Source organism: Ammospiza caudacuta, chromosome 6 (assembly GCF_027887145.1).
Source record: "Ammospiza caudacuta isolate bAmmCau1 chromosome 6, bAmmCau1.pri, whole genome shotgun sequence".
Classification (NCBI taxonomy): Eukaryota; Metazoa; Chordata; class Aves; order Passeriformes; family Passerellidae; genus Ammospiza; species Ammospiza caudacuta.
This window is the reverse complement of record NC_080598.1, coordinates 15,836,626-15,972,344: the sequence shown is the minus strand read 5'-3', so window position 1 is coordinate 15,972,344 and position 135,719 is coordinate 15,836,626. Positions and strand designations below refer to the sequence as shown.

The 135,719-nt window shown below is 39.9% G+C and overlaps 3 protein-coding genes across 3 annotated transcripts; 1 reads left to right on the top strand and 2 right to left on the bottom strand.

The window, feature by feature from the left end:
• Window positions 1-14,367: 14,367 nt before the first annotated feature.
• Window positions 14,368-17,185, bottom strand: CALCA (calcitonin related polypeptide alpha). The gene is made up of 4 exons (XM_058807605.1): window positions 17,141-17,185; window positions 16,126-16,221; window positions 15,698-15,829; window positions 14,368-14,865 (listed from the first exon to the last, which is right to left on the bottom strand). Exons 2-4 carry the CDS (start codon window positions 16,209-16,211, stop codon window positions 14,667-14,669), a joined length of 417 nt encoding a protein of 138 aa, XP_058663588.1. The 5' UTR covers window positions 16,212-16,221; window positions 17,141-17,185; the 3' UTR covers window positions 14,368-14,666.
• An 8,758-nt stretch (window positions 17,186-25,943) lies between these two features.
• Window positions 25,944-31,006, top strand: LOC131558996 (vitamin D 25-hydroxylase). The gene is made up of 5 exons (XM_058807167.1): window positions 25,944-26,210; window positions 27,812-27,953; window positions 28,223-28,855; window positions 29,849-30,178; window positions 30,785-31,006. Exons 1-5 carry the CDS (start codon window positions 25,944-25,946, stop codon window positions 30,958-30,960), a joined length of 1,548 nt encoding a protein of 515 aa, XP_058663150.1. The 3' UTR covers window positions 30,961-31,006.
• Window positions 31,007-41,208: 10,202 nt separating this feature from the next.
• On the bottom strand, window positions 41,209-122,916 carry PDE3B (phosphodiesterase 3B). Its single transcript, XM_058807036.1, has 16 exons — window positions 121,725-122,916; window positions 58,775-58,825; window positions 57,897-58,142; window positions 55,307-55,452; window positions 52,763-52,869; window positions 52,384-52,594; window positions 51,759-51,832; window positions 51,149-51,252; window positions 50,278-50,412; window positions 48,665-48,776; window positions 47,819-47,932; window positions 46,038-46,237; window positions 44,484-44,687; window positions 44,095-44,256; window positions 42,553-42,805; window positions 41,209-42,212 (listed from the first exon to the last, which is right to left on the bottom strand). Exons 1-16 carry the CDS (start codon window positions 122,700-122,702, stop codon window positions 41,986-41,988), a joined length of 3,324 nt encoding a protein of 1,107 aa, XP_058663019.1. The 5' UTR covers window positions 122,703-122,916; the 3' UTR covers window positions 41,209-41,985.
• Between the last annotated feature and the right edge of the window lie 12,803 nt (window positions 122,917-135,719).

The window sequence follows — 135,719 nt, the reverse complement described above, 5'->3', positions numbered from 1 at the left end:
ATTAATTATTCTCATTGTAAGAGCTCAAACTGTTCAGTGAGCACTGGCATTGATACCAGTGTTCCTTAACACCCCTAATGGTACCACCAACATTCTTTTCTTTTCTTTTCTTGGCTACTGGATTTGGCTGCATCTTGCATCACTTGTTTTGTGTATTTTAATTATTTTATCATTATTATTGCTGTTATTTCCCTTTCCATTTCTCTCCTACTGACTGTCTTTATTTCAAACCATGAATATCACTCTTTTTTCCCAGTTTTCTCGCCCATCCCCTGGTGGTGGGGGGAGAAGACATGAGTGGCTTTGTGGTGTTTATCTGCCTGCCAGGTTAAACCACCACAATCCAATGCAGATTAAATAGCATCCCCAGTTCTTAAGATAGGGGTACATTTCTTCCTCCACACAACTTTTAGTCCCCAAAAACTTGAAAGGGGGAAAAACTGAATAATCTTCTTTCCTTGAATTTAAGGTTTGGATTTCAGCCCTTTCCAGTTTATCTTTTCCCTTTTTACTTTTGTCACACCCTCCCTTTGCTGTGCTCTCACTCTCTGCTCAGGCGTCACTCTGTTGCCCCAGCAGTGACTGGGCAGTGCCCACAGCAAGGCACACCCCAAAACCCTCACACAACCACCACTCAAGTTTGTTCTTAATCTTCTGACTAGAAACATGAACTTCCTTTCTCCTCTTCTGCCTCCCTTGTGGATTTATTCCAGCAAAGCAATAATGTAAAATGTGCTGCACAAGCCAGATTAAACCCAGCTTTTCATGTCCCAGACAGCCTAAGCTAGGCCAAGAGCTCTGTAAGGAAGGCCAGCTTCCCACACACTCTTACCACCCATACATGCATTGTGACCCAAAACAAGAAGTTTAATCAGTGCCTTGCCAAGATAGCCCAAAATCAGCTTTTCTGAGAAATATTCCTTCAAAATTTTGTCTTGTTTCTGGCTGCAGCACTCAGCCAGGCTCTGCCATCCTAGGGAGATGTGCTCATGCAGAGCTAGATTAGAAATCTGGCCTGAAGAGTTATCAACCACTTTTTCACATAACGTTTTTTTAGAAATAATACAAGTCAACACAAGCTTCAAGGGAGGGAAGGAGCCAAATTTGGGCTGAAAACATCAAGGTCCCTTGGGAGTGCAGGCTGCAGGCAGCATCAGTCAAGCACAGGCTGAGAAGAGGGCCAGTGATCCCAAGCACCATTCCTGTGGGATTTCCACAAGCTCACATTACAGTCTCAGGCACACATAACAGGGCACCCAAAAGAGGCAAGAAACACTACAGAAATCACCCAGCCTCTGCCACAGCCAGCTTCAAGCAGCAGCTGGGCAATAACCACATCCAATCGTGCAAGAATGCCAAAGGCACTGAAGTCCTTCCACAGAAAATGGGTACCCTCCACATTCTAATGCTGTCCTCCACCACAGGACAAAATCAAGGCTTTGCCTTCCAAAGAAAACAAGCTGAAGGGCTGGGTGCCTCGTGTGCAGAAACATCTGGACTGGATGGGGAATAACATACAGAAAACAGCCAGCAAGAGTGTCAAAAGTTCAGAGAAGCAGGAACTGAACTTCATCCTATTTCAGCCCTATAGGCAAAGATATCACAGAAAATCAAGTCAAAAAATTGCAAGTTGTGCAGGAGAAATCATGAGTATTTAACTTTTCCTTAGACGTAGTTTAAGAATGACCAGGGATGTGTTAATGCGGGAAGGAAATTTAAACCATGTGAATTGTTTCCCATTACTTTCCCTGCTCCCAATAAATTGTAAATCTCTTACAAGTCAAGCACAGAGAATAAGGTGCCAAACCCAGTAGACAGGCCCAGTCACCAGGCAGGAACAGGGAGGCCTCTGACAGTGGCAGCACATAAATATGTACAATTTCAGGGAAAAAAAACACTAAAAGTTTCCCATGCCTCCGTCTAGCAACATGGTCTCACCAAATGGGGCTGTCAAAGGTGGAATGCACATCTGCTATGGGAAAGGCAAAGACTGCTTTAAACTGCACAAAGTTGATAATGTATTAAATTTCAATCTGCACTGTTAGGACAAGCCATGTCTCAGTCTCCCACAAATTACTATCAGGAAAAAAATGCCTTTAAGCAGAGTCCCATTCTCCAACAGCCCTATTCTTTGATATCCAGCAGCAAAACAAATAACTTTTTGGATCCTTACAATAATGAATCAGATTAATTTGCGACATTTTACTCTAAGATTACAAGATATCCTAATAAGATATCCTCTTTCATCTTTAATGAAGAAGAAAAATGTTGTACAAAACTGTAAATTGTATTTTTTTAAACATTACATGTTGAAAAAAAAATATTTTATGACACTTGATGATGAAGGAAACTCTGCACCTTGTTCTTGATAAATTTCAGCTAGTATGACAGCTCCTAGCAGTAACCACCATCAGAAGCAAGCCAGACATCTTAAAAGGGGACATCAGCTGAGTTAAATTATTCTGTTTATTACTATACACTAGGCTAATTTATATTAATATAATGTTCAAAATACATTATATTAGATGCAAAGTCACTTAGTGAAAGCTTGAGTGCACCAGCTTTCCCTCAGATCATTATTGCCCAAAATGCTGCCCTGCTTATATATTAATGCTTTTTTTTTTTTCTTTTTTTTGCAGGGTTCTGCCTCACTGAGCAGAGAGTACAGGTGGCACCCAGTGAACAGCATTTTATAGCTCATGTTTCTCAAACCCTGTGGTATTACCCACTGTTTTGCTCTTGGATTTTCTCATAGCACCTGTCATCACTACCCTGTTGGAGCCCAGCACAAATCTGAAGGGACAGCAGGATTCTCCTTGCCAGTGCTCTCTGCCACCAGTGGATAGCAGCAACTAGACTATCATGACCTAATGCTGCACATTTCATTGCTTCCACTAAAGTTTAGAGTGGGGCTTTGGAAAACTAATTTGCTTTTGGGAAGGTGGGAGGTTTGGAGTCTAAATTCATTCTACAGAGGGGTTTCTTCCTCCTCGCACCCCCAGTGTAATCTTTCCTCCAGAGGTGTAGGTGAAACACTGCTTCACTCACCATCACTATTGGCAGGCTTCAGCAGACACTCCCTCTCAGCACCATCCAAAACTAAAACTCCAGATATTTTTTGTTGGAAAGACCAGTTCAGTTTTATAGACATATTTGGCCTCACCATCATAATTTTCTCCACTCCAGCTTCTCTGCCCATGCTGGACACCCTCCTTTACATTTCCTACTCACATTAACACATCCCTTGTCATTCTTAAACCATTACAGCAGTGGGAGTAATGTACCTCAGGATACCTACTTTGGGATGAGGCTGTGCTGCTCCTCAGCTTCCAAAGGCTAGCTGGGAAAAGGCTTCATGGACTAAAATTGCATTGCTGGTACACACTGCTTTATTGGAACCTGGCTGATGTATTCTGTATTCTTGTGGCTATGTGAGACATTTACTATGAGGCATCATCAGATTTTGGCCAACAAGCTTGGAGATATGTTTCTCTTTGAAGATGTATTTCTCTTTGAAGATGTGCTTCCTTTAAAAATGTGTAGAAGTCCATTGCTTTGTAGCAAAGTGCTTGAATGTGCTTTCAGTGTTATGTCCATGGAAATAGAGCCTGCATTTTAGTGGGGTATTTTGGAATTAGATTGACTATTCCAAGATGAGTCATAAATTCCAAGGTGAGTTTCATTGACAGCTACCAAACATGGTTGTTCCAGTCCCTTTATGCAAAGACATGAATTTTTGCAGATGCTTACCTGAGAAAACGGGCCAGGTGCACAGCACAGGGACAGGGCTGTGTCTGGCACTGCTCTCATCTTCAGGGCTGTTTACTGTGAAAACTATCTCTGCATCATTCAGGACCCAATGAATAATTAAGCAGAGTTTCATTACTCCACCAATGCTGTTTTGTTTACTAGAATATCATCCTGTTGTTCAGCACTCATCTGGCTTTAGGCATAAAGCCTGTGGAATATGTAGAATTCCCAAAGGTTGGAGGGAATCCTTTCTGTGTTGCAGGAGTCCTACAAACTCACAGTACCTCTGATTTTCTACTCAAGAGAGAAAGCCAACTGCCCTGAGAAACTCAGCATAAATTAATCCATACATACATCTTTCATCCTTTGCAGACTGGCAAAGTTATCTCACTGGCTTACTTGGATCTGAAAACAAAACACACTGGAATTTGGGGAGGTGTTCCAAAGAGCAGGTCAGGATATTCTGTTCCACTTACACACTTAGGGTAAGGTCTGTAAACTTCATTTCAAAATGCAAACAAAGTAAGGATTGGTCTGTACCAAAAATTTCCCAATGTCCTTCTCACGCAGGTATTACACTGGTGAAACACTTGCCTTTTAAATAAAATAAAATACACCAGAACTATTACAGAAATACTCTGTGAGGGTGAGGAAAAGTTCTCAAATACTTCCACGAGACCAGCTAGACAAGGGAAAATCTGAAATTTGTGATTATTAAACTTGATAGGAAAACTCCTCTGCCCATGAACTTACCTTTGACCTTTTCCATTAAAACAGTTCTCAGTAGTTCTCTATAAATGGTTAATGATAGGAGCTCCTGCAGAAAACTGTATTATTACTGAACTAATCTGGATTAAAAATGGGAAGCACATATTGGCAACTTCATTTATATCAATATCAGTATGAATAATTTATTTTCTTTTAAACATCAGCAAAACTGATAAAAATCCAGAAAGACAATTTTGATTTTCAGTCATTTCTCTTCAGAAAGAAAAAATAAATCTGTTTGAACTTGAGTAGCAAGTTCCATTTTATGTGAAAAGAAGCAAAAGTTACTCTGGCTCACTCACTCCTCCTGGTAACTGAGTTATACCAGAGGCTTTCTGTGGCTCCTGTGCCCTCTAGCTTCTAGAAGATGTATTTACCAATCTCTCCCTTTACTTGAGCAGGTTTATAGAGTTTTCATTTCTATGCAGTCACCAAAAACTTACTAAATCAGAAAGTGACGCCTTTCCCTCTCTTCCTCCCAGATATAACTTTAACCTGAGACTGAAATGAAGACATGGAAATATTAGTCTAGATTTTTTGTTTATCTTACAGGCACTTCATACTTCTGTGGTGATATAGATGGGCTTTATAGGTACACATATATTAATATCAATTTAGAGTGCTCTGTGAGGGCTGTAAGGGAGATTGACAGAATTCACAGAACTCACAGAATGACCAGGCTGGAAGAAACCTTAAAGATCATCGAGTCCAACCCATGCCCCAACACCTCACTTAAACCAAGGCACAAGTGCCAGATCCAGGCTTGTTTTAAACACATCCAGGGATGGTGACTCCAGCACCTCCCCAGGCAGACCACTCCAGAACTATATCAACCTTTCTGTAAAACATTTTTTCCTAATATCCAGCCTCTATTTCCCTTGATGCAGTTTGAGACTCAGCAGATTCAGCTCACCAGAGAAATGCCAACCAAACTGGAAATAGCAATGTTGAGAGAAAAGTGACTTGTGAGACATAAAGGGCACTAAATCAGGTCATTTTATGGTGTACAGCAAAAAGCACCTGATGCACAAGTGGCAGCTGGAGGCTGTACTTTGTGACACCCAGCAGGCTTCAGGTTGAACTTCTGATACAAGAGCAACACCTGGCTGGGGAGGGGAATTGGCTTTAAGAAAAGATAATCCTGGTGTCCATAGCTAGAGAACCCACAACAACCTGATGGAAAAAGCAGTTTTCTTGGAGTTTAGGAGGCTGATGGAACATGATCAGCTTAAAGCTGGCTGGCTGTGAGAGACAACCCAAGTTAATTCTATCTTGACATGTCATCAAAAGCACCTGAAGAACTAGAAATGTTCTTCACCTGTCAGATTACAGGTCTTTGTAAGAGTAGAGGCTTGACCTCCAGTCCTCCCTGCCACATCACTGCAGGGACACCAGGGGCAGCCTATGAAGTGCAGCTTCTGCAAATCTAACAAGTGATAACAAAACAGGCAATGAAAGTTTTGTTGAGGAGAAAGTCACCGGAATAACAGAATAGGGACACAAATCCTACCAGAACTTCAGTCACAAAGGCACTTCATTAAGTTAAATACTAAATGTATGTGGTTTTAAAATATACAGTTACAAATCCAGTGCTTTGACACTGTCTATTGGGAAAAGGTGCAATAAACACATTTTGTTTCTTCTGAGAACCTAAGCCATGAAGAAGAAGCAAAGGGCATCTTCACATAATGCAACAAAACCTTTTGTCCACTGAAGTGTGCAACCTTACCAAGACTAAGCTTAAACTAGAGATAGTCAAAGCAGAAAGTTTATGAAAAAAAATCTTTGAGCTCACTTTCATTGTACATAAAGTGCTTCAAAGGGTTAGGTTTCTCATCTGCTTATCTGTAAGCCTTTTAAACAAAAACTATGGCAGTTTTCATTTAAGCTCTGTATTTCCAGTATTTGAAGGGCAGAACCATTTCCTTTTTCTAAATAACTCTCTGCTTCTATTGCATTAAGAACAACAATCAATATTAATTTTCATAACTAATTTAACTCTTAGATAGTATCTTTAATTACAGAATGATAAAGGACTGCATTAACTAAAAGGTAAACTTTCCTTGGAAAATGTACACACTCAAGAATGACCCTGGCAACATTGTCTTCCTGTCTGACAGGATTGACATGCTAAAAAGTTCCCCTAAACTACAAAGACTGCTCCATAAATAAAATTTGCCTGTCCACATGAAATTCACTGAACTACAAGGATTGTGATCCTTCCCCTGATGCACTTTCCAAATTCATTCCCAGTAACAGGCCATTCCTACCCACTACAAATAACAACTTTGATATGGTCCCATATATAAAATCATGGTCATTTCACAAGCTAAAAATGGAATTATAAATTTATTTATAAATAAATTTATTCAACTATTTTCAGAACATGTGCTAACTAGAATAATTGGCTTCTTCCACAACAAAATACAGTGAAGACCTGTAACAGTCCTTCCCGCATGTCAGCAGAACAATGTGCAAATTAATGTGTCTGACACAACATATTTGGACATTCAAAGTGTTGCAAAGCTACAAAAAAATCTATAAAGGCACCAAATAGCCATGGGATTATGTTCCTTTAGAGTGGTGGGTTGACCCTGGCTAGACTCCAGGTGCCCACCAAATTCACTCTGTCACTCTCCATCCTCAGCTACACATAAGAAGGAAAATATAATGAAAGGTTCATGGGATGAGATAAGAACAGGGAGAGATCACTGAGCATTCACTGTCATGGGCAAAGCAGCCTAAACTGGTGGAAATCAGTTCAATTTATTACAATCACATCACAGTTAAATGATAATGAGTACAACCAAGCCTTACAAACACTTCCCCCACCTCTCTTTTTCCCAGGTGTAACTTTACTCCCATTCTGTACCTTGTCCCCACTCTCAGCAGTGCAGGGAGATGGGGAATGAGAGCTGTGGGCAGCTCATCACACTCTGCTTCTGCAGCTCCTTTCTCCTCCCCTGCTCCAGAGAGGGGCCTCTCCTGCAGGAGAAACCCCTCCACGAACTTTTCAGTGTGAGCCTTTCCCATGGCTGCACTTTGTGAACTGCTCCAGCACTGATCCCATTCCACAGAGTGCGGAGTCCTTCAGGAGCAGGCTGCTCCTCATGGGCTCACAAGCCCTGCCAACAAACCTGCTCCAGTCTGAGCTCCTCTTTCCATGTCTCCAGAGGTCCTGCCAAGAGCCTGCTGCCTCCATCATCCCTGGCAGAGGAAGAGGAGGAGGATGATGATCAGTATCAGTATCGCTGGCTGGGGGCTATGTACAAATCATGAACGGGGTGGGACTGCTAGGAACGTGCTTTGAGCTGTTTTATTTTCCAGCATCAGTCTCATTACATGGTTATGACACTGGGAAGATGCCAGCAGCTCACATCTCAGGCAGCAGACCGAGAACTCAATGTTACAACTCACTTTATAAGTTTTTTGACCAATCACACAAAGCAAAAGTATATTGACAGTAGTTCTATTCAATCACTACAAGCACAAGTACAAACAATTATACAAGGGACAAACAATTGCTTATTTCAAATACAATATTTGCTTGTAAGCCTTAAGATACAATGCACAGAGCTCCATTATTAAGCTTAAAACTTCCTAATATCTCATTAGATAAACTTTTCTGCAGCTTAGGGAGTTATTCTAGACAAGAGTTAATACCCAGAGCATTGTTCTATTTGTCTTTACTTTTCTACTTCTTACATAATTTTTCTGCTAACTTATCTCATAGCTACTGCTTATCTCTAATCACAGTGCTGCTGCCTCTGAAGCCTGCCTTTTGCAGCTTTCCTAAAACCCTCTAATTTTTATGGATTCCCACAGAGGAGGAGGAGGAGGTGGAGGACCTCTCCATCACGCCCAGAGCCTGGGTCACACTGCTGGGAGATCAGAGGAGCCAGTGGCTGCAAACCTGGCTGTCCTGTCCCCTTTCTGTGCTCTGGGGGACAGGAGGCCTCTCAGGGACACACCTGGGGGGTCTGGCAGGCAGCTCCCAGGCCAGGCTGCCCCGGCACCCACCCCTGGTAATCACACAAATTGTTCCGTGTTTAAAGCCCTCAGGCTCCACTCTCAGACTACAAGGCAATTATTTGCTTTCGTGGAGGTGACACTAATTATTTAGCTGGGATCACAGCTCAGCCCCAGCCAAAAGAGTAATTGGTGAAAATAAGAGCTGTGGTGAAGCCAAGAATAGAAGGAAAAGATAAATGTTGCAATTTCTGATTACTCCATTGAATATGAAATCTCACAGAGACTGGAAAGTTCACAGAGAAAGTGTGACAGTGTTAGGTGTAATTTGGAAATGGGAATGATTTCCTTTCTGTGGGAAAAAAAAAAAAAAAAAAGAAAAAAAAAGAGAGGTACTACACTCCTTGGGCATTTTCTGCAGAACAGAAGAATTTTACAAGGCATGAGAAGCATCCAAAGTGGAGAATAGGGAAAGAATGTGGTGCCTTTTAGAACAGCAAGGAGACAGCAAAGGTGTGCACCATACTGAGCCCTTTGAGCTGCCCAGAGGCAGTGACTGTGACCAGTTTGGAACCAAGTTGCCAGTGCTCAGCCTGGGTGAAGCCAGGCTTGAAGCACCCAGTTTATCTCCAATAAGTATTCACCTGCTCTGAGACAGTTCTGTCTGGAAAAATGCACAGATCCAAACTCTCCAGCATGTTTTAAACTCTTCACCTCCTAGAGATGTTCAATCTGCTAATTAGACATGACAATACTGGATTAGATAACCAATACCAAAATTTACTACTGCCTGATATAAGTTGCTTTTGGCAGTGTTCAGTGTCAGAAGCAATAACATTAGCTCTGCTCCTTTCTCACACTGCAGATAATGGAAGCTTTCAGGAAGATGAATTAAATTTCACTAACAGAAGGAGAAAAAAAAATTGCCACAGTGGAAGTTATTTCAAAATGATGCTCCATCAGTGTGGGCAGCAATGTCCTGGTGAATGATCCTGAATCAAAACCTGAGTCAGCTCTAGGAGCAGATCACCACCTGTCCCCTTTCTTTCTCAGAAATTTATTCTGGTTTTGCCTTTGCTTGCAAAGCACTCTCCCAAGACTTCATTTGCACTCAGATTAAAAAAAAAAACAACCATAGTAATTAAAGGAAACAGACACACACAGACATCTAAAAATATTAGAACCAAACTATAGTCAGGCTGATATTGCCTCATAAACAAGAACACAGACACCCATGCATGAATACTGAATGCTAAGTAATTTTGGTTTGGTGTCACTCTCATATATTGCACCAATGTTACACTATCCACCAGCTCCAAGTATTCTTAGAATGGCAATGTATTAAAATTGAAAGAAAAGTACTCTAGAAACCACACTTTTCCTTTTTAAACGCTAATTCCAAAATAGATTTTCTCCTGGAATAAAAGTTCGGGGTTTACTTGAGAGCTGACAAGTTTGGGTAATATTACCCAGAACAGAAACTTTTAAAAATGGAAGCAGTTTCTTCCACTTGTTCACTGCCAGTCAAAGCAATTGACAACCTTCTAGCAGCTTTGCAACTTCTTCTACAATGTTTACAGCCTTAAAACTACCAAATTTTTACTTAAAGTATTATGGCTTACATCTCTGCTTTTCTCTAGTTTCAATAACAATCTGCTTCTTCTAAAGCATCTCAGTTTTGTGGTGAAGGGCTTCTGTCCCTTCACATTATAGAAAAGTTTTTTGTATTCCCCCTTGCTTCCGTAGCGCTCAACCCTCTTTCCTTTACTGAGATATATGCACTGCTAAGTGTATTGCAGTGATGTGCAGACAGAGATCCTAAGAAATGAGAAACGAGACAGAGGATACAACAGGAATAGATCTTGAGGTAGGAAAGCAGCTAGTTCTCCCTAAGGAAAAAGAAAACAACAATCAGCATAAGCACCATGTATCAAAAGTTTCACCCAAATTTCCTGTACCCAGGACAAGGTAAAAGCCAGCACCAAGGCCACTTGAATGTTTTATGTGTCAGGTTTGTGCTGTGGTGTGCAATGCTGGGCTGGGGAAATCCCTTGCATAACTTTGTTACACTGAAAAGAGGGACTAACAGTTTTTAGATTAGATAGATATACAGCTGATATTCAATTATGCAGAGCCTCAGGTGTCTCTCAGCAGAGAATGGCTGTAAATGGGAAAAAATAAACTGCCTGACCATTTAGGCTTTAAAGCCAGAAGGGGCCTTTGGGCATTGCTGGCTTCTTATTGAATATGGATCACTAAAATACATGTATCCACCCCAATAACTGTACTTAGCATTCTATCTTGGAGAAGATTCAAGTGCTGAGCGCTGTATTAGGAAACAAAAGAAACAAGGTGCCAGCTGTGCCCAAAGGATCTGCAGTGACAGGGAGAGGTCTTGCTGAGATTGCCAGGCAATCCCAGCATAAGATCCCCACTTTGTGTAAAGAAAAATGGGGAAAAACACCTGAAACACACAACAAACACTGACAGGCTCCAGAACTGGCAGTCGGTCTAACCCAAGCGGGTCCTTGCACAGAGACAGGGCAGTGGCTCCTCTCCTGCAAGGCCTGCTTTGTGCACTGACTTACCAGGGCTGCTGCTCCCAAAGAGGTGACCCCACAGCCAGGAACGAGCACGGACTGGAGTCACTGGGTGGCCTTGGTGTCCTCACAGGGCTGGCCAAGCTCCTCTGTGACACCTGCAGCAGAGACAGAGAGAGCATGAGCACCTTCACCCCTGCTCTGCACAGCCAGGTGGAGCCTCCCCCACTGGGGATAACACAGATCCCTCCGGATGCAATCCTGGGCTGTGGGATGACCCTGCTGGAGCAGGGAGGCGGCACCACACGGAGCCCCTGTGGCCTCTGCCCTCACCCATTCTGGGATTCACTGAATTGATGAAGCACATTTTAGGGTCAGGCTGTAAAGCACAGAACAAATCCAAACAAATATCTGACTCAGCTGCTAAACTGAAGCAGCAGCAGCTTTGAGAAGGAAGTTGGCAGCACCACTCAGAAGTCTGTGGAATGGATCCAGCTACCCTCTTCTCCACTCACTCTAATTATTTATCCCTGATCCCTAAATAGATTCTGTCTCAGGATTGCTTCAAAGAAATGTACATTTCTGTAGCTTCTCTCTCTTCCTAATTCACTTTTTTGACTTTACACAAAAATCTACAGCGGATGTCAGGCCATTTCATCTGAACTAGAGCCTGCATAAAAAGATTTTGTTTTAAGCTATACAATGAAATTTGTCCCCATGTTTTTACTAGATATACCTGTGGCTTCATCTTATTTTTCTAGCACAAGTCTCACTAAATGGTGCCTTTTGGTTCATTTGGGGTTTTTTTTAAATATATATATAAAAAGCAGCTATTCTTCCTGCTCTGAACTTTTGACTCAAACCCTAGTATTTATAGTTAATAAGGCTGGAGCAGATCAATGGACTAGCTGATCTGCAACGGTGTTGGCTTGGTGCCACATGTCTCCAGAAGCATATCCAAATGAAAAATCAGTTTCTCAATCCAAGTGTATCTAAAATACTTTTTTTAATTTTGTGTAAATTCACAAATAATACAATACTGAAGTGGTTTCTCTTTTTTTTTTTAAACATACTGTACAATCAGGATAGTTAAGTGTTTTACATCAAGGCACAGCACACTGTATAATACACATATGCCTTGCTAGGCAGCAGTTTAGTATAATCCCCGAGATTTGGCAGTAGGGCCAGGATAAGTAGCATGGATCACAGAAGCTGGAAGATAAATAAATAATAGATGCCGTCACATTTTATTTGAAATAGAGTTGCATATAAAAAGAATATACAATAATTTAACTTTAATAACTAGATTCTCTTTTACTATACATAACAGAAGTGTTTTCATTTGTATTAAATAAAACATTTTCAATAGTAGGATGAAAAATTAATCTTTTTGGTGGTCTTGGTTTATGAAGAAGAGTTGCTTCCATTAGAAATTAAAGTCGAGTTTTCAGTTTCATTGCAACCTGTAAGAAAGAAAACCAGAGTTACTGATACATTGATAATGAAATGGTGGTGATAAAACAAGCAAACAATTCCAACCAAATTGTTGTATTTAGTTAATGCACTGTGAAGGTGATAACACAGCAGAACATCTCTAAAAGCTCTTGTACACACATTTTTGTTCTATTTGTAGCTTTTTTTTTTTTTTTTTTTTTTTAACACTCTAACTCCCCCTGTCTTCTCAGAGGTGACCACTGCAGGTCTGGCATTCCCCCCACACAACCCAAACTCTGGTGCTGCCCCAGGCTGTGTTTGGGGCTGTTTGGGACATTTACCGTGTTCACCATTCAGCTCCTCACATCTGGACGCTTCTCCTCCGCCGGCCGAAGGCCTTGGAGCCCACGTTGGTTGGCACGAAGTTGTTCTTGCCCACGGCCCCTGACCTGCTCAGGAAGTCTGCCAGGCGGTGGGTCACGCAGGTGGCTGTGTTGCAGGCCCTCTTCTGTGCTGTCACACTGCTTTTCAGGAGGAAAGGGAAGAGTCAGCTCCTGCAGCACGAGCCCTGCAGGCAGTCAGACATCGCTGTGGCCAGCAAGGTCTCTGCTGCAGGATTCAAAGCAGGCTGGCAGTGCAGCAGGCATTTGCACCTTCTGTGCATGGCTTATCACTGCTAAAAGAAGCCTCTTCATGGTTTTCTCAATGTCAGGCTTACTTTATAAAAAAGCCAAATTTTCAGCCACACCTGGGCTGCTGCCTGCCTCCCACCAGGGATTAAGGCCATGGAAAGGAGCTGAGGAGGTTCAGACCTGGAGAATTTAAACAATCCCCTCTTCCTCCAAAAGCTCATTTGTATTTTGCTGGAAGTTCCTGAAAGACATTCTCACTTCTCACTCCCACACCTGTGCTCCCTAACAGAAAACATGGAATTGCAGCACCACTGACCACTGCAGGATCCCTGTCAGTGGCTCTGACCAGCTGCCTTCAGAGCTGACCCACACAAAGACACTGCTTCCAGGTGCTCAGTGGGAATGGGAGAACCTCTCCTTCCTCCAGTTGGACCTTGGTCTACTACAGAACTCCATGGGGCAGTTCAGGCTGTGACAGCATTAGTTCTCTGCCCACAATTCAGCCTACAGCTAACAGTTGTGCTAGATATTGTGCAAGATAATGCATAGTCAAGGAATATGCATTCACACAATCCTTGCTTGCAGAATTTTCTACTAAAGCAAGGAGTTTTTCTTGCAGTAGGAGGGATTTTTCCTCAGCTAAGCATCACAAGGCAATTTATTAATTTTAACAATGAAGAGTTGTTTTTACAATCAATGCCAATTTTTTGAAAGAGGCCTCTAATTACAAGATAGGTGCAGTGCTGCAACAGAACTGTAAAGAAATCTGGGTTTGGCTCTTAATGCAAGGCAACTTAAGGTAGGTGAATTGTAAATCAACACAAATATTTTAAAGGTACATATATTTTAAATATAGCACAAAGACCTATTGTAAAATAAGAAAAGAAAAAGACCACAAAATTCTTACCTGGACATGTTCAGCACCCAGTTTTAAACAGGATTACATTTCTAGTTTGTTAGAATGAATAAGTATGAGCCTTCCTGATTTCTTTGCTTCTCAGGGTTCCTACCAACAGGATTGCATGCATACCTGATTATAGCACTACATATCAATTTATATGTATGTGGAACTTTATATATATGTGGAACTTTGACTTCTAAGCTGTCTTTGAACTTTTCTAGAAGTTACTAGCATTGCCTCTCTTGAACATTAAGACAAGCTGCAAAATTTTTCTAACCTCATCTAGAAATCTAACATTCTAAAACAAAATGTTAAACCAAGCAGATCTAACCCTTATAGAAAAATAGGTTTATTGAACAAGTGCATGGGTAAGCACAAAAGAAATATCTACTTGAACATTTAGCAGCCAGAAATGAAGAACCTTTTTTAGAATTTTCTTTTTAATCAATGTCTAAGAAAATCATTTGGAATGTCAAGGCAGTGCTGATCATTTTTATTTATTTTTTTCCCCTAGTTTGATATGCATGTTATATTCTTGGTCTTCCTAACATTAGGTCCATCTCAAACATTCTCTGTCGAAAACAGAATCAAAAGAACACAGCAAAGTTAGCAATCAGAGTTATATCCACATGCACCAGGTTAAAAAAGGGAAAGGGGGAGGAATAAGCATGTCTAGTTGTTTCCCAGGGGCTCCCCATAGTTTGCATAGCGTTCGTGTTCCAGGTCACTCAGCACATTCCGCTTCTTGCCAGGAGTTCCAGCCCCGACGTCAGTGCGAGGGTAAGTTTGCAATTTGTGCAACTCTTGAGACAGCTTGCCCAGCACACAAGTACTCAGACTGGCACAGCGTTTGGAAATGGGCTTATCCAGGCTGCAGGGGGGAAAAAAAATAAAAACATGCCCGAAGGAAGAGTAACCTCAAGCATGCACATCCATGCATTTCTTCTCCGTGTTAAAGATCTACGGCTAGGAAACTTAAACATTCACTCAAAACAAATCCAAACCCTCCACATCACAATCCATGCAAGGCAAGTCCATACAAAAGCAGTCAGAAGGAAAACACCATTTGTTAATGAATCCAATTTTGTTGACAAGCAAGTCCATTAGCCTTTTGGATGCTCGTACAGTCAGAGGTCAGGAAGCTGAACTTCCCCCACATCCCGCATGCTGTTCAGTGTCTCATCCATCCCCATGCATTGCAATGCAAATCCTGTTAGGATAATGCAAGTGCTCCTGCATGCCTTTGGTCCCAGGGAGAGTGGCGCTGCTGCTGCGTGCATCAGGAGGAACACATCCCTCCTGCCAGGGACTTTCCATGCCTTACAACAGCATGCACTTGCACGACAGAGAATCCAAGAGTGACTGAGGGATGCCCTAACGCTCCCACTGGGAAGACATACCTTTTGCTGCCATATTTTAACACAACCTACTCATTCAAGCTCAAATCGCCCTCCACTTCCAGAAGTAAGAGACAGACAGAGGCAGGTTAACTAGGTGAAAGCCATTCTCCTGACACCAACACTAAGATGTCTCTGCAGTATCATCCTTTACCAGTTAGCCACAACCCCAAGAAAACAAAAAAGATCTTGACCTGCAGACGGTCTGCCCAAATGGCTTTTGCTAAATATACATACATATTGCATAATATCAAACATACAACACCCCCACATTGCTGTTCTGCTGCCCAGGGCTGCAGTCCTTACCTGTTCCCCTCGGAGGCTTGCTCCAGCTCCTCTGCTGTCATCTGTATGAACTCTTTCACCAGCGCGTTTAACAACCGCCGGGCTTCGTAATCACTAAGAGCCACCCGCTCCGTGAGGGACTCCAGGCCAGGTCTGGGCAGAGGCAAGGGAAACAGGGTGAGTAAAGCCCAGGCTGCTGCAGGGAGAGGGATTTGGCAGCCTGTGTGTCATTGACAGTGCCTTTGTGCCTTTCAGTGAATGTGCGAGCCCCGACGTGCTCTGCTCACACGCAGCTCAGGAGGTTTAAAGATGGAATCAAAATGCCCCAGCACAAAAAGCAGCCTCCTTTCTCCTTCACCGTGGTCTGTTTCCCTCCTGGAGCTCTCAGGAATATTAAGCATTTTCATCTCATTCAGACAGAGCACTCAGCAACAGGACCGGCTTCTTACCTGACTGGGGCTGCCTGGAAGCTGTCCATCTGGCACACAACCAAGGCATAAACAGCAAGGAAAGATGAAATCTTCAGCATAACCATGATTTCCTCTCTACAACAAAGAGGTACATCAGGCAATGGCTGTTTTCCAACCCTCTCAATCCTGAAAGTTCCACTAAAGAGGTCATTGCTTCCCAGCCACAAGTAGCACAAATATGAACCGCTTTATATTTTGGATTCACCTTTTTGTTTGTTGTGATTATTGCTATTGTGCTTTAGTTTTCTCATAATTTTATTATAGCTTGGCTCTATTACAAGGCAGAAAAATGTGGCTTTTCAGACCTGCAGTTATTTGCATTCAACTTAGAGCAGTCTTCCTAAAACTGGCAGAAAATACGTTCCTCTGACTAGTGCACACAATGTCACAGACAGTGTGCCCGACACGGACAGATACAAATCACAAGGAAAAACCGTAAGTGTTTAACATTTTTGAGAACCAAGTGCCCTTGTTAGCACTTTACCTGAAGCTGCCTGCTTCTTGCCAGCCAGCACACTAACACCCCAGTTCAGATTACACTAAAAATTAAGTAGTTTAATTTCAATAAACACTTCTACTCTGAAACCAGAGAACAGGTAAGTTAAAAATCAGTCATAAGCAAAAAAGCTGTAAAAATATCTATTACTGAAGATATGAGATACACCTCTCTCACAACATCAGTGTCTTGCACTCCAAGGAGCGCATCACAACCACCACATCGTCTTCATTTTTGCCAGCTCCCATTACTCGACGGGAACCATGACCCCACTTCCAAAGGACGCCTCTCATCCCCGCGGCTCCCCGGGGCGCCCCGGCCGTGACCTTTGCCGCAGCACTTTGTCCTGGCCGGACACGGACACGCCACGTCGAGGGAGCGGCCGAGCGGGGAAGGTCTGTCCCCCCAGCCTGGGCTCCGCTGCCCCGCGCACACGAGCCGCGAGCGGCGGTCCCACAGCCCCGAGCCGCGGCGGGGACAGCACGGCGCGGCGCTTACCGGGTCGGGCGCGGAGCAGGAGGGACGCGGTGCCCGTGTCGGTGTCGCCGCAGATCCGCGGGTCCCGCACCGCCCGCCGCCCCTTTATACCTGCCGCCGCCTGCGTGGGCGCCCGCGCGCGCCCGCCAGCCAATCACCGCGCCGGCCGCCCGACGGGACCCGCTCCTCCATTGGGCGCCAATCGGGCCGGGCGGTGACGTCATGGCCCGCTCCGCGCGGGTCCCATTCACAAAAATCGCGGCGGGCGCGGCGCGGCCGGGGCGCTGCGCAGGGCGGGGCGGGGCGGGGCGGGGGGGGGCGGGGGGGGGGGTCGGGTCGGGTCGGGTCGGGTCGCTCCCGGCGCGCCCCCGCTGCACCGCTCACGCGTGGCGACCTCTGCAGCAGCGGGACCGCATTGCAGAGCGGGGCCGCTCCCTCCCTCCCTCCCCGGGAATTCCCGCCCTCCCCCGGCCGCCGCCGCCGCTCCCGGCGCTCTCCCGGCGCACCGAGAGCATCCCGCACCGGCGGGGTGTGCAGCGAGGCAGGGGCACGGCGGGCGGCAGCGCCGGTCGCTGTCCGAGGGGAGCACACCGGGGCAGCTCCTCGGCAGAGGAGGGAGCGCTGGCGGCGGCACCCGCCGCTCCTCACCGGGGCCGGGGACAAGGGACACCTTCGAGCATCCCCGTGGCGGCAGCGAGCGGCTCCGTGCTCTGCCCTACCGGGCGCCCGCACCGCCCCCCCGGGCCGGGACCGAGTTTCGTCCAAGAGGAAACTATCAGCACCACCAGCATCTCCATCACAACTCCAGAGCAGGTGCAGGTGCAGGTGCAGGTGCAGGTGCAGGTGCAGGTGCAGGTGCAGGTGCAGCGCCGTTCCGCGCACGGAAGATGCTCCCGGGAAGGGGGGCTGGCCCCGCGCTGCCCGGCGGGGATTACCGGGCAGCTGCGCGCCGCCCATGCCTCACCCGCCGAGCAGCCTCTGTCACGGCAGCACCTGCCTGCTCAGGATGTTTGCCCGGGCGGTGTTTGCCCAGGCGCGGCGGCGGGGACACTCGACACGGGGGGGACACTCGACACGGGGGGGACACAGCCCCCGGAGCGGGCGCGGGCAGCGGCAGAAGCGGCCCGGCAGGGATGTTCTGCAGCGCCTGGGCGCGCAGAGCGCTCCCCCCGCGCCCCGAGGCACCGGGAGCGCCGGTCCCGCCCGCCCCAAGGCGCTGCGCGTTCGCCGGGCACGGCGGCCCCGCCGCTCACGGGCTGCCCGGCGGGCAGGGACAGGCAGGGACAGGCAGGGTCCCCGACCGTCCCCGGGACCCCCGGTGCGACCCCGCTCCTGCCCTCGCTCCCCGGCAGCGCTCCTCAGCCCCCGGCGCTGCGGGCACTGACTGGCAGGAGACGCCCGTGTCGCTGTCGCCGTCCCCGGCGGTGACACGGCGCCAGCAGCGCCCCGCGCACACTGCGCGCACTGACTGCGCAGGTGAGCGGCGCGCTGCATGGATGGCGCCTTTCCCTGCTCCTTCCGATGGATGGGAGCGCTCCTGGGAACATCCCGGCGGCTCCTCGTTTATGTTTTTGCAGCCGCCGATGACCGGGTCACTGCCGGCGGCAGGAGCCGTGTGTTCAGCGGGGGACGGACAAATCTGGGGCGGGCGATGTTCTGTCGATGAGATTTAACTGGGAAGTTTAGAGAAAACCCAGGAGCACGCAGCATCCCTGGCGAGCGGCTGCCGTCGTGCAGGGACAGCCGTGCCCATCGCCAGCGCCTCTCGCGGCGCCCCGGCCCCCTCCCGTCCCGGCGCCGCTTCGCCACCCTCGTTTGGCAGAACCGCAATTACAAAACCCTCTCGGTTTTGGGGGTCTGGGTTCCGCTTTTTTGCAAGTGACAACCCAAACCACTTTTGGGTTTTTTGGGGGTTTTTTTGGGTTGATTCCCCCTTCTCCCCAACACGTCTTTGTAGCCCTTCATGAGCAGCATCCCTCGAGGCGGTGGCAGAGGGGATGCTCCCTAGAAGGATTTCTCCTTCCCCCCCGCTCTGCCAAATTTGAAAGTTCGTTTTAAACAGCAGCTCCTTCTCACATATGCTCACCACGGGAATCCCCCGGGAGAAGGAGTCTAAGTATTTGATTTAAAATCTCTTCCGTTTTCGCGACTCCTCTTCTGGTTTTAAGGTAGTTTTTCTGAGGATATGTTTACAAATATTAGGCAGCACCTAAAGGAATGGCTCGGCTTTAGTTTTGCTGTTTGAATATGATTTATAAAGGTACATCAACGGAAATAAAGTGCAGGAATTTAAATGACTGGTCTGCCAGCCTGATATTTCTCTCTATCTCCACTCTTCCTTTTCTCTTCCTATGCTAACAGTTAATTGTTCCCATTTCCTTTGGGCAATTATTTACTCCTTGCCCACATGGAATATTCCCGGGATTAAAGCTAAAACAATAAAATTCCAGACGGTTCTGTTGTAAAAGCGTATTTCAGTTTCCTCCTCCTGGGAGGCAAAAGCTGAATTCTGCCTCGTGGCTGAGCGCAGCCAGTTCAAGCCCTTCTCCTCCTCCCGCTGCCAGGGTGGCTCGGTCCGGGGCTGGAGCCGGCGATTACAGGATTGCAGGTGCCAACATTTCTACTTTCAGCTCTCACAGGAAGGAGTGTAAATTTAAACCACCAGGTAGGGATGCCAGTGGAGGCACTCCTGTGCGCGCAGGGATGGATGATGTAGCACTTGGGTGTTGGCAGGCGCTCCGGCCGCTCCTTGCCAGCGCTAATGGAGGGACTCCCAGCTGGAACGCCGGTCCCATTCCCCGCTCCCCCTTGGCTCTATGTCATCTGCTCTCCCCAAACATATTTTCCTTTTTGCGAATTTCTCTCGTGCATGAGATGGGGAAGAAGGGCAGCTGACCAGTGAGTTTGGCTATTTTTGAAGCTGTAAAAAAGAGGCAGGATTTTCACAGGATCACCTTCTTCTGCTCCTTGATAAATCCAAAAACTAGAGGTTAAACGTTCATGGAAAATCTAGCAGAGAGGAGTACTTTGCAGCACTGCACTGAGAAAGTGAGACATTTACTGAAACAATCTGTTCCAAGGGACTTGTCCTGCCTTTTTCAGTGCTGGGTATAGATTGAAAGCAGATTAAATAAAAAGCCACAGAGCAACGGATTTATTTATTTATTTATTTATTCATTCATTTATTTATTTATTTAAAGAAATCAGATTCTCTAATGCAACCCCCAGCTCCAAGTAAAAGGAGTTTCATTTTCAAATAAATTTGTTTTAATTTGCAGATAATAATAAAAATCTGGGCTATTTTATAGTGACTTTCTCTACACTAAATGCAACTTCTTACAGTATTATACTCTTTTATGTCATTTAACCAATACATTTAAAAGAGTGACCATTTTTTCTACTGTAAATATCACCATTATATTGAGAAGCCACAGACACTAGTGAAGTTCTGAAATGGTAGCAGATGGCATGCTGGTAAACAAAAATACCACATTTATATATTATGGTGCAACTTTTGTTCAATACTAAAATGTAATTCTTCAAGAAAGATAAGACTGTGAGCTGCACAGGTAAAATCTTCATGCCCACCATTGGTTAATATCAGAGAAAAGTGGACCCCATAAAAATGAAAGGGGAGAAGTGATGATGCCATGATCCACAAATCTCCACGAGGGATGTGAGTGTGATTCAGATCTCTGCTCTCTCTAAGTTTGTTATTTTTTACAACAAATCAAGATTTTTCAGGTAAGGACAATGATAAAGCCAGCTGTAAAAATCACAGGCTCTCTCCTTACAAGGAGAACCTGGGGAATCACTTCTCTGGGTTTTTGGTGGATGCCTGGCCTTTCTGATCCAGGATCCTGTCCCATGAACAGCCAGCAAACACTGCTCCTTGGGAAGGCTCTACAAGCCATGTGGGGCAAGGTGAGCGAGCTAACTTTCTAACATTTCATTGTAACCAATTTGCAGAAAATGAAATAAGCTAAGCCAGAGTTGTGCTGCTGTAAAAGCAAGATGTGGGCCAGGCCTGGGAGGTAATCCTTACACTCTACTTTTTGCTGATAAGGTCTAGACCAAAAAGACTTGGACAGGTTGGAGAAAGTCCAGAAAAATCCCAGTAGGGGTTATCAGAGATCCCATAAGAGGATTTAGGGAAATGAGTTCAAAGACCAAGGAAATGTAACAGGAGGAAAGACTATGGAGAAAGGTGATAACAAAAATATAAATACCTGTCCTGAAACAATAACAACCTGCTATATTATATACATATAGTCTTGAAGGGCAACAAAGGAGACACCACACTTGAGAAAAGCTTTCTACAACTGAGAGATTAATGACAGGCAAGAATAAGGTGCATTTCAGTTATGGCACTGAAACCTCTTTCAGTGGAGGATTTCATGGCATGTTACTCCAACATCTGTCAGGAGTGACATATATAGGTGAGATGCTCTGGGAAAGGAATGTAATCCATTACATTTGTTCTCTTCGTATCTTTCTCCTCCAATTTATGTGACACATCAATTTGAAAAGCTGGAGAATGACTTAAACTCTGAAACCAACACTGTAACTTTTGTAGGCATTTGGTTTTGCAGAACTTACATCCCTAATTGGTCAAATTATTTCCTAAATCCTGCTCCCATAGTCTCTGAAAAACCATATTCAGTTTTAGCATAAGCTCAGATCAAGCTTATCCACATAAATAATATTGTACCAATCTATCTTGTGGCTTGGTTTGAATTTGGCCCAAAAAAAAATTGCTTCTTTTTATAAAAATGCAGTATTTTCCTGAGAACCAGAACACTGATATAAATCCCAACACTAAAGCATTTCCTTTTTAATGGACATTAAATCTGGATTTAGGCTGCTTCAGCGCCTGCTTTTGAGAAAGTGGAACTGCTGTTGAGCTAATTAGTGAAAAATACATGAATCACTCTGGAAGCAAATTTTCCTCCAAAATGCCTTAGAAAAGCTCCAAGACTGATTTATGAAAGACATTTTAAACAGAAGATCAGGGTTGCATTGTTTTAATCTCCTTGAAATCTTCTTATGGCACAAAAACCCTAAAAGATTCTGTAGGTTCTGTGGCAATCTTCCTGGATATATTCAAAATCCAGTTTGGAATAATCCTGGTTTATTCAGGAATAATCCCAGGCAGCAGGGGCAGAAGAGCACAGGGACGTTTGCCATGGCTTTGTCACCTTCTGTCCTGCCCCAGCACAGCTCAGCCTCCCAGCAGTTCCTCCAGCCCTCTCCTTCCACCTGGGAACACATTCCCTCCCTCTGACAGCTGGCACAATCCCACTTCTGTCCCAAGCCAAACCTCCAGCAGGCTGACAAGGAGAGCCCCTCACACTCAGCAGAGGCAGGGTCAGACTTGCAGCATCACCAGGGCAGCACTACGGAGGAAAACCTCACCCTGAAAATGTTTCAAAATCAGCACCCTCATGCACTCCATTTTTTTGTACGCTGCAGGTAAAATGAGAGTTGAAAAAAACAACCTCAGAACAGAAAACTAATCGTGTTAAACAACAGTTATAAAACTTTGATTTCACTGCTTGCACAAGTGCTGTGATACTATCTTATATATTGTCAGAGCACGTCAGTGAAAATAACATGAGAAACTGTTTCTCAAGCCCTCTAGTTAATCCTTGCTCGTTGTTTACAGGATGTTGGAAGAGTGGAACTCCCCCTGTCATCGTTTCATCCTCTGTCTTGCCAGTACTGAGGTCTGGTGAGTTTTCCTCAGTCCCTCCCAGAGCTGTGCAGTTGTGCTGACATTTTAGGTCCTGCAGCACAGATTGAGCCTCTGCCTCCAGTGAAATTTGGGGCTGAAAAAGATCTGTCTCCTTTCAGTGCTGGTAAATAACATTTATTTAGGCAAGGCTATTACAACATAATATTTGGTAATCTACTTTCAGCAGAGTTTCTCAGAACCCATAGTCATACGAGACCATCAATTAAAAAGATGAATTTCCAAATTTATGCATAGAATTGACCAGCATCATTACAGGCTTGGCTCAGGAGAGAGTTGTGACATGGAAGTTGATCATTCTCTGTGATGACACAGGCCAAAAAGAACTCTGTGAGTGTAACAGATAACATCTGCCCATTAGCCGAAACTTGTCAGTGGGCTTGTGAAATGAATTTATTTCATGCCAAGCATGCCTGTTTCACATACATCTGTAAAGATTTCTCTCTTTTCCCCAGTCCACCACCAAAGGCAGGGAGCAAAATCTTTACACATCTGTCTGTAAAGAAGTTGTTTTCCTGCACTTTATAAATCACGTCATGATTTCACTGAACAAGAGACATTACTATAGGAATGGAAAACACTTTAACCTGATCAAGATTTTTTTTTCCAGCTACAATGTCAACTCTGAAGAATAAGAAAACCAGAGCCTGTTTCAAAGTTTTAGCTAAGTATAAGTTTGTTTTTAATGGAACTTGGAAAAAACTTAATTTTCTTCCCAGAGTTAGCATCAAGATCTTAACATTGCCACTCAGAGAACAGCCACACCTGGCCGCATATTTCTTCAAAAGTCAAAGCTATATATAAGTATGTGTAGTCAAAGAATACAAAGCCAAATAATTGCTTTCTGATTTTCCTGAGAAGACAGGAAACAATCATTTCCTGTTACTCCAACTTCTGCTTACAGAATTTCCAGTGCTAAGTAATTGTAAAACTTGATGACTAGAATGTTTTAGAATTTAATAAAGATACGTGCTTTAATGGGTTTCTTTACTCAGCCATCATTTTTATAATTGAAATAAAAAAACCTTTATTCATCCTATAAGTTTTCTCATTTGATCATCCGTGATTAAGATGAGTAAAATGTTCCCAAAGAAGCAATTCAGCATAAGCTGCCCACACACTTCTGAAGGAATGAATGAATGAATGAATGAATGAATGAAAAAAAATTAAAAAATAAAAAGATCAATCAGACACTGGCAAGGAATCCTGTGCTTGGACAGCAATTGGAGTCTTGCATCCCTAAACCTGCATCCTTAAGTGATTTCCTCTGTCTACAAGGGTTTATTTATCACTTACTTTTGACAAGTTTCAGTCATCTTTGTCCATGCTGCTGCTGCTTTTTGCCTCCATTTAATCACACATCTTTTAGAGGTTCTCGGACCTTTAATCTTGGTTGGCTCACTATCTTCAAGCATTTGGCTTGACCAAAATGGATTTTATTTTTCTGCAATCATGCTCTTCAGTTTCCCTTCCTCTGTTACAGTGGTGAACATCACTCTGTTTTCCATCCCCACGGCTCAAACACCCTGGTAAGGTCAGTTTTGACTGTTCTCTCCTCTGCTTGAAGATAATTGTCAAATACTGTTGTCTTTCCCCACACTACAAATCTATTCCTTCCTTTTTAGTCAAATATTTGGATTTTTCTTCTATATCTTTTTTCACCTCTTTTGGGTCCATCCTACACAATTTTTTCCCTTTTCCCCACTTCAAAATGCTTGCTGCCAAAACTGTTAATTGCTTTTCTTTTCTTACATAGATGCAGTGGAAATCATGACCATCTAAAACTTTGGGTATTCAACATTTAAATAACAGCATTGAAGATGAGCTGCAAAAATAAATCAAAGCAATAGTACCTCTTCCTACGTTCTCTCAGACACTTAAGCATGTGCACATCTTACTTTAGCCCTTGGCAATTTTCTCTTCATTCCTCTGACTGGAGCCAAGCTGAGGTCCTGAATCTTTGGTGAGAATTCCTTAGGCACTCACATTGAAAATAATGGTGTTTTCTGCAGATACAACCCAAATAATTAAGACAGCAGGCAGTATCACGCTGAAATAAAGGATGAAGAAATAACTTGGAAGAGGAATGAAAAAAAATAAACCTCCAGCAGAGCTGAAGCCGCTTATTTATTATTATTTCTTTTGTATTCTGACAAACTTGGTAAGATTTGGATACAGGATGGTGGCATTGACACAGGTTATTAATGAGCTCCATCAGCCCAAATTCCTCATCTGTTTAGATCTTATCAATGTTCTTAATAGCTGTATATAGATTTTTAAAATGAATTCAACAAGAAAGACATCTCGAGTTAGAAACACGTGGCACAGAAATTGTAATGGGCCGGGAATGCTTCTGTTATTCCTAAAATTGCTTGTAAAATAGTAGTAATGCAATAACAAAACTAGCGTGAATAGAAATAAATCTGGGCTTGTTTATGAAGTGTCTTGCCAAGAATGCCCCATGGCACAGCGACACTACTCTGTGACCTCTGCCTTACTCATCCTGGCCTGTTCTGCAGCTCAAGCCCTCGTTCTGAGCCAGCATCCCACTAAATAACAACAATCTTTGCACATTAAACGTGTGGTCTCCGTGCTGCCTGGCCACACGGGCCGGGGACAGTCCCCCATGCGAGGGCAGGGCCCCTTTCCTGCCGCTGTCGGGCCGGGGCAGGGAGCCGGGCCAGCGCGGGGATCGCGGGCATCGCGCCCGGAGCCGCCGCAGACCCGCACGGGGCATCTGCCAGGGGGCATCCCTGCGGGCTCCACCGGCCCAGGGCTCCCCGAGCCCGGGGAAACACACCTCCAAACCGCGCGGCTGAGATTCTAGAGAAGGAGCAGAATCTCCTGACAAGGAGCAGAGAGCTGCCGCTGCCTCCCCCGGCGTGCGGAGCGTTCCGGCGCTGCACGGATCAAACTCTGCATTGTTCCAGGGAAAGGAAAAAAAAAAAAAAAAAAAGGAAAAAAAAAAAAAAAAGAAGGGCTCCTGACGCGGCGGGCGGAGCCTCCTCGGGCCAATGCTCGGCGGCGGGACCGGGCCGACAGGAGGAAGCGGCGGCGGCGGCAGCGGGGCCGATGCGGGTGGCGGCGGAGCCGGGGGCGCGCCCGGGCGCGGCGACAGCGACAGCGACAGCCCCGGCGGGCAGCGGCTCGTGGCTGCTGGCGCTGGCGGCGCCGCTGGCGCTGCTGCTGGCGCTGGTGGTGCGGCAGCTGCTGAAGCAGCGGCGGCCGCCCGGCTTCCCGCCCGGCCCCGCGGGGCTGCCGCTGCTCGGCAACATCCCCGCGCTGGGCGCCGAGCAGCCGCACGTCTACCTGCGGCGGCAGAGCCTGATCCACGGGCAGGTACCGCCGCCCCGGGGCCCGCGGGGGCGGGGAGGGCCGGCCCGGGCTCGGGGAACCCACCGGGAGCTGCTGGCACGGACCGGGAACCGACCGGGAGCTGCCGCCCTGCCCTGGCCGGCCCGGCGGATGCGGCGGGCGGAGCGCTCCCGCTCCCGGCAAAACCGCGCCTCTCAGTACCTTCAGCGCGATATTTGAGATACCTACAGCCCCTCAGCCCAACTGCTTAATAACTAATCCTTTCCTTCGTCCTTTTTCTTCTTTTTCTCCCTTTTTTACTTTCTTCTATATCGGGCGTTTCTTTCCATCAGCCAGTCTTTAGCAGCCAACCTCCTCTTACAAGCTTCATAAGACTTAACTCCCAACTACATTAAACATGTATTTTGGTAATTAAAAAAAAAAAAAAAAAAAGTAAATGTTCCTCTCGCAAAGTACTGGGACAAGTAGAATGGAAATAGGAAAGAAAGTGTGCTGTCGAATAAAGCAAGCTTTCTACTTGCCTGGAATGCTGTATGGAGTTTCAGGCATCTGCTCTCAGAAAGAATCCCACAGAACTTGAAGGAAACAGTATATTAGGATTTGGGGGACTCTGGAAAAATACAGTCAAAGGGTTTTTTTTTTTAAAGAAATCATCTATGATATAGGAATTAAGATTAATAAGTTAGACCAAAGTGTACAAAACTCACAGATGGTTTGCAGAAATATACCAGGAGTGTCTTCTTGACACATAAAAAAGAAGAGCCATTATAACAGTGAAAATACCAAGTTTTCTAAAATAAAATAGACTCAGAATAATTTAGGTTGGAAAAGACCAAGATCATTGAGTCCAGCTGTTAACCCAGTATTGCCATGTCCCCAAATGCCACATCTGCACAGCTTTTACATGCCTCCAGGGGTGACGACTCCACCACTTCCCCAGGCAGCCTGTTCCACTGCCTAACACGCCTTTGGGTGACAACCCAGTTGTCACAGAATGTATTATTAGGCTAACACAATTTGATATTGTGGAGGTCATCAGCTTTGACATGGAGAAAAATCTAAAGATTTGTAATGGTAAAAATACAGATTTCTAACACCAAGAGAATGTATGGAAAGGGATCTACAGATTCAATCTTAAGTTTAGGCTCAGTTTTAATTTTTAAAATGTAGATTCAGATTTAATTTTTTTTAATTCTCTATGTGCTGTATTGTACCTTTCTCCAAAGCACCCTGTGCTAACCACTTGTGGAAAAGGACACTGGGCCCAGCTGGGCTCTGCTCTCAGTTGTTGGCTGTCACCTTGGCTCTCACTCCTCTCTGGGGACTACATGAAGGTGTTCCCAGTCCTTAATTTGGGAGGCTTGTTTCTTTAGGTGCACAGCAAAGCACAGAACGTAGTGTGAGCTAATTAATTTTATCTTTTAACAAAGTAAATGAGCTCACCACAGACTCTGTTGAGTAATGCCACAGCTGTCCCTCCTCTGGCCACCCGTGTGCCCTGATGAAGGTTATTCAAATCTGCATTCCACACTGATGTTTAGTGTCGTTTCACTTTTTGATTCCTTATTCCAGATTGGGTTTTAATAGCATTTGACACTTTTTATTCCTTTTTTTTCCCCCCTAAGATCTTCAGCCTTGACCTTGGGGGAATATCTGCTGTTGTGCTGAATGGCTACGATGCAGTGAAGGAATGCCTTGTCCACCAAAGTGAAATTTTTGCAGACAGGCCGTCTCTTCCCTTGTTCAAGAAACTGACAAACATGGGAGGTGAGTGCTAATGTCTTTTGTATAAAAATGTAATTTTTGTCCCTTAGATGACATGAAGCATCTGTTTTAGCCATTTTCTCTACTTGATGTCCTTTCATAAAACACTCGATGCTTCTTTAAAGATATTATTGTCACTCATGGACTATGCTCCATAGCAGGACGTCCAAAATCTTTTATCTCATTTTTTGTCTTGTTCAATAATTTTATTATCTTATGGGGGAAGAAAAATAAAGCATTGCATAAAATACTGTGTCAAAATATTTTTTCAGGCTTACTGAACAGTAAATATGGCAGAGGATGGACAGAACACCGCAAATTAGCTGTAAATACCTTTCGAGTTTTTGGATATGGCCAAAAGTCCTTTGAACACAAAATTTCAGAAGAATCTCTGTTTTTTCTTGAGGCCGTTGATACATACAAAGGCAGACCCCTTGACCTTAAGCACTTGATAACAAATGCTGTTTCAAACATTAGTAATTTGATTATTTTTGGAGAACGTTTCACATACGAAGATACTGAATTTCAGCACATGATTGAGATTTTTAGTGAAAACATTGAATTAGCTGCTAGTGCTTCTGTATTTTTATATAATGCTTTTCCTTGGATTGGTATCTTGCCATTTGGGAAACACCAGCAGCTGTTCAAAAATGCAGCTGAAGTCTATGAGTTTCTTCATGAGCTTATTGAACGTGTCTCTGAAAATAGGAAGCCTCAGTCACCTCGACATTTCGTAGATGCATATTTAGATGAGATGGATTGCAATGGAAATGACCCAGAATCTACATATTCAAGAGAAAATTTAATTTTCTCCGTTGGAGAACTCATCATAGCTGGGACAGAAACAACAACAAATGTTTTAAGATGGGCAGTGTTATTTATGGCTCTTTATCCAAACATTCAAGGTAAGAATTTTGACATTTTGAGGAACTGATTCACTTTACTATTGCAAATTTAAAATGGTTTTTCTAAGTGGTGCATTGATCCATAATCATCACCAAAAAAAAGCTTTGTATATACTATTCTAGTCTGTCATTTACTAAGTATACTACGGACAGAGGTGGAAAACTTATTTTAAATGCAGACAAAGAGGATATCAAAAGTCAAATGTAATGATAAAATTTTAACGTATTATTTTGTGAATACGCTTTTATGAAGCTTTAATACTTTCAAGTATTTCTAATATATCTAGATTTAGCATTGTGATGCATGATCTGTTGTTGGCAGATATACTAATCTATGCAGTTAATAAATAATAAGGGAATGTAATTAAATATGAAAGTAATAAACTAAATTAAAAATGTACAGGTGTCAGCAAAAATGTAAATCAGGTTGTGGTTAACAATTTAGGTACAATTCTTTTTATCTTAAGTTCTCCAGATCACAACAGATTTGCATATGATAGACAGGAATACTTACACTTTTGGAAGAACAGAAATGGCATTTAAAAATAAAAAGATGTGTTACAGTCATCAGTGAAGTAAGATAGCAATAGGTGTTTGAGTGTTAGCCCAGACATTGTGAGGAGAAGTTTGGATTCCAGAAGTGAAGAGTCACATTTCTGGTTTCACTGCCACCACTTCACTTTTCCTGCCAAACCCTTAGCACTGCTTGGTACAGCTGGGGCTTCCAGATAACTTCGAAAGTTACTGCTGGTACTTTGACCAAAAAATATCACTCTAATATCAATTTCACCATTGCTTCAGAATAGGGATAATAGCACTAACCATGGATAGGAATATGGAGTCTAAATTTAAAAGCTTGTAAGTGACTATTTTTGTATAAGGTATATAATGTTTCAGTATTCTTTTAAAATGTATGTCTATACACAAATACTTTAGCTTAAATTAAAATGCAAAGGCTATTCCAAAATAAACCTCAGTTTTTATTCCTAACAGGGCAAGTTCAGAAAGAAATTGATGTTGTCATTGGCCCAAACAAAATGCCCACCCTGGAGGAGAAGTGCAAGATGCCCTACACTGAGGCTGTTCTGCACGAGGTGCTGAGGTTCTGTAACATTGTCCCACTGGGGATTTTCCATGCAACTTCCAAGGACACTGTTGTGCGTGGGTACACCATTCCTGGAGGCACCACAGTCATTACCAACCTCTACTCTGTTCACTTTGATGAAAAATACTGGAGCAATCCAGAAGTGTTTTTTCCTGAGAGGTTTTTGGACAGTAACGGGCAGTTTATCAAGAAAGATGCGTTTATTCCTTTTTCCCTAGGTAAGAGCAATTCATTCCACTGCTCTTTTTCAGAAATCCAGGGATGTGTAAAGTGTTAAGGGGTGGAAATAAATGGACAGAATGATATCCTCAGTTCTGATTTAAGGATATCCAATATAATTCAATTTGAAGATATTCAATATAATGCACTCTGGAGATAACAAATTTTAGCATAATGTCTTCTATATAGATGAGCTTAGTTTATATATAAACTAATAAAAATCCTCCCTACAAAGTTCTAATAATTGCCAGTTAATAATGACTGGCAGTAGATATAATTAAGAAAATAGTAGGGGGAAAAAGCTGAAATTCACAATGCCATTTTTTAAAGCATTTCCACCTAGATTGGCACGTCAAGACCAGATACAGTAAGTAACAAGTGTATCTAAATCAATTTGACAGAATTGGTTTCAATGGCATTGGTGAGCAACAAATTCTCTAAAATCAGTTTCTTAGTCTAAGTTGTTACCTATCCTTCTTACAAAATACTGCCAGGAGGTTCACACAGCACTCCTAGAACACAGAAATCACCATTCCTATTCATCTTAAGGTCAAAATGTGACTGAAGATACCTTAAACCTTTTCAAAACCTTTTTTCCAATTCAGGAAGAAGACACTGCCTTGGAGAACAGCTGGCTCGAATGGAGATGTTTATTTTTTTCACCTCGTTGCTGCAGAGGTTCCACCTGCACTTCCCCCACGGAGTGATCCCGGAGCTGAGGCCCAGGCTGGGGATGACCCTGCAGCCGCAGCCGTACCTGGTGTGCGCCCAGAGGCGCTGAGCGGCAGCTCAGGATCCATTTCGTCTACTCCTAAACCCGTTCAAGCCAGAATAACAACAATTTAAAGGACTGTTAGTTTCTTTTTACTTGGTTTTTACAGGAAAAAAAAAAAAAAAAAAACCTGAACCAAAGGTGGTGTGGAACACATCCTGATGTTTTCACTCCAGAAGACTGTGCTGACTCTAACTTCTGATACAGTCTTTAAATATTTAATTACTTAGCAAGCCATTGTACTTTGAGAGGGTATTTTCATAAGCGTGGAGAATATGGTTGAAAATGTTTATGCTTGAATTCATCCATGGAAATATAATATACATTATTCCAGCTAAGCCATTCTTTGTAATTATCCATTAAATTTTCATAGCTAAAGGGATTTTAAAAGGTATCTATTTAAATACCTGAAACCAAGAATAAAATATATTTTCCAGCCTTGAAAAACAGATTGTCTTTTAAAACATTTCATCCTTCTTTTTCCTTGCCCTGTCTTCACAGTTGGTCATAATTTTCTAGTGAACCAGATAACAATGAATTCACTTTTAGGACCTTTTATGGCTTGCTTCTCACTTAGCATCATACACACAGTGTTCAGTTATTGCCATACTCCTGACAATCACAGGGCTTTTTTTCCTGCAGTATATTGCATTTCCAGACTCCTGTCCTCCACTGCCTCCCAATACAAAGTACTATGTAATGATTAATCTCTGCTTAAATAGTCTGAAAAAAACAGTATTTGTGTTACCAGAGTCACATGCAATCATACTACGAGTAAAGAAAATAAACTGCTCACCCTTCTGATCAGAGGTGAGACTTTCTGGGGAGGGCAAGTGCAATAAGGATGGGGAGAAACAGATTTTAAATGAATTTTAAGAACAAATTTTAGGTGTAAGGGCTACACTTGACTTCTGCCAGCTTCATTGATTATTCTTGCCAGCTCTTGCTTTGTGGTTATTGGTAGATAAAGATTTGTGTCCGCAGACCTTGCAGGAGCAGCTGGAACTCCAAACACAGAATTTAGTCCCCTCTGTGTGGAGAGAGGGGGCCTCGGGACAGGGTTCAGAACAAAACAAGCAAGCAGCCATTGAAGGCCAGGGCTGAGTGTTTGACCTGGCTTTTTACACAGATAGTGCTGCAACTCGGAGCTGCAGGGAAGCTGAAAGGCAGGAATTGGTGTTTGTCACCTGGCCTGATGTTTGCAGCTTCTGCTGAGGAGAAATACTTCCTTCCTTTGAAAGGGCAAAAGAGAAAAAGCAAAGAGAGCTAATGCCAGTCTGTGACCATGTTCACAGGGGTCTGAGGATGAGGGAAGAGACGAGGATCTGACTCCATGTTTCAGAAGGCTGATTTATTATTTTATGATATATATTATATTAAAACTATACTAAAAGAATAGAAGAAAGGATTTCATCAGCAGGCTGGCTAAGAATAGAATAGCAAAGAATCATAACAAAGGCTTGTGGCTCGGACTCTCTGTCCGAGTCAGCTGGGCTGTGATTGGCCATTAATTAGTAACAACCAACATGGGCCAATCACAGATCCACCTGTTGCATTCCACAGCAGCAGATAACCATTGATTACATTTTGTTCTTGAGGCCTCTCAGCTTCTCAGGAGGAAAAATCTTAATGAAAGGATATTTCATAGAAGATGTCTGCGACACCAGTCCACTCACATAACAACCTGTTGACTTCAGGTGCCACAGGTCCAGATTATTTTACCCACACAGAGCAGCTCTAACACAAGTTCCTGTTTCTCTGAAGAGGCTGGGCAAGCTACTCCACTTCCTGAAAAAGTGTCTTTTGTAGACAAGATTTAAAACTCAAAAAAGAGAGGAAGGAGGCAAACCTAATTGCTGTGCATTGGGCACATCATGAAAACTGAATAAACCCTTGAAAACTGAATACACCACTCCTGAGGCGTTGGCAAGCAGTGGGGTTAGGAGTCATGATTAAGGTTTTTCTGGATAAGAGGGAGATGTTGTGTGCTTGTGGAATGCCTGAGGAGAAATTGTGGAATGCACTGAACTTTGGTGCCTTCAGCATGAAGCAGCCCTGAGGAGTTCAGCTCTAGTTTTGGACTCGTGGCAATTCCTCCTGTTCCCAACCCTGTGTTTTCAGAGCACAGCCAGAGTTTGTATAGTACCTAGTCCTGCTTTCTGGGTGGCAAGAACTCCAGGCCATCCTTTGTCACAACATGGCTCAAATAATGCTAATTGAAGTGGGGGGGAGGATTTAAAACCATCAAGAACCAGTTCCTGTAGGGACCCCTGCTCAAAATGCAGCTGACCAGTCATAATTCCCTTTTGCTGAGGTATTTTGAGATCTAACTCCTGGCTAGTCTTTAATCCATTTAATGAGAACCATATTGATTATATGTCATTCTGGTTTCTAAATCAAAATGCCTTATAAAAGCCTCAGAATATCAATCCAAACTTTTACCATTATCTGCCAACTTATGGTCTCATTTAAGCAATCAAATATGTTTGACAAACTGTCTTTTCTCTAAATCTGTATCAGTATTAGTCATATTTACATGTTGCATTCTCTATCAGCTTTTTTATTATTTTCCCTCTGACGTAGAATTATCCTAATGATCCGATTTAATAACTTGAAATATTGACATAACAGTAGCTTTTTCTAGTCCTCCAGAATTCCTCCACTGTATCAACATTGATTACAGCAGCCAGCCAGATGTTCAGAATTTCCTGGTGGGATGTTCAGATAATTCCAGCTGAAATATCTAGGACAGATAGCAGCTGGCTGCTATTTAACATTGTTTGGGGATTAAAGGTTGATATATTAACCAGTGTATCTTCACAACACTGCTGCAAGAGCTGCAGTCAGAACCACCATCGCATCTGAAATCCTCCTTTCCAAATCTCTGTCCTCACATTTAAATTTTTGGGTTGTTTTTGGCCACGTCAGCAACCCCAGAGACTGAAAAAGGGAACACTACAAGCATGTCATATATGACACTGAAAAAAATGCTGAAGAACAATGTAACTCATTGGCACTGAATTTCCTGAACTTCCAGCAGTTTCAGTGGTACTGATGAACACATCCTTAGTATAAACCTAATAAATGCAGGAAGGTTAATTAATTCATTCATTCATTCAGAAATCACCTATTCAAAGGAAGTTTTCATAAAAGTTCAAGGAACATAAAGGTTCAATAACTAAAGTAAATAGCATAAACTTACTGAGATATATTTTTATATGTATCCAGGATGTGTTCAGCCTGAATTGAGCTTAAGGGTTTGTGCAAGCACTAGAGAGCAGATGAGGCAGATTATGTTGTCATGAAGAGAGCAAATTCATGAGAAAAACAGCAAGCTCAGAGAAAAACACAGTAAAAAGTAGTGAAATCCCTTCAAAAAATGAGTGAAAATTAGATTGTGTAAATTTCATAATAATGCATTAGATATGAAAACATAAAGATTCAGGCTAAATGGGGGGGGGGGGGGGAATCATAATGGGGAAGATGCCAGATCAGAATTTGTCTTTGGTTGAGGGAGAGGGACTGATGAAAACACAAGATAGCATGGCCAAGATCAGAGGATCAGTAAGAGTTTGAAAAGAACTCAATATTCCCAGTATAAATTGCTCTGTGAAGGTGCACACAGAAGGCTGGTATATGTTTTCATACCAATAAGTTGTCCCAGGTGTTTTTCTGGCACTGGGCCTGATAATTCAAACCCTCTGTCTAATCGAGATCAAATTAAAACTACGGCTCTGGAAATCTTCTGCCTTCTTCTGTCCTTTCACAACAATGTAAATTGGGCATCAGCAGATTCTCCCTATTCTAGATTATCCTTTCAGGCATTTTTGAAGGCTGTCAGCTCTGTCCATGTCACTGGAGTTAGGCAGGACCCACATTCAGTGTGGTTATTCCTTAGGAGGACTGCCAGGCTTCAGGAGATGCTACATTTGTTACATTCTTCCGAATAAGTAACATCCCAAATAGATTAAACCCATTAAAATAATGGGAGCACATCAGGAATGTGCAATCTAATCCAATATCTTGCTATTACTGCAGCAGATGGCTGCTTGCCAAAATTTTTACATGTGATGTAGACTGGCCTATAGCAACATTCTAGAAAAGAGAATAAAGTTACTGTTTATTCTGCTGCTGGTTTCAAGTGATGACTTCCTTTTCTACACTCATGTAAAAAGAAAAACTTAAAGGAAATATTTTTAATTTGTATAAGCTATGATTTATCAGAAGCGTAAAAAAACTATTATGTATTAAAAAACTTTTTACATTACAGGTAATTTGTTCAGATGCTTATCCACATCAGGCCCATCAGTATCCAGACAAGAGGATCCACCCATTCATGCCTCATGGACATTTATACTCTCACCAAAACAAGGGGATAAAGGATGCCTCATTGTTCAGGTCCCTCACTAACATAGATAATACAGGTACAGCTTCATACCAGCAAGGAATGAAAGTTAGGGAACAGAATCCCTATGGATAAAACATCTGAATGAATTCCAGTTATTCTCAGGTAATTAAGTTTTCTTTCTCCACAGGTATCCTCATTTAAGGAGTCAAAATGCCCCTTTGGTTCTCTTCAACTTACACAATAAGCTCACTTAAAATAATAATAGTAATATTAGTAGTAATAATAATAGTAGTAGTAGTAGTAATAATAATAATAAAAAATAATAACAATGGTGCTGAACATGCACCACAGCAGAATTTTATAAGCCTAATTTTTTCCAGGAAAAACATTGGTACTTGCAACCCCTCTTTATCTGATATAGATTAGGAATTTTTTTTTTTTTGGAAGCATAAAAAATGCTTTATAAAGCCACTTCAGGGCATTTTCAGATCTTCTTCCATTTTATTTTACATTCTGTAAAGACACATCATTTCTATCTCAAGGAATGTACAGTCTAAACTGCCACAATATAGAGAGGAATGCAACATAGCTTAATATTGCATTTACTTCACCACAAATTGTAGGTGTAATCTATAAAATGCTCTTTGTGCCATAATGAACTTCATGATGACATAGAGACAGTAAGAATAATTCATTGTTGATGGGAATAAAATTTAGTGCTAACAGCTAAAATTTGTCTAAAATTCCCTACTCACTGATATTAATTCTTTTGCTAAGTATATGAATTACATCATCTTCTGAAGCGTCCAACACCTCCCAATGTCTCAAGAATGCACTTTCTTAAGATCTAGAAAGGCCCACATAGATTGAAAAATATTTAAAATACAATCAGATTTAGCAAACTAACTTAAGATAATCATATTTTAAAAAAACTTTTTGGCTACTGCCTCTGCATTTGTTCACCATCTGACAATTAGATTCTTATCTCTGGCTAAGGTTCAAATCTCGCCTATTTTTGCAAGAGGATTCTAGCTCTCTCAACAAATAAAAAGACTCTTTCTGGTGGGAGATGAATTATGGGTGAAACTCATTTAAAATAAAAAGGTTTTAATATTTACTGAAATAAAGGAGTTGATGCCTCCAGTTCTTGCTGTTTGAATGTTATTATTTCTATAACTGTGCACATTTTCTTCTTGGTATTTAAAGTTTCCATATCAGACCTCTACTCTAGTCCTAGTGTTTAAAAAATAGGTTCAGAAAGGATCTCCGTAAGTTCTGCAGTTCACTCATCTGGTCAGTTTTACAAAAAGCTGTTTTCCAGACTTTTTTTTTTTTTTTTTTTTGCACTTTCTTAACAGCCCAAGACAATCCATTTCAGTGAGTCAGAGCCCTCTCAATCCTTGGACAATCAGTCATGTTTGAGCCTTGCCACCTAAAGGTGTTACTTCTTGTCCTAAACACTATAAACACTGAACGCATTATTCTGATTACTCTTTGAAACAGTCTCATAAGGTAACCTTAGAATATCTCACTCAAGTCTGATTTTCTCTAGACTAGGAAATAATCTTGTTAATTAATTTTATCTTTCTCCTTCTCTTCAGGCCACGTCATCAGCCCCACTGGTCTGTACTGTAATTCTGTAAATCTGTCTAAAGAACAGGTGTTTTTCCTGGGGTGTGGCATCTGAAATTAGAAACTCTATTTTGGTAGTGACTTGGTTATGATGAATTGAATTAAATGACTACAAACCCATTCTCAAAGACAGAGGGCCTTACTTATGACTATATATAGGAGCAAGTTTTCACATCTGACAGGCACAGGGGACAGAATCTGCACTCTGCTCCTCATGTGCAATAATTAATGTCAACCCTATCCTCAGTATTTTTGGTATACCTGAATTTTAGGCTAAGCATTACCTTTTGTTTTATATGCAATTAAAATGAAGATATTTTGATCTCACTCAAGGTGCAAAGGGTTCTGCTGATCCAGAGAGATGAGTCAGAAGTGACTCATCACCTGTTTTTTGGCAGGATGTTTAGAACATGGACAAACCACAAGGTGAACGGTAGGGATCATTTGAAACACCGTGGTCTCTCACCAGTACTTAAATGTTGGTTTGGTAAATAGCATCTTTTTTTTTTTCCTTCTGAAACCTCATAGATAAATCAGCAGACAGAAGGTTTCACCCCACTAGAAGATTTTTACACTATGAGATTCCACAGATGGCAACATTCTGCCAGGGACCAGAGCCCGTGTAGCAGAACCTACCACAGCTACCTCCTGTGATCTCTTGAAGTCCAGAAATCACAAGATGACTCATGGTGCACAGATTCCAAAAGAAACCTTCCTGTCAAACATTTCTGGTTGTGTTGTGCCCTTCTAAAAGGGTGTCTGAAGTGTCACACAGAACCAAGTAAGTCAAAATCACACACCGAAAGCCAAGTGCAATGGAATGTTTATCCTGTAGCAGCTTGGTCCATCAGCTCTCTTTCCTCTAAAAATGTTTTACTCCTTCTCATTAAGCAGAGGACAAATAAACTGATTGCTTATAGCCCTTTTAAACTAAGATCAGACAGATAGCAGTTAAAAATAGTGTTCTTTTGTCAGCTTCATTCCTGAGAAACCACAGTATAATTTCATAGCAAGTTAAAGACTTACTTCAGAAGATATTGCAAAAAAATTCCTCATTGGAGAAGTGAAAGTAATTCATTACCTCATTTGCCTTAACATAGACACGACTGAAGCAGCACATAGTCCAGAGACAATTCTGAAGAGAGCTGGAAGAAAAAAAGCAAAATAAATACTGCCTTGGTCATACTTCTTGTACCTCATTTAATCAACTTTATATATTTGTTTTCGCTCATTTCATTTTTATTGGCCACTGAAGGACCAATTGCCTAAAACTTCTATCACAGCTTAAGTTGCGATGACTGCATCATTATTTCCATCACTATTTCATTACTAAAAAATCCAAGTATTCTTGCTTGATAAAGACATACTGTTTCTATAGTATTTTGAACACAAACTGGCCTGAGACTATAAACAGTGTCTCTCTTTTGAATATCTTTAAGATATTTGTGTGTCTGTGCCATCCTTACCCTCTTGTTTCCAGTTCTCATCATCCAAGCTAATTCCATCCTCTTAGTCCAAAATATCTCTCAGGCTGGGATTCCTGCTCTCACACTCACCAGTGTATGAGACACTTACAATTCTGCACATCTCCAGTGTTTGTTTGGACAAAAGGAGAAGTGCTGCCATGTGAGCACAGGAGCCACACAGAATCACAGGATGGGTCAGGCTGGGAGGGACCACAGGGAGCATCTGGTCCAATCCCTCCGCTCCAGCAGGGCCACCCCAGAGCACATGGCACAGGACTGTGTCCAGATGGTTCTGGAACATCTCCAGTGAGGGGGACCCCACACCCTCTATGGGCAATAACACACTCTGGATTACCTCAAACTCTGTCTGTGCTTTCAAAGGATCCAGAAGCCAAGATTCAACTGCACCTACACCAGGAGCAAGCACCAAAGCTGAAACTTTGAGCTCTTGAATTCTGCTAACTCCTTTTGCTGATTCACCTGCTCCTGGTTGTGGTTAAAACTGGATGTAAATACAAATAAATAGTTCTATGCACAGAGCAAATGAAGTCTTACACAAACTTTTTTACTCTGGACTTACCTTAAGCAATCCCAAACCATTCCTTTAATTCTGAACCTTACACTCATCGTTTAACTTTGTCGTGGAGAAAGAACTCACAGGAAGAGGTCCCAAGTTATTAATTTTGACTTGTTTAGCACCTCCTCCACATCCAGAGGACTCCAGGAAGCACAGAGAGAATTTTGCCCTTATAGAAACTTGGTAGGTCTAGTTCTGTGTGTATGGGTGCAAGTAATGCAACACACATAGGAAAAGAAGGCAATGAGAAGATGGGAGACTCAACTTAAACCTGAGAATATTATGCATAAAAGTTGTATTTCTGCATGGCATAAACTTCAGTGTAGGCTTATTTGGTCCACTTCTTGGGGGGGGAAAAAAAGGAAAAGAAAAAAAGAGGTAGTGTTGCATTAGAAAGTGTTTTAAGTGTGTTCCTTTGTGTGGTTTTCAGCCCTACTCAGCATCCCCTGGCAGCTGTGAATTACTGAAGTGTGATCACAGATTTAAGAGTGATATGCCTTATATGGAGAGATGCTGTTTTGGACAACAGCTCAACCAACATTCAGAGGACCATCCATTACCATTTTTGAAAGATTTAAGACAACCTTCAGTTACAGCCACATTCACTTCAAACACTCCCTGAACCAGCCTTTGTTAGTTTTTTTTCCCAGTCTTTTCCCTTTGCTCTTAGAATAAGAATTAGTCACATACTGTGCACACATTAAAAAAAAAGGCACTTTAAAGCAGATTTAGAACACATTCATAATTAAATGAATCTTTGAAGCAATCTATTATAAATATCTAATTGGAAATACATATTAGCATTACAGTTTATTAACACTGAGGTTTGCTGCTTGTCACTGGATTTTAAAATTGCTTCAGTATTCCTAAAGAGTTTAAGAGAAACCTGAGATAAGAAAGTTGCTGGCAAAGATGTCACCACATATTAGTCCCGCAAATGCTCTAGTAAAACATAAAATCTTAATTTTTACCTTGTTATACTTTTGTTAATTTTTAAATAATGACATTTTAAGGGAAACTAAAAAATGGAAACTTGTAAAATAACAGAACAGAAACTTTAGACAAAATAATTAGTATCATTTTTCAGACAAAGCAAAATGATATTAAACAATATTAAAATGATATTTGATGTACACAAACACTATCTAAACACAAAATGCTGAGAATACAGCATACTGAATCAGAATTTTTCTACATTAACTGTCAGAATATATGACCGAAGAAATGTCAAATACCAGGTGTATGATCACTAAGTGCCAGCTTCAATAGTGCAACATTTTATTAATGACAGAAATATCTGGTTTAACACTGCTCATGTTACAAAAAAATGCAGTGACAGTGATAATGGCAGCAAAGGGGAATTTGGCACTGAAGATATAGCAAAAGCACATTTCAGTGGTCTTTCAAGTGCATCAACAAAAGGCTTATTAGTGAAAAGAGCAAAAAGAAAAAAAAGCCCAAACCTTTCAGTTATTTAAACTGGCCAATGAAACAGCAGAAGGAAAATCTGTGTAAAATAGCGTAATACAGTTTGCACAAGGTTATCTTTTTTTTTTTCCAAGTCAATTGATGCAAACACAAATATGCTGAGACACATTTAGAAATAGCACACGTGCATTTGGGTTTTATTCAGTTCAACTACACAGCATTTAAGGTTCAGTACTAAAAGGAACACTTTTTAAAACCAGGCTTATCTCTGGCTTGCTTACCTGTAGCCTAATTTTCACAGAATCACTTCTCAACTTGTTTGTTTGCTTACAAATTAGACCTACAATGGTAGTGTTTCTAAAAATCCATTGGGGTGGAATGTGTAAGTTTGTTATTTTAAAACTGAACAATCTAAAATGTGGTACAGTACAGTGATTTTTATCTTGTATCAGGCTTTACACAAAGTTTCCACCTTCTGGTTTCCATATGTGTATTTCAGGATGTACATCAAACTTGAAGGCAATAAAAGCTGTGTCTGTGATGGAAAAAATGTGTGGGGCAAATTAAAATAGCCATTTTGCAACAGTAGTTTATGTCTTAAAAAAAAAAAAAAAAAATCTTTAATTCTCCTAAAGCTTTACATACAAAGAATAAATGAGATACGATCTTATTTCCTTAAAATTTAATATGGGAAATGGGTGCAAGATGAAAATCTATGATGTGGTTGACTTGTTTTTAAAGTGAACCTGAGTAAGAGCAGGAAATACAACATTATTTATGAGTAAAAGAATAAAATTCCTTCATAATTTAAGTAGCTGAACAGGTTTTTAATGTTCTACCACAAAACAGCAAGGCAACAGATGAGAATGGCCTTGTAGTCAATGAATTATCATGAACATCCACTGCAAACCTGAATATTTTCTGCAAAAATAAAACATCAGATTATGCACAATAATAAAAAGCATCAGAAATAGATGCACCTGGATTTTCTTTCCTCTTTTTAAACCACAAATATCAGAATTCAGCACTTCTGTCACAGTCCTTGAACAGTTGCTCTGAGATGACTACATGAAGCACACTACTGCACTAAGCAGACACCCCACAACAGGCTTGCACTGCAGCAGTAACATGGTTTTCATGTAGGCACAGACTTTTTTTCTCATTCATGTTCAAAAACAACATGAAATAAGCAACTCAAGACGACATTAGGATTCATCCCGCGGTTCCTGGTTAGCGAAAAGTTCTTGCCACTTTGGTAATCAAAGTTCAAATCACTGAATGTTTTTTTAAAAACTGCAGGTACCTCAAGGAAAAGAAGAGTTCCATATTCAGCAAGGCAGCATTATATCAGGATATTTTATACCAACTAAGGCATAAAGAACTTTGCATCAGGGTATACAATACTCAATCTCTGAATAAAGTTCCGTATTCTGTGTGTGGCGAAAGTGCATAGGAGTGGGATTCCACCAGAGCACAAAGAATCCTCTCACAGTATTAAGGCCTTTCGATTTTGTGTGTGTGAGCTGGAGTCAGCACAGTGGAAAAAACAGGCTGTCATCACACTGGACACCACTGGAGCTCCCTTAGCACGCCTTCTCTTCCCCTAGCTGTCGTTCATCATCTTCATCAGCTTCCTCAATAACCTGAATGTCATCTGCTTGAGGTAAAGATGAGATTTCAGTCAGCAGTTTAGCTCCTTCTGTCTTGCTTTTCTCTTCCTCTTCGATCGCTTTCTTCCATATTTTGTGATTTTCACTGAGGTGGTGTATTAGCTGGCAAAATATTCGTCTACCTTTTTTTCTTTGAGTTTCTGTAAAATTACAAGCATATTGGATTGTTTGACATTCTGAGTAATTGTATTTTACACATACAAAACCAATGGCACATGGCAAGCAAGATGTACATTTCAGTGAGGCACATGGATGATTATTCTGAATATTTAAACAGTGGCATGGCAAAAGATATCAACAAGTTACTGTTTTAAATTCCAAATCTCCTGGTAGCAACAAAATTTTTGTTAAAAGAGGAAAATTTATGAAGCAGCAGAATAGCAAATGCTACAAGATTTCTAAAGCACAATTTCAACTGTCGCTGCTACATCTGAAGCTACTGAAGGACAACCAAGCACCAACTGAAACACAGAAACTTACTTAAAATAAGATCATCTTCCATTTCTTCATCATCACTCTCTAACTGTGCACCATCATCATCTTCAGTGCTTTCTGCATCCTCCTCCTCCTCTTCATCAACCCACTGCCCTGGAAGCAACCCAGCTGCATTGTAGGAATTACAAAGGGGGCCAACTATGTGAGTGATGAAAGATTCCTGCAGCTTCGCCAGCTGGGGAGACGAACGATCCATGAAGGGGCTTATAGGTAATCCAAGACTTGCTTCCTCATCACCCTGAAAAGGAAATGAAAAAACTTAGCAGAATTTCTCACAAAATAGGCTTTAAATTCTTATTATTCTTGTTTTAAAAATTACTTTTAATGAACCGAGTAATCTCCAGCTTCCTCAGGAGGGGAAGCACATGGAAAGGCACTGATCACTTCTCTCCAGTGAGCAGTGACAGGGCTCAAGGGAATGGCATAAAACTCTGTCAGGGGAGGTTTAGGCTGGATATTAGGAAAGGGTTTCTCACCCAGAGGGTGTTTGGGCACTGAACAGCTCCCCAGGGCAGGGCTCACAGCAGCAGCCTGACAGAGCTCAAGAAGCTTTTGGACAATGCTCTGAGGCACATGACATGATTTTTGGGATGTCCGGTGCAGGGATAGGAGTTAGGCTTTGATGAGCCCTGTGGTCCCTTCCAACTGAGGATATTCTGTGGTTCCATGAACCACCACATGGATTGTATCCTTTTACTGGGGAGAATAATTGTACTGTATGGACTAAGTGAATGAAAGTGTAATTAGGCCAATTTAAAATAAAGACACTTTATGGCTCAGACTTGCACAGTCCATAATCCTCCCTCCAGTTTTGCTTGTGTTTGGATGGAGAACTAGTTCTACTGGAGCTGCCATTCCTCTGCCTTTACAGGATGGCTTCAGAGCAGGCAGACTCAACTTCAACTGCTGAGCTGATGAACAAAGTGGCAAAGTTATGAGCCATAGCAAGGCATGCTGGTAAGGACATCCCCTGCAAGGCCACAGGAGAATGAAATGAGTTATAACATCCAGAGTGAAGTGGTTGTTTTCCCTCCATTTTATAAACTGGAGAAGAATAACACTGAACACTTGCTCATTGAAAAATCTGAGCTGTAATTACTTATCTCAGCATTTCCATGGACCTGAGAGCTTTAGAGCTGAACACACAGTTTCAGTCTTGTGGATTTTGAACATATTCTTTCACCTAGAAACACATCTGCAAACCCAGCTTCTGAAAGTGGAAGAAGTTATTTTGATTTATTATCATCATGCTAAAGAAAGAAGCTTTCCCCCTCAAAAATCCCCTAATATCTGAAAAATGGAAAATACTGGCTGGGAGCTTGTTTTCTAACACAATTATTAGAAACCAAAAGATCATGCTAGTAAGCTAGCTGTGAAAATAAATTTCAGTATTCAGAATGAGAAGATGGGAATACCTTACCCAAAGATTTAAAACATCTTATAAAGTTTAATTTAGTTAAACCACTGGTAAAACAAAGTATTACCTACCCATCATTAAAAAGAGAAAATTGCTCTTTCCATACCCACCTGCTCATAAAATTCATTGACAATGCCTTCAGTCCATTTCAGGTGCAGGTCTCTGATTTTGGCTGGGCCATTGATATCAGCCAGTTTGATGCATATCTGACAGGCCAGCAGGCGATCGTTCTCATTGCTCCACTCTATGCCATTGCTGTTCATGTCATTGACCTGGGGCAGGCACAGACATCCAGTTCAAACCATGGGTTTATTAGGCAACCTACAAACCATCTGCAGCTGGTTTGTACAAAGGAAATGCTCTACTTGCATTTTAATAGCTTAAATTTAAATAACATAAAACTTTAAATGCAAGTAATTAAAACTAACAATTACTGAGAGGCAATGATAAAATCTATGTATCAAGACCAGATCAGTGCAGACACTAAAGTGGAACAAACCTTGGCATTAAATTCTGCCAGGAAATCAAAATGCTTCTTGAGGTCTGTAGCAAGGATTGCTTCAATCACTAAGAAACGAAAGCGCTTGAACTCCACGTGATCGAGGTTTGATAAAAAGTTGTATTCTGGTCGTGATAAGAAAAGATTCCAGGCAGATGCAGCATGGTGATTTTCTAGGACTGATCTGTCATTGTAGAGAACAGCCTACAGGGAACAAAAAACCCAAGCAAGGAATCATAAATTACACAGGGAAGTTTTAAAGTTATCGTTAAATATTCTGGAATTTCAGAGCCAGTCAGAAACAACATTGGGTAAAAATAAAAAAATAAAAATTATGTTTTGTCATCTAGTTTTGGGGTTAAAAGGACACAATAATTACAGATGAGGGAACCCACCCATCCCCAAACTTAACAATTACCAACATTCTTTTTTCTTTAAAAGTGTTTAATGATGTGTTAGTGACAGCTACATTCAGACTGTAGGCACATATATAAAAAACACTTAAGACTTTGCACAGTGTATGTGTGGAGCAGTGTGTGTTTTATGTCACACAGTGATGTAAAAAAAAAGCAAGAAAAAAATCTATGTTTTTAATTCCTCTTAATAATATTGGAAAATCAAAAGTGACAAAAACTCCAACCAAACAAAAAACAAAGAAATAAATAAAAAAGCACAACAAATAAAAAACCCCACTAGAAAAAGGACTCCAAAACACATAAGAACTGTCATAATGGAAAATGGTGCAAATTATCACTAGTTTTCAAAGGGCTATGTTTAATGCTAATGCACAAATTTTAACAGCAAACAAGCTAAATAAAATATAAAAATAGTAGCAGATTTTACTCACAGCTCCATGTTTCTAAAAACACCCTATAAAATAATTCAATATAGATTAAACAGAACCTGAAAATAACTTAATTTTGCCAGTGCTTTTTGCCATTTTTCAAGGAATGCTTGCATTTTTGAGACCTGGTGATGGATGTCTGTGTAGTTTGGTGTTGTCCCTCCTTGTATGCTGTTTTCAGCAGAAATACATAAGTGCCTACATCCTAAACTCCTTTGTAATAAGGAGTTGATGAAAACTAATTGGAAAGTTCATTTTCAAGGCCTTTGTCTCCTAACAAGCTGTACCAGTTTCTGATGTATTGTTATTGTTGATGTTTTTATTATTATTTAAGTTTCTCGTCTGTAACTTACTAAGACAACCAAACAGCCATCAAAGTTGATTAAAAGACCTAGGGCCAGCTCTCTATGCAATAATCCTTTACTCTGTCCTGCACTGGTTTATGTTGTTATTTTCAGTTTTGCAAATTGAAAGTTGTTTCTGCAGGCATACACATACATACCAGTACATACAAAAGACATCAGAATTTAACAGGAAAGAAAAATAAAAATATTACACAAGTATAGTACATGTTAATTTCCCCATTTCTTAAATCAGGCCTTAAATACTTCAATCCTAAACAACTTACTTTAGAGATATAGAATAGAAAAAAATTCTTTATACTGATTTCAGACAGCAAGAAGTGATTTTCTGTGTGAAGAGGTTCCTACCTGAGGTGCATTTGTGGCCACCAGAAAAGCATTTGTACGTCCAGGATGATCATAGTCGTGCATGGCAGCTGCTACATACAAGGCCATCAATTCCAAAGCAGGAATGTTGGAAGCCAGGCAGCCATAACTGTCATCAGTAATAGGACAGCTTTTTGAAGAAGTGTAGATGACTTGAACTGGGGCAATACCACTGGCTTCATCTAAAAAAAAAATTCAAAGTACAAAACCAGAATATTTTTTAGAATAGTGTTTCATTCATATTTGCAATACATTATAAATGTGTATAAACAGCCAGACACTGTTGCAAGCACAGTATATTTATCCTTGCTCTCATGAAGCTGAATAATTGTCAGACTAATACTTTAAAAAAGAAAATTAATGATAATTTTTGTAGATTAACAATTTTGAAGAAAATTTGAAGTGCCATTGAGTTGCAAATTTGTAGCACTAACAGAGCATTCTATTGCTTGTCTCCAACCTGAATTTGTCCAAGAAAAAATTAATCATAACCTCCTTAGTATTTTTATAATTTTCCCAATTCTTGAACTTGCAAACCTACAGGAAAACTTGGACGGGGGCAGTGGAGACTACTGCAAAAGGAATTAACACCATTAATATAGAAATATTTGCATGATAAGAAGATTCACAGTTTTATTATCATCTTTCCCATGGACAAAGTCACTACTTCAAAAAAAAAGGAAAAGAAATAGCACTTATTTTATCAATGCATTCAATGCATAATATCAAAGGAACTCCCTTGCCTTAATAGAATAAGTAAGGATTAAAAGCCTGAAAATACTTATACTGGAAGAGTTTCCAAGCAATAAGATTATAATTTCTTATTTTAATTTTTCTTTTTTGTAGAGGAGAATAAAATTATTGTTATCACTTTTCTCCAGTTAAACCAGTCTCAATCCATTTAACACTTGGAGAAAGAAAAGGCAATAGGGTGCAACCAATATATTGGATAAAAAGAGAAAATCCCAGCCCTTTAAAAGCCATATAACTTGTGTCTTGTCTTTTTCTACTACACACTTAACACAGAGTTCTTGATTTTATTTTATCTGAAATACAAACCATTTAGCATCAAAGTCTATGTTTCCAATCTTTTTTTAAATCCTTGACTTATAGGATACAATTAGGTAAAAATTACAAATTCTAAATTTAAAAGTTTGTTCTATGAAGTCCCAGACAACACAAAAGCAAGCTTCACTGGAAGTACCTTCACACAACATGTGAATTTGGAGGTATTATTTCCTTTTCAGGGATGCTCTTATGCAGCTATTGTTGGGGTAGTCACTTCAGTGTTTGAAAGTCTGCATGTGATACCTAACTGAAAATTCTAAAATAATTTTTATACTAAAGCCATTAAGAAGAACTTCAATTAAGTTAAATACTTTGGTATTTTTCCTTTGGTCTATTTAACTTTCCAATAAAGTTAAGAAATATTAGCCTAATGTATTTCAAATGCTAAAAATATCCTGACTATGGCAGAATACAGAGGTTTCATTCAGCATAGAAAATTTATTAAGTGAACCAGTTTTCTTGGCTAACAAACTAACCATTACTCATCTACTAATTTTTCTAAAAGTCAATTCCATGATATTTCTGAGTGGTGTGTGCTTTGTGATTTTTTTCTACTGCATTATATTAAAGTACCAAAAAAAAAAGTGAGTCATAAGAATAATTCTATATTTTCTTCCAGAGTAATTTGGTTTATCTGCTGTAGTTTCATTTTAACATTCTTCAGCAAAACAAAAACAGCCTGTGTGAATACACACCTATTTCACTCTCCAGGATGCGCTCACTACGGATTTGCTGGAATCCAGGAATGGGCCGTGTGGTCAGGTACCACACTGCATGGAGAACATCCGTGGCATGGATACGATTGTGATCTGAAAATCAGCAAGATACAATTAAAAATTTGTTATCTGAAATGGCATCACATGGAATAATAAAAACAACAAAAAAAGAAATGTACAAAATGTACTAGAAGTGAGATTTTGATTAAATCTAAAAGGAAAAATAGAATTTAAAATGTTAGTGGTAGATGTATGGATCACTGAACATTTTTAAGAAGGCAGTTAGATACACAAACAGTGTCTGTGTACACTTCATCCTACCTGGGCCTCAGGAAGGGATTAAATGGCCTTTTAAATCAATCATGGTGAGAAACAAGCGTGGCCTGCAATCTGATCTGATATCTACAAGCACCCGAGCTGGGCAAACATCTGTGGAGTGGTGAAGTGTGCTTTTTTGTTTTGTTTTCCAATAAATTTGGCTGCCTTGCACAGGCAGGTGAATAACTACCATCAAAATACTCTATTTTCTCCTTATTTTGTTAAGGACCTCACCCAAATTTCTGTTAAATCAGCAACTATTCTCCCATTGACTTCAGTGTGTTTGATTCAACCACTAATTCAAATTCTCTAAGATTATCTTCCAACTCCAAATTAACAAATTCACTTTTAGAGTCCACCCACTTTGTCCTGCAATCCTTTAGACCCATTCTAAGCTCTGTCAAATGCATTCACTAAGCACACACTAAGCTACCCAGAAACACAAATGCCCACACCAAAGGAGTGCCACTGATAACAAAATTCCATGTGACACCAGGGAGAACTTACAGGGAATATCCCGGTAGCCCTTTTCCAGCGCACAGAAGTAATTCATAAATTCTTGAGTGGGGATCTTGAAAATTTCAAACAAGCCAGTGTCTTGAAACAAGGTATAAGTAACCTAAACAAAGATTTAAATTAATTTAAATCTGAAAGATTTAAATACCGTTGCATATTCTGCTTTTTCAACTTTAAAAATATTCTTGTTTTTAAAACTGTACTTGCCAACAGACATGGACATCACTGAAATTCCACTAAAGAATTATTGGAATGCTCTTGTCATAGAGATATATTTAATATATCTATATATATATATATCTTTATATATTTTTAGCACAAAAATGTGGATTTTTATGATCCTCTCAAAGAATAATAAAAGCTTTTATGTCATTACTGATAATTCTATGCACAACTCATTTGTAATAATATACCCCAAAATTTTTTAGAAGGCTAAGTAAGCCATGCTTTATCCCATTAATGACCTAAAAAGAAGAAATTTACATTCAGACTTATTATTCAGAACTTCAAATTATTTAATTAAAACAGCAAAGTCATTAATAATAAAACAAAACAAAGAGAAACAAACAACATCAGTCCTCTAAGTTGCTTTGAGACTTTGGCAAAGTGATGCTATTTCTTCTATTTATTATGATTTCTCTTGAGTGTTTTTAATAAAACTAGCTGGTAAATGAAGAAGTATTTCAAAAAGGTACTCAGAACTTCTATATATGTATATAGACCATATATTATTATTTACATGTACAACTCAGTGTACTTCAATGCCTAATCCCCCCATCACCCACAGCTGCAAATATTTTAAAAAAATTTAAAACAAGTCACTGCTACTCATTTTTATAACCTTTTTTCCTAGACACAGGAAAGGAACAAGGACTTCTAAAGCATGGGAGGTGCTCAGAGGAACGGGAGCTGCAAAATTAGGGGACATCACTCCAGGGTGGAAAACTAAGATACTGGAAATAAAACTGTTTAGCGGTCAGATCAGAAGCTCCATGATTGCTAAATCCACTCTAAAGAAAGAGGCAGAAGCTTCCAGATGACCTTGATGAATGGGACAAGCTGGGGAAGAGCAAACAGGATCCTATTCTTGCACCTGCCAGCAGGACTGGCTTCAGCAAACATGGAAATAAATCAGAAAGAGATAAAAGGGATACCACATGCAGAAAGCAGAATGGAAAAAAACTCCACTGTTTGTAGGACCAAGAGGCAAAAGGCTGCCTAAAAGATCACTTCTCTTCCCCCACAGGTAGGGCAGAAATATTTTACTGAAATAGAGAAAAAAGTAATGGTTGCCAAGCAGAGTAGTAATTCTGAAAGCAGGAGATAATTCTGCACAGGAAATTATGACAAAACCTTATCAGTGTGAGTCTATTTACATTGAGAACAAAATTCAGAAAAACTGGAGCATGTTCTCTATAGATAAACCATTTTTTATGGTTTACAATGGCATGGAGTACATGAGAAGTCATATTTCTGCTTTTGAAGATATTCACATAAATGCAATTTCAAGTATATTCACATGAATGTTGACTGCAAAATTTCTCCGTGGTTTAAATAAAGGACAGCTTTACCTACCCTCCCTCATATAATAAAGGACAACAAACCTGGCTGAGGATCCTTCCAGACTGATCTCCCATTTCTTTTACAAGGTCAAAAACTTGGAAATTCCAATTGCTCATCTTCTCCATCAGTGAATCATGGTCTAATAACATTGTTTCTAATGTAGAACTCTGTTCCACCTGTATGAGATTAAGATACTTTATCATCTCTAAAATAACAATGAAAATTAATTTATCAGTTGTGCTGGCAAAAAAGGCCTTGAAAATGACAAATCATTAGTGAATTTATTGAATGGAGCTGCAACTATGGCTATGAGAAAATCATAAATCAATATCATAAATAGCACACTTAAAGGCTTGAGTTTTCCTGTTTTGGGCAGCACATTCTGGGGCTGTCTGAGACAGTGCTAAATTTTCCTTCTTATTTTTTTTTAGACAAGATGAGTTAATAAAAAAGCAAAAATACGCATAGGCTAAAACCAAAGATTTACTGAGTTTTAAGAATATGTTAATTGGACAAGTTTTAAAAACACCTGATGTATAAACCCAAAATGTTAATAGCACTGTATTGAACATTCATTTCTGTGTTTCACTGCCACTGCTGCATCTCTCGTGAAGTTCCAAAAGAAAATATTAGCCAGTGTTTGAGCATACTCTCTCAACATTAAATCTACACAAATCAATATCAATCAACAAAATCAATACAACCACAAGCTTTCCTGTCATTTGCTAGTGACATTTATGCAAGACAAACAATTGCTAAACGAAAATTTGAATTCCAACCATGCACCGTAACCCTTTAGAAATTACTATTTTAACAACATAAAGGCCTCTTCACAGCAAGTTAGAAATGATAAAGAAATAGTGGATTGAGAAAAGTTATTGCAGGGGGGTTTTTTGGCAATTACATGCTTACAAGCAGTGTATTTTGTGTTTGATCGATCATTTCCTTCTTTTCATCTTTCCTCTTCTCTGTATGGTGGAAAGATTCTTTGGAGACGTTAGCACTTGCAATTTCACCTTAAAGAAAACACACAGAGAAATACTATATCAGTAACTAATTTGTAAATTACTACTGTCTAATAATTTTTTAACTCATCATTTGTCACAGAAATATAAGTAATAGCTTGTTTCTAAGCTATTTTATTTAAGAAATATGCAAAAAAAAGACATTGAGGACAAAATTTATTAGACAAAACCTATTTGAAGATTAAGAAAAGCTATAAGCATAGCTTTTTTTTTAATAAAAGTGATTAGTTCAGCTTAGTTAGTAAAGCACTTGTTTGATACATGGAGTACAGAGCTATAAAGGTACTAGTGGAAGCCTGTTTTAAAATTCTTACTAGGAAGCAGGCAATATTTCATCTTATTTTGATTATTCTAAAACACAAAACAAAGTAAAATGCATACATAGGTTAAAATATAGGAAAAAATTATACAGAAATAGTGAAATTTTAATTTAACTGGCTTGGGGGAAGAAAAAAGCACTAAGTTATATTAAGTATTTGTCTATTTTGAAATCTCACCTGATTTTCTCTCTCTGTATTCTGCAAAGTCTGGTTCTGGTATTGGAACAGGCTTGAGTATCTGACGTCCACAGCTTACAGAATACATGAAAAATATTTACAACATTCAGTAACTTGCTTCTTTTGCTACTGCTGTCTTCTACTGAAAAATATCTGCAGATTACTTTTTTGAAAAAGGCTTGTAAAGGTTCCTTCAACAACTGACCAGAGTATTTTCTCCTAAATTTGGCACACATAGATTTAGTCTGTCCTTAGATAATAACCAACCATCACCTCTCCCAGACTTAAACCCCTGAATTAGTAAAGCAGAGCTTATAACTAAGAAAGTATTCAGAAACACAGAATCCAATTCCCAAGTAAGAAACCTTCCTTTTCTAAAATTCCACAGAATATTGTTCCTCTACAATAACAACTTCTGAGGAGGATGGGCCATGTCAAAGCACTGACATAGATTCAGCATTCTTTATTCCCCTCTGGATAACACAGTTACAGATTATTAGGAGATTTATGCCCATTTTTTAATCCTAGTAGGGGCACAGGTCTTGATTTTTTGCTTGTTTTTATTTTCATTGCATTCTTTTCAACCCACACAAAACGACTGAAATGATAACAGAGTTTACAGTACCTGCTACACATATAACCTACAGGTGTTTTAACTGGCTGCTGCAAATCTGGAGAGCTAGGTGGGTGTCCTGGAGGCTTGTGTATATTAATGCTTGGTTTGGTGAGGAAATCAGCAGTGTCAGGGAACTCCACAGGTGACCAGCTGCTGAAAGCCCCGCTGGAGACAGATCCATGGCTTGGTGAGCCCACGGGACTCAGGCCAGGAGAAGCACCTTCCAAAACAAACATGACATGGGGTCCAGATGACAATAAAGTCATTGCTGTTTACAAAGAGAGGATTTAAAACAACGAGGGACACGCTGAAGTTATTTTAGTGCTGTGTTTACATGAAAAGACCTGTGCTGTGCCATCCCGTTACTGTACAAATGGCATGATCCTACCTGCTCGTCTGGGAGCCATGTGATGAGCCAAGGTCACAGAGGATGATCTTTGCTTTGGTATTGTCAGCAAGTTTGCACCAAAAGACCCATTTGAGTGAGATCCTTGGCTGAAAAGAAAACAGTGAGGATTTTTTTTTTCATTGTTTCTTCATTTCTCTTCCCGTTTTATTTAATAAAATGCTTTTAAAATAGCTACACCGCCCTGTGACAGGTCCACCACCATTCAAGAAAAATACTACAAAGCTGTCAAATTCAAAACCAGCTAGAAAATACATGTCAATTACATGAAATAAAAACTGCTGTGTACTGATTGACAGCAACAAAAAACTTAAAACATCCTAAAATGATGCAGTAAATATGCTCAGATTATGTGTGACAGATTTTAGCTTCTAACATGCTACTTTCCTTGAATATTTGAAGCAGGCTGTTTCCTAACAGATTTGAAGATTGATCACTTTGGAAATACGTAATTGAAATTATTAAATAATAATTAATTCTGTGGTTTTTTGAATAATTAAAACCTTACACAGCCACATAAATTTTGCATATTCAATTAGGTGTTTTATTTATAATAAACTTAAAACTGAAGCTGTTTTTGACATCAGTGTTTCGCTTCCCTGGCCAAGTCCTTCAACTCGATTGCTCAATCCTGCCATCTGCTGTTCCAGGGACAAAATTTCACTCTGTGGTTTAAAATCATATTTCTAGGGAACAAAAATGTAATATGCAATTAAAAATAACTATAGTGTTTACTTCAAAGTGAAAATAGTTAACGTAAAACTATTTTTCTTCAGGAGGGGAAAACAGTATTTACCAAAACAGATTTAATCTTTCTTAAGGGATGGCAAAAAAAATCCAATGCAGAAATAATACTTGATCTCCCATCACTAGTTTAAATACATGAATATGAAAAATGAGTTCAAGAATAAACATGGATTTATTCCTGTGTACCTCCAACTACAGGAAAGGGCCCAGTGGAGGCCATAAGATGATGAGGGGTCTGGAACATCTCTCCAGTGAGGAGAGGCTGCAGGAGCAGGGCCTGGTTAGCTGAGAGAAGGCTGAGAGGGGATCTCATCAATGTATATAAATATCTCAAAGAAGGGCTAAGAGCATGGTGCCAGACACTTTTCAGTGGTGCCCAGCAAGAGGAGGAGGAGCAATGGCCATAAACTAAAACATGAGAAGCTTCACCTCAAGATGAGGAAGAACTTTACATTTCAAGTTTGTGTTTGAATGAGAAACCAAATTAAAAATCTGCATACAAATAAAACAGAAGAGCTGCTTTTGAATAGGAAAAGTGAGGAAGCCCTCTGAAAATGTACACTGAGACTGCAGCAGGAGGGCTGAGTAACAAATTGAAATCCCACAGCTGCCAAGGTTAAAGCAATTTCTCTGGTCCCTGGTTATTTCCAGTGGATACAACTGGGGAGGTTCATCTGGACACCAACAACCAGGTCAGCATGAAAATATAATGTTTTAATGACTACTACTGCTTTTATTAGAATCTTCAATTGTAATTCATACACAAACCACAATTAAGTTTAACAATGTAAAAAACTTAAAGATCATCTTTTATTCAAGGGAGAAAAAACACTGAAAGGGACAAATTATTCAAGCAGTTCATTTTAATATTAAATATAATACTGATAAGTAAATTCTTGGACATGTGTATATAAATTCCCATCTACTACTAATAATTACCAGTTATCAGCATAACTCACATTTTCTTTTCTAAAAATGCATGTTATACTTTGCTTATGACCTGTGTAGAACCATTTAAAGAAAAAACAAACAAAAAAACTCAAACCAAGTAAAAAACGCAAATAAACAGCCAAACAAAAAACCAAAACAAAGAAGCAAAGCCCACAAAACAAGAAAAGCAAAACCACACACATTTTTACAGATTTGAGAAATAAAGATGTACTCATTTATACATTCAAATAAAATTAAATGTGTGAATTTTCACTAATATACAACATTATACAAAAAGGAAAAAAAACCCATTCATCTTAATCCTAATTCAGAATGTTATCTTGATTCTGGAAATAAAACCTCTATTTGCACCATATTTACTAACAAGTAGAGAATAGATTACTACCTTAATTTATTTTGAAACTTGCTTGATGGAGGAATAATAAAGCTTATAATGGAGGAATAATAAACATTGTAATACCTACAACAGTGGCTACAAACCACAAGAAAGTTGTCTCACCTTTTTAATTATGCATGGGTATATGGAAGCTGGCAAGTCATACATAAAGGCAGTCAGAGTCTAGTTAGAGACTAGTTTGTTTTGCAATCATGTATGCTGGACTTTTTTTTCATTTCCTACTCAAGTTTATACTTACTATGACAGAACACACTATTTAACCTCAGAACAACCTGATTTCCACTTAAGAGTTACACAGCATAGTACATCATTAACTTTTCCAGTTTATGCTGGCAGAATTTGGAGCCTTAATTCACAGGACTTTACGTCCAGTACTTCTGCTGCCAAGTTCCAGCATTATTATTGCCCTTAAAATGCTGTTCAGTGCTTACCTTGGTGTGTTATATTCCTGATGGGATCTCTTGCTAATGCTGCTCCTTTCCCATCTGGATGATGCTGATTCCATAGATGACAAGCCAGAAACTCCTGAGGATCGTCTCAGCTGTGGGGTTGGCAGGCTGCTCCTGCTACTTAATCCCTGTTGAGTAATTTGACCGTGGTTAAAATCCATGCAAGTAAAAGCAGATGTTAAAACTTTATTTACGGTTTGTAAGGGCTATTTGATTGCTCATTTTTATAGCCAAACAGCTGATGTGGTACCCTACCACAGGTATGGTCTCTTACTCCAGGTGGGGGTCTCCCAAGGCCAGGAGATAAGACACGTGCACACTCTGGGGTTTGCCTAGACAACTTTTACTTGCCTTGACTGTGAAATCTGTTAAAATCATGACTGTTAAAAACAGCAGAAACCCACCCATCTGGAAAGCATTCTACTGTCATACACTGGGAGATCTGGGGACAGTTCTAGGGACAGTCCTGATGGAAGTGGAAACTGTTTCTGTTGCAGAGTAGCCTTGCAATGTTTTTTGTCTGAAATTTTTTTTTTTTTCTGAATACTGGGCAGTTCACACTTCCAAGAAACCCACAGGGAAGGGTCAGCATTAGATAAGCAGTTATGACTTGCCCAAGGTCTGAAGCCCATTTACATTCTTTTCCCTGTTTTTAATTCCTTTCCTATAGAGGAAGACAGGCAGCTCACCCCTGAATCATGAAGTGGTCTGTGTTGGAAGGGACATTAAAGATTCTGAAGTTCCACCCCACCATGCCATGGACAGGGACACCTTTCCCTAGACCAGATTGCTCACAGCCCCACCCAGCCTGGCCTAATACCCCATCTAATCCTGCCCTCTTTCAGTTTGAAGCCATTCCCCCTGTCCTGTCACTACTTGCTTGTGCAAATTCCCTCTCCATCCTTCCTACAGGCTCCCTTCAGGTACTGGAAGACCACAGTTGGGTCACCCCAAAGCCTTCTCTTCTCCAGGCTGAACAATCACGGTTCTCTCAAACATTCCTTGGAGGAGAGGTGCTTCAACCCTTTAATCAACCTGATGACCCCCTAATCAACGTGAAAATTATAACTGAACACACTTTGGAAGCCACTCAGGGAGGAGAAATAAAGATGTACATATCCACAGCAAAAAACTATGGAGAGATCTTTTATATTCCAAGCCAGAGAAAGAGAGAGTGGGAACCTTCCAAAATCATCCATATTGAAGAAATAATTTCATAATATTTTCTTTGCTGCGTTTTAACCTGGATTTTTTCCTCATATATCTGTTTTTTAAAAGCAAAAGGAATCTTTCTCTTGCAGTAACACACATAGCCCAATATTTGGGCTTTCTCTTAAACACACCAAAGCCAAAGAATTATTGAATGATTGTGGCAAGCACTAGAAAACTTTCTATACAGGAAATCTCCAGAACTTGAGGAAAAAGTTACTTTTTAGGAAGGAAAAAAAAAAGAGAGCAGCTGTGAAAAACCATAATATTTCAATCTCACATACTCTTTATAACTGGTCTCCATTAATGAATATTTTTCATTTCACACTGTTTTGACTAGCTATAAAGAAATTTTAAAAATCAAAAGGTATGCCAATCCTTAGCAGCTTTTAAAGATATCCACAAAGAAAAACATGCCGAATGACTGTGATCCCTGTCCAATTGATTTCTGCAAATATCCATGTGACATTACAATGAATTTCATACTGAAGTGGTTCTGCAGGATCTTCCACAGAGTAACCTGCAGACACTGAGTTTTTCCCCCCAAAAATATGGTTCCCAACAGACATTTCACAGGCTGAATCAGGCTCCAAAACACTAAACCAACCAGATGATCAGTTTGGGCCAAGTTGCCCACTTCCTGGAAATGTAAACAACTACAGGGCATGTCCCAGAGCAGCCTCCACAACAAATCGCCTCAAGCTGTCAATACTGGGCTGGAATTATTAGCTCAGATGCTCTGCTGTTGAGTTTCTATATAATAAAATTTTTCCCACCACATTCTTTAGCATTTCATGTAGTAACTACACTCTTGCTTTCACTTATTAACCCTGGGTAATAGAGAAGTGACAGTAGATTTTACACTGGTCTCATAAAGTGATTTGCTGAAGAAAAGGAAGGGATACTTTTCCTTTTACATAGCTGATTTGCTTCTGTGTGATGGCTGGTTTGCTGTCCACAAGAGTAAATTTCTTGGGGGAAAAAGGTCAATGAAAAAAACCGCACTGACAGCAATGGTTAGATAAAGAATATAAAAGAATCAAGAACAGCCATGTTTGTCCCATATCATGAGACTATAACACCGTCAGTTTATATTTGCTGTTATTTTGAGGAATGTTGTGGTCAGGGTGCAGACCAGTGCTTGTACTGTCTACCCATCAAACACTTGAATTTGCATTTTGGTACTTATCTCCACTTCATTCAATGTGTTTTCACAGCTGCTCCCTTTTGACCTCAAACATTGTCCACAGGTACCCACTAGAGAACCTGCTATGCATACAGGAGCATTCCTTCTAGATGAATTTTCCTTTATCTATTTTTTTAATTGCAACACACGCTCAAATGCAAATAAAAGCTGTTAGACCTTGAGCAGCTTCCGGTCTTTTTCAGCAGGATCCTCTATTTCAGGACAGGGGAAGAAGCCAGGAAAGGGAGTGAATGGGCTGGCCTTTGGCCTGCATGCTCCTGAGACAGCACCAATGAGGCTGTTAATGCTTCGAAGGGAGGAGACCACGTGTGGGGGCAGGCATGGGTCACTCAGGAGCTCCGTGAGCAGGTTCCGAGCCTCGTTCAGCACTGAGAGATCCGCTCCACTCCCACCGCCAGCGCTCTGCAACACATGGAAATGCTGAAAACTATCGGCAAAACACTTCATGCTATTCTCTGTTTAAAGTATCGTGTGCATTGCAAATTTAGCAAAAATAAAATTTTTTAAAAATCAATGCAACACAATTTCTTTTAAAGAAAATATATATAGACATTCAGACAGCAGTGTCTACACAATAAAAAGAAATCCACAATTCAACATTATCTTTCAGCTTCCTTTTCTCTATTTGAAATCTGTTGGCAATTTTTAAATCTCTACTTTCATTACTTTGTCTCAGCATTAAACTTACTATTCTTTCTCTTCCAACAATATCAACACATTTTGGCAGTCAAACTGTTAGAGCCCCTTACAGAGGTACAATTTCCACAACCTCATAATTTTTATTAACCCTGACTCTACTGAAACAAGTTAGAAAAAAATTTATCCAAACAGAAGTGATTCATTTTAATTTTGCATAATTCTCTGAACTGGAACAAGAAGAGCTTACTACAATATAAGAGACAGAGGGAAAAAATAGGTAAATACAGCATCAACATAAGAACTGAAATTTGACAGTTTGAACAGTTTTGAAATCTGTACTCAAATCACATTTCACAAAAAAAAAAAAAAGACAAGTAAATTCATAATATACTGACCTGGTAATAGGGCTTGTACCATTGCTTCAAATCCCAATCCCAAAGTATCATCTGTAAAGATTAAAAAAAGGAGAAAAGAAAAGATTGTGTAAATGGTAATTAACGGGTAAAGGCAATTAATAAAAGGTGATGTGTTAATGTTGAAAAACAGCAGTGGCATAAATTTTGATTACATGATGCAAAGGGAAATGTCTCTCCCTTTGTTGTTTCATATGTAATTTGGGCCATATTCTCAGTTAATGCTCTCCAGCAAAAGCCCTAAAGAAGAGTATAAAGAAATTGCATGCAACAGAGATATTGTGATGACAGAATAATATGGCCTTATTTCAATATTTTTGGATTGCTCATAAATCATTCAACGTACACATTAAATTCGATGGTGATGCTGCTTTCCTGCTCCTATTCACTTCAACATAAAAAAGCAAATCTAGCCTAAAACCTCCAAAATATTTTTTCTTTCAGAATCATTCAAACAGAAGCATTTTTTGTAAATACAGCGAAGAAAGCATTACATTAAATCACGTACTTTTAAAGGGGGCAAAAATCTCTCCAAAGAGGTTAAAAATTGGTATTTTTAAAAAGATTTTCTTGCAGGAAGTTTTGTTAGGCTTTGCTTGAACATGGATACAAAGCCCCATGTTCTGAATAACCTCACTAAACCCACCAAACCCACAAAAGAACGTCAGCAACACAATCTGAAGATGCTATCAGCTTCAAGTACGTCAACAGCACTCGCTTAATTCGTCTTTTATACTGACAAAAAATGAAAACAACATACAAGAAATGAAATTCAGATGTCTGTTCTGTTTCAAAAGCTTTCAGTCTTCATGACTTCTCGACAGATTCTAATTACTCTTTGATAAATTAATCCATTTGCAAAATGCGTATTCACAAATTAAACATAGCTTTTCACTCTTTTACATTGCTACAGAGCACAAATAACATGCCAATACCCCACTTGGTAATTAATATTTTGCAATCCTGAAAGCTCTTCTGCTTATTTTTACAGGTGAGAACTAGGTATGTTTTGTGTTCCTCTGGCACTAACAGCATTTCCATGGAGAAAACACAACGTTCCAGTCTGGTGCTTGTCCAGAGGAAGGTGCACAAAGTGTCAAAAAAGAAACACAGGTGGGGACGTGTCAGCAGTGCCCGGGCAAGGGAGGCACTTAAAGGCACTTTTTCTCCTCAGCTGTCTTCACAGAGATGCCACTAAACTGTGTTTAAAGGTAATAGTTATGACATCCTCTTGCTAGGAAAACTGAAGAGATCAACCACGAAGCATGCGCTTGAACTGGGAGTAAGTTGTGCTCTATCAGAAAATCATACTGGGTAAAGCAAGCAGATCAAAATCAAGAATTAAGAATTTAGGTATTTGAGAGTTTTGGGGGATTTTTTAAGTGAGTAATCTAGCTACCATGTCTTTTTCTTTTTTTTTTTAACTGTTTGTCACTGACAAACAGTAAGATAATGACCAACATTCTGTGGCCATACCCATTTTGCCATGATGCATTTGGTTTCAGCAACATCTTGCCAGACTGGGTTGTTTCTTTTCATTTGTTTGTTTGTTTGGGTGGTTTCATTAAATTTTCTTCATTGCGAAGCGTCTCTTTCTAGACTGACGTTGCCTTACTGTATTTAACATCAGTAAATCTTTTGGTTTCATTCTGTCCCCGCACACAGAGACTGCATTAATCTGCTTCATTAACTTTTGCCTCAATCAGCAGCAGAGATCAGCTGTCCACATGGGTTTTTGTTAGTTGTATTAGTAACCTTTGATACTAATGGGCCACAGAGTTGCGTCAGCTCGCTCGTAATCATGCAGCCTCCATTAGGGGACACAAAAGAGGTTTTCCTCTCAGAGTATTTTATTTTTCTTTTGAATATGTGGTATGTTAGCTGATTTTATTTGTCTGCTACAAATGAGCTCACAATAATAATAAAAAAACCTTAACTAACAAACAAAATACCAAACCAGTAAACGTCTTGCTTACTCCAGAATGTTTCTGAACCAAATCATTTACTGCAACTCCTTTATCCATCCTTTAAACAACATGTACTCATACACATTCACATAAACTATGATTTTGGGGGTCAATCTTTGTGACAAAAAAGGTTCAAAACCTTCCTTTTGGTTTAAGCCCTGCTGTAGTAAATAAATGGGTTCCAATGACCCATACTCACCCAGTAAACACAAGGCAGAAAAATCTTCCAATCTACTTGCAATGCAAATAATTGTTTGATATTTTAAATGACGGGGCATAACTTTATGCAGTTTTATTTAAATGAAAAATTTCACAGCTTGGATTAATCACTGAAAATTTTCTGTTTTCATTTAAATCAGAAGATTTAAGCTTCTTCACTGATACCAATTTTACAGCAAAGAAAATAATTTTGAAATAAATAGAACTTCAGTTTACTTGTACTTTGCTATCAGATTTTTCTTTAATTCATTATATATCACCACGAATTAGAAGCTATATCTCCTGAGAGAAGACAAGGCAGTATACTAACACAGCCAGCAGCTACCACAGCCTGTCACATTTTCAGGGGTCATTCCACATGCTACACATCAAAGTAATTAAAATGAACTCATGAGAAGTTCAGGTACAAAGTAGGAATCTCTGCTGCTAAGCACGACTGGAAAAAAATGCAGAACTCTATAAACAAAGAATATTTTTCCACGATAAATCGGACTTGGTACATCTCTGCACTAAGCAAACCCGCGCAGGTTAGTAGCAGTGAAAGGGGGGTTACCTTTCCTTAGGTGCTCAGAAGGCACCACAAGATGGCACTCAAAATCCAGAAAGCCTCCCCCACAAAAACAATTTCTGGAGAAAGCAGCAGAACACAGCACGATATTCCTTAACACACCTTCTGCAGAATTGCCAGGGTTTGAAAGACAAGGAGAGTGACGATTTTAAATGGTGACAGCTGATGAATTCTTTTTCTCCGTTTGAAGAAAAATTTTCTCCTAAGAAAACTTTATTCTTTCTCTCACTACCTACCAGACTTAGTTAAAGTAGCCTAACTCCTTGCAGTGCAAGTTAAATCTGGAATACAAAACAAGCAGCATTTCTGGCATTATTTTTTCTTGAGAGCTTAGCAGTCTAAGTTTTATTTCATTACTGTGCATCAACAAAAGTTACAAAGTATTCCCAGAGTCACACTAATCTTACAACAGGAGTAAAAAGACACCCTTTATTTTGACCTACTGTGAACAGACCCAGAGACCTTAAAATAGGTCTTAGGCAGAGCCTCAGCAATTTCTGATTTTGCAACCACGAGATTTGTTGCAGAAAGATCTGTACTCTGTAATACTAAGATTTTGTAATCCATTGCACATAACGTTCTTCCCTCACCTCCTCCATCAAGAAACACCTTATCTAGGATGGACTTAAGTCATAAAAGTTCCAAGCTCCAACTTAGACCTCTGCTCAATAACTCACACACTTTCGGCTTTGAGCGTCCATGGTCAGTGGCAACATTGCAGCAATCACATTGGAGCCCCTCTGAAAATCCAAATTCAGTGGGCTCTGATACTGCAAATGAACCTCTGAAAGGTGGCAAATCTACAGCCATTCCCACCAGAAATGCGTATAGGACATTACCAGTCAGATTAGAAGAGAAGTTCTCATTCCAAGCCCAGAGTCTCCCCACTTAATCCAGAGAGCCATGAACACTCTTTCCTAATTTTGTATAATTGCCTGACAAGCTGGTCAGGGGTTTGAAGGACAGCTTCAATCGAAAATAGCTTCAAATAGGAAAAAAAAACTAACCAAAACAAAAACCCACACATGCACCACACCTTGTTCTGTAACAGTCAGGGTCTGTATTACTTTCAACTATAATAATTGAATCTATTTAGTCTCTGAAATAAATTTCAATGTGGCTAAAAGAAGACAAGGCAGCTTAGAGAACCCCTTTAAGTACAAGTGACTTTTCCCCATTTGGCCATCATCAGCCAGCATAGGTCAAACTGAAACTTGTCACTCAAAACAGCCTAAGAGCCTCAAGAGAATTAATTTGCATCTCTGAAAACAAGTTTTTAAAGGTTAAAAAAGTTGTTAAAGCTCAACAAATTCTCCCCAAAGTTGCTGTTCTGAGCAATGAACACGGTATTCTGTACCATGGGTGTTCAGTCAGATCTTGGGAGATTTTAAATACCTGTCACTTAGAGGATATATGGAGTAAAAAAAAAAAGACAGTAGGCATCAGGCCTGTTTTCTCAAACCATAAAAACAATATTTCCATGTACTTCAGAAGAGATCCCATGCTACTTGAACACAAGGATATCAACCTAAACATCACCAAAGCTTAAGGACAGCACTGTGACAAAGCACACATCATTAGCAATATCAGAAGCATGTTAAAAAAATAACAAGGTAATGGTGACAGAGGCCTTCCCTAAACCAGCTTCAAGCTCCAGCAGCAGCAGCAAGGCAAAGCTGCTTTTCACAAAATAAAAGGCAGTAAGTGCTCCTCTGAGAAGTTGATAGTCTAAGCAAACTAAAAACAGATGAGAAATGGGAGAAGACAATCAAGGCAAACCAGCAGGGCTTCAGGGGGTTTGTTGGGTTTTTAATTCCTGTTCCATAGGAAAGGTTATCTTTCCTGTGGCAGCGCACCCAGTGGTTCCAGGGCCAGGAATAGATGTGCCTTTCAGAAGAGTTGATGCCATGGAGGGTGGAGGCTTTTTACATCTTCTTTATACAAATAACACAACTCCATTTGTCTAAAGATCTGTTTGAGGAGCATTTTCAACTTCCAAAGGCTTAAGCATGGTAAAAGAGTATGGATTTTACTTTTGTCAAGCTATAAACGACTGAAACTACGATAAAAGTGCACTAAGCATTTTTAAACCTTTTTAAAAAAATTTAATCTTAAAATATATTCGACTAGACAACTGTGCAATAATGTTTTATTAATAATTTAACTTATAAAATACAAAATTACATCCGCTTAGTTACCCTAGAATTATTTGTTTGTGACACGTTATAGTAAGAACAATACTAATGCTTATGCAGAGATTTAAAATACACAGCTACAAAAAAAAAAAAAAGAAAGTTTCAGTGCTTTAGAAATCTAAAAATCTATTTTGAAAGCTGAATAAAACCAACGCTATTCTCCTTTTCCCAAGCTGAAACATGCACACTAAGGCCACACACAATGTTAAAATTTCCATCATTACTATATGACTCCCTACACCTAAATAGGATTTCATGTCACTGATGATACTTTTTAAGAGATCCAATGTATGCTTTAATGCCCATAACAAAAAGAAAACTTGTCTTATTTGAGAACATCCATTCCATTCCATGCTCCAAAATTATAACGGAGAAAAACGAGCACAAAATTGAGTTTCTACTTCTGACTGAGTCTTTCATTGATCAAATATAAAGGATTCCTAGTTGCCAGTAGCATCTGTTTGACACCATTAGGCATTAGCTCCGTAAATAAGTATTTCCATAGCAACCAAGCATAGAATTAACTAAACAATGAAACCAACATCACAGCAACTTGATTCAGAAATCAACTCTGCGAAAAATCACCTCATTCAAAAGCCAAATTCGACAACTAGATAAGAAATAAATTCATTGCAAAATATGAAAAAGATTGTTACATACCCATTTCTTTTCATGACTGCCTTTCAAACAAGATTGATCCATTGCTTTTATTTCCAGATTAGTCTTTTGTAGCAGCTTACAATCAATTACCGTTTTTTATCCATGTAATTTAATCATGCAAAAAAAACCCGAGAGCATTTTACAATCTTGAAGCCTTAGCGGTCTTATTTATTATTAGAGGTCTTTTCCCTCTCTGTAGAAAAGGTAGATGTTGAAAAAAAGTATGTTAATAAGTAGTTAAATTTTATACAGTACGAACTAAAGGTGATGCAACCAAAGAATGAGTCTCAAAGTAGAGGCAGCATTATTTAGATAAAACAGACAACGTTCTGTTGTGAAATTCTGCAGGCCAAAACAGCAGCCACTTGCTGTGATCAAGACAAAATGCAGCCCTCAGTACCATACCCTGGGCATTTAGAATCATCATGGTATTTCTCCACTCCCTAAACCTTCCCATGAAAATAAACGGAAGAGGAGAAAAAAACCTACAGTATTTTTGGAACCGTAATACTTATCACTTCCTGACTCTATACACAATTTATTTATCCAAGGGTGTAAAATGGCCAATGGGTTGTGAAGTCTGCAGATAGCCACAATCTTTGAACAGAAGCTGTGTGTGCTTTCATGGTTCTGAGGTTTGGACACATATCCTGACGGAAACAGTCACATCCCCTGTCCAACGACTCAGTTGTTGACTCTGCTGCACTCTTTTATGAAAGACATTACTTTTGCTTTTTTAAGAGCCCTAAAATCTTCCTTCAATGGAAAGAGACTCACTTCTTCTTAATTGCCTTAATTAACACTCTTCTGTACACTAAGTAGTACCTGCAATATATTTGGCTGGGCACGTAAGAACAACACTGGATCATGCAGGTGTCTCGCCACCACAATGTTTCCAGCAGACTCCAAGTAGCCTGCTCTCCCTTGCAAATAACAAATCTTAGACAAGAGCTGCACCTAAGTAAGCTTTAATAAGTCACTTTAAAGTTTTCACAAGCTTAGTTACTATTTTCAGTAGCTTTGCCCTCAGCACAGATACAAAAACAGAGCAAAAAATGCTCCAGTGTATGCTAAAGCTTCAAAGAAGCCTTGAGCAAGCTCATTCTTACAGCTAAAACTACTCCCTGCAAGCAGATTTTTTTTTTTTTTTTGTTTGGCTGGGGTTTTGTTTCTTTTTTCACATGTTTGTTTCATTTGTTTTTTTTTTTTTTTTAAAAAGACATGCTAGTTCTGCTTTTGTACCCAGGAGTATCAGCAGGACAGCATCTACTTTGTCTGCTGTAGAAAGTTCTCAGTTCTTATTGCCTGCTTTAGTTGATCTGATCATCTTTTTTAGATATATTTTTTAAGATCTTTAAACATTTCAAAAAGGTTCTAAAAGGTAGAAAGTTGAGGGTTTTTTTCTTATTATGTAGGTAATGAAAAAAAAAAAAAAACTGTCTAAAACCACACTTAGATCATTTCCTGTTCCTTCTAGGTTTTGTCAGACTTGCACGTCAGAGTAAAGGCCAACCAGTAATTTATGACAACTGGGGGAGGGAGGGCAGAGGGGGGGAAAAAAAGCCTGCTATGTGCAGATCCTTTAATTGCCCATTATAAGCATTTTCCTTTGGAGCATGTGGTTCTAATCACCATCAAAGGAAAGCAATAGTGCTAGGTGGATTACTGCTCTGCTCCGGTGCAGTTGCTTTGGTGTTCTGGCATTCTGCACCACTTTTACTGTCATCCAAAACCCAAAGCCCTTTTTTTTTTTTTAAAGTGGTGTTTATCTTGCAGAAAGCAAGATCTAGAAATTGCTCCCCAAACATCCTTTTCCCATTTACCTATTGGCATTATTTTACAATTATACACAGTAAAAGCCTTTACTGCTGTGTTGACACACTGTTAATGCATCATGTTGGAACAGACAGAGGGAACAACATCACATTTTATCTTCCTTCAATAGAAGGATGTGCAAAAATCTTATGCTGAAATATTTTACTGCATGCTGATGTATGCTTAATGCAGTAACTAGAAATACTAAGAAATGAACCAATTTCTCCTTCTTACAACTTACATTTTTCAATCAATTGACGTTTTTCCACCTATTACCCTGAAATACAGGTTTGAATTTTTTGGTTTTTTTCTTAACAGCAAAGAGAAACTATTCCATAGGAACACAAGTGGGTTTTGCAGAATTCAGCTGAAAAGAGGGGATACTGAATTTTTCACTCAGAGTTTTCTCACAAATTTTCTCTGTAAAATCTCACACATATGTATAAAATTATTTATATTTTCCTCTCTCCCCACTCCCTCTCTAAAACAAGAAGCATAAAATTAAACTGTATAACTCATTTAGTGAAAAATTACCACAAATCTGAGAATGGTTAGCATCAAATGAATTAGACCAAATGATCACCTAGTTCAGTATCTTGTCATTAGCTAAGGATATTCTTAAGTAAACAGCAACAAAGCCCAAGAAGCCATATGTTACAACATATATTTCATGAATATCACAGAAGTCAGATGATTTTTCACCTCTGTCTCTCTCAGACCTAACATAATGTTCCAACATCACACACAAAGGCATTTCAGAAGTTAAATGCAGATTTTGCAAAGTTCCCTTTCACTGTGGATCCGTTGCACAGTGAGGAAGCAAACAACCAGCAGCACTTTCATGCAGCTCACCCACTGAACAATTTCATTTTACAAAAGCTCCGAGTTGTTCTCCAGCTGACTTCAGACTATGAGGCTGCATTTTCATATCCCTCAGGCTACTTCAGGGACACAACAGCAGAACAAACCTCTAAATCACTGAACACCGGCACTTTTCACTTGATTCTGTTAATTGCCATCTTAGGGGGGTTTTTTCGGCAAAATTGCCACAGGGTACAGGCTTGACACAAATGAGTGTTGTTTTCTTTCAATGACTTGAGGATGACCCAAAAAGAAATATTAGAGGGACTGGAGTTAGAGAAGTAAGCTGAAAGAAGCTGGTCAAGATGCCAAAGAAGATATTATGTCATAAAAGAAAGCAAATATTGCTGCAGTGCTTTGGTTGGAAGTTATACACTGGGGCTGAACTGACTCCATCCTCAGTTGCTGAAGCTAAAGATTTAAAAGCAATAATTTAAAGCCAGATGAGAATATAATTATGAGGCTGATTACAAGAGCAAATACGTTAGTGAAAGTTAAATCAGTATTAAGAAAATTTATCTTAATGGACAAGTTTCTGGTTGAAGTGCCAGGAAATACAAGATGATATCTCTTAGGGGGAGAAAAATATTGAAAGTCTGAAGAATGTAATACAGATTGCTCTCAGTAAGAGAGGGGAATGCAAATTGCTGCATTCTACAGAAAGTGCCAATTTACTTTTCTCTAATGTATTCATGGTAAGTAGTACTTTAGTTGGCAGCTTCATAAGCAGCTGAGAAAAGAATCAAATGACAGAAGATTTGAAAAAAAGCATATTCCTTTTCCCCACATAGTAACACTGTGATGCTGTTCTAAATAAAAAAAAAACCAAGAAGGATGCCTTCCCACTTGTTGTAGCATTAGGTGATGACTAACTTAAACAAAATGACTTGGGAAGATCCACTTTGTGCCCAAAATGCAAATCTTGCATAGATACTTGTTTATCTTACATGTGCAAAGTGACAAAGGAATTACCACCACCAGTATGGAGAGTCACAAACATCGTTGCACCTTGCCTCACGATCAATTCATCAAAGAAAATATGCAGTCAGACTGCTCTGGTAGTGGCTACCATTGACTAATATGGTGAAAGAGTTCTCTGTGAAAATACTGAAGGCTCAGATTTCAGCTAAAAGAGGGAAAAAGATTCCCAACCAGCCTCAAACTCCAGAAGTCATTGTGAAATACTGTGGGTTTAATAAGGTTTAGTAGCACACCCTTCTTAATGTGATTCCCTTTATGTAGGTGTGAACTGAATTTCACATTCTGCTAATGTGGTAACTAGAGGTGCCTTCCACAATAATCATTTCCTAAATCAGATATTCTTTTTTTCACTGGCTTTTCACATAGTATGTTCCATTCTGCTGTTTCAACTACCACAGGACTCTCACACACTTAAAGACACAACTGTGCAACCTACTAAACACAAAGGTAGTGGAAAATTGCATCCAAAAGCCTATTTCCATTCCATTGTTTTGATTTACTCTCTAAGCTACTTTGCTACCCTATCAGTAGAGCACAAGTTACAGTTACCTACAGCATTCTTATTGCAAAGGTTTTTAAGTACCATCAAGTCAAAGCCTAGCACAAAAAAAACAGGGGAAAAAAATTCATGCTGACTTGTTCCCTGGTTTTGTTTCTATGTTTTCCCACAATTTTGATGAGTGAAATCCTGATCCAACCTCCCCCGAACTAAAAGAAAATATTTTTTAAAAAAATCAAACTTTTGTTTCTATAACACAGGATGAGTAAAACCATTACTCAAAACTCCCACTCCCCTACAGAAGAATAAACTACTTATAAATGCCCAGACTCAACAAAACCTCTTTTTTGCCTTTCATTTTGGTAGCAAGACTCAGATGGAGAAACTAATATGAAAGAAAGAGGTCAAGATGGGTCAAGTGTCTTCCAGTGCCTGCAAGATAATAAGGACAGCTTGCCAGTTTTCCCTATACAAGCAGAAAAGCATTGGAATCTTCTTTTAAACTGCAAGACAATTTTAGCAAAATCATCACAATAGTGAAAGTTACATAAACATCTACAGAGACCAACATTGGCAGTGAGAATATAATTTGCCATTTGGGACAAGTATTACTTACAATAAAGTTGCAGTGTAGAATGCCCAATAAATCCATCAAATTTTATAAATGCATGCAAAGGAACTTTTCCTTGGGGAACGACACTAATTTTTTTGTTTCTCAGCCTTTTTTTTAACAGTATTTAATGTGTTTGCTATGAAATCTCTTTCAGACTGTGTTTTCAAAATAGTTACTAATAAGACAAACCTAAAAGAAAGAAACTTACACTCATCTGTGACTAATTCTATGTTCTTATCAACAAATTCATCTCTCAACCAGCATCTCATAGAACTTGCATATGTTTTGATTTATTTTCTGTAAAGCAGAAAAGGGGAAAATACCAAGAATTTTAACCATAGAAAAACAATAGGATGCCAAGACTCCCAGCATTATCTGACTAGAAAAATACTGTCCCAGTGAGAAAAGCAGGAAAGCTTTGACAAAACTTATCAGACCATTTTAATTTGCCATTCTATAAAAGAAAAAGTCCCCAAAACCTCATAATCTTTATTAAAAAGGCAAATATTTATATAGCTTGGGGGTTTTTAACCAAAAGCTATACACCTCATGATTTATAAACAAATGTTTCTTCCAATTCAGGAATTATAATTTTACTCTCAAATTAATACATATAAAAATATAATCTGAAGCATTTCATTATTTAATTTAAACTGATATGAAGCAATTAGAATTTTTTTCTCTATTTGAGTGTCTTTAACATATGAGTTTACTTTTGACATCCAAAATATGGATTTTAATCAAATACTCTTGCAAAGCACATACTAATTAAAGTAGGAGAATGTCTGGACAAAACAAATATTCAGGTATTTAATCATTCATGTAAGATAAGATTTTATTGTAGGAACCTTCAAAGGAATAAAATCTGTACATTGTGTTAAAATCAATCACAAACTAGGTCTTGTACCATAGGATCAGAAAATGACAGCTACACCACCAGCTTTTAAAATGATCCAGAAAAATGTGAGGAAAATGTCAGAAAATTTGGATAGAAATTTGGGGATGAGATAAGGACAGAACCCTACAAAATTAATTTATAGCTACACCATGTAAATATAATATTGACAAAATCAGTAGGATTTTCTTCACTAATACCTTGCCAAACAAATCTATTGGACTTTTTGAAACAGGCTGCACACACCAATAAAAGTGGACCAGCCAGTCAGTGTGCTTTGATTTAAAAACCAAACACAAGCAAAACACAACGAACAATTTTGATATGGTCTGCCTTTAGTGATCCTGAAGAAATTACATTTACATGGGAAGAAAGGAATGGCTCTCCTCAGGATGAGTGATTTGTTAACACATAAAAAATAAAGAGAGTAGAATGTTCACAAAAAATAAAATTAAAAAAAGCCCAATAGGTACTTCCTCAAAGATTCAAGCTGAGATCTATCCTAATCAGCCCACTCAAAATTAATTTCAAAAGCAATAGATGTCTAAAGTGTCAACATGCATTGACAACACAAAATTCCTGAGGATATTCAGAAATAGAGTTGATTGTGAAAAAATAGCAATAGGCCTTAATATAGTGATTAATAGGAATAAAACCTTGCTGAAATTCTGCACTAATGAGTAAATGCTGAGAAAAAAAAAATTAAAATATTTATATAAAAATCTGGGCTTGTATTACAGCAATAACAACCAGAAAAACATCTTGGAGTCAATTGCTTCAGCCCAATTCTCAAAGATGCTAAATGAAATATTAGAAAAGGAACATCAAACAATACAGACAAAACAACGTCACTGCATAGATCTGAGCAACACCCACAGTCCGAGCTGCAGAGAGACACAAGTATTGAAGAAATAAAAAAGGGCAGGCTAATGAGAGAAATCAAAGGGATGGAGCAGCTTCTACTGTGAGGAGCTGCACAGGCTGTGAGACTGGGATCTCTCAAGCGTGAGGAAAACAGGGATTATTACAATGCCCTGTAGTTACCAGTGGCATGGAATGGTTGGTCTGTGCTGTTCACAGGCTCTAGAATGGGGGCCATGTAATTAGACCATCTGGCAGCAGGCTTAAAACACGCCTAAGGAGGTATTTCTCACACACTACATAAATAAATTATTGCAGTAATTGCTGCTGGTTTTTACAGGAAAAAAATGTAACCAAATACGTTATAAAACTTCACATGGACTCATCAATCCATGGCTACTCACCACAGACCCAATGTATCCTCTAGCTAGGGATGACAAAACATGGCAGAGAACCCCAGAAGGGAAAGAGCCACTGCTGAAAGAAATGCCACTACTGACTATTGCTAAAGATAAAAAGCCTGGGCTTGATATTATCTCCAACTAATATAAAGAAATGAATTATAAAAATGGGCCCATCTTAGAAATCTTCCTAGTTGCACGAAACTGTACTGTTCTTTATATCCTTGGGAAGTTTCCTAATGAGGCTTATAGAATTGCTCCTCTCATCCATTTCTGTCTGAAATAGAGATCTCCAGGCTTTTTCTGTAAATCTCAAAGAATTATTCAGGTTGGAAGGGACCTCTGGAGATGGTCCAGTCCTATGCCCTTGCCAAGATAGGGTCACAGGAGCAGTGACACAGGAACACATTCAGGTGGGTTTGGATGTCTCCAGAGAGGGAGACTCCATGGCCTCCCTAGAACAGCTGTTCCAGTGCTCTCCCCCCTCACTGAAAAGTTCTTCATTTTGAGGTGCAACTTCTTGTGCTTCAGGTTTTGGCCACTGCTCTGGGCACTACTGGCCATTGTTCTGTCCCTGGGCACTACTCAAAGAGTCTGGCACCATCCTCTTGACATCCACCTCAGAGATATTTGCATGCATTAATATGATCCCCTCTCAGTCTTCTCCCCTCTTGACTAAATAGGCACAGCATTCTTCCTCCACTCTTGCAGTTTGGAATATTCTTCCCTTCTCCCCACCCAAGATGCTGCCAAGGGCAGCAGCAGTCTCCTACTCCACCCAGAGAGTTCCACATGACCCACTCATGCACTTTAAAAGAAATAGACTTTTATAAAATATATATTATCCACCTGATTTGTTTATATTATGGCTCAGATATTACTTAATCAATTGGCTCCTTTTGCAGAATAAATGACATTAATGATCTAGCTCTCCTCCAGCAATAACTAAGTTTGTGGCTTCTTCAAAACTTAAATACACAACAGATCAAACAGCTTGGGAAAGCCTAATCACATTCCTTTTCAGGCTGTCTATATTTTTATATACACAAATGCATATACATCTGTATATGTACACATGTATATCCACACAAACTCTACAGAAAAGGGTCTATAAAGCATCCAATCACATTATAAAAGCTCTTTAACACATATCATTGCACTAACAGTATTATCACCTCTGTCATGCTACAGCATCAGCAAACTAAGTAACACAAATGAAGAAACATTAAAACATTACCTGGCATAATGGTCAGAAAATGCATGGAAAAAGTAAGCTACAGAACTTTTGCTTTTTCACGCAATGCATCTCATCTCTTTTTTTTCATTACACTTTCAAAATGTGAACATCTGGCAGGCAACTAAAAATAATCAGGAAGGTTCAGTAGAGACAAACAGGGGGTAGAGCAGCACTTGCAGCAGCAGAGATCTCCAGTAACAAAATGCAGCACCAAATATTAAACACAAAACTGAACCAAGTGCAGACAGCAAGGGAATAGAGCTGAGAATTTGCTTACACTGGTACTGAACTAACCAAACACATTGATCAATCTGTTATCACACATCCAATTAGAATCTAATTTTGGAGATCAGAGGAAACTGCAAGTCTAATCCGAAGATGACAGGCACTGTCACAACTGTAACTGTAAAAGGCACAGGGTACACATCTCTGAACATCATCACTGAGCAGCTTAAAAGGGCCTAAATTCAGAAAAGATGTGTAAGAATTCTTGAAGAGATCATCACTTTCCTTAAAACTAGCTAGAGACCTTCAGAAGTAGAATTTGAAATTAGAATGTGTTCATTATAACGACATTTCTAAATAAGAACAAGTGTAGTTCTTTCCCCATTCTTCATCCTCTAATAATTTTACTATTACTGACTGGAAATAAATTAGATGAGCAGTAGCAAAAGGAGAAAAGGAGGGCAAAACAGAAATAAGGAAAATATTATTGTGAGATCCTAAATTACTATTCCTTAACTCACTATGTTCTTTCAGAAGAGTTATTTAATATTTTTAAAGTATTTTACAGACTTCTCAGATTTTCATACAAAGATCTGCTCTATTTACACAAATGCTTATTTTTTAATTTGATGGTAGTGGCTGCTGATCACATGATCCATAAGAAAGAAGAGAAAAATAAACTGTATATAGAAAAAGTTCTATTTATGCTAATTAAATGGGAAAAAAATCTCAAACCACTGACATATAATTTTATACACCATAGACACCATTAAATAAAGACATTTTGCAGACAAAAGGTTAAAATTAGGCAGCCATAAACCCAGAAAAGTAAAAACAGATGGACAAAATCTTGTCTGAAATATATGGAAACACAGAAATATTTATTCTATGGTACCTTTTTTCCTTTACTTTTTTTTTTTTTAATCCTTTCTTTTCAATCTGCCTTTTTGTGCTGCCTAACTTTTTGTATTTGTTTCTGCCAAGGACAGTCAGCTGGCCAATAAGGGCAATTAGATCAGCAAGACATCACATAATTGCTATGGATTTTGACCTAAATATCATTCAGGAAGAAGCTGATGGGAAAAACAAAACAAAACAAACAACCAAAAAGCTCTCAAATTTTGAGGCAGACTTCATAAAAAAGAAACAAAAAATAAACAAACAAAAAACCCCGAAGGTGATTCACCTGAAAATTACCCACTGCATTTGCTGCTTCTTTTTTTGTTCCCGCTTTCATAGTTTTACAATAAGACCCCATTAGAGTTTGCCCTTATTTCAACCCCTTCTCTCCCTCAGGCCATTAGGATTTCAATCATTCCAGGCCCATAAGGGCAGTGGTTCTTTCTTGGTCAGAGAACACAGTTCCCATGGAATCACACAACATCCTAAATTGGAAGGGACTCACCGGGATCATGGAGTCCAGCTCCTGGCCCTGCACAGGACACCCCAGAGTCACACCCTGTACCCAAGAGAATTGCCCAAAAGCTTCTTGAGCTCTGTCAGGCTGTCAGCACTGCCCTGGGGACTGTTCCAGTGCCCAAACACTCTCTGGGTGAAATCCAAACCTCTTCCAGATACCCAGCCTAAATGTCCCCTGGCAGAGTTTCAGGCCATTCCCTGGGGTCCTGTCACTGGTCACCCCAGAGGAGAGATCAGTGCCTGCTCCTGTGCTTGCCCTCGTGAGGAAGCTGCAGATTTCAACAAGGTCTGCCCTGTCTCCTCTTCTCTGTTACACAGTTATCAGTCAGAAATGCTCATTAAAGACCCATTACTAATTCCAGGTTAAATTGGACAGGGAGGACACCCTTCTTCCTTTGGAGCTCTGTGCTGGCAGATGCCTCTGCTCCCTTGTGCTTCAATTATGCCACTGATTGCTGAAAGTATCTTTTAACACTGAGGAAAAGCAGCCACAGCAGCTTTAACAGCAGATGACAAAGCAGGATACACAAACAGTTAGAAAATATTAGGCCCAGAGGGACTAATTTTATTCTTTAATTATATAAAACAGAGCAGAACATAGTAATTTCTGCACCCATCCCATAAGTACCAACTGCTTTGCTCTAGAACCTTTTTTTAATGGGAATGTCTGGGTCTTATCACAAAAGTTAATTTTAGTTGAAAGAGAGAATGTGTGAATGAATGCTTTAAATATTTACTCTAGACTATGTCATATGCAGCATTATTGCATTAAATCACCTCACCTCTCCAGATTATGTGGGAGCACAGAAAACTCATCCTCCAAAAATTAATGTTATTTTAAAAACTAATTCTGTGTTGAACAATTATAGCAAGAGAGAGTTTATATCTCTCTTCAGATTCCAACCTCCTACATCTTTTGCATGTCCAAGGAGGAGTCCTATGTCAAGTTCAGCAGAGCAGGAAGATCACTGTTACACTTCAGCTCTTCCTCTCAGGAGTAAAACAAACAAATCTTGCATTTCAAGACCATCACAAATACTGGGGGGCTGAGGGATCAACATCTGCCATAACCACAAAACCTAAACTATTTAAATGCTTTAACAACTAAAAAGGAATTTATAAAAAACATCATGATAAAGACAGACAGACTTTGGTTCCGTGGGCAGTTTGTAATCAGAACTGCTCCCAAGTGCTTCACAGTCAGGCAGGAAAACACAGATTTAACAGCAGTCCATGTACAAAGGTAGACTGGACCAATATTACAGATTAAAAGCTCTGACAGAGCTCAACTTAAAAGAATTGCTTCCTCAAGGAAGAAATAAGCACTATTTTCTCCAAGATAAATTTGGTTAGAGACCGATTCTTTCTCAGAATGTATTTCCCCCACATTTATAGAAGGTCCTAACTGAGCCTGAAGTAGATTTAGAAAACTTTCCAACTTGCTACCAGAGCATGAAAGTTTAGGACTTCACTGGAGGAAATTATTGGTGTTTCCCAAAAAATCCTTTCATTCCTGGGGACAAGCCTAGATCAAATATCACATTTCTCAAACACAAACCTAATTGCAAAGGTGTACACAGAGACATCCCACTCTGAAGCAGCCTCCATAATAAATGTGGTTCTAAGGCATGGTTAAGTGTAAATGAGAATCTTTGAGGCACAACCTAGAAAAGATCAAAACCAATTTGTTTAAACAGATGTTACAGTATGGGAACAAAAGACTAATCAGACAGCAAAAGTAGTAAGTTGCACAAACTTGAAATTGGTGTGTAGTTTTAAGAAACGGGGATTCTAGGATAAAATTTTTAGGATTAGCATGGTTTATGGCAGTGAAAAAACACACAGAAAGGCAAGGTTTGTGTGATTGCCCATGGGTCCTGAGAGGGGAAGAATTTTTCCAGTCTCCAAAGCAGTCGTATGTGCACACCTATGGAATTGAACTATGGATGAAGGAGCACAATAACAGAATTCTTAACTAGAAGGAAGTTGCACAAGTCTCATGCTGCTCTTTAGAAGGAGTTTTCTAGGATTCTGGCTATAAAACTTCTACCTGTGAGCATAAACTCCAGAAGAAAAATGTTACAAAAACTTGAGTAGACCACTGAAGTTTTCCTATTGTATGCTATTCCATTTCTTCTCTTGCTACAGCCCTTACTGCATGCTCTTACTCTCATTATATAAAGGCTATTTCCTCTTTCTCATATAACTTTTTTTTCCATCACCTTCTTTCACATAGACAGCATCAGCAATGGTCTTTTAACAGAATTTAACATTTTCATGCTGCTTATATTGTAGTGTCTGCATTGTCCTACAATCTTTTTGAAAAATAGAGATGACTGTAAAACGTGCTATTTAGACACTTCCCAAGAAATTTAGCAGGGTGTGCAAATCCCACTTTGAAATATCATCTCATCAGGTTTGCTCTCACAGAATAGTTTGAAAAAAGTAGCAATGCCCTAATTTATGGGTGCTTCTCTCACCAGCCATCTGCCTCAAGCAAAACAGCTGCCAGTGATGCAAGCTGGGAAAGTGGCCAACCTGGCTCATGTGCAACTATATACCCAATAGAGCAATTAATAAGTCACAAAACAGTGCCCAATTATGCAAGAATTTCTGAATCTTGGGGCTCAGAACAGGGTTGAGAGAGCATGAGACAGCCTGAAGGAACTCTCAGCATTCAACTGTACTGTATGGATGCTCCAGCACCACCTGATCTTTCCTTCCTAGTAGGTTTCTTCAAAAAAAAAGAACCCAGATGCCAATATTTAAATTGCAGGAAATATCTTAAATAATTGCTTAAGCCCCAAGACTCACATAATGCTACTTTTCATTTAAAAAGCACAGGGTACTTATTCATGAAAAATGAGTCAATAATGATTTACACAAGTGACATTATTCTACCCTACTTATGCAAGCAAATTAGAACATTTTTTCTATTGTCTTCTTCCAAATATCACCATCTGAGTTTTGTGTATTTTGTTTTTAAAAAGAATTAGTAATTTAAAATTTAATAAATAAATCCTCTCCAGACACGAACTGAAATGCAGCCAGGGTTATTTTTTGGCAGGTAGAAAGCAAGATTCAAGCTGAGCACATCTGAGGAAGTTTTGACAGTTGTGTCATTTCAAATTAATTTTTCAATGCTCTTTTGTTCACAGCAAGTTTCACTAATTGTAAAAATATAAGAAAATTAAGGTCTACACATGTTTCAGTCTCTGGGGCTTCCATCAGGAAGAAATCAGGCTATGTTAGAGCTAAAAAGATTAGTCTACACTTTGTGTTTTGTCAGATTAACTGGAGGAGCTGTGTATTATGAGACTGTCTCCAGGTTTATTAAAAAGAACATGGACTGATCCATATGCATAATATAAAAATCAAACCAGAAACGTGATTAAACATGTAAATAGGCCTTGTTTGGTAGCAGTTTCCTGTTTTGTTTCCTGACATATGAGGGATACTTGTTTGTCAAACTATTGTTACAGTACTACTGCTTGGCCACCATCACTACAAAAGGAGATGGTCTAAAATGAAGAATACAACTATACCTCTGTTACAAGCTCTATCCCAACATTACTTCCCCAAATAACAGTATAAATAATATTAGTTTCAAATGTAGACAAACTGAGAAGATGCCTAAATCTCTCTTACTTTCTCTCTCTCCCCTGTAAAACATGTTAAATTAATCATAAAACATAGCAAATTGTTCAAAATTGTGCAAAAATAAAAAATTATCCATCATATTCTGTTAAATAGAACATTAGAAATTCATAAGATCAAAATCAATATGGCAAATTTTAACTCCAAAATTGTAAGCATCTTCTAAGAGGTACATAACAGTCCCATGCTTACTCAACCAAGCTACTTGGTTCAACAAGACACTTTTAGAGGAGACAGGGAGCAGCTGGAGGAAGACAGAACCATAAAGAACTTCACCTCTTAAGGAAACCCCTGGATAAAAATGCAACAGGGAAACTCCTGCTTGATTAACTGTCACCTGCAATGAAGTTAAAGATTTACTGAAAGGAGCTCTGTTCCTTGCAGTTTTAGCAAATCTCTTGGAAAGGTCTCACTTCAAGGGAGAAAATTAAGAACCAAAAATTCAAGACTGATGTCTCAAAAGTCGCGGAATAAAATACTGCGTGGAAAAAGAGCAAAGGGGGACAGTCAAAAACAATACAACAAAACATAGAAATGAAATTAAAACTGCCATGCATTCACAATGTTTGTGAGGTCTTTCTCCCACAGTAACCTCTATCTGGTAGGGCACAGACAGGATCTTGCCATGAAATCATTAATACCTGCAATCCCAAAACTTAAAGGAACTGGATCATAAGTCAAATATCTACCCCTTCATCAGTTTCTTTAAATGATGCAACATGTCCAAAAGCTAGCAAGCAAGAGGGGACAGATGTACAGGTAAATACAGACAGCTCAGACACTGTCCTGCACCCTTCTGCCTGCAAGGCAGAACCACATGAGCTTCACTCCTTTGGAAACTGAGCTAAAATACATATTATACCCCCAATATTATTTACTGAATAAACATACCTCTTCCTCCAAAGGAATTGTTCTTTCTGCACTACTAACTTCTAAAAAAGGAAATATAATAATTTAAATCTATCAGTTGCATGAATCTAGAATGATAAAGTTGTGAAAGGCATGAAAAAATGCAAGGCAACTTCCCCAGAACATTGAAGGGATGCAAAGAAGCTGTGTTTCTCCTGCCACTGCACAATCTCTCCATTCCCACATCACACAGAAATGCTGAGGCCATGGGGTTGCCCCTCAGACTCAGATAAGGTCAATATTTATCTCTGACCTCAGCTCTGGCACAGTTTTGCTACATGCACCACCCTAAATTTAGCTTCATAAGCCTCAATACAAAGTGCACTGTCAATACTCACAAATCCCTCTGTCACCTTTAAGGAGTGAAACAAAAACAATCAAAACCTTTACAAAAATATTTAGCTAGATAATAACTCCACAAACTTTTATGACACAGCATTTCCCCAGCTAATAACTGGCTTTAGAACAAAAGGCCTCCTATTACCTCACTATTTATACACAGAGGATAAAGCTGACAGGACAGAAATGCCTATTTGGGGCCTGCCATTTACTTAATAAAGTCATGGCATGAGGTACAAGGCAAGGATTGACCACTTCTAAAAAGCAGGAGCCATCTGTCACACACCAACAATCTGCAAGTGCTCCAAGGGCTTTAGGAGCATCTCTAGTCATACCAGGGCACAGTTGTGAAATTTTCCATTCCACTTCACAATGCTCCTGATTTTATGGGAAGTTTAAACCCATAAATTTTGCAGAATAAGGAAAGAAAAGAAAATGCATCTTTATGCAATATAAATGTGGTTTGTGTAATCTGTAAAAAGAGTAAGATTTCAGTTTTTGTAATGCAGTCCTTTTGGGCAAGGATCAAGTTTAACTTGAAAAGTGAAACAAGTTACATGATTCCCACATAACAATAAAACTAAAATGTATAAAATGGCTAAAGAATTGTTTCCTTAATTTTTTTATCCATAATAATAACAAACCAATTTTTTCTTTTTTTTTTCTCTTTACTCCCCCTCCTCTGCCATAAGCTCTTGTGTGTTTAAAGTTAAAACAATGACAAAGACATTTGCAGGAATATCTAAGTGCTACAAACCAAGGAAGGTCAAAAGTGTGACGTCAGAACTGAACTTTACTCTACAATGACACCTTTTACACCTCACTGTCACATTTCAACACACAGGTTGAATGTATTTTACCTGTTTGTTTTTCAGTGTAATACCTGGTAGTTTTTAAAAATCTACAGATCTCCAGGGTCCTCTTCAACCTCAACCACTGTGATGGGCACACAGCAAGTCTAGAGTCCCAAAAGAGATCAATCAGAATTTTTAAATTTCAGAAAAATTCTAATATTTTTTCCCATCATCGAATCACTTTGTGAAAGAAAACATAAAAATGTGCTTGCATGCCCATATCTAGACACACTGAATAACTTCAAAATTGGGATAAAAGTTGATTTCTTAATGATGCTTAAATTGGAGCTTTTTGCCTTCTTTGCTTTTCTATACTAGTTATTACATTTTGAAACAAAAAAAATGAGAGTATATAAATACTCACTATCTAAACACAAAACAAATACAATCACTATATATTTCCAGGGTTATGAAAGTAAACAGAAAAATCCTACAGGTTGATTTCTACATCATCAATTTCCTAATTTTAGCTAAAAATTCCAGTACCTCCTGCCACCACCCCTTTTCCTTTGTGGCATTGATCAAAAATAGGAGGGATTTTAAAAAACTACTTGATGGCTCATAGTTATTAGATCTACATGGTTCACACAATGGTTTTCCCATCCTTGAATGAACCTTTCTGAAAGCAGACTAATAAATGTCTTTCCCATAAAAGCTCCTGAAAAACTTTCTTATTTTAAAACAGCAGCCAGAGCTTCTGATAATACCACACATAACACCATGCTGGTCATAATTTTATACACAACTACTGTGAATTCAAACAGTGTCATTTGAAACTTTGAAAGGTCTAAGGATGCAGCCTATTTTCAAGTTACCACTCTGAAAAACTACATCAGACACCATAAATCAAATAACTCAAGAGGCTTAATGGTCTCTCTGGGCTCCTCAGCAGGGTGCTGAGGCACTGGGCAGAGGATGCTAAAGCAGCTCCTGCCTTCAGTCAGCTCAGGTAACAGCCCTGCTGCAGCAGACAGAACTAAACTCATTTAAAACCTTTTACCACAGCTCTGCCATTCCAGATACACGTCAGCATGGCCATTAGGGAATTTCAGAGAGCTCCAAGTTGCCCAAATCTGCACAGTGCCACGGTTTTGTGCTGAGCTGCAGCATAAAAGGCCTGGATTTGGAAAGCAGTAAGCCCCAGATCAACACAACCTGTGGAAATGTTTCAGGGGGTATGACAACATGAGGACAACATGCTTGGATTATTGAGCACCTGATAACTAAGGGCTGATGATCTTACACCTCAAGCATGTGTTCGGTGATTCCTCTTTATGGCATCACTCCAAGCTGATTATGTACAGTGACTGTGAAACACAAAACATGTGCCCAGTGAAACTACAGGATTGGTCAGAAATTACAGAAAAAGTTTATGCACTCCATCAGTCTGGCACATTGCATATGGAAGAAAATATTCTTAAAAGGAGACTATTTTGTCTGGAAGATACTTTCTATGAAGTGCCACTCACTATTCCCCTTGACTGTAGTGGTTTTTGTGGCAATAATATAAACTTATGGTCATCTTGATTTGCTAATTTGTTTTCGAAGACAACCTGCGCCGCCTTCCCCTGAAGAGCTTAAATTCCCAAAATATCTTCCTTAAAATCCAGGATTAAACTGAGAAAGTGAACAAAGAATCACATAAGCACCAACCTTTTTGGAAGTTTCAGATGGGCTTTTTTTTCTCCACTCAGAGACAACTTGTGAGCTGCATTTTATGATATTATGATAGCAAAGGCTACTTAAGTGGACAGATTGACAGATAAGAGAAAACAAAAATATTTTTCCTTTGAGAAGACACCAGTCTGCACTGGGACAATAGCAAAAGCCTCTGCCAAGCAGAAACAAGTTTAGAGGTCAAAACCTAGTGCCAGTATTGCTATCTTGAACAATAATCGCTGTATCCAAAGAATGCCTTTGCTGCTGCATTAATATTTCTTCTGTGAGGAAGGAAAAATGCAGACTGAACCTCATAGTACTGCCAGATGTCCTGTATAATTAAGAAGTTGTGTTCTAGTGGCCAAATCTATAGCCTTATGCAAAGCCTTTATGGTACGGCTTTTCCTGCATTTCTGAAGTAACTGTTGTTTTTCCAAACACACAAGAGTCAAGGCATCCAGAAGAAGTGGTTATTATGCAGATAAATTGTACTTTCCATGCACAGTTAATCTGCATATGCACACTTTAGTTCTCTAACATCATCCAAGATTTTAGCATCTAAACTCTGGCAACCCTAAGACGTTTCCAAATTTCCACAGACAAAGAAAGAGTCTGCTTCAGCTCCAGATGTGATTGTGACTAAGGAGCTACTTCTGACCCCCCTCCTCTCTCCCACTGACCTTGGCAAAATGCTTGTAAAATGGGACTATTTATATTCATGAGCTGCCCTCTCAGAACTTGTTCAGAACTGCATCCTCAGTCTGTACACAAAATGATTACTGGGGGCAAAAGATGCAAATTTGACTTTTCTGTTATTATTAACACACAAATGTTGAACCAAATTGCTACAGGCTGGTAGGAAAGAAAAGAAGTCAAACTGCTGAGAAATCAGCATCTTACATAGCAAGCAGACACAAGCTGTCATTCTGAAAAACAGAGTTTGCACTGATGTAGGCAGGAAAAGCTGTGAGATGGTTTCTCATGGTTTAAAAAATTTAAGAGGACAGCGGAGTAAATGACAGAAATTGCCTGCCACAGAAGAAGAGACAGCTTTTCAACTAGATATTCATTTGACTTCATCTGTTTAAACCTCAATCTTCAGAATATATGTCAAATGATGAAACCTTTAAAAAATACATATCTCAAGAGACTCTTATCATCAATGTAAAACTGTCAGTCACCTCTGACACTGTGAAACTATTGTATAGAAATTGCTAACTCAGCCTTTAGTCAAAACAAAGAGAAAGGCTGAAATTCCTCACATTCATGTTGTAATAAATTCAATCAACCCATTTAACTTTCTTATATATGCTGTGCAAGCAGTAGTCCAAATTTTTTGGGACTACTGTAAAGAAAGTGCAAAGTAAACCCTTAGAAGTTATGAATAAAGTAATAAAAGCTCTAAAATTAAAATAAACTTTTGAAGCAACAGGATGAATCCCAAACCCCCAATATATATGCCTCTTAACTCTAGAAAATGTGAGTTACTGGGTTTCTCAAATGGTAGAAGCAGGGTGATAGAGCCTGACTCAAGACTGCTGCAGTTTCACATGGAGGTGACTCTGCCCCTGCTCTCTGGGACATTTCCCTAAGCATTAGGGCCCCTGAGACACAACCATTAGACAATTAGAGTGGCTCGAGCTGCTACTTTACAAATGCTCCAACAGAAGCATCTCAGTCTTTTTAAAAACCAAAATACTCCAAGTTATCATCCCTCAGAGATAATACACAGGGAATGTCTAACTGCACTGGAAATAAAAGCAAATCCACGGGCAATTACTGCAGAACAGCTGATGTACCACAAACCAGCCAAGCCATGGCAACACACCCACCCACACAGCTACATGATCATGGGATAAAAGGTTAACTTAGACCATTTTAGAGCAAGGAAACAATTTAGTATTTCTTCCTACTCCACACTTTCAGTGTGATCTCATATGTTCCTTACTGTAAACCTTCCAAACTGTGATGCAGATTAATTTTCTAATGTGTTTTTTACGATGATGTTTAAAACAACATCTTCTCCAAGACAGATGAAAGCATTATGATAAATACTTTAAAGACAAAGACAGAAATACAATTGACATAGACTGGTTAGCAGCATAACAATGCTGTATAAGGCAAAGATTCTTTGTCACTCACTTTTTACAACCACAAAATGACCTTCTGTCACCATATTTCCAACCCTGAAACAAAACAAGGCATAGCTCTTAAAGCTTCATCAACTATAGACTGTCTCTAATTACCAACACTGATTATTTTCACTGAACACATCCAGGCTGTACCTGGAAAAGAGAAAAACGATAGCTGGAAAAGGAGAGGTTTTATGATAATCCTTTACAATGGAAGAGATTTGAGGGCTATTTATATGGTAACATTTCAGGCAAAATTGCAATGCATAGATGCAGATTTCTCAAATGCATCCCATGCTTTACTGCCCTTAAAACTCCAGTATTTGAATTGAAATATATCAAAATCACAGCACCACTGCCACGTGCTGCTGTGTTATTAACAAAGATTTCGATTCATGACTGGCAGAACTGGTTCTGTTGCAGCAGAACAATTGATGAGCTGTCACATTCCTTTTTGGTGATGTGTTCGAGCGGTTCGTCATCACTCACTCCAGCAACCGGAAAGCGTTTGTCAAAATTCCATGGAGAAAATGTATCTGTGGAGCTCTCAGTCACACAAGGTAGACTCCAGTTTGATGCAATGGTTATGTTTGGGAAATATCATGCTAATGTGTGTGTCTAAATGGAAAAAGAAACAAACACTCCCCGTGTCAAAACACTAAGACGTAGTTCTAAGGGACTTGCAGATGGGCAAGTGAGGTAGAAATTTTGTCTGCCAGCAAGGATTATAGCAAGTGTGAGCTATCACATTTGAAAAACAACAGATCAGGCCCACAGAAAGAACAGAGTGCTCTGCTGCTTTATTGTTCAGGGTACAGCCCCAAAATTGCAGACTACAGTTGAAAACTGCTCAGCCATTTTTCTTTTCCCTTCCTCTGCTTTTGGTATAGTGCCTCCCATAATAACACCTGAATATTCACACACATTCTTACACAATTAGTAACAAAGTGCTTGCAAAATATTGCAGTGCTTTACTGATCAATACCTCAGATTAAAAAAAAAATTAAATTATCTTCCTAAATTTGGATGCCTAACTGAAGGTTCAGTTTCTTTCACAACTTAGACTTCAGCCACTCAAAGTAGGATTGATGGACTTCAGTTACAGCTGCTGGTTCCTGTTACTGCAAAACAGATCCACATTCACAAAACACAAAGCTAACAAATAACAAAACTGAAACACACACAGGCTGTTAGGAACCACTCGGGAATAACAAGATTTTAGTGAAATGCCAAGGATCTCACACACACAAAGAAATTTTGGTGGCAAAGTCAGAATAAAATTCAGTTCTCCAATGTAATGTTTAACTGTCTCAAGCCTAAGTACATCACTTTTTTTTTTCTGATCTCCAACTCAATTCTTTACACTTACTTGTGGTCACAGAACTGGGAACTACATTGAGAAAACAAAACAAATCTCTCATTGCTCACTGTGTTGTGCCAAAAATTTCAGGAATTGGAGGGAAAAGGGGGACAGAAGAGGTGTATGGAATTATATATTTAGAAGTGGCAAAATCATAGGCATGGTATTATTTAATTTTTTTAATCTTTCAGAAACACAGCCCATTTCACCTTTCTTGTTGCTACTCCCTAGCTGTTCTCAAGGCACACCAAAACTCTGAAATACCACCACTTGTCATCACACTGATGGAGTGACAAGCCAACAGACCCAAGCCATTGGAGCAGGGAATGGCAGAAGTCAGGTTAGGGTTTCTTTTTCTGGTGAGTATTAGATATCACCAAGAGCCCTTCTCAGGAACTCTTGCAGCAGAGGGAGATGGTGTCATCCAGGTTCCTGATGTTCCTCAAGAGGCTCAAATTTCAGCATGTTCTCTCAAATACAAGATTTACAGCCTCAGCCATTCAGCATTAATCCAGACCCACCCCATCCCTCCTTATTCCAGTTTCATTCTTCAGCAATCTCCAGCTATGTTTACTCACCAAAGCCTCCTTGTCTGGCATGTCAATCTCATTACTCCAGACAAAGTTATCCCACCCTCATTCAAGCTCAAACCTCCATCTGAGCCTCCTCTCCTTCAGTCCCAAGTTCTTCCCCTCTGCTTGCCAAAATGTTGGACTTATTTTCTTCTCCACACCCACATCCCGTTCTTATCCCTGCTGCAATCAAATCAGGCAAGACAAGGCAAGGGAGAGACAAAGCACAGAGGAAACTGTTCTCCTGTTCACTTCTGGGGCACAGCCCAAACTCAGAGAAGAAACTACAGGCCAAGTCCACTTCAGATCAGATCATACACATTGTGATTAAGTCCCCAGGTACTATGTTACAAAGATGAGAGAAAATGGAGCATATGCAAAAAAAAACATTTTTAAAAATACAGCTACTCTGAGAGCAAAACTTCAGAAAGAACACCCCACACATCCTTGCCATAAAGGCCATTTCTATTCAACTTCCAGTCTTGTCCTGCAATAGAGGACTTTGACACAATATTCAAACCAATGAAGGAAAAAGAAAGAAATAAAAAGGTAAATTTAGTCCATGTGCCAATTTAGTAGCTTTCAGTTTGGAAAAGGGAGGCAAATACAAATTAGATTATAATTTAGAAATCAATTTACTAATCAATTTTGGCTAGACAGGCTTAACAGAAGCTTGACTTCCCTTCAGAATCCTTTATCTAACCTAACAAATGTGACCTCCTATGTGGAGAGGTAAAAAACCATACAAACATTAACTCAAATACATCTAGGTTCAGGCCAGGTTTCACATTTTCATGATCCATGGCATTATGTAAAAATGAGCTTCACATGCTTGTATTTTGAGTTGCTCGAGAGGGACTCCATGCATTCCTACTAAAAAAATACACAAAGTAAAAGCAACTTGTGGACCTACTGCATATCCTGTAATTCTTGCTGTCACACCAGCTGCCCCTGTCTTTGGCATTCCAATCAAACCACATTCTTCCAGCTCCTCAAATTCCTGATAACTGGTAATTCAGGTGACAAAGTGGAGGGAGCACAACCTTCTAGAAATCCAAGCAGACTGTAGTAGAGAGATCTTTACTATCTACAAACTTGCAGTTCCTTCAAAAAATCTCACAAGCTGGTTTGATATAAGACCCAAAGTAGCAGTGTTGTTTCCTCCCCAAAACATCTTTCTCTGAAATGAGTCATTTAACATTTGTTATGATTTCTACCAATTTGCTGCTATGAAAGTCGTAATTATTGGCCAACAATTCTTTAGAGCTTTCTTGGAAACTTTTCATTAAATGACTTGCATTGGCCAACTTGCAGTCAGCAGGGATCTAATCAAATTTAAGTAAAAGGCTGAACATGACATTCATCAGTTTGGGTGGTTTTTCCTCAAGTGTCTTGAGAACCTTGGGTGTGCATTATCTGGTCCTGAGAGTTTGCTGCTCTCCTGCTAGCAAATGTATTTTGCAACACTTAAATTTTACTTAAAGCCTCTGAAACATTGCCTGTAAACTTCCGGCACAGGCATTTTCTCCAGATTCTCCCACAATTAATTTCCTCAAAACCAATATTTTCTTTACCTGCTGTGGCCTCATCTTGTATGGATGGTTCCTTCTGTTTCTGAGAGCCTGCTAGTTCTATAGGCATTCTAGGAGGCTTCAAGCTTCTAATGCATTTGTACAAACACTATTAATTTTTTAGTATATCTTCTACAAGCTGATAGATTATTTTTTATCTGCTTTGAATTATTACATTTATTCTCTCTGTTCTAAATACAATTATTTTAAGAATACTTACTTTTCCTATGAGTCCTTTTTAGCATCCTCTTTAATCATGGCATTTTTCTTTTTATCTTTACATCTTGTTCTGATAAATGGCATGCATTTGCCTCAAGTCTCCTGTGTGATGTCTTGGAACAGTCTTGATCTTGCCTGCAGGGATTCTATTTCATTTACTTTCCCCTTTTATTTTAAAAGTTTTTCTGAGCCCAGGTGTAACAGATATTTTGCCTTCCACTTCTCCAACATGAATTCTGAATGATCATTGACACTGCCATCATTATTATAAGAAAGGTAGAAATGTTCTCTGATTGCTATTTTGATGGAGAGCCTAAATATCTTCCTCAGGAAGAAGTTAACACTTGTGTTTCCTTTTCCGATTGGCTGCTCCAATAAACAATCATTGATGTTATCTAAACATTTCATCCCAGCACCCACCTTCATGCAAAATCTGCACAAGCCACATAAAGATATGCCTAATTCACGTAGTTTTAGAATTTTTAAGGTACCATAAATGCATGACCTCAGAGGGGAGAGAAATCTTCAGTTAAAATTAATACTGATACTACCTCCAACTCATTCAACCTCCAACAATTTATAATTATCTAGATTCTTCAGATTTGTGAGATTTTCATTATTCCTAATTCAACATGAAAGCCAACTTGTAAAAAATGGCAACAGCGTTCTTTATTTTGTTCAGACTCAAAATATGCTAGTGTGTTATTTCTACCATAATATCACTCTTAACTTCTAATTTTCTAAATAAAGCCGGGTGTAAGGGACTCTTCAACTTCTTAAATCCTATAACATAAATCTAGAGCACTACTGGTGAAGTGAAGAATCACTACAGATCTTGGAAGGATATTTTTCTGTTACAGAGTGTTTAGTAACCATCTCTTAGTGGTCCAGTCCACCAAACAGCTGCTTCAACCCTTATAATAATGAAGATATTAACAAGTATCAAAAAATCCAAGCCTCAAAAGATATGTCAGCACCCTCCTCTGATGGAGGAGAATGACATCTAGCAAGGAACTTAATTTGTGTGCCAAGGTTTCGGTAGCAGGGGCCACAGGCGTGGTTTCTGTGAAAAGCTGCATGTGTGTAGTTTATTCATTCTATATTAAATTCCCAAGAATCACATGGCCTCACTTCTTTTTCCAGTTAAAGACATGAAAATTTCTCATAGTTCTATATAGAACACTTAAAGGAAGGCACAGATTTATGCTGTTCAGAAAAATATACTTTAAAGCTCATGCTATCATTACTTCCTTCAGCAACCTTAAGAATCCAAAATCAACAAAAGTTTCACACCAGGCTAGGGATAAGAGAACTAAATTAAAAATACCCACAAGACATTTAATTTTTGAATAATTCAGTCATCAATATTGAAGGCTACTAATACTGCAGTCAGAAGGCACTGCAACACAGAGTTAAAGCATATAAACATTTTCCTCTAAAATTCACAAGATTTCATCAAGATGCTGAGGTAAACATCAGAGCAAGTAGAAATTTGTGCTGTGTTATCAGAAGTATTCGGGTTTCAATGATATTTAAAGGCACAATGTGACTTGAACACAAGTTGCTCTGACTGCTGTGCTACAGAATGGGAAAATGTTAAAGGCATCTTAAATGCCTCTTTCAGAACACTAAACATTTATTCTGCTCCCACCACCTTCTGAAACACAGATTTAATATGTGCTGATAAGTTTACACTAACACAATGAGCTAACAGACTGTTCCAGGTTCCTGGTTATAGCAATAAGGGTCTGGTTTTTTGCAAGTTTAATCCCATGAACAGAAAGATGGGATATGTAATGAAACGTGGCCTATTTCTACAATGACAGGAGAGTTATGAGCAGTCATTAAAGGTGCTGAGATGCTTCCAGCTCATTCACAAAGCTAACAAGGAGTATGCTAGAAAACTAGAGAACTATAAGCCAAAAAGCTCAGGCAGCACTAGCTCAGTAGCCACTGAGTGGCTGGAGTTCAACATTGACTCAATACTTAAATATTTGCTCAGCTCCTTTCCCAGGATTCACAGCCTGAGAAGAATTATGTGCCACTGCAAACATGCCCTCAGCAGTACCTGCACTAGTTAGCTGTGTCTACACAAAACTTCACACCAACAGGTACAGTCTTCCAGGATAATTCTGCTTGCAAGGAGCCTCAAGGGGTCACAGAGTCACAGTGTGTCAATAGCAGACGTTTTCTATGAAAGAATAAATGTTATCCCGTATCCCCGTCTCACCTTGGAGTGGTTGCCAACTTTATTTCCCTTGTGATAAGTTCCATTTCAAGCCTCATTTCTCTCAGGGTTAGAACTCCAGATGTTAATGAGCAGTTAAGCTTTTACACCAGGGAAGGAATTCCCTTTGCAACTGCTGTTACCCAAAGTAGGATGACAACCATTGCCATCCCAAGTAGTTCAGGAACAAATGATGTACACCACATAAGACAACCAATAATTTTTGGCCAAGAGGAACAGTCAGTTTCTGGAATAAGGCAAAGCTACAAGAGCAGAGAGAGAACAAACTAATATTTCAAAAAAATATGCTGTGAATCTACTCTAGAAACACCACATAAAACACCTGGACTCAAAAAAGGACACAGCAAAAGAAAATCACAAAACAAAGCCTACATGTCCAGACTGCCTCCAAAAACTGCACTATGCATTAACATACTCAACTGAAACGAATTCTTTCAGCCATACCTAGCTTAGGTACAAACCTTGCCCTATTTTTGGCAGCCATACGTTAACTATCCCTTACGGAAGTGTTTATTCTGGGCTACAAAGATAAAAATCCTCTTCAGGACTTATTTACAAATACATTTGATTTTTAACTTTATAATTGCACACTGTTAGTCAACTTTTCTGTTAATGGCCTAATACATGCCAACCAAACCCAAGGTGTATCTGTTGAAGTCTCCTAAATTTTCAAGGTGTTTCTGAAGACAAAAGCTGCCCAACTTTATATCTGGAATAAAAGCAAAAGTCAAATGAAATTTAGGAAGAAGACATTTATAGGATCAAAGATCAAATATATATTTTCCTAATCTTCGTATCAACAAAAATAAAACCTCACTGATAGCCAGTTATCAGTGGGAGATTATTTAAGTTCCAGCATCTCATACTAGCATACACATCTTCACAAATTTTTATATTTCCGTATTTAAAAAATCCAGCAAATAAGTAATCAAAAATTTATAAAGAGTCAGCATAGGTATTCTTGCAAATCTAGAGACAAATACTTCTCAGTTTGTCTATTATAAATCTACAGAGAGCAGGTTATGGATCAGAACCCAGTTACAGGTTCACAAACGAACAGAACATACAGGATGGTAACTAAGAAACCTGAGACCAGAATGGTTGTTATAGGCTGTACTGTAATTAAGAAATATAATAAAAGCTTGTTGCTTTGTCTCAATTTAAAATAATTATGGTTAAGTCATAAGTGTTCTTAAAAATGTTATTTTACTATTTTATACCCTTAATTCAAGAATGGGTTACAGTAGCTGCCTAAACTGCTTAACAAATTAAAGAACTTCATTAAAATAAATTATTATAGAATTTAAATTTATTTTGTACAGTATCCCAAAACAGCATTTTGAAATTGGACTGTTATAAGATCATAAGTCATAAAAAATGAACAAGGAAACAATGACCTTTTCTGTCTATAGACCTGTATTTTGGGACCTGCTGTGACTGCTTTTTGAACTTGGTGACAATGAAAGAATAACTTGGAATAACACATTTCTTCACAAAAATCTTTAAAAATTTGTTCTCTGTGAACAACAGCAGAATAAATACTTGCAAAAACCCAAACTGTATGTCCAAGGTGCATCCATTTCTCTGGAATTATGTAAAGACAGTTGAGGTAAATCCTACTGATCTCACAACACCAAATCATCATTCCCCTGCAAAAAGAAACCAATGTAATACCATGGTATCTTAGCACAGTGGGTGGATTTTTCTGCTCTTCTTTTGTCTCCAGAGGTTTTCCACAAGAACATCTGCTATAATTGGGCAGAATTTTGAGTTGCATCAGCCTGCAACAAAAAAATCCTAATAGCAAGTAGTTATTAACCTTCAGGAAACAGAAAACCTGTGTATTACTGCAATATATTCAGAATATAAAATCTCATGAAGTTTGCTATGCCAAGAGGGTTTCTAAAGCACCTTAAAATAATTTTTAAATCAATCACTTATTGTCATTGCTACAGTGAACTCCTGATTGTTGCAAATTCTGCCCAAGGAACTAGTCAGCAGAAAGTTAAACACATTAGAGAACTTTTTTACAGCACAAGAACCAGATGCCATTAGCATGGGCTAGGAACAAGGCAGACCAAACCAGAGAGAGACAGTTCTTCCCCAACAGGGAGGAAGCAAACTGCTTTATCAAAGTCTGCAAGGAGCTCAAATGTGTTCAAGAGAAAACGGGACAAAGGAGGAAAGGTCCGTACATTGCAAAGGAGGCTGAACAGCACTCACAGCTAAAGAACTAAACCACACCAGAAAGTCCCCCAAGGTGAAAACAGGTGGAAGTTGGGAGAGTGTGGGAAGGTGGTATGGGAGAAAAGAAAGAGTATCATATGTGATCATATTTTTATCCTTCCAGTGGCTTCTGATTACAGCTATTTTCTTTTCCCCCATGACCTTTAATGCACTTAATTGCACATTAGCCCTTGCGATGGACGGGAAGATGATAAGCAGCAACTTGTGATTATAGTTTTTATTGATTTTTCCCTTGGTGTGCTGCTTCTAGAGACACTGCAGTAGCAGGCAGATGCACTGGACAAACAGAAAAAGTTCTAACACACCCTTTGGCCCCAAAAGTCTTTAATATGACATCTTCAAGCCAAGGAGGTAGAAGATATTTAGCTGTTATGAACAGATATTAAACATGACCTTAGACAAAGATCAAAGATTGGAGACAGAATATTAAGATAAATGAACTTTTAATCTGAGCTATTTTTATGTTTTAATACTACTAAAACTCAGAAGTAACTTCACCATTAGTTTAAGAGCAGTTTACTGAATTAAATGTCATTTCCTAAGTCTGACACTTCTATTGAAAGCTGAAAAAATATCTTGTAGTGAGAACGTGGCTAAAGGGAGTAGAGAAGCTACCCTGTGAGGAGAGGCTGGGGGAGCTGGGCTCACCCAGGCTGGAGAAGCAATGGATTTTTGGCTTTGGGGGGAAAAGTCCTGCTAGTGTCTAACAGGAGGCCATCACAACAACAAAGCCAGGCTGTACTCTGTGGTGCAGAGTGTGAAGATGTGAGGCAATGCTGAAACAAGGAGTCCAGAGGCAAGGAAAAAATGTCTCACTATGAGGGCACACAAGCAGGGAGACAAGGTTAAGGCAGAACACCCAGAGAAGCCGTGCAGTCTCCAGCCATGGAGGTCATCAAGGCAAGAGTGGGTAGCACAATATAACAGCACAGGATATGTAAAAGGTGGATGGAGACTTCAGGATTGGCAAGACCACCACCACAGCCACATTCAACCTGGACCTTATTTAGCTTGACCCTTTCACCTTTATACTTGCTAATATCCTCCTATGTCCCACAGGCACTTTTTTTTTTTTTTGCTTTAATCTAAGTTTATTTGGATCACTTGCTCTTGGCTTTTATTTCGTTCTGGAAGTTGCTGCTTCTATTCTTCAACCTGAAGAGGAGATTCTATGCTTGTTGTTTTTCTCCCTGCCCTATTATGCCATTCAGTACTGCTACTACAAAAGCTTCACTTTTTGGCCTACCATGACTGCAGTCCCACTACTTTAATGAAAATATTTTCATACAAAGAGGTTTTGCTACAGGTAATTTCTATTCATTATGGGTGTGCTGCAAGTATATTCAAGTACAAAAAAAAATTTGCAAAGGTATTTTAGCCAGCTCCACTCCAACTCTATTTGACACAAAGGCATGCAGTAAAATATTCCAAGAGTATCATTCCATTTTTTCCAAACGTATAGACTCTGGCCAAAAATCTCTACATAAATATGTTTCACTTAAACTGGAAATTGTAAGCCTGCCTTTGTTTCTACCAGTTCTATTTCCAACCTTGAGATCAGGTATGTGAAAGCTTCACGCTATGACACAAGTTTCTTTTAAATTCTCATTCTAACTGTGCTGCAGAAAAGAAGCAAAGCAGCTTCCCCTTTAAAGCAAGAGCAAAGAGAATATTTACCCCCTCCTTATCATCCCCTGCAAACGAGATACTGTGGCATATGCAACAGAAGATACAACTGCTAATCAAAATAAAATATATTTTTAAAAAAATTAAAAAAGGAGCAAGGCATTGCAAACAGCATGTACGCTTATTTAAAGCAGTAATCTCTTTGGTCTAATCTAGTTACATACTTTCGTCTTTTCTAAGAGTCTGCCCACAGCAGATAAACACACAAACCTTCTTGTGCTGCACCAACTGACGTCAGCAGTCGCTTAGGAACCGCGTTTGGTGCAAAAGTGGTAGTACCGAAACTATGTTTACAATTGAAAAAGAATGAAGTATGCAGGGCTCACCAGAGCCTTGGGAAAAGAGACACACATTTATAAATGTAAACTACAAAAGAGCTGCTTGAAAAATTCACTGGGGTTTCTGAGATATTTTATCTGTTTAAGTACCTTTATTGCTCTATGTAGTCACCAAGATTTATTTTTTATATTTTCAATGGTAAAATTTTCACCCTGCCCAGAAAAAAAAAAAAGAGTAGTCGTCAGTTTTGTCAGTTTGGAATGTAAGCTTTGAGCTTCTTTCACTTCTGTATAATCTGTGAATGAAAATTCAAATCCAGTAACAACTTTATTGGGTAACTGTTTACAGGGACAAAGCCCTGTTGTTCCCACAGTGAGAAAACAAAAGATGCCACAAAACAAGCTGCACCAATAGAAATAATCATGCCATTACTATTTTCTAAGTAGTCAACTGTTTAGGAAGTCTAGTATTTAAGGAACTTAGAGGTGCTGTATTTTAAATAACTCAGTAGAAAAATTATTTAGAAGACCCTGAAAAATAAACAACAGATGCAAAGCTGTTTGAGACAACTTTCCAAACAACCTGAATTTACAATTACAGAATTTGAATTTTGAAAAAAATTGTGTGTGAAAACTCTATGCGCAGGCTTACTTATTAGTCCAGTGTAATTTACAAGTGAAGCTCAAATTCTAAATATCCTGATACCTTCCACATCTGGAAATCTTTTGAATGAGAAAAAAAAAAATTGCGAAAAGTTTTTAAAATGGCATTTAAAGTGCTAGATACATGTATTATACTTCTAGTAAGCATTCTCAGCTCCAGTCTGTGGAAATGAAGCAGTTTTCTCATCAGAGCTGGCCCTAATAGGAATGCACTGTAATGTTAGACATCATAACAGAGGGAGTCTGTGTCCTGTGTGCTCACATTCCTCCTGCTGGCTCTGAGAAAACATGAAGGAAGAAGCTAAAACACAAGTGGTCAAAAAAAGGACACTGCAGAGAAGAACACAGAATAATTTGAGTCAATATTACAAAACCCAGAATGCTTATTTTCGTATTCTTTTGAGAGATCTCCAATATGAAACCCCACATTCAGCAGTCCCTCTCAACCCCTGAACTGTAATTATTTACTCAGACCTGAGAGGAGGTATATGCATTTATCAGTTTTTTGCTGCACGCACCTCCAATCAAAAAACAAAATAAAAAACAACAAACAAACACTGCACAGAAAGAGAACACAGTCTGCCTAACATAACCAATACCATAAATTTAGAAAGGCTAACTGGAATATATGTTATATCAAATGGAAGTGATCAAAATCAGGAACAATCCCCCTTTACTTCATCAAAAAACCCCACCATCCATGTGCAAAGTGGAAAAACTACAGAAAAGGCAGTAAACAGGAGTAAAGCTCTCTTTTTAAATACTTAGTTCCTGACACGCAAAGAATTTTACCCGTTCTCTAAAACCAAAACAAGCAAAACATGCAAGTAAAACCAACTTGATCTGAAGCAGATAATGACTGATTTTACTCATCTCAGTATTTTTTGGTCTTTTATCAGGAGCAGGAGAAAGCTCTGATTCCAGTTTAGGGGTGATTCCAATGCACCCCTAAAGAATATTGTCTCTGGACAAAGTGGCAAGAACAGCTATATGATCCCAAACTGAAACATTTCAACACCACCCAAAGGTCTATGTAGTTTATCTGGAAATGAAGCAGAGTTATCTGAAGGAAAAAAATGGCTCTGCTAAACTCAGCAATGCCTTACTTATTCATCCAGATAGAATTCTGAAATTGCCTCAGCTTGCTTTCTGATTTATATGCCTCTACCTGGGCTCTAAGTCAACTTTTCCAGAATTCTGAATTTACCTCCCATCACAGCTGTCATCATGACAGCTGAAAACTGAGTTGCCAATCTTCTACCACCCCTGGAAAACAAAGCATCACTTTCCTGCTGCTGTATCTGGAACCAATCAAGGTGCTGAAGGGAACAACTTGCTGTTCAAATTGAGACTTTTGAGGGGCTACAGCACAGTTCAACTCTGCTTCCATGGACAGCAGCAGGAGACTCTGTTCTCCCAGGTCTGGCAAACCTCCCAAACAAAGACTTGCAGAAGCCACCTGGATAATCTTTTCATTATGGCTTGGGATAGGAGGGAAAGAGCAAGAAACAAATGTCCAGTTGTTACCAAAAAAACAACTGTGCCTGTGCACTAAGCACAGACTACACAGAATTCTAGTCAGAATTATGCTCCCACAATGACAGCTTTGTGACCCGCAAAGAGGTAAGGCTTACTGGCGAATTATTTTGCTGTTCTAATAACTGGTCTTGGAAGTGGCCAGGTTTTAAGTGTCTTTTTCCTTCTTCACCCTCTCCTTTTTAAAGGTTAGCTAGTTAATTTTAAAACAAACAAAAACATCACCTCACTGCCCAAACAGATGACAAATGCCTATGAGCAATGTAATTAATTATGAACATAAAAGCCATCTTATCTGCCAGCAAAACGTGAACTTGAAGATACAATGAGAAACATTCTTCACCAACACAAGTTCCATTTCTTAGAGTGGGGCAAAAATAATTCTGAGCATCAGAAAAGACTGAGGAAAATGAGTGGTAAGCAATGTTAATAAATCTTCAAGCTTTCTGGTCATTTAGCGAAAAGAAATTCTATGAAAACTCATATTTTGCTTGAAAAGCAAGCTTCTTTGCTTCATCCTTATATCTGTCCATTTCACTACTCAGGGCTCCACAAGAATAGACTGTGACCTATCCATTTATTGCTGAATAGATAGAACACAAAATAAAATACCAGTGAGACAACTTTCTTTTACATCCCAGCAGCAGCAGTGAATCAGGCCTCATGCCAGATCAAAACTTGTACAAGCTCATCCTCAAAAGAATGGCCTTTACCATTCCTATCTGAAAAAGAAGTTGTAGACTCTGTAACAAATGCACATAGCACAAAAAAAAAAAAAAAAAGAAAAATCAGCCAATAAATAAGTCAGTATTTCATTTATATTGGTGCTGTCATTGCTAGACAGCTCATTTCCATAACTGGTAAAGACTGAGGAGCAACAAATTAAGCCCTTATCTCAGGAAATACACTGTCATGTCTCACTACATAGAAGAGCATCTTCCCAAAATTTCCCAAAGATGTTGAGTAAACATCTCAACAAGGAGTATCAGGACAATAAATACTCTTTTTCAGTAAAAGGCTAAGTGCCTCTGTGAGGAGCACAAATGATGAAATCCTAAGAAATTTTGTCTTATGACTGGATTACCTGGCAGCTTGGAGTTGGATGTTTATCCTGTGTCAAATTTCACTGAAATAAGCAAGGATTTCAAAGGTACTAAGGATGAACACTTCAGGCTGACCAAGCTGAGGCTGTTCAGCCTGGAGAAGAACAGGCTGCACGGAGACTTCATAGCAACCTTCCAGTGTCTGAAAGGGGACTACGGGAAAACCAGGGAGGGACTCCATCAGGCACTGTTATGACAGGACAGGGAAAAATGGCTTCAAACAGAGAGAGCAGGTTTAGATTAGATATTTGGAAGAAATTCTTTACTGAGGAGGGTGATGAAGCAGTGGAACAGAAAAGCTGGAAGTGTTCAAGGCCACACTGGATGGGGCCCTGAGGAACCTGCTCCAGTGGAAGGTGTCCCTGCCCATGCCAGGGGGGTGGTAGAACTAGAACATTAAGGTCCCTTCCAACCCAAACCATTCTATGATTTTAGGAATGATTGTATGACAGGAAGGTACTTGAATTAAACCACAATGCATGCACACATACACTATGTGCTGATATATAAACTTGTCTATATTTACATTAAGGTCTTCATTAAAGAGACGGTTATATATCCCAAATAAATTACCCTAGAGAAGTATGTCCAAAAAGAAGGTCAGAACTGCCACTTCAGAGACAATTTGGAAAACAGACACCTGTGGTAAGGGAACAAAAATTCTCTACCAAGTTCAGATACATTTATAGAGTTATAGAATTTTTAAGATTGGGAAAGAACTTTAAAATCAAGTCCAGCTAGGTTTAGTACTACCACCACATTCACCATTAAACCAAGTCCTCAAGTACCCTAACCACATGGTTTTTCAACAGTTCCAGGAATGATGACTACACTGCTCTCCCGTTCCAATGCTTTACAACCCTCTCCATGACAATTTTTTTCCTAATATCCAATCTAAACCTCTCTTGGGGCAATGTGAGGCCATCTCCTCTCATCTTATTGCTGGCTGCCTGGAAGAAGAAATGGACCCCCACCTCCTTTTAGGCAGATGTAGAGAGTGATCAGGCCTCTCCTGATTCTCCTTTTCTCCAGGCTGAACACCCCCAGCTCCCTCAGCTGCTCCTCACCAGACTTGTGCTCCAGACCCTTCCCCAGCTCTCTGGACTCACTCCAGCCCCTCAATGTCCTTCCTGAACAGAGAGGTCCAGAACTGGGCACAGCACTCAAGATGTGCCCTCACCAGTGCCCAGTGCAGGGGACAATCCCTGCCCTGTCCTGCTGGCCACGCTGGTGTTGACAGAAGCCAGGATGTCCTTGGCCTCCTTGGCCACCTGGGCACTGCTGGCTCATGTCCAGCTGCTGTCAACCAGCACTCCCAGGTGCTTTTCTGACCCTTTTCCAGGCACTCTTCCCCCAGCCTGTAGTGCTGCAGGGGGTTGTTGTCACCTGACAGGACAATGTCTTGTATTGGAATTTAACAGGAAAATAAAATAGGAAACAGGAAATTATTCTTTCAAGACTTTTTGTCTTGTATCATAAACTTCAGGGATATATTTATGGTTTAGACTCTTGAAAGGACTACGATTTCAAGAATCAGTGCAAGTTCAGAACTAAAGTTTCAATCATGAAAGATGTTCAGAGGAAACTCAACTTGAGAGCTCACAAAAACAAGCTGGTTAGACTAGAAAAAGCTACTTAGAAATGCTGAATCAAACAGTTCAATTAATCTCTCTTCAATTAAAAAAATCTATATTGGTACTTGAAAAAACTGATGTAGGAACTTCAAACTCACTAACACCATAAGACTGAGTCACATTACCATGTTTAAACAATGTTGACTCCCACTTTCACACTGAAACCGTTTTAATTAATTGCCTCAGGCCACAGAAAATGAGCTACTACTTTGCAAACTAGAAAATGCAGTTTCCCAGTGTGTATAAATGGTTATTAAAAATGATTACAACTGCTTAAACAAATATATTCTGTACACTTATCAAACTAGTGAGAATACGAAGCAATATGGTTTGAATGTCAAAATGCAAAAGCTGTTACTTGATTTCAATCATTTTGGATTGTATTTTTGACATTGGCAATTTTAATAACATAAAAGCTTGTGTAGCTCTCTTGAAGTTAAGAGATTTCAGTGTGAATATACAGGAAATTTTATAGTATTTAGTCATTAAATAAATATCTCAAATTGGGGTGGGTAAGACAGGTATCTTCTGTGAATGCTGGACATTCTAATTTTCTTTTTTTCCTTTTATAAAATCTTTAAATTTTGGGGCAAAAGGAGTTTTTTTTTAATTCAAGCTTCAAAGTAAATGCTCTAACAATCATTACCAAGTAACCAGCACAGCAGAATGCAGCAATTCTTCAGACAAAAAAAAAAACTAATAAAGCCACACAAAGAACTTACAAGAAGTTGTAGAACGAATGGCATTAATTATCATGTCAATATTCCTAATTTTCATATTGAAAATTTGAAACATTTTGAATACTTAGTCGAAATTTTCTGACAAAACATTGTCTTCTGAAAGTACTCTTATTTTGTCAAAATAAGAATCCTTTACAAATGTTCCAAGAAAAGAGACTAAAATTCTCTTTTACATAATGAAACCTAAAAACCACAAATCTATGATAGCTTTTTTTAGCATTTTAACAAAGCAACAAAAATCTATGAATCAAGCTATATATTAAATACCAAAGCAAACACTTAAGGAGATTCTAAAGTCACTTCTCTTTGATGAGTGTTTCTGACCAATAGATAAAAAGGTGACCTTTACTTTTCCTCAACTCACACAGGGCTGTAATCAAGCAAACTAATTAATTAAAATCTGCACACAGGACATTTGCATTGAGAACCAAGCCTGTAATATATAGAAAAGACAGATTTTTGACTGGAGGCCGCCAGACAGTGAGGTTTAAAAAATAAAGCAGATTAGAAATCAGATTAGAATTGCCTGGTTTGGCCTGGGGCTTTATCCCTGATGGCACCGAGCATTTACAGGAAACATTGGCTAAATTCACAGAGCATTCAACTTTTGACAGTTTGTCAGCCACAACAAGGAGATCTGGCAAAATATTTAAAGTCCTGTGGGCAACTTTTCCAAATATTTAACTTATCAGAAAGATTAATGGCAGAATGGAATTCAGCACAAAATATCCACCCATGCCCACCCAACTTCCTGAGCAGATTTCACAGGATACTGTACCATTAGCAGCATTACATACAGCTGGTTTAGGGCCACCACAAAGAGGAGTCACTGTGTCCCTTTTCTTGAGATATTACAGGGTCATTTATAGCTCTTTATAGTCATTATAGTGGATGACAGCTAAGAGCCACACTCTTCAAAGCGCTTGCCAAACTGCCTCAGTCAATGAATAATTCTCAACTATTTCTTACAAAATATTTCTAATCATGTTTTCAGTTATTCTATTTCAGCTCCTCGGTGTATTTCTGCCAACAAGCCATACTGACTGAAAACCTTACAGAGCACATCCCTGGCAGTGTTCAAGGCCAGGTTGGATGGGGCTCTGAGTATCCTGGTCTAGTGAAAGGTGTCCCTGCCCATGGCAGGGGGGACAGAAGGAGATGATCTTTCATTCTATTCCATGATTCTCTGATAGTCTGGGGATTCTGGTGACAAAGGACCCTGAACATCCTCCATACTTCACACCACGTTGGCTAGAACACATTACCATGTACAATCACTACCAAACAGATAAAGCCCTAAAAATTGCTTATTGGACATTATAAAATTAAAGTGTTCTAACTCCATCTTCTGGCTAGGAATAATTGATATGGAAAATCAAAAATGATCTAGTGAAATCAGCTTGCCATTAGGCTTTACTTACAAACTTCAGGCTTATGAAGTTTCCTCTTTATGTGATTAAAGCTTTCTCTCCAGTTTACTTCTCATTTCCCTCTCAGCTCTCCCAGGTTGGAGTTCGATCTTTGTCTTCATCTATTTAATCAACATTTTTGTTCATGTTTTGGTTAAAAAAATGTGTATTTAATCAAGAGCAAACTTGCTCCTCATCTTCCTGAACCTTATTTTAAAAGATAATAATAATTAGGTGATAACTAACAGTCCTTGTGTTAGGAACACATCACTAGTTGCACAATGCAACATTTAACAATTCAGATTTCATAAAGGAATAGAGCTAACAAATCCAAACAGCAGGGCCACAGATGTTTTCACACAATTCTCTCTGATCACAAACCTTGAGACAGTAGAAGAAAACACAGCTCACAAAAGAAACAGATACCTAAAGACATCTCTGCCTATTACTCAGCAGCTGAATTTGTTCAAAAGCTGAAATGAGACACATGGTGCTCCTGCTTCTATCTCCACTCCCAATCCCTTCTGCAAAAAAAAATTGTCTTGGTGACTTAAGGCAACTTACACTGGTGATTCTGCTGAAGGGGTGACAGAATAGATAAGCAGATAACTCTACAAAATGAACATGCCACAGACTAGGAGTTTTTACAAAAGCAGTAAGCAATGCACAATTGGATTGCTCAGTTCCACATTACAGAAAATTGTAAAACTGTATGGAAAAGGAACTCACAGGAACAAAGTCACAGCACCTACTTGTCCCATGAAATTCAGCCTGGGCTTGAAATATTAATGAGAAACTGACATTTTCATAATATTTTCCTATTCCTTGTTTGTCACATATGCAAATTTTTGGCAATGTGAAAACTAAGAGACAAAGAGGATTACTACAACGAGCTGGATAGAAGCTTCCTGACTGTAGCAATTTACTTATCTGGAACTTAAGGTACCCACAAAATTCAGAAAAAATCATCGCATACAAGTATCAGAGGGACAGACACTTGCTGACTCAGTATGAGAGGATTTCCACTTCTGCACTCCCAGGTAATAGCTTTTCTTCACTACCACATTACACATTCAGTCCTGTAGATGGAAGCATGATGAATTGATGAGAGTCCAAGACTCAGAAGGTGACTCACAGAAGTGTTGTTACAGTTTCATAAAGTTTTCGTTTTATTTTGCTCCAAGAATTATGAAGAATTTTCACATAAACAGAGCAGTATTAAAGCACTGTTTTAAAAGACTGCCAAATATTCTGGTGTTTGGGAGAGCCTAATTCACATGAGCCCTTTACCAGTTCATTCTGTACTGACATATCAATGCAGTATGATTCTGTCTGTGACCACACGATCTCAAATCGTTCTTCAAACAAACCCTCTTCTCCATTTATGTACAAGTCTCACTTAAATATCTAAATTGCACCTTTCCATTCAAAGCCTTTGTGAAAACTTTGTGTAAAACATTATAGGTTGCAAGCACAGAACCACATTTGCCTGCAACTGCTTAATTTTATCTACCTGTTTGCCATATTTCAACCACCCAATGCCAAAGAGTTTTGCTCCTTTACATCAAAAAGACAATGCAGAATATATGGCTCACTCAAGACATGGAAAAAAAAATAGAGGCTTTTGGGCATGAGGGGATGCTCTTTTGACTGATTTATTGGGAAGTTCTAAACACATCCATTCTTTACACGGCAGTGCCATTAGTTGTCTTAAATCAGCACAACTTGGCAGGGCCACAATAAAGCTGCAGCCCTGCCCTCCCTCTGCTGCTCATTCCCACCCCTGGGTGACTCCCCCCTCCTGCAGCAAAAGCCTTTACACAGACACATGGCAAGGAGCTACAAAAAAGAACTGATTACTTTTAACACGGATTAGTTCCCCAATTTAGTTCACTGTGTAGTCTCATGAATGCTCGTGTCAGCACAATGGGGGATGGTGCCAGGGCAGGAATGAGCAGACAGGGCTGGGAAGGATCACTCCTCTCAGTGTTAGTGTCATAAAGCATTCAGGGGACTGGAATATTTGAGTAGAGGTGTTCAGATTAGAAACCTAATGTCCAAAGGTCAATATTAAAAAAAAAAAAATCACTTTTTGTGACTATATAAAAACTAATTTAAATTGGACATAGTTCTTAGCATCAAAAAATTATGCTCTGACCTCAGAACCCATAATTTTAATCAAGACTTGCACTGCAATTGTGCCTCCCAGCCAACAAAACCTGCTGTTGCACCACACATTTTACTTGGTTCTGCTGCTAGTATTATGAGCAAAAAAGGGAGAGAAAAAAACACCTGAAGAAAAAACTCACCAGTATGTGAACGAACAATGAGGAAGACAGGGGTGAAAAATAGAATATAGTAAATACAAGAGGTCAGCATTCCAATTTTTAAAAAGTAAATAAATAAAGGAGGGTGGGAAGAAAAGAATGAGGTACAGAAAAGTTACTGATAGCATTAAATTACTTTATTTTAAAAGTTATTGAAATCTTGGGGCCTCCAGTATGCATCTTAACAAAAACATTTCCTCTAAATAGGTACAATATATAGAGGATAACACTTTAAGTCAAAAATGCTTATAAAATTACCATCCCAGAAGGAGATTGTAGTGGAATATGAAGACTGAGGAAAATCATCTGTAACAGTAATCTAGAGCAATGAGAAGGAGAAACGAGCTCTCCACTCCACAGGATTTTAGCAAACTGTTACATTCTATTGATTAGTTAAGGACTGAAATTCTGTGTGGACACCAAACACATTGGGAGGAAGCCTAACAGTGAAGAAACTGGGAACAAGCTAGTTACTTGGACACAGCAAATAAATAAACTATGAAAATCACAAAACAGTAAAGGAAAACTTGTGACATGCCAGGAAAATTTAGAGATGGCTGTGGCATGCTTCTCTGTTATTCTCCCTAGCTTTTATCCTCTGAAAATCCAAAACAAACAAAGAAGCCCAATGACAGGTTTACCACAGGCTGAAGTTGTGATGTTCTAGGGTGGAGATGTAGAGAAACTTCCTATTCATAAGAAAGAGGAAGATGTAATTATCAGGAGAAAGAGGCTGGAGAACAGAAATATATCCACATCATTTCCTCTGTTGATCTAAATGATTACATGGAAATAAAAAAAAAAAAAACAAAAACAACATTCCCAGCAAAGATAGTTTGAAAATAAAAAGACCTGGAAGAAAGTTATTAAAATTAGACAATGGGAATAATACTAATAATAATTTTTTAAAAGTTGCCCATTTAAGGGATTCTAGTTGTCATTTAGGAATATGATGAAGATACAAAACAAAGAAAACACCCCATTGTGCTGCTCAGAAAAGCAGGCAAACATTCCTGATGCACAAAAGTTTCCATGCAAGGTAGTCGGACTGCTGGTCATTTTAGCTTCACACACACAAAAAAAATTGTCAGTCACTTCCTTCATGTTTTCAGTGGAATTTTCTAAAAAACAGTTCATAAGAGCTGCGAAAACATTTTGCTGACTTGTAAAAATCACAATCAGAAGGAGATGGTAGAGACCTTAATCCCTTTTCTTTCATAGCACCCACCTATTTGACTGGTTCTGTTACAGAACAAACATTATGAGACAAGAGGACTTGTCATGACACTGACAGATATAAACCAAATGTTTCCCCAGGAATTGGACAAAACATCACTGATTTTGCTGAAAAACATGCAGTCCCTTACTGTAATGCCTGAAAGATGAAATAGCCAAGTAGCATCCAGTTCCATCTGTTATTACAGACTTATCTTTTGAAACATGCATGTATACCAAACAGTCTGGCTGAGAATCCGCAAAACAACAACTGAGTATTGTCAGCTCATAAAAGGACTTTGAAAATGGCTAACAAGTGCCAGAATGAAGATGAAATACAAATGATTAAATAATGTTAAAAGTTAGGCAGAAACATAAGTATGTGATCATGTAACTCCCATTTCCTTCATCAAAAGAAAACTGACACAGCTTAGTGGGCTAAAATACTAAACAAGGATAAAACAAACTACCCACTATGCCTAATGTACTGCATAACTTGCAGGAATTGCACTAAAAAATTGACAGAATTACAGGACATAATCAAACCAAACATGGACATGATGACACCATAGGCTCCATTTCACTGTCCAGAATTGAAGGGGCAAAGAAAACGAAGGACAGAATTCTGATTTCCACGCCTCGCTTTGTTAACATCTACACCAGCTCCGTATTGATCACCCAGATTTAACTCCTAATACCCATTGATTTCAACAGTAAAACTCTGTATCTTGCAGCTGAGCCAACACAAACCCACACCAAGTACAGCCCTTCCCAAGCAGTGGCCACATGCAATGTCTCGGTGAGGCTGGGCAAGGCAGCCAAAGGACTCTGAAATATCAGCAAAACCTGGTGCTCTTCCTTTTTAATGGCCAATAAACCCCTGGTGTTTTGGCCGCCTCCACACTTTTTTTTTTTTAATTTAAGTAAAATATAATTGGAGAGAAACCTGCACAAAGGTCCCAGGCCACACAGACAGTGATCACCATTTGGAATGCAACCCCAGTGACCAGCTAACCATAAATGACACTGGCCTGCAGTCCAGAAAATGTCCCTAAGAATATGGGCTGCCAGACTTCTACAGCCAAGGCAATTTATCATCTGTGCCTTGTATCCAAGGGTTTGGGGGGGAAGGGGAGGGGAAAGTACGGTTTGAAATTGGGAAGGTTCAGTAATTTGTTTGGTCATCTTTTTCCCTTTATGCTTTTAATAAAGAATTAAATATTTGAAAACCCAAGTATTCAAGCATTTAAATTATATTGACTTTTTAAGCATTGCACAAACTGAGGAACATGTGTATTCTGTATTAGCCTTGATGTTTTAACAACTCTGGCCTTCAGCTATGCACGATAATTCTAGTTTGTTAAACCCTAAGTTGGCATGTTTGCCTATGTAACAAATCCATTACAATTTAACAAAAAAAAAACTTAAAAAACCAAACATTACAGGTGTAACCTGTTGGTCACTGTGTGATTTTTTCCCTAAAAACCCCTGCCATAGCTAGCCACGAGACAATACCCATACTAACAATATACATCAATATTAAGCCAGTTAGTGTAAATTTGTTTACAGTTTTTAAGTGAAATACAGGAGATATGATGATTTTCTTAGATAAAACACACACTGCTTTCAACACTAACTGGTTTACATTAGTGGCTAGGTAACTACTGGAAATAACTGAATTTTAATCAACAAAGAAGAAAAGGATTTACAAAAAAAAAAAACCATTGCTTTAGAAGTTAAGCCTTAGGCAACATTAATTTTGAAAACATTAATTTTAATATGTAGCACAAAAAAAAACTTCAGATTAATTGCTGGAGTAGGTGGCGATACCAAAAATGTTGGTGAAATTTAATTTTGGCAACTAGGGAAGTTCATTTTCATACCGATCATAAAAATGTGACTGCATATTTTTGAGAACCGAGCACAGCTACCACACTCTTTTACAGAAGCAGCACGGAAAGTTTAAATAAATTGAATTTTTTTCCCAAGCAGCGCTTCACAAATTCTCTCGAGCGCCGTGGCAGTCACAAGCAGAGGGCTTGAGATGGAGCCAGTCTTTCCCTTTGTAACAGGCGAGTTCAGCTTGCAACACTATCAAAAATAAAAGAACTGTAAGCTAATTGCTGGCGAGTATGACGCAAGCGGTTTCCTAGGCTACAGCCCAAGTTGCTGAAGTGCCTGATCCAGCATTTCCTCATCTGTTTGCACTCACACCAGCAGTCTGACAATGTAGTCACTGCATCCTGTTTCACTCAGCAGCCAGAGAAACGTTCAGCTTAACCCTTCGCTTACAGCTCCCCACCCAGCCCAGCTCAAACTCACTTCTTACAGCCAGCCTTTGCACAGGCGCTTGTGTTTTCTCACAACTTGGCAGCTCACAGCTGCCTTTTCTACTTTTAATTGAGAAGGAAAATAGGATAAATAAATAAATTTAAAAAAAAATTTTTAAAGCATCTTTTAAATTCTATTTCTATTTGCACTGCTGAAAGTTTCGGCCACAAATTAAATGCAAAAAAATTAGTCGCCCGCAGACTTTACATAAGACATCAAAAACAGACTTTGCGTAAAATGAGTTATATGTATTTCTGATCACAACTTTACAGCTACAGAATTTTCCTGATTTTATACTATACTTAAAGTAAGTGAAATACAAATACCAAGATTATCTATCAAACTGCTTCTCATTCAATTCAAATAGATGTAGAATTTCTAAGTAGCCATAGGCTCATACATAAGTAGCAAACATATTTTTAAAATGTACCAAAAAACAGTATAGACACCAAGGAATACAACAAAAATAAAATTTTGATGTAAAAAAACGTAGAGAGCATTTTTTCTCATGGATCCCATCAGTTTGCATGGAAACTGCAGATCCTAGAGAAAAAAAATTACAAAAAAGAACAAATGCTGGCTTTTCTGGCAATGTATTGAACACACAAAAAAACCAGATTATTTTACAGTTTACTTCTTATATGTGAATTTGAATTTGGTCATTTCAGGACATGAATAAACATGAAACAAACTATTTTCAGCACAGAGCTTTTCTGTGCTGACATCAGTGCTTATCCGGTGTAAAACACGACTGTTTTTCTGTACTATAGGAATAGCTGTGGGCCACAAAGAAAGCAAAAAGGTGAGATAAAAGTAATTATTTGTTGTCGCTGTTGCTAAAAATTCTGGGCAATTCTTCACCAAGGAAAAATACTCGTGAAACTTGCTGCTGAAAAAGGCTCCCCCCTTCACAGAGTGATCTCCTGAGTGCACTTTCAAATGGGAAACCCCCTTGAGCATTCTGAAATGGATGACAGCCAGCCAGAACAACCTGCCACAGCAGCTTCCTGACCACCAAAGAGAACTGGGTACCAAAAATGTGAAGGTGCAGGCAGGAGGCAGTGGCAGGGGCTTTTCAGAATTCCTTTCCCCAAAGCTTACTCACTCAGGGGCCAGTCTGCATCACACCAGAACTGCTCTGCAAGAAAATATCCTGATTTTCCACTAACTGGCACTCTCATTCTTTCTAATGCACTGTGTTTCTCCTTTTTCTTGGGGAGCCCTCCTGCTCAAATCATGCTGTAACAATATTCCAAAGCAAAAAATAACAAGTCTTATGCTAAAAAGCCCAGGAGTACAGAGAAAGGAGCAGCCGGAAATAAAACTCCTGAGAACAGTTATGCACTGTCACCTGTACTTCTGTAAAAAAGAAGAAACCAAAAATTTAACACAATAGGATCAATGTTCCGGCTTAGTCAGCAATCAACTATTGGCTAGCATCTCAGTGGTGTATTTCTCAAAATACAAATGTTTCCATCAGTAGGCTTTTCTACTCTATTAATATAGATTTTTCTCTGCATCACTTACTAGCTTCTTCCCATTCATCTTCATTCCTCTTATGTTACTCCTGTGTGCTACAGTACCCACATAGTTTGCAGGAAGGCAGAAGAAAAACAGAAATAAATGTTTTCTTCGCCCATAGACAATTTTCCTCAAATGAATGGAAAGGCAGCTCAGGAAAAAAATAAAGGAAGTAGTCTGGTATGTGATTATGGAAATTCTAGAATGAGATCAAGCCATTTCAGGGATGAGGAGCAGAAAACCAGGGATGGCACAGGGCATGTTGAGGAACCCTAATATCCCTATAGGGGAGGGAAGCAAACCAACACAGGCTAGCAAGATACGGAAGATTCCCACCCTTACTGTATTCAGCAGTGGATTAGGGAGCCCTGAGGAAAGTGATGAGCCACATGATGGCTTTAGCTTACGGGATTCAAGGTTCAGACAAGTTCTCCAAAACCAAAACACAAAATGGTTGCCAAGGATATCTTTGATAAAATGAGTTTTCAGGTGAGTGGATTAGAACCAGGTGGAAGAACACCCACATACAAGTTCTGTCAGAGGGCACTAAAAGATATTTATATTCAATTATGAACAAAAGTCTCTGCAAGAGTTGGAAATCTATCCAAATACTACTGACTTAGCACTTTTACAATCCTCAGAATTGTTGTATGCCTTACTACAATCCACTGACTATGGAATCCACCATCACAGTGTTGATTTCTCCAGCTCTGTCTCCTGCTACACAATGAGAAAAATAGAGCTCTGGTCACCAAGCTAGGAGACATCCCAAATGATGTTCACGACAAGAGCAAGGCAGGGAACTAGCTGTCCTCTTTAACTCTGTTTTTCCCTTGGCTTACCCATCTCACTGAAATCTGCAGTGGCACCACTGCAGAACATCTCAGAGAGTGAATCAGAGCTGATAGCAAGAACAAGACAGACCTGGAACACAGCTGGGAATCTAACAGATATGCTGAACCAAAGTATTACTCAGATATTGGAGATATAGTTCAAAATTTCTTTTAAATTAAAGAAATGTTCTGTGAAAATCCACTAAAATGTGCAAACCTAAGAGAGGTAAATAAAGCTCAAGGTATCAGGACAAAAAGTATTCCTCTGCTCCTACTGATCCTGTTACAGCCCAAGCTATATTTAGAACATAACACCTTAACCAAATTCATTGTCAGTACTGTAGAGATCAGGCAAAGCTTTCCTGTAGCTCTCAAACACTGTAGGAAAGTACAATGACAAATACAAATCCTCTCAGTCTTTATCTCCATTTTTAACAGTGAGGTGAAGGGAGGAAGATGTTCAGTATTTATTTTCTGAGGCACAGCTCATTCCATACTACCATTAGTCAGCCAGCTCCTCTTGCTACAACTGCAGCCCTTGAGTCAATACTACTCCTATTTCTCCCTCCTCACTTGCTTACAACAGGAAAGAGCAAGGCAAAACATAAACAAGATGCCTGAAGAGACACTTTGGTTAAAAAAAAAAAAAAAAAAAACAACAACAACAACAAAACCACCCAAAAACATCAAACCCCAAACCAATCTAGAAATCCTTTGTCCCCACCATCCAGGAAATAAACAAACAGGAGATTGTTTTGAAACTACTGAGCGTATGCTGATGTTGTCACCTTATTGCAGGGGTTCCATACAGCTGTCTCCTTACAACAAAAGTTCCATACCTTCTTGGTGTTTCTCACGGACATCTCCTCAGAGCACTGACTCTTTCTTCTTCACAAAGCAGCCACTGACCCCAGCTCCCCTCTCACCCAGCCACCCCACTCTTTCATAGCATCTTCTTCTCATTGCTTACAGCTGTGCCCTGTTAAAGTCAGGCCTGTTCCTAATCTTTGCTAATTGGCCCAGCTGCAACTCCTTAGGGGTAAGATTACTTTCTACACTATCTTTATTTTCTAATATTCTATCCCCCTACATGTAGATACTCTTTGGGCAGCAAAGAAGCTCCCAGCCACAAAAGCCCACATCTTAAGAGCTCAGATGTGACAAATAAATTTGCAGGTGCACTTACAGAGAAGGAAGCAGAGCAGTGAGTGCTTTACAACTAACCTGCAGAACTAAAAAAGCTGAATGAACAAAGAACTTCACAATAAAATATATAAAGGTAAAAGAGAAGGTATGCATGACTGTAAAAAATAAGTGTATGCAGCAACTTGAATATAACTGAATTGTGTATAACTTTTCCACAATGGACAGTTACAAGTAACAAATTCTAGAAACATTTTAATGCCCATAACTACAAATAATTATTTAATTCCTCTGTGTTAGAAGTTATAAGTTATAAAATGTTCTATAATTTTTAAAAACAATAATTTGATTGGTAGGTTTCTAAATAGTAAAGTATTTTGTGTCAGAACATTTTCATATCTCTGCTGAAACAGACACCTGTAATTTTGGACCAAATTATGGTACTGATCTTATAACAAAGAAAGAACACACTGGTAGGAAGAGGTGTTCAAATTATTGTAAATGAAGAAAAGGTAAAAAACAAGGACAAAGCAAGAAAAATGATATCTCCAAAAAAGACAAGCAAATAAGCAATTTATTTTTGAACATTAATGTCCTGGAAAATTATTTTCCTTGTACTTTCAAGGCCCAAATAATTAAGAATAAAAATGTGATTTCTAAAGGCACACCAAACCTATCCATCACCAGACAGGTGAAAGAAACATAGCTCTAGGAGTGTATTCAAGACTGTTAACACTTGTTAAAGTTATAAATTACATTAAGCTCTGTGAATTTTTAAACAAGTAAGGACTATAATCTCAATCCTTAAACACTGCAAAACACATGTTCTTTTCCACTTGAAAGCTTAAGTGCTCTGCTGACTCTAGGGAGCTTCCTACTTGAACAAGTGTTAAGGCAAGCATGGAAAACTTACAAATCTTTAGAAAGGAAATTTTAACAGCAACTACTCTCATAAAGGACAAATTACAAAGGACTAAATGTACCTTTAGTGGTCCATTATTGAAGCTGTACTGACTTTTGCAGATACCTGAAACGGCATCTCTTTATTACAAGAAACACAGTTTATATATTTTAATATTTTAAATATTTTCTAATGTTGTGAGACCCATTCCTAAAAAAATATATCAATTTCATGTTTACAGGTGTAATATCAGTTTCTAACTTAATTTGTCCTGAAATGTTATACCCAATAATGAGTTATGTAAATTTTACACGTAAGCACAGAGTTTTACTCAGTTTTAACAAGAATGAAGCTTAGGGTCTCTTATCTAGTTTTGATTTTTGCTCTTCATAAAAAATTCTTACCCATCACACATATGATAAAGTACTGGGTTTTTTTTTTCATCAGACCATTCTGCAGATGTCCCTGACAGTCATTGCCTCAGAGGATTTGAAAACACAGACCACACTTAAAGCAATAGCCAGCATCGCATCTGCCTCTGCTCATCTACTCCCATTTTCTTATTTTCATCTTGACATCATAGAAAACTTATTATTTTCAAACTTCTTTGAAATTCTCTGGCATATAATGAACAGGCTGCCAGTTATGAAAAATAAATGAAGTAACAGCAATGACAAAAAAAAAGGACTGGTCATTAACACAAAAGCTGTTCCAAACTCTTCCTTCTCAATCCAACTTGCTCAAGCAGAGACTCCAAATAGAAGGAAAAATTAGACTTTCTGTATTACGAGGGCATGGAAATACTCTGCTCTGCTGAATAAAAAATAGCAATAAATGCTGATAAAAATTCTAATTAATGCTTTCTACAACTGCCTAAAAATAAGCCAAGAGATACTTATAATCAAAATACTTTCAACTGTGCTTTGCCATAACAGCAAAATGCTGTCATTTACATCATGGCAATAACTCATTTTGACTTCAGACAGACATATTACAGTTCTTTAATCTTTAGAAAGATCCTAAGTAGCATTCCACAGATTTTTACTATTAAAAAAAAAGAAGATGACTAAACATCTGTATAAATAATATATGGAAATTCTCTCACTGCAAGCAAGGTTTGTTTGAAATCTGCTTTGTGAGCATTTTCCAGTGATCCCCAAAAGGACACTCTGCTGCCCCAAAAATGCAGTTAGCTGAAAGAGGGACAGAAGGAGGATGCATGCAGGGTGGACAAGACAATTCTGGTTGTATTTTTTAGTTAAGACATGAAATATACTGCTCTATTCTATACTAACATGTTAGGAATAATCATGTAATCATTAATGATTTCTTTACATCTGTGTCTCAGGCCCTTTTGTATGGACGATCTCAGTGGAAATAGTAAAACCTGGACCAATTTTCATCTTTCCCTGAGCAAAATAAAGTCTGTTTCTTGCAGATCCCACTGGCCAAGAGGAAAGCTGTGCTAGCGTGCCTCTGCTCCTTCCAGCCTCAGCCAATTCCTTCAGGGCACTCCTGCCAGAGCAGATGGCGTTTCACAGGCACAGCAGGATCTAAACTTTTTCAGCCTGCTAATCACACCTTCAGGTTTCAACACAAACTTCCCTCCCTTTCTACTCACACATCTGCTTGTATCTGCAGAAATGCAGTTTAAATAAACTGAAATTTAATTTCATACTACGTAATGAGGGAGGGAGAATGTGTAGGAAACTATGGAATTGCAAGAGCAGCTATGGAACAGCCTGTGAGTGAATTTACACTGTCTAGGTGGGAAATCAAATGAAATGAAGGCCATTGTGAACAGTAATCAACATAATAATCATTTAAGAGTTCTCTCAAAACACATCATTTTTATTTTAAGTCAGCATCTTTAAACCACGCATGACACTGGATTTTATTAACTAACAACATCCTATGAATACAGAGATCTATTCCTGCCTCAGAGAAATCTCACAAAGAGTCAGCTCACTTTGAGAGGTACAAGCCCAGCTGAGAGGCCATCCCTGCCTGTAAAGCACACAGGGATCCTTGGCTACCCCACAGCCCTCACACAGGAGATAATGAGGTATCTGAGAGCCACTGTTGAGCAGTCATCACATATTGAAAAACAGGAGGTGTATCAACAAATTCTGTGAAAGGACGGAAACTCTTCTGGACAGCCAGAAGGTACTAGGAAAAGAACTCCTTTAAAAACCCTGTACTTCTTAAATGAGTAACTTTAGAGTAGTCAGAAATTTAGAATTCTTTAAAAGGAATCTACTAGGCAGAAAGAACAAAATTATATTCTTGAAGTAGCAAACAGGTATCACACAACAATACTTAGGAGGGAAAAATGAATATGTTGTGATTGAACATGCAATATCAACTGACTCTAAGAAAAATAAAAAGACCCTAAATGGAAGCACAAGCCTTTAGTTTTAAGTCACAGTAGGAAAAAAGTCATGCAGACATTAAGCCTAGTAAAAGAATGGTTTTTTTTACCCTTTAATTTAGCTCCTATCTTGTTAAAAGGCATTAATTAATTAAAAACAAATGAAGCATGACCAGTAATGAAGGTTAAAGAGACATGCTAATACCATAGTGCCTGTGCAGGGAGTCATAATGAAGCTGTTATTTCAATTAAACAGATGAAATTTCTCTCTGGTAACTTAAGTTTTCACAAACTTTTAGAAAAGTTGATTCTATAGTCTGAGCTTTGCTGACAAAAGCATCCTGGCAGTAGATATTAACAGGCAGGTGTGACACAGGCTTGCTGCGTCACCACTCCTCAGAGGTACAGTTCCTCTGGGGTGGGGGAGCAGCACTGGCTGCTTTGGGCATAATGAGTGAACTCACCCCAAATTAAACCTCATTCCTATTTCTGTGACAATCATCAGCATGGATACAGCTAAACCAACATGCCTGTAATGATAATTCACACCAGGAAGCCTGGGATTTTCCTCATAAAAGAGGGAAGACCTCTCAAAGCCAAAACCAAAGCACTCAAATATAGCCTCATACAGAACCATTTCTACAGTATCTTGAGTAACTTAAAAATAGTAAATTATAGAGGGAAAATATCATTTTCATAGTCCATAAAACAAACTTTTATTTATCAAATGAACAATAAATGGAACATTTGCTGCAAACATGTCTTTAACTTAGTGAAGGTATTTGGGTTTGCATAAAGGGACATTAAGGTGGGCAACTCAATACTGGGTAACAAAAGTTGTCAACATTAACATTTGATCAGACATTGAATTGGAAATATGCCAGGTTTTTTCACACACCTCTCTACAAACTGAAGTGAACACTGGTGGTCACAAATATTCTGCATAACAGCACCATTTTTCATAAATATTGAACTATCAAACAAACAGGGGGATATAGAAAAACTGCTTGGGTATCTGTGCCCTGGTCTGGCCCTCTCCCAATAAATTTGCACTTGTTTCAAAGGAACATGCTACATACAAAAGCTCTGTGTGAAAAAGTGAGGATGGCCCAATACATCAAAACTTACTCCTCACCAGCTGCCCATATTGATATCAATGATATCCTTCTCCAGCTGAATGATCCATTTTCAAATACAGAACTGCTCTGGAAGCTGACATTTTGTTTCAGCAGTCATGCCTTGTTATGGCCCTTCCAGTTCCTAGAACAGTTTGTTTTGCCACACTCATCAATAAGGCCATTCACTTCTCTGGTCTTCCTTAAGCACAGAGTTCCCTGACCTATTTCTTTCACAAATATCGGTAACACTTCCCTCCCCCAAATATCATCATCTGCCAGTTTACTTGTTACCCTGTGAACTCTCATTTTTTAACATCCATGGCTCCTGTCTGTTTTGAAGGCTCCAGCACAATTTTACTGTCACTGGATTCTTAAAGTTATTGATCCTTTTTATGCTTCAGTAACAATCACTCAGACATTGCACAGTTTGCCCTGACCAATACAAGCTCTAGCTGTAACCTTAAATTTTCATTTCTCCTATTGAGTTGCAGGAAAGTCCCTTTTTTTTTTTCCACCATTAAAATTTATTCTGTAGTGTCACTGCATCTTGTAAAGCATTGTTTTCAGCCACTGGAAAGGACATGCTGAAATTCAACATTTCCTTTCACCCTCTTTTATTCTCATCTTCAACTATTCTTTCAGCTTGCTCTCCACATAGTTTTATCCTGAAAAATCAGTGAGATTCCAGCAAAATATTCTGTCTGTAGCCTTCTGTGGTCTGTCCTCTCTTTTCTTGATTGGCAGACACAAGTTTCTCATCTGTTTTCCTCCAGAACTTTTTACATCAACAATAGAACAATACATCCCCCAGTTTCTCTGCCTGTAATCCCCAATCTTTGCACAAAAGTAGAAGATTTACCCTTTCCCATCTTCAGCAACTGGTATCATCTAATAGTTGTGTTTGGCTTTGTTCAGTGATTTCTTTTGAGGGTGGCAAGGCTGCGTGAAGTCTTCATTTTAAAGTATCAGAAAAGCAAAACAGGACTGAAAAACCTTTTTTTTTAGAAATATGAGTTTCCAACCAAATGTCACATAGGGCCCAGGTTGTGACAGACTCCCCACCCCACCTGCATCATTCTGGTGCTCACTCATGACATGAGACTGTCATGGGGATTCTGAGAGCTCAATTCACACTGCAGACTTGCCCTGCATATTCCATAGGGTTTCTTCACTTCCCACTCATGTTCTTTTCATAAAATTTGCTGGGATTTGATCCTGTAAGACCAATATACTACAATCAGTTCCATTGCTCAAGTTCAATTATTAGAATAGTACTATCAGGCATATACACACATAGACACACATTGTGTCAAAATATGAGTTTTTCTCAGGAAATTACACCAAATTTCTGGCCATTCTTTTCCCTTTCATATTTAACCTTCCAGAATACACTGTTCACACACCCCAGCATGGAAGCTGCCCCTGTTTTTCATTCTAGAGACACTTCTAGGCACCTTTTGTTTCTCATCTGTACGAGTTTCTTTCCTAAATTTAAAACATCTTCCTGGTCCAGGCTGAAATTAGTACTTTATGCAATTTATTCTGCTACTTTTCTTCAACACAGTCAATCATGCAGTTGTTGGAACTGTCTCTCACAGCTTCTTTCATTTCTTTCCTACCCATGCTCTGTAACATGCTTCCCTCACCTTCCAACAAATTTCTGCAGCATTTCCACAGCAGTGGTCTTTGATCTCCTTCCTTTCTCCACTTATATTTTCTTTCCAGGAAAACACACCTGAAGCAACAGTCAAACTCCTTTGCTACACAGACAGCTCAGAGACACTCTTGCCTGCTTTTACTTATGCAGAATATAAATTGCCACCAAGTCTCAGATCTCTAAAAGCAAGCTTAAGTTAAACTTAGCTAACAGAGCTCTTAAGGGCACTCAGTCTTCCTAAAATCCTTCTTTGTCATTCTCAGTGGTCCCAGGTGAAACTGTGCCAGAGGATAATATCTTAAACTCTGACCCCTCTACAGGCAAACCATGATTCAATCAGCTTTTCTTTGCGGTATAATACTACAAGAGAGAGAGAGAAAGAGAGAAAGAAAGAGAGAAAGAGAGAGAAAGAAAGAGAGAAAGAGAGAGAGAGAGAGAAAGAGAAAGAGAGAGAGAAAGAGAAAGAGAGAGAGAAAGAGAGAGAGAAAGAGAGAGAGAGAAAGAAAAGAAAGAAAGAAAGAAAAGAAAGAAAGAAAGAAAGAAAGAAAGAAAGAAAGAAAGAAAGAAAGAAAGAAAGAAAGAAAGAAAGAAAGAAAGAAAGAAAGAAAGAAAGAAAGAAAGAAAGAAAGAAAGAAAGAAAGAAAGAAAGAAAGAAAGAAAGAAAGAAAGAAAGAATTTATACCAACTTTTACTTCTCATTTCACCTAGCTCAATATATTTTGCCAACTACAGAGAGAACCAGACAGAAACAACAGAATCCTACTCATCCAAAATATGGTTGCAGAAAGAGTTTTCCAAGTCTGTTTCTTTGACCATGGAATCCTTCTCTTTGCATATTCCTCACACTTAGCTGCATCCCATTGGAACTGATTCCATCCACAGCTCAACACACACTGCTACCTTGATTTTTTTCCCCATAAGACAAACCCCAGAGAGAGGAGGATTTGGTGAGCAACAGAAACACATCTTGCCATGCAGGTACAGCTGTGGTAACAGTCACTGGAATCTTGAGGAGGAAACTTCAAACAGCACAGAGCTGGTTTGTCAAACACACAGCAAGGAGAATTGTATTTTGTTACTGGCTGCACTCAACAGATAAAGGTTCACCTGTTTCTGGGTTGCAAACAGCATCTGAGTGTAACAGATACTAAAAATCTGTTTCAGTATCAGATTATAAAATACACATTAACAGACAGCTTCTGCACTAGGAAGTTTATGCCCTGAAAACTTAAGGACAAAGTGTAATTTGTTTCACAAATAGGTAACAGACGCAGATGTAAATTTCATGAGCAAATAAGGAACTGCATTAATTTCAAGCTACACAAATATTTCAGACTCCTGAAATCAAGTCCTGATGTTCCTAAGGTGATACATCAAAGGTATGAGATAGCTTGGAACAGAAACTGGGGAGAGGTGGTGGTCAATCCAACCCTAACCACAAGACAATTCTTCCTGTAATTAACAGAGTGCAACATGAAAGCAGTCTTTGTCAAAAATATCCCAGCTTTCCTACGTGTTTTAACCCAGTCAGATAACCAGAAAAAGTGTGTGTCAGCTCTGTTTGCTGACTGTTTGGGACATGTATCATGTGTATTTAAATAGGAAGGCCTATTCTTTACTCAAGGAAAAATAGGAGTATTCTTTGTGGATTCTGAGAAGCTCCTATGTAAGATTTCCTACACATAGGTGTTTGCTCTCATATACATGTCCACTATCAAGTTAAAGAAAAAAAAAGTCTTACTACCATATTTTTCAGGACATAGTGTTTACAAGATTTGCAATATTGACAAGCACCTTTCAGACTCCCTGATTTGGCTTTCAGACAAAAAAAAAAATTAAGTGCTAAATGTGCAAGTCAATAAAGATAAACCCTTTGATGTCAGTAGCAATAGACAGAGCTAACAGATGACCATCCAATTAATACATGCAGTCAAAATATGACCAACACAAAGTTTAAATACCAATCAATACTGCAGTCTTAGTGCAATTCCTCATTGGGTCCGAGATGAATATTGCAGTAAGTATTCAAACAGACTGATTACTGCTAAAATCATACCAATTTCTATTGGCAGAAGTGTTAATGTAGTAGAGTTCAGAAAATGCATTGCCTTTGCAAAACTTTTAGCTGTAATTTGAGTCATATTGTTTCCCACAACATGTATTTATATATTTTGATATTGGCATTTAAGTATACTTACATAAAAACATAAAGAGAATCTGTTCAAGTTTCTTTCCTCCCACCTCAAACTATGTTGCTAGACATACGTACTGCAGAAGAGACACACACAGAACGAATTTGGACACTTTGATTGCTAAAGGAGACACATATAAATGGTAAAAATAATCTAATTTTATCAACTTCCCAGCCTTATAGTTACTGCACCCTTTGAAGTCCAGAAAGCAATATCTAAGTATTTGGCATGATGATTACCCAAATTTGCAAGCTTTTACAGGATCATGCTTACAGGGCCTCTTTCCACTTGTACCCCAGAAAAGAAATGATCGTTCCATCCAATTTCTGTGTGCATGTACTGCTGGTTGTACATTCCCCTGTGTGTTAGTATCCCATCCTGTTCCCATCCCTCCATGCACACAGACCCCTTGGGATTGTTGGCTTAAAAAAAAATTAAAAAATCCAATCAAATAAATATCATTATTTTCTTGTGTACTTAAGTAGATAGAGAGCACATATAACTTCAAATCAACACGTTATTGAAAATTTAAGGTCAATACTAACATTCTCTACTTTTATCAAGTAATAACTAAAATCTACACAAAATGAGATTGTTCTTATTGGAAAAAAACAAAACAAAACAATCAGTCACTGGACTAATCTCCCCAGAGAAGTAATGGATTCCCCAACATTAGACAAGTTTAAGATTTAGCAGGACAGGGTGCTGGGCCAACTTGTCTAGACAGTGATTTTGCCAAGAAAGGTATGACCAGATGATCCTTGGAGTACCCTACTGACTTGCTATTCTATACTTGACATAAACTTCTTCTACATATAAGAGGTTTGTGACAATCACATAAAATACATCTGATAGAATCACAATAATAATTTGTCTCTCATTCATTTAAGTATTTCTGTCATGGTGGACCAGCAACATCTTCCTAACAACGTTCATTCACCTCCTTGAAATACTAATATTGGTAAAAAAACCCACTGTACTGCTTTATAAAGACTTGCAAAATGTGTAATCAGCCCTTAAAAAGAGCCACGCAATAGATGCTCTCTGAAAAGCATTAAGTACACACATTCCTTCAATTTCAAGGAAGCAATATAAAAGCCTTGTACTGTTTATTCAAATAAAGTCACACATTATGGGTTTACTTCTCTCTACTCCTGCCCAAACAATTGATTTTTATCAGCTCTGCAACGTCTGATCTCTCTCCAAGTCAGAAAGGAGATCAGAGGATTTAACCTGTGTTATCCTTGTAAAACTGCACATAAAATACAGCAGAGAACATGTATCTGTGGATCTCGTTTAAACTGTGCTTAACAAAGCACAAATATTTATTGTAAAGCCTAATAGATTATTAGGAAAATTAAGAAGTTCGTATCTCTTTGTTGTTCACATCTCATGATAACAAAGATATCAAATTCTGGAAGTCTACCAAAAAGTTACATTTTATTATGAACACGTATGATTTAAGCATTGCCAATAAATTCTACATATTTAGTTATAGCTGACATTTATGATGTTACTTGAAGAATAATGAATGCCCTAACTTGAAATATGCACATGCCTTTAAGAAGTGAGCCGAACGTCAAAGGAAGCTTTTAGTAACTTGCATATGAACAAATATCTTCTATCAGCTAGAAAGGTTAATGAAATCACATTTTCTGAGATTTCTGCACTACAGACAAATGTGAGAGCAAAAGAGACCATTTACTATCCAGAAGGGAACAGAGAAAGTAAATTATTATATGATAGTCCCTACATATCTTAACTGCTAGTAAAATATTTTAATGTTTCTTTCATTGTATGCATTAGATAATCTGCAACGTACTGAATGAGTTATTTCTGAAGACTGTCACAGCATACTTGCATTTTAATCTTTTATGCAGAAACAATTACTGTATTAATCACTGTAAACAATTACTGCATTAATTCTGTTGGGCAAACTCAGGGGGAGAAATGCTCGAAAACTACTCCACCGTTTCAGATTCACTACGTATTTCATCAGACCTAATCCACAGTCAATCATAAGCCCTGCATTATAGAACAAATGTCAAGGAAAAACTAGAAAATTTCATTTGGCACCCATGAGTTTCAGGCACGACAGTATCAGACGGGGGATTCTCCAGCAACAAGCACTTCGCAGAAACTGCTCACTTGCGCGTTTATTAAACACACTCCCCTCATTCTCCCTCCTACAACGGGCTGGTAATCCACTTGCAGCAGCCTCGGGCCAGTTCCAGCACAACTCGATGTTCCTGCAGTTGACGTGCAAGTGCCCAAATAAAAACAAACTCCCCCACACGCACGGGGGTTTACGCTACAAAAAACAAGACTCATTGAAAAGTTTTCCGGGAGGTAGAAACCAACAGAGTTCCATTCAAGAAAACTGAGCGTTTCGGGCATCCCTCCAGCCCCTACTGAACAGCTCTCTCTTCAGTAAAAAGAAGTTTCTTAAAACCCATCAACCCAAAAGTAACGTTAACTTAGGTGGAGCGAGGAGCAGGGGGTGAGAGAGAGGGAGAGAGAGGAACAAACGACAGTAATCTGCAGGGCAGAAGGACAGCTGCCACTCAAAGAACGCCAACGCTCGATAAATAATATCCCTCAAAACCTGGCATTTCTTTAGCACTTGGTGATGGTTTTGTCGATAGAAAGCGGGAAGAACCAGAAGTGCCGGGCAGCTTAGAAAGCTGTGGTTTCTTTCTCTCGGAAAGGCTGCCAGACGGTGGGGGGCTTCGGAAAAAAAAACCAAACTAACACGGTAACTACAAGCTGAAGCTGACTGGCTTGAGGTTTTGCTCTAATCAATAAGAACGGCTGTTTAATAATTGAGACTGCATAAGAAAACGAGCGAGCCTTCTGTCCTACAGCAAATACATTATTATGATTTAGCACCCACGCAGAAATAAAGGGTTATATCGATTCTGCAGAACCGAGCTGAGAAACCCGCTAAGGGACTAACATTCTCCTCCATTCCTCTAGCAGGAGTTTGTTAGTGAGCAGACATCCAGCACAGACACACACAGCAGCCAGGAAAAGCTATGGAGCGGCGCTCACTCCTCCGAAAGTTTCTCCTTCAAGTTTCGGAGAAACCTACCTGCTCTCTGGAAATGCAAGGCAACGAGGGTCTCCTAAACATTTTGCAGCTGCCGTAGTAGCTGACCGAAGTTTCCCCTAGGGACACGCAGCTAGATCTCCTCCTGGGTCTTATCACAGGCACTTTTTCCTCCGCGCTGGGGAGCCGCGGGTGGCGGTGATGCTGGTGGTGCGCTCCGCGGCTTTGCGCCGAGAAGATGCCGTGCTCCCCGGCACAGAGTGCCAGGAGGCAGCCTGCCACCCCGACCGTGCCGGCCAGCAGCGGGCCGAGCGCTGGGGGCAGCGCCTGGAGGCTGCTCAGCGACACCAGCCACACCAGGCTGCACAACACCAAGACGAGGAGGCTCCGGCTCAACTTCAGGGAGCTCTGCGGCAGGGTCAGCGCTGCCACCGAGACCAGCACGGTCAGGAGCCTTCCTAGGAACATCGGCGGCTCCTCTTCGTGCCCCTCCGCGGGCAGCAGCCACTGCAGCGCCACGAAGTCCCCCGAGTAGCAGCACAGGGGCAGCGCCAGCAGCCACCAGCGGGTCGTGCCGCCGCCGTGCTCCCCGCGCCGGCCGCCGACCAGGTAGCAGGTGAGGAAGAAGAAGGCACAGGCGATGCTGAAGAGGGGGCTGAGGAAGCGGGTCAGGCACAGCAAGGCGTGCAGCGGCCGCGGGCTCCGCCAGCTGCTCCCGTCCTGCTGCTCCCGGGCGCTGCCCCGGCCGGGAAAGGCCAGGAGCGAGAGGGCAGCGGCGGCCAGGACGCCCAGGGCGAGCCGAGCCCGGGAGGAGGAGGCGGTAGGAAAGAGCAGCAAGGAGAGGAAGCTCTTCGGGGGGTCCTGCCGCAGCGGGGTCGCGCAGCTCTTCACGTATCCGTTCCGCAGGCTCTCCGCGGGGGCGGCCGCCCCGCCGCCGTCCGGCTGCGGGCAGTGCTGCGGGGCTCTGCCGGCCCCGGCGGGGGAGGCGGCCGCCGCCGCAGCTTCTCGCTCTTCCCTCATGGTGGTCGGGGACGCGGCAGGGGGAGGACGGCGGAAAGGCGCGGGTCGCGCTAGCTGCGTCCCGGCCGCGCCTCCCGCATCCCTTCAAGAGAAGAGAGCCGGGCTGAGCCGCCGCTCGTCCCCCGCGGGCAGCGGCGTCCGCGGCATGGTGGGTGAGGACGGGAAAAAGAGAGAAAAGGTAAAAGTCTGGCTCGCCCGCTCGCGTTCCTCAAACGGCTCCGGCGGCGGGCACTCGCTGCCGCCTCCCAGCGCCCAGCGGCGGCAGCGGCCGCGGCGGAGCCAGCGGGGGTGGGAGTGAGGCGGGGAACGGCTCCCCTCGCCCGCCCCCTGCCTCCCCTCCGCCTCCCCTCCGCCTCCCCTCCCTGCCCGCCTTCCCTCCTCCCCCGGGCCCCGCCAGCCGCACTTCCCGCGATCGTTTTTAAAATATAAATCTGTATGTCTGTGTGTAGCCAGCCGCCCCCCGTGCGGGGCTCGGGCCGGCCCCCGCCCGGCGCCGCGGCCGCAGCGAGGGACGATGAGGAAGCGATGGAGGGGCAGGAACGCTGAACCGGCGCGACTTTGTGCTTTATTCTTGTCATCTAGCTTCGAGGTGCCGCGGAAAAGTTGTTCGTCCGGGCTGTAAAACACACGCAGAGTATCGAAGTGTTTTCCCTCTGAGGAGCATCACTTTTTCCTTTTTATTACTTTTTTTTTTTTTTTTTTTTTTAATACCCGAGAAGTAAGTATGGATTAGAGTAATTATCTACTTTTTCTTTTTTTTCCCGCCCTCGTTAACTAAGTTACAGACTAGAGCTCATTGCACGACCAGGTTTATTTGCACAGCTAATACCTTTGGAATGGATCAAAATAATAATTTTGGAACGGATCGTTGGAAGTGTTTAGACTGCTGTAAGGGAAAACAGGCAGCTAATGGGATTTTGAGTAATACCTTTGCTCATTTATTCTGTTTGTTTTTTTCTGGAAAAGTAACTGCTAAGCACTTCTAAATTTATTATAATTGCACATGTTTACCTTGTTACTTAGAACAAAGGTCCTTTGAGCCATGTTTCCACATAATATTGTACTGCTTTACTTACGCTGGTTCAGAAATCAGTTTGGGTAAGTCAGTGGTTGCACTTTTTTGCCTTTTTTATTTAGACAAGGAGCTCTTGAAATTATTTGGTGCCATTGCTTGTAATCTCCTCCCTGTGAGCAGCCCCCGTGTAGCAGCTGGTTTGTGAAAGCTGTGGGGTGGCAGGAAGTGCTGCTGCAGGACACGGGCCTGAAATTTGGCCATGAACAGAAATCGTCAAGTGTGATTCCTGACAGAAAAATGCAGTATGCAATGGCAAACAGAGTCATTTGCAATGGTAAATTTCCCTCTTGTACGTGGCAGGGAAATTAGTAATGATTTGTTTTTTAAAAGGCAGATCAATCTGGTGGAATTTAATACCATAGTACATCTTCCTCTGTTAGAAATACCCCTTCACTCTTTTTCCAAAGGAAAAAAAAAATCTCTCCTGACCTGGTACACTTAACAAAGATTCTGTGCCATCATATTGGTTCTAAAACGTTTTTGAAAAAGGAAAATGTGTAGTTCATTTGGGATTATATTCTTACATTTTCTTGTATTCATATGTTAGTGATATCAATTGGACCACAATCAAGTATACTTGTAAATGCTTTTAAGGCTGAGAAATACCTTGCTTTTATGCATATTCTTTATTTTTTTTCCTTCCCTTGAATTCAGCTATAAATAAATGCATTCCAGAAATAATTCACTGGTGTAATCTTCATTTAAACACCTTTGGGTATATTTGCAGCAGTGGAGACTGGTAAGTGCCTAAGGAAGACTACAGAGACAGGACATCACATGATCCCTAAATACCATGGATGCAACCATCTGTGGCTTCAGCACTTTATGAATCAGAAGTGGTGTCTTAGTTTCTTACTCTTCACAGTTCTTGGTAGGTTTTTAATCCACAAATTTGCCCAGTCTTTTTTTTAAGTCCACACAGGCTTTTAGCATCTGCAGAGTAGTACAAGAAAAGATCCCTACTCAATGCAACTTGACCACACAAGTGTGAAATATGGTTGTTTTTTTAAAGTTTCCTACCTGTCTTAATTGATATTCTTCTCATTTTGATAGAAAGAATGAACTGTTGCTCTCTAGTCACCTTGTCTCTTCAATTCATGATTTTATATGTTTCCTCCGTCTTGTATTTATTTTCTAAGCCGAAGAGTTTGGGCGTATTTTTTTCAGATTCTTTTCATGTTACTGGTTTGTTTGTTTGTTTTTCTTTGAGCACCACTATATACTTTTGGAGAAAAGACCAGGAGTTATACCCAGTATTCAAGACAGAAGGCCAGTCTAAATAATGGTTTCTTCCCTTATAATTCCTGTCTCTAATTTGTTTTGCTTTCCTTGGGAAGTGATACAGCAGATAAACCAAGCATTTGTTGAAAGTGGTTCTGTTGAACATGGAACACTGTTTTCACAGTGTTAAGTGTATAGATCCCAGGCTCTGTGTTCTGATTCTTTACATCTACATCCACTAGATAATTTTATAGGTAAGATTAGGGGTTTTCCTGTGTTTACATTACAGTTATCTACAGTAAATTTCACCTGCCTATGAAGACAGCGCTGGGAGGCTGTAAGCACATTCTCTCAGTCAGTAACTTTGCATTAACAGTATACTTTACCACCTTCCCACCTTTTTTCAAATCATTTATCATTAATTAATTAGCTTTAATTTTAGTGACATGTGTGCTGAAGAAATGTATACATTCCAAAATGTAATGGGAATATACTTGGTCTTTAGTAATGTCTCTGTTGCCTAACAACACTCTTCCTCCCACATTATAGGACCCTGTCTTGAGGAGTTTCCAATCTAATAATGAATTTCAGTATAAAGGAAACTTGGTTTGAGTACTTTAGTGTCTGTTGTAAATTAGAATAGCATTAACTAAATTGCTCCTTGTAACAGAATAATTTTTGGAATAAGGAAATAACTTTCTTATTAGCTATTTCTTAAATAAATACAGAAAAACATATTGTTTTATTAAAATTGAAGACATTTATGTCAGGGGAATGTAATTTTATTTTGATCATCCTCCAGTTTCAGTACCAAAACAAGATGGGTGGCCCAGTGATTTGAATCAGGTTGGCTGTCTCTGACTATCTAATAATAATAAATACTAATAAAATTAAATTTTCATTTTAAATGGTGATAAATAAGATTTTCCAAGTTAAGTCTGTTTCATCAGTAGCCTCCCTGCCTTTATGCTGAGGCAGCTTTCTTGTTCCTGCTTTTCTTATTTACTCCTTTTCCCCCTGAGCAGAGGGAATAAGCCAATGTCTGGGTCAAAGTTTGGCTGCCAGCAAGGGCCAAGCCACCACAATAACCATGTATACTCAGCACTGGAGATCTGATCAGGAAAAACTGTTAAATCTTAGATTTTCATTGCAAAGACTGACTCAGCTGCCATCACTGTATTTTAATAGAGAATTTTCATTTGTTTGGTCAAACTCAAAACCAGATCTAATTTTAAAGTAGAATTCTTCGTGGATGAAACTATGAAAATAATGGTGTTTATACCCACAGCATACTGGCAGTAGAATAGAACAACTCATAACTGATTTGGCAGTAAAGACTCACTTTTTCTTCATTAAATCTATACTAGCAAAATTCATAAACTGGTGCTATCTATCTCTACAGTGAAAAATATTTACTGACTTTATTGAGCATTTACTATATGTTGTCAAGTTGTGTTCGTTAGTTTCTGCTGATCCTGAGACATGTGAATTTCCTTTTGCTTCCTAAGTGATTAAACTTGCAAACACTTAAAATCATATTTTGGGAAGATGCGTGTATATTACTTTGTAACACACTTCAGAAAAGCATAATAGTGATGAATATTTTGGATAGAAATAACTATTTAACATAAGAATATGAACCAAAAGCAGTCATAAAACAGTTAATTTAAATCCTCCTAATTCAGAGGATAACTATTTTTATAGCATTGTTTTGAAGGTTTGGTTGGGGTTTTTTTCTGCTAAGGAAATTGCAAGTATTTATTTATCCAGCTACCTCCACATTTTCCAGTGTCATTATTCCCAGTGATCCCTACAGTGATAAGTAGTCAATGACCTTTGCATGGGATGAACTGCAGCAGTCTGATAGACCTGCCTGTTATTCATCACAGTGGTAGAACAACTGCAACAGCACAGTGGCATTTTGCTAAAAGCTCACATTTTCACCAATGGGTTATTATACAGGCAGAATAAAATGCCTTCTTAAAAAACAACCGTGCCTTTTCTCTGCCTAAAAAGAGAAATGTTTGTTTTTTTCTCAATTTGGTGAAAGAAAAAGTAAAAAGGAAACTCACTGGGAAGGCCAGACCTACCAACTGGTAGTGCCTCTGTGTCAATGTCCCCATTTACACACTCAAACTTGCACCGAGGGACCTTAAACTAAATTTAAAATGTCATTTATCGGGTGATGTCAACTGCTGATTATCTTCGTCCTTGTTTTCTGTACTGGTTTGGTATCACTTCAGAACATTGCCAATAATAAAACTGATGTGTAAAACTTGAAGGAGTAGTTTTTGAAATTGTAAAACTGATTTATAGTCTTTGTCCAATTACATTGGTAGAAATAGGTAAGCCATCAGTATTAGCATTTCTCTGAAAATAACAAGGTGCTCCTTCATCCAGTGAAGAACCTTTATATTCATAAAGGATGGAATACAAAGAAAATAAAACAGCCAAGTGTAGAAAAGATGAAATTTATTCAAGTGGATTACTATAAGAATAGAAAACTAGGGCGTGGGAAATCTACCATAGGACAACCTTATACCTAAAAAACAGTCAATTTCTTATAACTACAAGTCTAAAATATTTCATCTTCTAAGGCAAAACATTGCTGGGAACCTATGACAAAGCTATGGCAGACAAACAGAATTTTCACTTAAACCTGTGGTGGGGAATGTTGCAGTGCCCAGGCTGAGCTCTGCTCACACATCCCCTTCCACAGCTCTGCCAGATGAGAGATGACCTGGAGCTGGGCACCTCAGAGCTGAGGGGAGAAGCGCAGTCTCCACCTCTTCCAAAGGCCCCATCTTGGCGCTCTCTTGTGCCTGGGCCTCTGCACAGAGCTGTGGCGCAGGCACAGCCGCATCAGGGCACGGTTGTGCCTCAGCAGCTGCAGCAGCTCCTGGCAGCAGCCACGTCCCCACCTGCAGCACGGCCCTGCAGAGACCGAGGGGCTCTGGCGATTCTCCTGCAAGACACAGAACAGGGAGAGCGTGGGGCTGAGCCCTCTTGGGATGCCTTTGGACACCCCCGGAGACACTCTGGCCTTGCTGGGCTTTCCTGAGCTCAGGCTGCAGGAAGAAGGGTCCTGGCCAGCCCACCCTGGTGTCCCTGGGGCTCAGCCCCTGGCCCTGATTCCTCACCCAGGGCCTGAAATTCCCCTCTGCCTTGGGGCCTTGGGCTGAGTGCTGCCCAAGAGGTCCAGGACCCTTGGGATCAGCTTTTCCGCTCCATGAGGGCTCTCATGCCTTGCCTGACCCCAGCTTGATCCAAGGCCTTGTTTCCTCCTCACCCCTGCCCCCATCCCACCTGCCTGACACCCCTCCCTCACATCTCCCCAGCATCTCCAGAGCCTTCTGCCAAGGCAGCACCTGAGGACAATTTCTGTCAGCAGCAGCTCCAGGACTAAGTCCAACAAAGCCTCTGCTGCCTCAACCCACAAGGGGGTCGTCTCAGGGCCCTTGGTCTGTGGCTCCATGTCCTCGGGAAGCTGGCCCAAGGTGCCCATGTCCCACTCAGGACGGCTGGAATGGCTGAGAGGCTGGACCAGCATCAGGAGCACGTAGACTCTCAGCAGCCACTGGGAGCCGTGGCCATGGCCAGCCATGGTGCTGTGGTAGGTTGAGCTGCCACCTCAGCACACACCCTGGCCGTCTGTCCGCGCCAACTGCTGCTTGTGCTCTGGGCACGGTGACAGGCTGGGGACAGTTCCCAGGCACCACGCTGGCCCCAGAGGCTGTGATGTCACAGAATGGCAGAATCAATTGGCTTGGGAGAGCCCTGTGAGATCATTGAGCCCAGCTGGGGACCCATCCCCAACATGGCAGCTCCAGTAGAGCTGTGAGTGCCACACCCACTCTTTTCTTGAACTCCTCCCTCAACAGGGACTCCACCACTGCCCAATCTCTACAGTTCTCTGAGCAAATGTTCTTCCTAATATCTAACCCTAACTTCACTTGGCTCAGCTTAAAATCCATGTTGGTTTCTGCTCTGTCATGTCCTGCACCCAAGTATGAGAAGGCAAGCACTGCCTCCTTAGCAATTTCCCTGTAGGGAGGATCAGAGGCTTTGCCCATGACTGATGTTCAATTTTTGGGCCATCTCAAGGGGCTGCTTTCCTTTTTCTTTGTCTATTGATATTAAAGAAGAAAGCATCATTTCTGGGAAATACTGCATACTGTAACAGAGAAGTTGTACAAGAATGAATACGTAGAGTAGGAAGAAGATGGGGGCTCAGAAAAGAAAGAGGATCCTTGACTGTTGGAAGTACAGGGTTCGGAAAGATGTTTCATGTCATCAGCCCCTTCAGTTGTAGGATGCAGTTGGAGCAGCACACGAAAGGCAGTTCTGTGATGTGGCTACTGTGGCAGAGGAGGAATCTCAAGGCCCCACTCAAGTCCTAAAATGCCTCCAAGCAGAGTAGCATGGAGCTCAGAAGGGACAGAGCTTGTCTCTGATGGCCAAGGTTGTATCCATGCCCACAGAAGAAGAGCAGAGAGAGAAGGAGCACAGGCATTCAGGTGAGACAGGTCTGAGGAAATGTGTCATAAAAGTGACACAAGATTACAGAATGGACCAAGTCTCTATCGCCTCTTGAGAGGAATTCCTCACAGAGCAGTGAAACAAAGAGGCTCAGCCACTTGAGATCCCTGCAGCTGGAGTTCAGTCCTGCCCCAGAGACAGCAATGGTGCTCAGTGAAGAGGGCCCTGCTTGAGGCTGCCCAGCAATGCCAGACATGTGCTCAAGCCTCAGCCACCAAGCCAGCTGGAGCAAGTGTCTCTGGTACCAGAGGGAGCTGGAGCCTCCCACAGAGACCTGCAAGAAGAATGGAGAGGCCTGGAACTGCAAGGGATTCTGGTGGCCCCAGTGCAGGACACAGCCCTTGGTTCTGTTGAACCTCCTGCTGCTGCTCTCAGCCCAGCCATCCTAGCCAGGTGCCCCTGTAGAGCCTTCCCACCCTCCAGCACAGCACACTCCCAGCCCACTTGGTGCCCTCACCAATTTGCCCATGGGACACTCAATCCCCTCAACCATATCATCCAGACAGAAATTCAAAAAGACTGCACTGATCCCTGGGGGACAATTAGGGGACAAATCTATCATCAGCGCCCCACACAGCCTGCACCTGGCATGGAGGCACTTCTGAAGCCAGCACAGACTGCTTCTCTGGTACCCCTGGCTCCTTCAAGAACCATCTGGGCCACCTGCACAGCTTCCTGTGCCTTTGGGGGCCCCAGCACACTGCAGTCAGGGGTCTAAACACAGTTTCCTTGGAAGATGCGGGTGGGATAATATTGCCCACCATCCCCTTTCCAGCTTCCCTCAAAAGAATCTCAAACCCTGAAGGGAAACACAGGCTTTCCATTCTGGATAAGCTGGAGCTACCACACAATTGCCGTGTCATCTGTCTGATGGAGTATCAAGAAAATAACACAGCAATGTGTAGAAAAAAATAATTTTATTCAAATGGGCCACTTTAACAATCTAAACTAGGTCGGGAGAAATCTACATGGGGACAACCTTATACCTAAAACCAGTAAAATTTCTGGAATATGTAGGCTATGAAAAAAGTCATCTTCTCGGGAAAAATATTGTGGGGAACCTACAGCTAAGCTATGGGAAACTACTGCTAACAATCGGGATATTCACTAAAACCTGTGGTGAGGGATGTCACAGTGCCCGGGCTGAGCTCTGCTCACACATCCCCTTCCACAGCTCTGCCAGATGAGAGATGACCTGGAGCTGGGCACCTCAGAGCTGAGGGGAGAAGCGCAGTCTCCACCTCTTCCAAAGGCCCCATCTTGGCGCTCTCTTGTGCCTGGGCCTCTGCACAGAGCTGTGGCGCAGGCACAGCCGCATCACGGCACGGTTGTGCCTCAGCAGCTGCAGCAGCTCCTGGCAGCAGCCGCGTCCCTGCCTGCAGCATGGCCCTGCAGAGGCTGAGGGGCTCTGGCGATTCTCCTGCAAGACACAGAACAGGGAGAGCGTGGGGCTGAGCCCTCTTGGGATGCCTTTGGATACCCCTGGAGACACTCTGGCCTTGCTGGGCTTTCCTGAGCTCAGGCTGCAGGAAGAAGGGTCCTGGCCAGCCCACCCTGATGTCCCTGGGGCTCAGCCCCTGGCCCTGATTCCTCACCCAGGGCCTGAAATTCCCCTCTGCCTTGGGGCCTTGGGCTGAGTGCTGCCCAAGAGGTCCAGGACCCTTGGGATCAGCTTTTCTGCTCCATGAGGGCTCTCATGCCTTGCCTGACCCCAGCTTGATCCAAGGCCTTGTTTCCTCCTCACCCCTGCCCCCATCCCACCTGCCTGACACCCCTCCCTCACATCTCCCCAGCATCTCCAGAGCCTTCTGCCAAGGCAGCACCTGAGGACAATTTCTGTCAGCAGCAGCTCCAGGACTAAGTCCAACAAAGCCTCTGCTGCCTCAACCCACAAGGAGGTCATCTCAGGGCCCTTGGCCTGTGGCTCCATGTCCTCGGGAAGCTGGCCCAAGGTGCCCATGTCCCACTCAGGACGGCTGGAATGGCTGAGGGGCTGGACCAGCACCAGGAGCACGTAGACTCTCAGCAGCCACTGGGAGCCGTGGCCATGGCCAGCCATGGTGCTGTGGTAGGTTGAGCTGCCACCTCAGCACACACCCTGGCCGTCTGTCCGCGCCAACTGCTGCTTGTGCTCTGGGCACGGTGACAGGCTGGGGACAGTTCCCAGGCACCACGCTGGCCCCAGAGGCTGTGATGTCACAGAATGGCAGAATCAATTGGCTTGGGAGAGCCCTGTGAGATCATTGAGCCCAGCTGGGGACCCATCCCCAACATGGCAGCTCCAGTAGAGCTGTGAGTGCCACACCCAGTCATTCCTTGAACTCCTCCCACACCAGGGACTCCACCACCGCCCCAGGCAGCCCATTCCAAGGTCTAACTGCCCTCTTCCCAATGCCCAACCCAAACGTCCCTTGGCTCATCTTAAAATCCTTGTTGGCATCTGCTCTCTCATGTCCTTCCATTCTCTGAGAAGGCTGGCACTGCCTTGTCAGTAAGTTGCCTTTAGGGATGAGAAGAGTCTTTGCCCATGAGTGCTGCTCAACTTTTTAGGCATGCCAAGGGGCTGCTTATTCTTTCATGTCCCTGGATCCTTGGGAGTTGGAGCACAGTGTGGGCTCAGGGACAGCAAAGGTGCTCAGTGAAGGGGGCCCTGCTTGAGGCTTCCCAGCAATGCTAGAGGTGTGCCCCAGGCCTTGGTGGCTGCACCAGCTGCAGTAAGTCCCCGTTGCACAGTTGGAGCTGGCGCCTCACACAGCCCTGCAGGAAGGATGGAGAGGCCTGGAACTGCAGGGGATTCCTGTGGTAGAAGGGCAGTACCCATCCCTTGGTTCTGTTGAACCTCTTGCCTCTCCCAGAACTGGTTATACTTAAATCACCATGATAGGATACCTGCACCTGTGTAACAGTGGCTAATGATATTATGGCCTCTATACATAAACAAATATCTTCATTTTCTCTTTTGTAGTTTTTAAATGAAAATTTGTCTGCATTTCAAAATATGAACTTATTTTTGCATTGTGTGTTCTCTGTTTTAGTGTAGAATAACTAGATATAACTGATAACATTTTATTGACTCTTTTCACTCAAGGCTGTAATCCTGGCATCCTCTTCTGCCTATTGCTTTTGACCCACATATCCACAATCTGTCTCAATTTTACCACATCCATTTTAATATTTCTTCCTTTTAATAACTGCCAGCTGTTTTTACTGCCCAATTTTATTTCTTTTTTGCCAATGCCCTGTAATCTTGGTATGCACAGAGATCAGCTGTGTTGAGAATTGCTTTTGTTTTCCCCTCAAAGCACCTTTTTCTCATGTTCTTCAGACACATGAAATACCGACATTTGATTATTCCTTCATAATGTAGTGCTGCCATTCCTATCGGTTTCTCACTGTGTGGACAACTTTTCCATCTATTTAGTAACTTTGGACATAGTTGCCCAGCTCTTCACTTCATAAAACCTTTTTCTGCTTTCTTTTGAATCAGCATAGAAATGTTCGGTAAATTCTAGAAAGTTCTCTTTAAAATTTCTCTTCAAGCACTTCATACTGTTAAGCATCAAATTAATAACAATCCAATCTGATTGTTATTGCATGTAAACCTGCCCTGACTGTAGTCCTTCCCCTTTTCATGGCAAAAGAAATTATCAATTTGGCACCTAATTTGGAAAGTTTCTCAGAGTAATACTCCAGGAAATTATGAGACACATCAGTGCTTTCTAGAGACTCCTTTTTGGCTTTCTCATCCAAATCTGGGATCATTTGTGTGGAAAGTCTTGTGTATGATCAAAGAAGCAGTAAATTGATGCCATGTTCAGGGAATAGTATTCTTCTACCTGACTACTGTTGAGATGTGGAGCATAGGAAAGAAAAAGTGGGAAGAGAAGACTTACTTTGTGTGCAAGTTCTGAGTTAAGTTATTGTTTTTGCTGCTTTTCTTTCATTCATATCCATTAGGAATTTGATGGCCAAATACCATGTTTTGAATTGGCTTTCCTTTGAATACTAGAGTTTGAGAAATTAATTCTTCAATTAAAGACAGTTGGAATTACATAGGCAGTAATTGTGTCTGCCTCAACTTTTTTATCAGATGTGCATCAATGCCTGAATAAACAGAGAAATGGCATTATTACAACATAACCAGTTAGCAAAAAAAAAAAAACCAAAAAAAAAACCCAAGCAAACAACAAACTAAAGAAATATTTTGCCTCCAGAAAACCCATGAAAGTGTGGCTCATTTAGAGAAATCAAAAGTTTTGACCAACTTCCAATGCTGGGAGAAACATCAGCATTGTGCCTTATCTTTCTAAGTTCATGTGGTGGCAATCACTGTGGTTACTCTGTAGAAATATGTGCTGCAGCCAGCAAATAGAGCTGCTTGGATCATCTCCTGGTTTTCCAGAACATGTGCTACATGTTCTCTCTTAAATGCAGCCTGTATCCGCTGCTAAGGTGTTTGTTCTGCAGTGTTGAAGGCTGAGAGAGAGCTGTGGTGGTTTGTAGGCCACCAGATATAATGGGAAAAAGCTCCTGAAGGAGATGGCAAAATGCAGTTATTGGAGGAATTCAAAATATATTAGCGAAAGAGGCTTCTTGTGCAAGTGTATTCACTAAGCATAGTGTCAGTACTCTTGCAATTAGGTGTTGTTAATCTGTCATGTCTAAGGGTGACAAAGAGATTCAGTTGCATTCCACATCAAGCAAAGCACTCACTTTCAAAGTTACAACACTGTGATCTTCATCGTGCGGCAGCAAAGACTGAGTTACTAAAAGTTACATCTTCTTGTTGAGTTTCTCAAAAAACAGGCCCATGGGAAAGAAGACTGGAAAAGAGTAATAAAAAGTAAGTTGTTTCTTGTATGATAAGGTGTCTTTAATGGTTGTTGTGCTTGTCAGTTTAAAAAGCATGGGCAATGCACTGGAAAGTCCTGGAAAGATGGAGTTGCTGTGGAAGGCCATTGTTAGATGAGATTTTCTATTTCTAGTGAAGGAAAATATCCATGAGATGATCTTTGATAAACTAATGGTGAATAGCAGAAATATTGTATCAAGTTAATTAAACAAAAGCTCTCTTTAGAAACTACAAAAATCTTTCCTATGCCCATGTTTTTATTTTTTGAGAACAAGCAGCAGCATGTTGGTTTTTGGTACTAAATCCAGATGCTTTCACTATTTTATTTTTTAAATCTAAGAGATCATCCTCCTCATCTGAACAAACTGGGACTCTTTGGAAATGGACCAACATGTGCAACCCCAGATAAGAATGTAATGATGTGCACCTCTACAGCTGAAATGTTTCATAGACAGGCTCTCACTTTGAGGGTGAAAACTTCCAAAATTATTTTTAATGTTTTACAAACAGAATCTGTTGATGCTGATGTGATTTCACCAGTTAGGCTATGTATAATCTACATGTCCCTCCAAATAAAATTGTCTAACACTTCATATTGAATGTATGGAAAATTTTCATGAAATTTCATAACTTTTAAAAACAACATTTTTATGCTATATATAAAGTATAAATGAAAAAAAATATTGAGAAGTTGTTCAGAAAGTACACATTTAAATAAAATCATATGTCTTTGGCAATTGTTTTTTTCCAAGGCACCATATATTTGGATGTTCACATCCTAGCAAAAATAAAGATAATGGGCTATCACATTCAACAAATAGCTGTCAAAGTTCTGGCTTTAAGACACTTGAGAACTGTGTAATTATATATGGTACTAATTTTTTTACATAAGCTTATTTAGAGAATAGTGGTATAGTTTGGGGAGGGTTAATAATAAAAACAGGAATTCATCAAACATTACAAGATTTCACTTTTTCACCCAATTATTCAAGTACACTTTGTCACCCTATATTATAAGTGAAATTGGAGGTTAATAATAAAACAGAAAGGGACTTTCTTCATATGTAGCATTTCTATAAAAAGTTTATTTTATGCTGAATCGTGTTTTATTATAAAATCTGCACTTTCAATGAAATAGCATTGAACTTTAAAATACATACTAATATTTCAATGTCAATTCAGTCCTTAGCTTGCTAATTGAAATTTCTGTCTTGAATTGAAATAAAGGCATTTTATGGACTCTGCTTATTAATAGAGTTAAAGATTAAATCTAACTAGGGAGCTGGTTTGATTTTTCAGAGAAGTCTGACTTAGTGCATGAGCATCAGAT

What these genes read in the sequence shown, in the direction of transcription:
- CALCA (XM_058807605.1), bottom strand. Translation starts at nt 16,211, where the DNA reads ATGGTTATGCTGAAGATTTCATCTTTCCTTGCTGTTTATGCCTTGGTT. An exon ending in TTCCAGGCAGCCCCAGTCAG is followed by an intron (nt 15,830 to 16,125) that starts GTAAGAAGCCGG and finishes GCCTCTGCCCAG; the next exon opens with ACCTGGCCTGGAGTCCCTCA. An exon ending in CAAGCCTCCGAGGGGAACAG is followed by an intron (nt 14,866 to 15,697) that starts GTAAGGACTGCA and finishes TCCCCCCTGCAG; the next exon opens with CCTGGATAAGCCCATTTCCA.
- LOC131558996 (XM_058807167.1), top strand. Translation starts at nt 25,944, where the DNA reads ATGCGGGTGGCGGCGGAGCCGGGGGCGCGCCCGGGCGCGGCGACAGCG. An exon ending in AGAGCCTGATCCACGGGCAG is followed by an intron (nt 26,211 to 27,811) that starts GTACCGCCGCCC and finishes TTCCCCCCTAAG; the next exon opens with ATCTTCAGCCTTGACCTTGG. An exon ending in GAAACTGACAAACATGGGAG is followed by an intron (nt 27,954 to 28,222) that starts GTGAGTGCTAAT and finishes ATATTTTTTCAG; the next exon opens with GCTTACTGAACAGTAAATAT.
- PDE3B (XM_058807036.1), bottom strand. Translation starts at nt 122,702, where the DNA reads ATGAGGGAAGAGCGAGAAGCTGCGGCGGCGGCCGCCTCCCCCGCCGGG. An exon ending in CATGGCTCCCAGACGAGCAG is followed by an intron (nt 52,595 to 52,762) that starts GTAGGATCATGC and finishes TTGTTTTGGAAG; the next exon opens with GTGCTTCTCCTGGCCTGAGT. An exon ending in GGAAGATGATCTTATTTTAA is followed by an intron (nt 42,213 to 42,552) that starts GTAAGTTTCTGT and finishes GTAATTTTACAG; the next exon opens with AAACTCAAAGAAAAAAAGGT.